This window comes from Amborella trichopoda, chromosome 8, assembly GCF_054954075.1.
Source record: "Amborella trichopoda isolate Santa Cruz 75 chromosome 8, AtrichopodaSantaCruz75HAP2 v2.0, whole genome shotgun sequence".
NCBI lineage: Eukaryota > Viridiplantae > Streptophyta > Magnoliopsida > Amborellales > Amborellaceae > Amborella > Amborella trichopoda.
In genome coordinates, this window is record NC_142343.1 from 9121292 (window position 1) to 9265470 (window position 144179).

Genomic DNA, 144179 nt, shown 5'->3' on the forward strand with positions numbered 1-144179 from the left:
AATCGGGAATAGTCCCTACACTTTTCTAGCTCTTTCCTGGCCTTAGTGATCTTTGGGTCACAACGACTTTGAACTTACTACTGCAAACTGTTCTCAGAAATTTATTTACTAGTTCAGTTTTCTACTAATAATACAGTTAAACCACTGTAATATAAACTAGGCCTTAATACCATTCAAGCGGAACAATTAAAGAAAATAGAACATAATAGGAAAACACATCCACAGAATAATAAGATCAGAGGATAAAAGCTTTAACAATTAAAATACACCTATATTTGGCAAATACAGAAGCTGGTGAATAGTTTTAGCTGCTCCGGGATATAAACAGGAACTTCGTCCCAAAAACAATCACACATAACGCTCACACTCGTTTTAGAGAAACTAAAAGAACTAAATGGCTTGATACGCCACCAGATATACAGAGAGAACACTGGAGAAAATTGCAGAGAGAACACTGTAGAAAGTTGGAGAGAGAACACTGTAAAGAGTTGCAGAGAGAACATTGTAGAGAGTTGCAGAGAGCAGAGAGTAGAGAGCTTGCAGAGAGCAAAGAGTAGATATCATAGAGTTTTCAAAGAGCAGAGAGCTTGTAGAGAGCTTGCGGAGAGAGAACAGAGAAGACTGTAGAGAGAGCAGAGCACTTAGGAAAGTAGAGAGCTTGTGGAGAGGGAACAGAGAAGATTGTAGAGAGAGCAGAGCACTTAGGAAAGTAGAGAGCTTGCAGGGAGATAATAGAGAAGATTGTAGAGAGAGCAGAGCGCTTAGGAAAGTAGAGAGCTTACGGAGAGAGAACAGAGAAGGCTGTAGAGAGAATAGAGCACTTAAGAGAACTCAGGATAAGCCACTCCGGATGCTTCAAATGAGCAAAGCCTTACCCATTTTATAGGCTTCCAAATAAACAGATTTGAAACCTTTGAAATCCTCACCGACACTACAGTAAGATTCCTTTGGTAGTCGGCTGATGGTGACGTTTGTCGGTAATAGTGGCCTGTGATGGTGATGGTGACTTTTGTCGGTGATGGGGACCTTTGTCGGTGATGGCGACTTTGTTGGTGATGGTGACGTTTGTCGGTGATGGTGACATTTGTCGGTGATGGTGTTTTCCTTGTTGGTGACTGGGCTGGGACACGTGTCCTAGAAAGATTGGAGTCGTTCTGGTCCCCCCTAAATTTTCTTTAGTTTGAAGAAAATTTAATGTCTTCACAATCATCTCCATTCATTAGGCTATAATCTTCGGGTTCCTCACTTTGAGAGGAAGTGGACATTTGTTCTTCATTACTTTCAAGGGCCTCCCAGAGCTTTAGTTTAAGCTCTTCTTTAGTCATTTTGGGTTTTGTTGCTGTAGAATTGCAACATAATCTGAGATATCCATCTTTTGAGGTGGTGTGGAAAATATAGATTTTATTTTGATTTTATTTGGATTTAAGGAGTCGTTTTTGTAACTATCCCACCATTTGATATGGATTTGTCTTAGTAGTTCGGGGACATAATCATATCTATCCATATCATCTACTGAGACTTGGTACTCCCATTTTAAAATCCATGGGACCTGATATAAGGCCATAAATTATAAGTGAAAGTTTATTTTTAAACTCTTCTTATTATAGTAAGAGAATTTTCTCTGTGATATTTGGAGTTCATTTGGGAGTATTTGGTCTGTGGATCCCCATATGGAGAACCAATTTTTAAACCAATTTGGAAAATCATTTGGTTCAGTTATTTTGAACTGAATATACTAACTATGGGAATTTTTTGTATTTTGGTATGCGAAGACTTCATCCCAAGCCTTCATACATTCATAGTAATGGTAGGATCTAATTTTAAATCCTTTTGTATTTATGATCCTTGGCTTTAAAGGATCCGGTCCCCATTCTTTGTAGGTAATAACTTTTTTTATTTGAAATTTTGAATATGCTATTTCATTATCATTATTTCTAGAATGGTAAACTATAAAAACTTATCTTGATTCTATCAGGATACATTCGTACCATTCTCTGCGTCTATCTCTATTATTGTGATGTATATGCTGCCTGAGGTATAAAGCAGCTATTTCAGTCGAAGTTTTTAACTGATGCTCATTTTCAATGACCAGCAAGGGAATATATGTTGTCTCTAAATATATTGATTTTGCACTAGAAGTAACTAGTATTACCATTAATGTGTTCAATAATAAATTCAAAAGCAGAAAGAATACCTTACCATCGTGCGAAGATTTGCTTGGCTACAAGATTTTTGACATCTTTTTGGCGGTTATCCTTGGCTGCTTTACAATCTGTCCTTATAAGAAATGTTTGGTTAAGTAAATCACTTTGGAACTTTGTAATGGCATGGACTATTGCCAATATTTCATTTTTTACTGTTGAATAATTTTGTTGAGTATAGTTCCAAATTTTAGAGGTAAATCGGATCAATTGTTCTTGATTATTTACCTTTTGTTTTAACACAACACCAAGTCCTATTTCCGAGGCGTCAGTTTCCACTATTTTAAATGCTGTCGGACTTGAGAGGGCTAGACATGGCAGTTCTTTAGCTTTTACCTTAATTATTCTGACTGCCTTGGTATGGTCTTCTGTCAATTATAGAGGATTATTTTTTAATCTTTGGAATAGGGGCTTTGCATCTAAAGCCAGATTTTTCTAAAAATCCAAAATATAAATAAACAACCAAGGGATCTTTGTAATTTTGTTTTTTCTGTAATTATATCATGAAATTTAGATGCAAACTCTATAGCTCTATCAATTGGAACAATCCTTCCCAGGAAAATATTGTGCCCCAAAACCCTAATTTTTGTCTGGCAACCATTTTTTTTTCTTGCTGAAACGACAAGGCCAGCATTTTTAATTGCTTTGATAAATATACTTAAATGTTTTCAATGTTGATCAAATGATTCATAAAAAATAAGTACATCATCAATATAAACTATCATGAATTTTGTATAGGGATTAAATATTTCATTCATAATGTTTTGAAATTCTGATGGTACATTTTTTAATCCAAACGGCATAACATTCCATTCGAATTGTCCAAATGGGACATTAAAGGCGGTTTTGTATTTATCTTTTTCGACAATTTGTATTTGCCAATAACTTGATTTAAGATCAAATTTTGAGAATATACAGGCATTGACTAATCTATCCAAAAGATCTCTCTTATTTGGTATTGGATATCTAATCCACCTTAAAACTTTGTTAAGTGGTTTGTAATTTATAACTAATCTTGGAGCCCCTCTTTCTATTTCAGAGCCTTTTCAACATAAAAGGCCGAACAGCTCCATGGTGAAGAACTTTTCCGAATCAATTTTGTATCCAACAATTCTTTTATTTATTTTTTACAAATTTCAAGTAACCTAGTATTCATTTGAATAGGCCTGGCTTTAGTAGGTATTTTGCCTTCTAAAAAATTTTCTTTAGAAGAAATTTTATTTTTGATATTTTTAATTTCATGGACTCTGGACTTTTCTATAACGGTAAATTTGACCTTAGGCCCCTCAATACTGGCTTCTATTCCTGTATCATCAATCGTGATTGGATAGAGCATATTTAGAAATGGAGTCCCTAAAATAACAGGTTGACTTAAACCTTTTACCATTATGAAGGGGAAATTGAAGAGCGCACCAGTATTACATACTGTAGTATCAGTTAATTTATAATTTATTAGCATTTTACTGTCGTTTGCAGTGTTAAGGATTTGGGTAATCTTGCTGAAGTATTTAGTTGGTACTAACCCTTCATTAATACAGTTTAGGTTTGCTCCTGAATTAATCAAGGCAGTGGTTTGGAAGCTGTATTCTTTTTGGACTACGATTTTGAGGTTTGTAAACCATTTTTTAGTTATAATTTTGTCTATAAGGTTACATGTTTACAATTTTTGACCTTTTCAATTATATTCTTTCCATCTTTAGAGGTTTCAGGTTTAGGAAGAGTATCTTCAACTTCAGGTGGAATATTATACTCAGTGATCAAGTTATCAAATTCATCTTCTATATTTTCTTCTCCAATTGCTTCATTGATAGGATTCTGAGTTAATTCTAAGATTTGTATCCTAGATTTCAGAGCTATCAACTCATTTCTGACTTTATTGATTTCATATCTCAATTCAGATGTTGAAGGTTCCTTTTCTATACATGTTTTATTTTGTACCCTTTTCATAATATCTTGATAATTATAATCTTCTTTTGTTGGGACAAGAGAAGACTTAGGTTTTCTAGAAAGGGCTTTGGACATATTGATGTACTGGATTAGGGCTTCTTTTTTAGCTTTTGGATCATGTATTTTGTCAATGAGGTCTATGATTACGTCTTCTTCTTTGGTGAGGGTATTAATGCTTAACCTATTCATATCCATTATTGCCTTGTAAAAATCACATTGGCAATTTTCCTTTTCTTTCTCTGGGCTATCTTCATTATCAGAATCCGAATCAGAACTACTGACAATGATATCCTCATCATTAATCTCCCCAATTAGCATTTCTTCTTTTGATTCAGTGGAATCAGGGGCCTCATCCTCAATCTGGAGTATCTCAAATAATTGTTTTAAAATATTGTTATCTATTTCTAAATAGTTAATTTTTCTTTGAACCCTACATTTGTTTTTATAATGACCAACCTTGCCACAATTATAACAGACAAGGATTTTCCTTTTTTCCCTATTCTTAAAAGATGGTTTATCTTGTAAGAATTTTGTAGGGAACTTTTCTTTTGCCTTTGAATAATGTTTATATTTTCTTTTTCTAAATTTTTCATGTTTTCTGTTATGGAAAGGCTTTGAAGGGGGTAAAGTATTGAATCCAAATTGTTCGCAGAAGTCTCCTAATTCCTTTCTGCCCGTTATTCTCTGCTTTTCTAGTTGTCTTCTAAGTTTCAGGTCAGTACATAAAGCTTGATCTTCAGCATATATTTCAGCGAACAATTCACCTAATATATACAGAAAATATGGAATTTTTCCACCATGCTTATTTTTAAGCCTTGTTTTTACCTTTTCTGCAAAAAGGTGTGGTAGACCAGTTATAAATTTTTCTTTTCAATGGTCTTACTTACTATCCTCTCTTGATAGTAGTATTGAGAAAAACACATATTTGTACCATTTGTAATGAGAGAGTGTTGGGCATCTTAGGTTTGATAACAAATCTTCAGACCTTGCTGCTAACTGGGCAGTACTTCCTTCAAAATGGAGGGTAATTGTATAAATCAATGTATTAACTGCATCTCCTTCTTGTACTATATTATCTTGGTCATCTTCTCTCTTAACTATCCATTGTTTTGAGGCATTTAATATTTGATTTTTTTATTTTACATCCACATGGAAATCCCACAATCCACTTAACCATCTTGTAAATCCACATATTATGGCCTTAGCTATCTTATGGTCTTGGTTACCACTTGCCTTACAGGCGGTGGCATACATGGTCATATGTTTCATAAGATCTAAGATCTGATTTTCGGTCATGCCATCTATGTTCCAATTTACTATAGATTTTCCTAAATAGGAGACAGAGGTGGAGATTAGATCTTCTTCTATCTGTAGATCTACTGGTGTAGGTGTAGGATAGTACATTCAAGTTTGGGATACTGGTATTACTTTTCTTCTATAATCAATTCTATTTACTTCTAAGCTTTCAGTTTTAAAAGCCTTTTCCATGTCTCCAATTTACTTCTCAGGTGCCTTTTGCAAAACCTGAACAGTTCGTTCCTTGGTGCCAGAAGGTTGTCCCTTCCCCTTTTCATTAATGTTTATCCTTTTTAATCTTTTAACCAGTTCGTCGATTAACTCATTATTTTCCTCTTTCTTCTTTATCCCTTGTAGGCTGAATTTTCTTGCTTCAATAGTTGGAGGAGGTTTGGATAGGATGGCTTCTTTTTGCTTATCAGGGCTCTTGGGTTCAGGAGTTGGCTTTAATTTGTTTACTGCATTCTCTATCCTTGTGGTTTGTTTTCCTATTATTTGGAGAAAAATATTTGTATAATTATTTTGTTCTATAATATGAGGTATTCCATCAAGCTTAGCCAAACTTTGATCATTTTCTTTCGGTCCTATTTTAAGAGGTGATGCTCTAATTTCAATTTTCTCCCCTAATTTTTCTCCTTTAAGTTGTAAACTCATTTCAGGGGGATGAATGGACTCAATGGTTTCTCCTTTAGTAGTTTGAAAAGATTTTTCCACCATGTTTACCTCAAATTTTTGAATTTTTATGTTATAATCTTTTGCTATATAATTTAACCATTTAAAAAACTTGACAGTTGCCTTATGTTTTATCATGAGGCGATTAAATTTACAAACCACTTAACAAAGTTTTAAGGCGGATTAGATATCCAATACCAAATAAGAGAGATCTTATGGATAGATTAGTCAATGCCTGTCTATTCTCAAAATTTGATCTTAAATCAGGTTAATGGCAAATATAAATTGTCGTAAAAGATAAATACAAAACCGCCTTTAATGTTCCATTTGGACAATTCGAATGGAATGTTATGCTATTTGGATTAAAAAATGTACCATCAGAATTTCAAAACATTATGAATGAAATACTTAATCCCTATACTAAATTCATGATAGTTTATATTGATGATGTACTTGTTTTTTCTGAATCATTTGATCAACATTGGAAACATTCAAGTATATTTATCTAAGCAATTAAAAATGTTGGCCTTGTCGTTTCTGCAAGAAAATAAATCTTTGCCAAACAAAATTTAGGTTTTTGGGGCACAATATTTTCTAGGGAAGGATTGTTCCAATTTATAGAGTTATAGAGTTTGCATCCAAATTTCCAGATATAATTACAGAAAAAACATAATTACACAGATTCCTTGGTTGTTTAAATTATATTTTGGATTTTTATAAAAATCTGGCTTTAGATGCAAAGCCCCTATTCCAAAGATTAAAAAAGAGTCCTCCAGAATAGACAGAAGACCATACCAACGCAGTCAGAAAAATTAAGGTAAAAGATAAAGAACTGTCATGTATAGCCCTCTCAAGTCCTACATTATTTAAAATAGTGGAAACTAATGCCTCAGAAATAGGACTTGGTGCGGTGTTAAAACAAAAGGTATATAATAAAGAACAATTGGTATGATTTACCTCTAAAATTTGGAACCTGGCTCAACAAAATTATTCGACAGTAAAAAAGGAAATATTAGCAATAGTCCATGCCATTACAAAGTTCCAAAGTGATTTACTTAACCAAACATTTCTTATAAGAACTGATTGTAAAGCAGCCAAGGATATCCTCCAAAAAGATGTCAAAAATCTTGTAGCCAAGTAAATCTTCGCAAGATGGCAAGGTATTCTTTCTGCTTTTGAATTTACTATTGAACACATTAATGGTAACACTAATTATTTGCTTGACTTCTTGACTCGAGAATTTTTGTAGGGATGGAAGAAGGAGTCAACAAAACCAAAACCAAATGATCGAAATAGTTTCTAGTCCAGGGTCATCCCTGGCATCCCCATAGACACCAAATTCCTTAATAAGGAGACAAATACAAGATATTGATTTATCTCCTCTCCAAACTCCATTAAGCACTCAAACTCCAAGTGCAAAATCAATATATTTAGAGACATCATATATTCCCTTACTGGTCATTGAAAATGAGCCTCAGTCAAAAACTCCGACTGAATTAGCTGCTTTATACCTCAGGCAGCATATACATCCCAATAATGGAGATAGATGCAGAGAATGGTACGAATGTATCCTGATAGAATCAAGATCAGTTTTTATAGTTCATCATTCTAGAAATAACGATAATGAAATAGCATATTCAAAATTTCAAATAAAAAAGGTTATTACCTACAAAGAATGGGGACCAGATCCTTTAAAGCCAAGGATCATAAATACAAAAGGATTTAAAATTAGATCCTACCATAACTATAAATATATAAAGGCTTGGGATGAAGTCTTTGCATACCAAAATACAAAAAATTATCATAGTTGGTATATTCAGTTCAAAATTATTGAACCACATGATTTTCCAAATTGGTTTAAAAATTGGTTCTCCATATGGGGATCCACAAACCAAATACTCCCAAATGAACTCCAAATATCACAAAGAAAATTCTCTTACTATAATAAGAAGAGTTTAAAAAGAAACATTCACTTATATTTTATGGCCTTATATCAAGTCCCATGGATTTTAAAATGGGTGTACCAAGTCTCAGTAGATGATATGGATAGATATGATTATGTCCCCGAACTACTAAGATAAATCCATATCAAATGGTGGGATAGTTACAAAAACAACTCTTTAAATCCAAATAAAATCAAAATGAAATCTATAGTTTCCACACCACCTCAAAAGATGGATATCTCAAATTATGTTGCAATTCTACAGCAACAAAACCCCAAAATGACTAAAGAAGAGCTTAAACAAAAGCTCTGGGAGGCCCTTGAAAGTAATGAAGAACAAATGTCCACTTCCTCTCAAAGTGAGAAACCCAAAGATTATAGCCCAATGAATGGAGATGATTGTGACGGCATTAAATTTTCTTCAAACTAAAGAAAATTTCGGGGGGACCAAAACGACTCCAATCCATCTAGGACACGTGTTCCAGCCCAGTCACCAACAAGAAAAACACCATCACCGATAAACGTCACCATCACCGACAAACGTCACCATCATCGACAAAAGTCGCCATCGCTGACAAAGGTCGCCATCACCAACAAATACCACCATCACCATCACAGGCCACCATCACCGACAAACGTCACCATCTGCCAACTACCGAAGGAATCTTACTGTAGTGTCAGTGCGGATTTCAAAGGTTTCAAATTTGTTTATTTTGAAGTCTATAAAAGGGGGAAGGCTTTGCTCATTTGAAGCATCCGAAGTGGCTTATCCTGAGTCCTCCTAAGTGCTCTGCTCTCTCTACATTCTTCTCTGTTCTCTCTCCGCAAGCTCTCTACTTTCCTAAGTGTTCTGCTCTCTCTACAGTCTTCTCTATTCTCTCCCCGCAAGCTCTCTACTTTCCTAAGTGCTCTGCTCTCTCTACAATCTTCTCTGTTCTCTCTCCGCAAGCTCTCTACTTTCCTAAGTGCTCTGCTCTCTCTACGGTCTTCTCTGTTCTCTCTCCGCAAGCTCTCTACAATCTCTCTGCTTTTTGAAAACTCTCTGATATCTACTCTCTGCTCTCTGCAAGCTCTCTACTCTCTGCTCTCTGCAACTCTCTACAGTGTTCTCTCTACAACTCTCTACAGTGTTCTCTCTGCAATTTTCTACAGTGTTCTCTCTGTATATCTGGTGGCATATCAAGCCATTTAGTTCTTTTAGTTTCTCTAAAAAGAGTGTGAGCGTTATGTGTGATTGTTTTTGGGACGAAGTTCCTGCTTATATCCCGTAGCAGCTAAAACTATTCACCAACTTCTGTATTTACCAAATGTAGGTGTATTTTAATTGTTAAAGCTTTTATCCTTTGATGTTATTATTCTGTGTTGGTGTTTTCCTGTTATGTTCTATTTTCTTTAATTGTTCCGCTTGAATGGTATCAGAGCCTAGTTTATATTACAATGGTTTAACTGTATTATTAGTAGAAAACTGAACTATTAAATAAATTTCTGAAAACAGTTTGCAGTAGTAAGTTCAAAATCGCCGTGACTCAAAGATCATTAAGGTCTGGAAAGAGCCAAAAAAGTGTAGGGACTATTTTCGGTTGACTCGAATTACGATGGCAAACTTTATCATAACTCTATCTAATAGATCAGCTACTACTAGTAATACACTACGTGTGAATAACCATGAGGAAATAATAATAGATAATATAGAAAAACAAATTTAAAATTGGAACATACTTATGGTACCTGTTTCAGATCTATAATAAAGGAACATTTGAATTTAAAATTAGTTTGTCTATTAAAATTATAGAACAAAGTATCTCTGTCATGGAAACTCAAGATAAATTCCAATTACTTTCCCCAAGAATGATTGAAGATCATAAAAGGAAAGATTACAGGTATTTACATAAAGGTCTAGTTCAAATAGCTGTCAAATCGCTGACAAGAACATGATTAAATAATTATGTTTTGCTCTGTCTAAGAGACAACAGACATACGCGATTTACTGAGTCCTTGTTAGGAATAGTAGAATCCAGTCTCTGTAACAGCCCCATTTATTTCAATTGTTTTCCAAATTTCTCGGTGTCCTTTAACAGATCCGAACCTATTAAAGGTCTTGACCCTAAATCTTAAAACTCAAGGTTTTGATATGGACCCAAATTCTCAAAATTTAGTATTTGTCTACCGAATATGTTATAAGGTAATAAACACCTTATGTCCAAATGCTAAGCAAATGGATTCATAAGGACAAAATATATTTTTCCAGTCTTGTGGTACCTAAGTCTGTAGGATTGTCACACCCCAAGAATTTACAGTACTGTTATTCCTGAGATGTGACAGACAAAACATATATACATCTATTGATAGGACAAATTTACAGTGGCGAGGTCTTACAAAGTAAATAAAGAAAGCTAGTACAACAACAGTATCTTCCAAGGTTGATCTTGACTATCACTCAAAATGAATCCGCAGTTATCCTGAAAAAATGTTTACCATAGTTTGATGAGTTTGGCTACTCAGTAAGTGATCACCATAATCCTAAAAATAATCATGATTGAAAGATATCAATATTTTCCAAAATGAGATCTATTAACAGAAATGCATCAACAGCTTTACTTTCAATAAATGCATAATTAAGTATAATCCGAGTAATTGAAATGCTTATAACACTTTTAACGGCAGTACATAATTCAAAGGATTTCACAAAATACCCTACTGGCGTCCCAAGTAGGTCACCTATATACCCCATCAGCGTCCTGATGGGTCCACTTAATCCCTATCGGCGTCCCAGATAGGTCCACTTAATCCCTGCAGGTCCACTTATACCTCACCGGCGTACCAGATAAGTCCACTTAATCCCTACCGGCGTCCCAGATAGGTCCACTTATACCTCACCGGCGAACCGGATGAGTCCACTTGCATACTTAAATTATTTCTAAATCTCTTTAAACATTTGAAAGCAGCAATATCATGTACTCAACATATCACTGAAACCATTAATATGAATTTCACTTAAACCATTAATAACAGTCACTCTCTATAATATTTCAAAAATAACCAATCAAATATTTTGGGCTCAAATTTAGAAAGGTAGCAGTTTGTAAAGGCATTCTAGCATAATTGCCAATTTAATATGTATAGAAAAACTCTTATAAAAATTCAAGAATACAGAATTATCACAATTTATGGAATATCAATTCACAAATAAACATTTCACAACAATACTATAATCAATTGCAAAAATGTCAATTTTTTAAATAATAAGGCAGTCATTTGCACATGAATTTTACAATGTCTAAATATTCAAAACAATAGAAAGAAATATCACAATTTTATTAAAAGCAGAAATATCACATTTATTTCTAACAATAGACAAGAAAAATAAATAAATTTATTTTTCTAATTTACAGCATTCAAAATTTCTAACATAGATAAAATATCACAATTTTTATTAAAAATATTATTTTTCAAGATAATGAGGTCACGTGCGCATAAAATTTATCGTGCCTAAAATTCATGATAATAAGCAGAAATAATTATTTCATTTTATTTTTAAAAAGAATGGATTATTTTTCGAGACAATAAGGTCACTTACATATAAAACTGATAAAATAAAGATCCTAGACGCAAATATCACTATTTATTAAAAATAGACTATTTTTCAGGAAGACGATGTCACTTACACAAAAAACTTATAAAATCAAGATCCTGGACGGAAATATCACTATTTATTGAAAACAGACTATTTTTCAAGAAGACGATGTCACTTACACACAAAACTTATAAAATAAAGATCTTGGACGGAAATATCACTATTTATTAAAAACAGACTATTTTTCAGAAAGACGATGTCACTTATACACAAAACTTATAAAATAAAGATCCTGGACGGAAATATCACTATTTATTAAAAACAGACTATTTTTCAGAAAGACGATGTCATTTACACACAAAACTTATAAAATAAAGATCCTGGACGGAAATATCACTATTTATTAAAAACATACTATTTTTCAGAAAGACGATGTCATTTACACACAAAACTTATAAAATAAAGATCCTGGACGGAAATATCACTATTTATTAAAAATAGACTATTTTTCAGAAAGACGATGTCACTTACACACAAAACTTATAAAATAAAGATCCTGGACGGAAATATCACTATTTATTAAAAATAGACTATTTTTCATAAAGACGATGTCACTTACACACAAAACTTATAAAATAAAGATCCTGGACGGAAATATCACTATTTATTAAAAACAGACTATTTGTCAGAAAGACAATGTCACTTACACACAAAACTTATAAAATAAAGATCCTGGACGGAAATATCACTATTTATTAAAAAAAGACTATTTTTCAGAAAGACGATGTCACTTACCCACAATTATTTGAGAGGGAGCTTCCGATAAAAACCTTCGGTTCGAGAGAGAAGTTCACTGTGTTTCGACCAGAGAGAGATCTCAAAGTTTTGTTTTAGGGTGGGAGTGCTCACATCCCCTATTTAAATTCTTATAACGTATTATTATATTATTTTCTTACACTCTACCTCATACCTGAGGTGTCGCGTTAAAAGCAAACGTTTATCATACGAAAACCACGTCCGCTAAAGGACGCTGCCAGCTGCAAGCAGCAAGAGGGAAAAGCGGGGAAAGGAAAAAAAGTAAAGGCAAAGCAAAAGTTAATTCAAAGCAAAAGTTTTTGAAAACAGTGATGGTCCCCAAGGACCATCATACTCAAACAGAACATCACTTATTTATAAGCATATTTTCTCCTCCTTTTTTTTTTTTGAAATTTTAGGATTGTTACATTTTTCCCTCCTTAAAGAAATTTAGTCTTCTAAATTTGTGTACCTGATTACTGAAAAAAAAAGAAGTATTTTTCTCTGATTTCGTTTTCTCATTCCCAAGTCGACTCTTCTCTTGAATGGTACTGCCATAATACACGGACTAAAAGAATCTCCTTGTTACGCAACACTTGCACCCTTCTATCCAGTATCAAAATTGGTTACTCAATGAAGGATAGGTCCTTCCTGATCGGTAAAGGTTCATATTTTAAGATATGGGACGCGTCGGGCTGATATTTTTCGTATTTTAAGATATGGGACGGCTCTGATACCATAATTGTCACACCTCAAGAATTTACAGTACTGTTATTTTTGAGATGTGACAGACAAAACATATATACATCTATTGATAGGACAAATTTACAGTGGCGAGGTCTTACAAAGTAAATAAAGAAAGCTAGTACAACAACAGTATCTTCCAAGGTTGATATTGACTATCACTCAAAATGAATCCGCAGTTATCCTGAAAAAATGTTTACCATAGTTTGATGAGTTTGGCTACTCAGTAAGTGATCACCGTAATCCTAAAAATAATCATGATTGAAAGATATCAATATTTTCCAAAATGAGATCTATTAACAGAAATGCATCAACAGTTTTACTTTCAATAAATGCATAATTAAGTATAATCCGAGTAATTGAAATGCTTATAACACTTTTAACGGCAGTACATAATTCAAAGGATTTCACAAAATACCCTACTGGCGTCCCAAGTAGGTCACCTATATACCCCATCAGCGTCCTGATGGGTCCACTTAATCCCTATCGGCGTCCCAGATAGGTCCACTTAATCCCTGCAGGTCCACTTATACCTCACCGGCGTACCGGATGAGTCCACTTAATCCCTACCGGCGTCCCAGATAGGTCCACTTATACCTCACCGGCGAACCGGATGAGTCCACTTGCATACTTAAATTATTTCTAAATCTCTTTAAACATTCGAAAGCAGCAATATCATGTACTCAACATATAACTGAAACCATTAATATGAATTTCACTTAAACCATTAATAACAGTCACTCTCTATAATATTTCAAAAATAACCAATCAAATACTTTGGGCTCAAATTTAGAAAGGTAGAAGTTTGTAAAGGCATTCTAGCATAATTGCCAATTTAATATGTATAGAAAAACTCTTATAAAAATTCAAGAATACGGAATTATCACAATTTATGGAATAACAAGTCACAAATAAACATTTCACAACAATACTATAATCAATTGCAAAAATGTCAATTGTTTAAATAATAAGGCAGTCATTTGCACATGAATTTTACAATGTCTAAATATTCAAAACAGTAGAAAGAAATATCACAATTTAGTTAAAAGCAGAAATATCACATTTATTTCTAAAAATAGACAAGAAAAATAAATAAATTTATTTTTCTAATTTACAGCATTCAAAATTTCTAACATAGATAAAATATCACAATTTTTATTAAAAAGATTATTTTTCAAGATAATGAGGTCATGTGCGCATAAAATTTATCGCGCCTAAAATTCATGATAATAAGCAGAAATAATTATTTCATTTTATTTTTAAAAAGAATGGATTATTTTTCGAGACAATAAGGTCACTTACATATAAAACCGATAAAATAAAGATCCTAGACGGAAATATCACTATTTATTAAAAATAGACTATTTTTCAGGAAGACGATGTCACTTACACAAAAACCTTATAAAATAAAGATCCTGGACGGAAATATCACTATTTATTGAAAACAGACTATTTTTCAAGAAGACGATGTCACTTACACACAAAACTTAAAAAATAAAGATCCTGGACGGAAATATCACTATTTATTAAAAACAGACTATTTTTCAGAAAGACGATGTCACTTACACACAAAACTTATAAAATAAAGATCCTAAACGGAAATATCACTATTTATTAAAAACAGACTATTTTTCAGAAAGACGATGTCATTTACACACAAAACTTATAAAATAAAGATCCTGGACGGAAATATCACTATTTATTAAAAACAGACTATTTTTCAGAAAGACGATGTCATTTACACACAAAACTTATAAAATAAAGATCCTGGACGGAAATATCACTATTTATTAAAAATAGACTATTTTTCAAAAAGACGATGTCACCTACACACAAAACTTATAAAATAAAGATCCTGCACGGAAATATCACTATTTATTAAAAATAGACTATTTTTCAGAAAGACGATGTCACTTACACACAAAACTTATAAAATAAAGATCCTGGAAACTTATAAAATAAAGATCCTGGACTGAAATATCACTATTTATTAAAAATATACTATTTTTCAAAAAGACGATGTCACTTACACACAAAACTTATAAAATAAAGATCCTGGACGGAAATATCACTATTTAATAAAAAAAGACTATTTTTCAGAAAGACGATGTCACTTACACACAAAACTTATAAAATAAAGATCTTGGACGGAAATATCACTATTTATTAAAAATAGACTATTTTTCATAAAGACGATGTCACTTACACACAAAACTTATAAAATAAAGATCCTGGACGGAAATATCACTATCTATTAAAAATAGACTATTTTTCAGAAAGACGATGACACTTACACAAAAAACTTATAAAATAAAGATCCTGGACGGAAATATCACTATTTATTAAAAACAGTCTATTTTTCAGAAAGACAATGTCACTTACACACAAAACTTATAAAATAAAGATCCTGGACGGAAATATCACTATTTATTAAAAATAGACTATTTTTCAGAAAGACGATGTCACTTACCCACAATTATTTGAGAGGGAGCTTCCGATAAAAACCTTCGGTTCGAGAGAGAAATTCACTGTGTTTCGACCAGAGAGAGATCTCAAAGTTTTGTTTTAGGGTGGGAGTGCTCACATCCCCTATTTAAATTCTTATAACGTATTATTATATTATTTTCTTACGCTCTACCTCATACTTGAGGTGTCACGTTAAAAGCAAACGTTTATCGTACGAAAACCACGTCCGCTAAAGGACGCTGCCAGCTGCAAGCAGCAGGTGGCAAAAGCGGGGAAAGGAAAAAAAGTAAAGGCAAAGCAAAAGTTAATTCAAAGCAAAAGTTTTTGAAAACAGTGATGGTCCCCAAGGACCATCATACTCAAACAGAACATCACCTATTTATAAGCATATTTTCTCCTCACTTTTTTTTTTTGAAATTTTAGGATTGTTACATTCTTCCCTCCTTAAAGAAATTTAGTCCTCTAAATTTGTGTACCTGATTACTGAAAAAGATAGGGGTATTTTTCTCTGATTTCGTTTTCTTGTTCCCAAGTCGACTCTTCTCTTGATTGGTACTGCCATAATACACGGACTAAAGGAATCACCTTGTTACGCAACACTTACACCCTTCTATCTAGTATCAAAATTGGCTGCTCAATGAAGGATAGGTCCTTCCTGATCGGTAAAGGTTCATATTTTAAGATATGGGACGGGTCGGGCTGACATTTTCGTATTTTAAGATATGGGACGGCTCTGATACCATAATTGTCACACCCCAAGAATTTACAGTACTGTTATTCCTGAGATGTGACAGACAAAACATATATACATCTATTGATAGGACAAATTTACAGTGGCGAGGTCTTACAAAGTAAATAAAGAAAGCTAGTACAACAACAGTATCTTCCAAGGTTGATCTTCACTATCACTCAAAATGAATCCGCAGTTATCCTGAAAAAATGTTTACCATAGTTTGATGAGTTTGGCTACTCAGTAAGTGATCACCATAATCCTAAAAATAATCATGATTGAAAGATATCAATATTTTCCAAAATGAGATCTATTAACAGAAATGTATCAACAGCTTTACTTTCAATAAATGCATAATTAAGTATAATCCGAGTAATTGAAATGCTTATAACACTTTTAACGGCAGTACATAATTCAAAGAATTTCACAAAATACCCTACTGGCATCCCAAGTAGGTCACCTATATACCCCATCAGCGTCCTGATGGGTCCACTTAATCCCTATCGGTGTCCCAGATAGGTCCACTTAATCCCTACAGGTCCACTTATACCTCATCGGCGTACCGGATGAGTCCACTTAATCCCTATCGGCGTCCCAGATAGGTCCACTTATACCTCACCGGCGAACCGGATGAGTCCACTTGCATACTTAAATTATTTCTAAATCTCTTTAAACATTCGAAAGCAGCAATATCATGTACTCAACATATCACTGAAACCATTAATATGAATTTCACTTAAACCATTAATAACAGTCACTCTCTATAATATTTCAAAAATAACGAATCAAATATTTTGGGCTCAAATTTAGAAAGGTAGCAGTTTGTAAAGGCATTCTAGCATAATTGCCAATTTAATATGTATAGAAAAACTCTTATAAAAATTCAAGAATACGGAATTATCACAATTTATGGAATATCAATTCACAAATAAACATTTCACAACAATACTATAATCAATTGCAAAAATGTCAATTTTTTAAATAATAAGGCAGTCATTTGCACATGAATTTTACAATGTCCAAATATTCAAAACAGTAGAAAGAAATATCACAATTTTATTAAAAGCAGAAATATCACATTTATTTCTAACAATAGACAAGAAAAATAAATAAATTTATTTTTCTAATTTACAGCATTCAAAATTTCTAACATAGATAAAATATCACAATTTTTATTAAAAAGATTATTTTTCAAGATAATGAGGTCACGTGCGCATAAAATTTATCGCGCCTAAAATTCATGATAATAAGCAGAAATAATTATTTCATTTTATTTTTAAAAAGAATGGATTATTTTTCGAGACAATAAGGTCACTTACATATAAAACTGATAAAATAAAGATCCTAGACGGAAATATCACTATTTATTAAAAATAGACTATTTTTCAGGAAGACGATGTCACTTACACAAAAAACTTATAAAATAGAGATCCTGGACGGAAATATCACTATTTATTGAAAACAGACTATTTTTCAAGAAGACGATGTCACTTACACACAAAACTTATAAAATAAAGATCCTGGACGGAAATATCACTATTTATTAAAAACAGACTATTTTTCAGAAAGACGATGTCACTTACACACAAAACTTATAAAATAAAGATCCTGGACGGAAATATCACTATTTATTAAAAACAGACTATTTTTCAGAAAGACGATGTCATTTACACACAAAACTTATAAAATAAAGATCCTGGACGGAAATATCACTATTTATTAAAAACAGACTATTTTTCAGAAAGACGATGTCATTTACACACAAAACTTATAAAATAAAGATCCTGGACGGAAATATCACTATTTATTAAAAATAGACTATTTTTCAGAAAGACGATGTCACTTACACACAAAACTTATAAAATAAAGATCCTGCACGGAAATATCACTATTTATTAAAAATAGACTATTTTTCAGAAAGACGATGTCACTTACACACAAAACTTATAAAATAAAGATCCTGGACGGAAATATCACTATTTATTAAAGACAGACTATTTTTCAGAAAGACAATGTCACTTACACACAAAACTTATAAAATAAAGATCCTGGACGGAAATATCACTATTTATTAAAAATAGACTATTTTTCAGAAAGACGATGTCACTTACCCACAATTATTTGAGAGGGAGCTTCCGATAAAAACCTTCGGTTCGAGAGAGAAGTTCATTGTGTTTCGACCAGAGCGAGATCTCAAAGTTTTGTTTTAGGGTGGGAGTGCTCACATCCCCTATTTAAATTCTTATAACGTATTATTATATTATTTTCTTACACTCTACCTCGTACCTGAGGTGTCGCGTTAAAAGCAAACGTTTATCATACGAAAACCACGTCCGCTAAAGGACGCTGCCAGCTGCAAGCAGCAGGAGGCAAAAGCGGGGAAAGGAAAAAAAGTAAAGGCAAAGCAAAAGTTAATTCAAAGCAAAAGTTTTTGAAAACAGTGATGGTCCCCAAGGACCATCATACTCAAACAGAACATCACTTATTTATAAGCATATTTTCTCCTCCTTTTTTTTTTTTGAAATTTTAGGATTGTTACATTTTTCCCTCCTTAATGAAATTTAGTCCTCTAAATTTGTGTACCTGATTACTGAAAAAAATAGAAGTATTTTTCTCTGATTTCGTTTTCTCATTCCCAAGTCGACTCTTCTCTTGAATGGTACTGCCATAATACACGGACTAAAGGAATCTCCTTGTTACGCAACACTTGCACCCTTCTATCCAGTATCAAAATTGGCTGCTCAATGAAGGATAGGTCCTTCCTGATCGGTAAAGGTTCATATTTTAAGATATGGGACGGGTCGGGCTGATATTTTCGTATTTTAAGATATGGGACGGCTCTGATACCATAATTGTCACACCTCAAGAATTTACAGTACTGTTATTCCTGAGATGTGACAGACAAAACATATATACATCTATTGATAGGACAAATTTACAGTGGCGAGGTCTTACAAAGTAAATAAAGAAAGCTAGTACAACAACAGTATCTTCCAAGGTTGATCTTGACTATCACTCAAAATGAATCCGCAGTTATCCTGAAAAAATGTTTACCATAGTTTGATGAGTTTGGCTACTCAGTAAGTGATCACCGTAATCCTAAAAATAATCATGATTGAAAGATATCAATATTTTCCAAAATGAGATCTATTAACAGAAATGCATCAACAGTTTTACTTTCAATAAATGCATAATTAAGTATAATCCGAGTAATTGAAATGCTTATAACACTTTTAACGGCAGTACATAATTCAAAGGATTTCACAAAATACCCTACTGGCGTCCCAAGTAGGTCACCTATATACCCCATCAGCGTCCTGATGGGTCCACTTACACACAAAACTTATAACATAAAGATCCTGGACGGAAATATCACTATTTAATAAAAACAGACTATTTTTCAGAAAGACGATGTCACTTACACACAAAACTTATAAAATAAAGATCCTGGACGGAAATATCACTATTTATTAAAAATAGACTATTTTTCAGAAAGACGATGTCACTTACCCACAATTATTTGAGAGGGAGCTTCCGATAAAAACCTTTGGTTCGAGAGAGAAGTTCACTGTGTTTCGATCAGAGAGAGATCTCAAAGTTTTGTTTTAGGGTGGGAGTGCTCACATCCCCTATTTAAATTCTTATAACGTATTATTATATTATTTTCTTACACTCTACCTCATACCTGAGGTGTCGCGTTAAAAGCAAACGTTTATCGTACGAAAACCACGTCCGCTAAAGGACGCTGCCAGCTGCAAGCAGCAGGAGGCAAAAGCGGGGAAAGGAAAAAAAGTAAAGGCAAAGCAAAAGTTAATTCAAAGCAAAAGTTTTTGAAAACAGTGATGGTCCCCAAGGACCATCATACTCAAACAGAACATCACCTATTTATAAGCATATTTTCTCCTCTCTTTTTTTTTTTGAAATTTTAGGATTGTTACAAGGATGGTCTCAAGTAAAACTACCTGAGAGATGGTCTTTACAAATCGAATCCCAAATTAAAACCGCTGATAATAAAGACCCTCAACAAATAATAGAATATTCAGACGGAGAAATAGAGATTAGGTTCCCATCCTCTAGAAGGACAACCTTAAGAATTGATGAACCTAGCATCAGAGATCCTCCCAGAAGCTCTACCCCTTCGATCCCACACTCTTTATATGAAAGATCATCCAATCATAGGAGATTTATTATCGATAGACTCAATAGAACTCTAAATCAAGATCAACAACCAATTTATAGGGTAGAAACTCCAAGTTCTTCAGGAATTGAAGAACAAGAACCAACACCCTCTGATCTAGACTTTGATATAAATGTTATCCAAAATGAAGAATTTAAAATTGACAAAGAATGGATCAGAAAAGCCTTCTACTCTGAAGAAAACATATTAATAAGAGAATAGTTCTTCAAAGAATTTAAAGAACCTCTGAGAGATGCCTTTCATTTTGAATTTAATTGCTTCATGATAAAACATAAAGCAATTGTCAAGTTTTTTAAATGGTTAAAATATATAGCAAAAGATTATAGCATAAAAATTCCAAAATTTGAGGTAAACATGGTGGAAAAATCTTTTAAAACCTTTCAAACTACTAAAGGAGAAACCATTGAGTTCATTCATCCCCTTGAAACTAGTTTACAACTTACAGGAGAAAAATTAGGGGATAAAATTGAAATGAGAGAATCACCTCTTAAAATAGGACCGAAAGAAAATAATCAAAGTATGGCTAAGCTTGATGGAATACCTCATATTATATAACAAAATACTTATACAAACATATTCCTCCAAATAATAGGAAAACAAACCATAAGGATAGAAAATGCAGTAAACAAATTAAAGCCAACTCCTGAACCCAAGAGCCCTGGTAAGCAAAAAGAAGCCGTCCTATCCAAATCTCCTCCAACTATTGAAGCAGGAAAATTCAGCCTACAAGGGATAAAGAAGAAAGAGGAAAATAATGAGTTAATCGACGAACTGGTTAAAAGATTAAAAAGGATAAACATTAATGAAAAGGGGAAGGGACAACCTTCTAGCACCAAGGAACGAACTGTTCAGGTTTTGCAAAAGACACCTGAGAAGTAAATTGGAGACATGGAAAATGCTTTTAAAACTGAAAGCTTAGAAGTAAATAGAATTGATTATGGAAGAAAAGTGAGATCAGTATCCCAAACTCGAATGTATTATCCTAGACCTACACCAGTAGATCTACAGATAGAAGAAGATCTAATCTCCACTTCTGTCTCGTATTCAGGAAAATCGATAGTAAATTGGAATATAGATGGCATGACCGAAAATCAGATCTTAGATCTCATGAAACATATGACCATATATGCCACTGCATGTAAGGCAGTGGTAACCACGACCATGAGATAGCTAAGGCCATAATACATGGATTTACAAGATGGTTAAGAAGATGGTGGGATTTTCATATGGATGAAGAATCAAAAAATCAAATATTAAATGCCTCAAAACAATGGATAGTTAAGAGAGAAGATGGCCAAGATAATATAGTACAAAAAAGAGATGCAGTTAATACATTGATCTATACAATTACCTTCCATTTTGAAGGAAGTACTGCTCAGTTAGCAGCAAGGTCTGAAGATTTGTTACCAAACCTAAGATGCCCAACACTCGCTCATTACAAATGGTAAAATGATGTGTTTTTCTCAAGACTACTATCAAAAGAGGATAGTAAGTCAGACCATTGGAAAGAAAAATTTATAGCAGGTCTACCACACCTTTTTGCAAAAAAGATAAAAACAAGGCTTAAAAATAAGCATGGTGGAATAATTCCATATTCTTTGTATACATTAGGTGAATTGTCAGCTGAAATATGTGCTGAAGATCTAGCTTTATGTACAGACCTGAAACTTAGAAGACAACTATAAAAACAAAGAATAACGGGCAGAAAGGATTTAGGAGACTTCTGCAAACAATTTAGATTCAATACTCTACCCCATTCAAAGCCTTTCCATAATAGAAAACATGAAAAATTTAGAAAAAGAAAATATAAACATTATTCAAAAGCAAAAGAAAAGTTCCCTAAAAAATCCTTACAAGATAAACCATCTTTTAAGAAAAGGGGAAAAAGGAAAATCCCTGTCGATTATAATTGTGGCAAGGTTGGCCATTATAAATGTAGGGTTCAAAAAAAATTTAACTTTTTAGAAATAGATGACAATATCAAATAGCAATTATTTGAGATACTCCAGATTGAGGATGAGGCCCCTGATTCCACTGAATCAGAAGAAGAATGCTAATTGGGGTGATTAATGATGAGGATATCATTATCAGTAGTTTTGATGCGGACTCTGATAGTGAAGATAGCCCAGAGAAAGAAAAGGAAAATTGCCAATGTGATTTTTACAAGGCAATAAGGAATATGAACGGGTTAATCATTAATACCCTCACCAAATAAGAAGACCTAATCATAGACCTCATTAACAAAATACATGATCCAGAAGCTAAAAAAGAAGCCCTAATCCAATACATCAATATGTCCAAAGCCCCTTCTAGAAAACCTAAGTCTTCTCTTGTCCCAACAAAAGAAGATTATAGTTTTCAAGATATTTTGAAAAGGGTACGAAATAAAACATGTATAAAAAAGGAACCTTCAATATCTGAACTGAAATATGAAATCAATGAAGTCAGAAATTAGTTGATAGCTCTGAAATCTAGGATACAAATCTTAGAATTAACCCAGAATCCTATCAACGAAGCAATTGCAGAAGAAAATATAGAAGACGAATTTGATAACATGCTCATTGAGTATAATATTCCACTTGAGGTTGAAGATACTCTTCCTAAACCTGAAACCTCTAAAGACGAAATGAATGTAATTGAAAAGGTCCAAAATTGTAAATATGTAAATCTTATAGACAAAATTATAACTCAAAAATGGTTTACAAATATCAAAATCGTAGTCCAAAAGGAATACAGCTTCCAAACCACCGCCCTGATTGATTCAGAAGCAGACCTAAACTGTATTAATGATGGGTCAGTACCAACTAAATACTTCAGCAAGACTACCCAAATCCTTAACACTGCAGACGACAGTAAAATCCTAATAAATTATAAATTAACTAATACTGCAGTATGTAATAATGGTGTTTGCTTCAATTTTCCCTTCATCATGGTAAAAGGTTTAAGTCAACCTGTTATTTTAGGAACTCCATTTCTAAATATGCTCTATCCAATCACGATTGATGATACAGGAATAGAAGCAAGTATTGAGGGGCATAAGGTCAAATTTACCTTTATAGAAAAGCCAGGAGGCCAGGAAATCAATAATGATAAAAATAAAATTTCTTTTAAAGAAAACTTTTTATATCATTTGAGAGAAGAAATAAAATATGAAAACATTGATGAGAAATTATCTCTTCCAAAATATCAAGATAAAATTAAATCTCTAAAAAATAATATGGAAAGAGATATATGTGCAAATATCCCCAATGCTTTTTGGGATAGAAGCAATATATAGTTGAACTCCCATATGAACCAGATTTTCGAGAAGGCAAAATACCTACTAAAGCCAGGCCTATTCAAATAAATAATAGGTTACTTGAAATTTGCAAAAAATAAATAAAAGAATCGCTAGATAAAAAATTGATTCGAAAAAGTTCTTTACCATAGAGCTGTTCGGCCTTTTATGTTGAAAAGGCTCTGAAACAGAAAGAGGGGCTCCAAGATTGGTTATAAATTACAAACCATTTAACAAAGTTTTAAGGTGGATTTGATATCCAATACCAAATAAGAGAGATCTTTTGGATAGAGTAGTCAATGCCTGTATATTCTCAAAATTTGATCTTAAATCAGGTTATTGGCAAATACAAACTACCGAAAAAAATAAATACAAAACCACCTTTAATGTCCCATTTGGACAATTCGAATGAAATGTTATGTCATTTGGATTAAAAAATGCACCATCAGAATCTCAAAACATTATGAATGAAATATTTAATTCCTATACCAAATTCATGATAGTTTATATTGATGATGTACTTGTTTTTTTTTAATCACTTGATCAACATTGGAAACATTTAAGTATGTTTATCACAGCAACTAAAAATTCTGGTCTTGTTGTTTCGGCAAGAAAAATAAATCTTTGCCAGACAAAAATGAGGTTTTTGGGGCACAATATTTTCCAGGGAAGGATTGTTCCAATTTTATATATATATATATATATATATATATATATATATATATATATATATATATATATATATATATATATATATATATATATATATATATATATATATCTATATATATATATATAAGCATATACAAAACGTTTATAGGTGAAGTTCTACAGTACTTCATCACACGGTCACAATTTTCAGTTGTATTTGAATTTTTATAATTTTTGTACTAATCAGATTTATCTGAAATTTAGGGCGTGTGTACATATGATCAAGTTGCACCAAAATAAAATATTAAAAAAAATAATAGTCATAAAATATTTGACACAAAATTACCCCTGAAACTTTATAGGGGTATTTTACATAATATTTATCATTCGAATTATTTGTTTTGTATTTTACATAATATTCGTCATTTTATTATACCACTGTTTTTTTTACTAATTATTTGTTTTATATTTTTTTCAAGTAGTGGACAACGACATCACTGATGGATATTTTTATAAGAAAATAGTGGTATTCTATTAGTAGTTAAAAACAATTAATGCATCTTGTGGGTGATGCCATACACATATCAGTGATGTCATTGTCTACTATTGTTAATAAATACTTTTATTTCTATTAGGAATTTTTAGTTTACTATTGACTAATTACTTAAAATATCCCTAAACAAAAAGTTATTATACTATAGGATAAGGGTATCTAAATGTCTTAAAATGTTGCGCACTTTAAGGGTCTACACCACAAGCGGTGTAGCCAAACAAAATCCTATATATATATTGAAAAAGTCTTACCAACGCCTATAGGCAAAAATGAACAGTGATTTCACCTACCCTCATCACCGTCCAAAGTTCATTGCACAGTCTCGATTGTCCGATAGTGTTTTATTTTTCATTTTTTTTCTATAAATCGGAATGACCTGAAATTTAGAACGTATGTACATCTTAGTGAGGAGCACCTAATAAAAATATAAAAAAATAATTCGTAAAACAAATTGATCAAAGTACTCCCGAAACTTTTTTAGGGTATTTTGGCCAATTTTTTTCATGTAAAATATATTTTATATATTTTTTGTAGATTCACCTATTTTTTATGAACACATGCTCCAAATTTCAGGTTATTCCGATTTGTAAAAAACAAATGAAAAATAAAACACTACGGGACAATCGTGACCGTGCGATGAAATTTGGACGATGATGAGGGTAGACAAAATCACTGTTCATTTTCGTCTATAGGCGTTTTGTTGTATCTTCCTATATATATATATGAACAATTGTTTCATGCGGGCAAGAACGCATTTGTACAATATGTCATCCAGATGTATAAAGCATTCATCTTAAAGATTGATGCAAATAGATGGTCCATCTAAAAACAATTATAACTAACGTTCCAAATATTTTTTTAAATATAATTATTATTTTTAGTTTTCATTATTTATTTATTTATTCATATTCATGATCTCCATGTTAAATATTATATATTCTCTAAAAATTAGGATCAAATTACATTTAAAAATATATATTTACTGCCAAACCCGCATTTGTACATGTGCGGGCTTGGCCACATTCTAACTATATATATATATGAAAGGTTTCTATACCTATAGCATAGAAGATCTATGCTTCCCCTACCATCCAACCATCCAGTTTTGATCAAGAGAGCCACTCACCGTTTGATCTTAGATCCGACGTCTCAAAGTAATTTATTTTTAGTTTTTTTATTACAAATTGTATGAATATGAAAGTTGGGACGTGCCATCTTCTCATTGGGGCGTACCTATAAAAAGTATTAAAAATAATTTTTCGATAAAGTATAATGATCAAAATACCCTTTGAAACTTTCAAGCGTATTTTGGTTATTTTATTTTATTGAAAGTAGCTTTTTTGTATTTTTTGCTAGTGCGAGTTTAATAGAGGATTGGACGTCCAAAATTTGGTGTCAAAATAGTTTATAAAAAAAATAAAAATAAAATAGTGTAGAGATGTGACATTATGATTAGGGCAATCTTTGCCCTCCATTCAGAATAGACGGTTGGATAAGGGGAAGTATATAAGTTTTATGCTGTAGGGGAAGCATAGAAAGCTTGCTATATATATATATATATATATATATATATATATATATATATATATATATATATATATATATATATATATATATATATATATATATATATATATATGCAATGATCTAATTCATGTTTGAGGTATTTGTATGATCCAAAATTTTACACACACACTCTTCATCTTAATAATCAATACAAAAAAAAATCAATTTGAACCTTAGATATGGTCAAAATGATTCCCCTCCAACAATGAATCTAGATCTTTCATTTGGTGAATAATAAGATCTAGCCTTTATAAACTCAAAATCATTTTTCATCTAATGATAATAAAGCCATCTAAAAAAATTGGAAAAAAAAAATCTTTTTAAGGCCTAGATCTAAGCATATTATCAAAATGGACGGCCTATGTTAATTGGTCTAAAAAAATATTTCTAAGTTGCATTTTAGATTTTCTTTTTGTGATTGTTCATTAGAATGAAAAGAGCATGTATTTTAAAATTTGAATCAAACAAATAGCCCTAACATGGTTTTTGAAGATTGTTGTATTATATTATTATACAACGGTTGCATGAAATCACTGCCCATATATATATATATATATATATATATATATATATATATATATATATATATATATATATATATATATATATATATATATATATATATATATGAGCAATGATCCAATGCAACAGTTGTATCATAGTATAATGCAATGACACTTCTAAAAAACCATGTTTGTTGTATTTATATGATCCCAAATTTTGCACACACTCTCTCTTCATCTCAATCATCAATCCCCCCAAAAAAAAAAGTTCAATTTGAATCCTATATATGGTCAAAATGAGTCTCCTCCAAAAACGAATCTAAACAATTCATTATGCGAATTTCAAGATCTTAGCCTTTATAAACTCAAAATCATTTTTTCATTTTTTAACATTGTTCATCTAACGATAATAAAGTCATCCAAAAAAATTGGAAATGAAAAAATCCTTCTAAAATCTAAATCTAAGCATCTCATCAAAATGAACGGCCTATGTTAATTGGGCTAAAAAAATAATTTTTGAGTTGTGTTTTCAATTTTTTCTTTGCTTTGTGATTGTTCATTAGAATGAAAATAGTGTATATTTCAAATTTTGGATCAAACAAATGGTCATAAGATAATTTTTTAAGGTTGTTGCATCATATTACTAGACAACGGTTGCATGAAATCATTGCCCTATATATATATATATATACTCTACAATTGTTTTCGTATAGCAATTTGATGCAATTTTGAATAAACTTTATTCTGTCATATAAGGGAGGATATTCACTCTTCGCATTTCAAATAGTTTGTTAAAAAGCATCCCAAATGTAGGGTACAGTTGGCTGTGTCCTCCCTCTCATAAGTAATAAAACATTTGAGGTAGACTTTAACCTTGAGAAACCACACACCACCGATCTCCCATTGTTGGCATCACTCAGCTGCGGACGTGCTAGGGGACCGCTCAAGTCAGCTCGGAACTCTTAGGGGACCGGTCCGAGTCCCATTGAATTTGGGCGAGTTGGTAATGTTATCAAAAAAAGCAACCCCTGAATTCTATTTTCTTACGAGATTGTATACTGTAAGGCATTTTTATCCTTTTTTTTTGGACAATTCAGTGGAGAAGACAGCTCCGCATACTTTAAGGCCATTTTTTCCCTTTTTTTTTTGGATAATTCAGTGGAGAAGACATCCCCTATTTGTTTTTTCAAATGGTTTAGGAGTTAGTTTTCTTAAGTTATTAGTGGAGTGGTGTTAGTAGAAATAGAAACCACAACGTAGTGATTAAGGTGTGGGGGTGCTACCACCACGATCATTGTAGGGTAGGTGATCAGGGTGGCATAGTGCCTCAAATATAATGCCATTCACTAATATAAGGAGGTCACAATCATTGAAGGTGATTGCAAATATCTTTTGCATATTTTTCTGAGTCAGCCAATTCAACTCGACAATATAGCTCATTTTGACCCATTTTATAAACATTTCTCCTTCCAGGCTACAAATGATTTCAAATAGTTTAACTTTTGAGATTATTTCTCGAAAGGGTGAGGTTATATAAGGTGCCCTCCTCATATTGTAGAAGAAAGGCGCACCTCTAAATTTTGCTTGAACATTTTGTTATGGTGTCGGAAACCCTAATATGGCTTCAAAATCTACTTTTATTCCTAGTTATAAAATTAAAAATTTTAAAAATTGTATAGATCAATTACATCTATAAACTTTTGAAAATCTTGAAGACAGATAATCCAAATAACTTGTTACAACATGCACCATTTTTAAGACTCGAAATTTTTTAGTATCATACATCTCGAGGCTGAGATAATCGATGTATATTCCAACCTTGGTATTCTCTTCTAGAGGATTAGAGGTGCACCTTACTTCAATGGCATAAGATTGGCACCTTATATAAGATTTTCCTTTTTTCATAATGGAAAAGTTGTTTGGAATATAAGAAATTTTGATGAGATCATGATGAATGAGGAGAGAATTAAAAGCAAATTCCAACATACATTTTGGAGTTGGTTTTCAATCACAAAGAAAGTTGGCGTTGGAGTTGATTTTCAATCACAAAGAAAGTTGGCGTATCTCAGAAGCAGATATTTCGCTAAACTTAGTGAATTTGGTCAACGTATGTATTCCAAAGTCTCGACTAAAAGGTAGATGGGTTCCTCCTACGTTGGATTTACAAATTAAATTTTGATAGGAGCTCACTTAAAAACCCAAAAACCTACGAGAGTTGGAGTTCTTAGATATTTGGTTGGTCATGCGGTATTCTATTAGGCTGACCCATATGGAAGTACAAGGACTAATCAAATGGAACTCATCTCTCTTTTGCTAGGACTTGAGATTTATCAGGACAAGCAAATCAGAGGACACCAGATTGCGGAGGGATCTATACTCTTAATGTCATCAATTGATACAAGGAGGACCAAAAGACTACCCTGAAATTTAAGATCCATTTGGCTTCAAATCATGGATATAAGTGACTATTTGGAGCTCTCATTTAGACATGATTATAGAGAAACTAATGAGTTGGCTGATGACTTAGTCAAGCGGGGTGTGTCATTGCTAGGGTTATCTATTCGCGAGTTGATCTTCCTTTTATAGTTGCAATTTGGTAATTTTTTGGGAAAATTAAGTACATATCTGTTATAATTTGCGTTATTACAAAACTACCTAATAGTTTCCGTTATTACCTATCTATCCATTTTTTCATGTCATAACGAAAATTTAAAAAAAAGACAATTTTACCTTTTTTTGGTTGTTGAACAACCGAATTCACTCGATTTGCAGTTGTTCAACAACATAAATCAAGCCAATTTCGGTTTTTGAAAAATTGAAAATTTTAGATTGTTAAAGTGCCGAAATTCCATAGGTACTCCCCTTTTTTCGGTTGTTGAACAACCGAATTCAATGGATTTTCAGTTGTTCAACAACCTAAATCCTCTATACCCTTCTTCACCTACGCCTTATTCATCTTGTCCTTTTAAACTCTATAGCTAAGAGTTTAAACCCACCCAATGTAAGATATAGAGTGAGAATGGATAAACATAGGGGAGAGTCTCCTATGTTTATCCATTCTTTCTCTATACCTTACATTGGGAAGGTTTAAACGTTTATCCATTCTCTCTCCTATGTTTTTCCGTTCTCTCTCTATACCTTAGGGTTTAAACTTTTCCCTTATCCATTCTCTCTACAATGACTAATCTACGTGGATAAACATCGGGAAGAGTTTAAAGGAAAAAGATGAGCAAAGCGTGGTTAAAGAAGGGTATAGGGGTAAAGCGTTGTTAAAGAAAGCTATAGAGGATTTTGGTTGTTGAATAACCAAAAATCCATTGTATTTGGTTGTTCAACAACCGAAAAAATGGAGTACCTTTCGGTTCTTCAACAACTAAAAATTTTGAATTTTCGGTTTTTAAAAAACCGAAATTGGCTTGATGAAATACCAAAATTGACCTGATTTCGATAGTTAAACAACCGAAAATCCATTGAATTCGTTTGTTCAACAACCGAAAATCGAAAAAAGGTAAAAATATTTTTTTTTTTAAAATCTCGTTATGACATAAAAAAACGGACTGATAGATAATAACGGAAACTATTTGGTAATTTTGTAATAACGCAAACTATAACACGTAATTTGCCCTAATTTCTTTGATCAATAAAGGTTTTGACACTGTCCCCAAAAACAGAAAAAGAAAAAGTTTGTGAATCAAGGGACTCACTTCTATAATATCGTCCCCTAACGCATGTAACATCTATCTTAGAGATGGAAGTTAGAAAATGGCAGCCCCAGAAAAATTTTAAAATCAACAATGTTAATACTGTTGAAAAAAAAAAAGGTTTAAAATTTATTTTAAAGATTTAATTTTTTTGTTAGGTTCTTACTTACCATGGTTGAGATTTTCATTCCTTAAAATTTTAAGTCCAAAATCCATCTTTAAAATAGATTTTGGAGAGTGGCCTCATTTAAATGAATCAGCCGACTCATAGAAACCTTGTTCTTTCATAAATCCCTAACTATTTTTTATGGGCGTGATTTGTACGGGGCTAAAGTTCTAAACAATCAAAGTAACATGCACCTTCAAATAATGTCAAAAAATATTGCTGGGCTAAAGTTCTAAACAATCAAAGTAACATGCACCTTCAAATAATGTCAAAAAATATTGCTTCAACACGGGTAATCTTTAGGCTGGCTTGAAAAATTATTTTCGTCACTAATTATAAATTTAAAGCTTTAAAAACAATATAGATTGAACATATCTATCCACACTTAAAAATCTTAAAAATTGACAGGCACCTGAAAATCTAAAAAATTGACGGTCCAAAAAATACATTACAAAATGCACCATTTTCAAGATTTAAAATCCACTTTTTCCTTTCATCTTGAAGTCGTAATGATTGATTTGAGCATTGTAACCTTTTTTATAACTAAGATAAATGATCTCATAGTATACCATCCCATTAGCCATTTAGAGAAATTTAAAGTTAAAAGCGCAAAGTAATCCATGCTACATATATGCTACATAGATTATTGGATTTTGTATTGTTCACTAGCACCTCTCAAGCTATTTATTATCATCGTACTAGCATTTTGTAATTCCTCTTCTCAAATCCTGTCTCCAATTCTTTGCAGTTGAGCATGAACGCAACCCCACCATCCTATATGGACATCAGACGGTTGAGATGGTGCTCACTTATGTAGGAAACCTAAAATGCAACCCCTAACAAAATGGGATTGTCCACTGCAAGACTATATGCTATTGATATAGGGAGATTACAATCACTCGTAACCATTAGAAGTCAAATTCGATGGCTATCATAAAGTTCGAAAAATTTTATTTTGGATTTGGAGCCCTGATATACTTACCACCACGCAATTTAAAATCTGCCGGACAAGAGTGATTGTGTACTAAAAATAAATAAAAAGTCTCTTTGTACACTTCTATAAAAATAAATCGTTTCTATTCACGTGTGAGAGAGAGAGACCAGAAACAGCCAGGGCAGGCATCAAAGTGCAATTCTCAAGGCTTCCTTTGCTTCTTTTGGAAGCCTTTTATGGTACACAACGCCCATATGAATCATAAAAATGGGACTTTTCACAGTAATTATGAACCTGTTCTTATTCGAAAAAAGTATGAACATTCCTGACACGATACATCTCGCTGCATGTTTCTCTCTCATCCAAAGTTGATAAACCTGTTCACCGATGCTTGCAGAACTGGTAGATGAGAAAGCTGGGCTCCTCCGAACCATGCTTTTGCCAATAAAATGACTCGTCCCTTTATGATTTCTCTCCTTCCAAAACAGTCAAGCCTTTACCGTGGATTGTCTGTGATCTGATCCATCTGTATATTTTCATACGATAATTCTTCTCAATGGTGAACAATGACCGGCCTTATGAAATTGGCATCCCCTGTTTCCATGGAGAAAGATACAAGAGTATAAATTAAGGCCAAAGCAACATTAAAAAAAAAAAAAAAAGTTATTAACTTCAAACGAATGTTAAAAATACGTTTGACATATCTAATAAAACTTGCAAGAGAAACAGGAAACATGTCCCTTTGTGTGTAACACTATGATTTCCAGTTTAACATTATGATCATCTGGAGCAAGAATTGCCAGGGAAGATGACTACGGTTCAAGCAGGATTTTGTTAACGTGTTACCGGTTGCCTTTCAGATTAATACATTTCAAGCAGGTTTTTCTTTGAGTGTTACCGATTGCCTTTCAGATTAATACACATTGCACACAACTGAAATTGACCTAAATGTGGACGTAGGATTTACAGGGTTTGAAAAAGGTCAATGAGGTCCACCTTACCTACATGAATTGCGAGTCGATCTACATATCAGCTGTTTTGCTGGAATTCAGACTGGTTTATTGTTTTTCTAGCAAAGCATAGTCGATTGTTCAACAAAAACAGTTTGCTGACTGATGACTGGTTTACAAAGATGATACCTAAACACAAAAATATGGTCAATACACCCTAAAGTCCCATCCACAAGTCTCTCTCTCTCTCTCTCTCTCTCTCTCTCACACACACACACACACACACAAATGCGCAAACACACATTCACATCACAGCCAAACTGCAACTTACCCTTGTCATTTTCTTTCTCAGTTTGACCATTTTGCCATCCTTGTAGATTTATCATACCATTTCTCTCTATTTTTCCTGCACCCTTCCTTAAAAACTTCTTGCCCCCTGGCTACACAACCATATGCCCATGTCATTAATCATACAACTTTTGGAAAAGGTTGTGGTTATGAGTGTCTCATTGTTTTGTTATTAATGACAGTGTTAGGGGGAGTGTTGGGGTAAGCGGGGCCGGTGGATTGACTAACTGAAATGGAATTCATTAATTATGTTGAATTTCTTTTTCTCTTTCAGCTGACAAATCTCACAAAATTGAAGATATATACAAATCATTGCTAAAAGGTATTCCACTACAGAGGAAGATTTTAGAGCACCCATGAAAGTACTTCATGGGATGACTTCTTAGTGAGAACCGATTCAAGATATTTTGGTGGCAGAGACTGAAAGCGCCCTGGTAACAAGAAAGTGATGATTTATACATTAACCAGGATCACAAAACATTCCAGTAACCATCAATTGGAATGAACTTAGCTTCTTAAGGGATATCTCAAAAGCAACTATGGTTTTTCCTAAAGAGAAAATTCAGTGGAATAAGTCATGGATAAATTAATACAAGACTAGACACTGAACCAGGAAGTCATTGGTATGGTTTATTGATGGTCAGACCAGACCAGTAGGACTAGACAAAACCCTAAATTTCCCTCAAAACTACATTAAGAAATCCAATCTTTTTAAGGTCCAATTTTTCACTGGACCAAACTGGTATGGAGTCAGGTCTTGGTCTGGGTAGATACATCTAAACATTTGGTCTTACTTTTGGGGACGAGGACAGTTGATTCGATGTTTCACAAAGTTTTTGAAGGAAACCTGTGGTAAAGAAGACAAGTGCAGCACTTATCCTCATTTTAAAGAATGGTGTGTAAATTATTAGGCCTTCTATCAAGCAACATGGTTATGGTGTCTTCCTAGAATTCTGGACATAAATATAGAACGAGTATCCTATTCACCACAAAGGTAAATCTATATTATTTGCACTATATAGTGCATGGACATAATTTTATTAGATTATGTACAATTATATAAGAAGTAACCAAAAACTTCTTTGCATATAGTTGCTACATAGTTCTATTTCTTTTGGGTAGTTCAGTGATTGGAAGCAAAACATATTTATCTTGGTTAGTTCAGTGTTCGGAAGCAAACATGAGATGTAGTGTTGCAAACATCAACTGCTATCCACTTGCCCAAGACTAAAATTTATATCGAAGGAGTGGGGGATTTGAACCCCAAACCTTGCAATAGATGTCAAACATAATATACAGATATATTATTTGTCTTTATTGTCTTAGTTATATGCTAAATATAAATTATATTATATAGTGTACAGAAACAAAGATATATTACATATCTCTATTGTGTTAGTTGTATGTTAAATATATACTAACTTATATAGTGTACGGAAACATACATACATTTGAAAACAAATAAAGACATGCACACATCTAAGTTCAAAAATCTCCGAAGTTGATCATCAAATCCTTTAGTGCCAACTTAAAAGTTATCCATATTCAAAGCTGAATGCTACAAACAGCAAAGGATATCCAAAGACAGGTTTCTATTTTTGATAAATAGGTCTTTCAGAAGACAAAGTCATGAACGGGAAAAAGGGATGGTAATTTTTTATCATGAGGACACAAGCGTCGGCCTTGTGCATACAGGATTCAACATTTCAACTTTTCTCAAGAAGTTGGTCTAAGAACAAGATACAAACTAGTCCTGGATTTACAGGAAAATATCAACTCGAAATACAAAAAAAATAATAGTGTTAAAGCTGGATTTGCATCCAATAGAAGGAAGATAACAAAAAATTACCAATCAAGGTTCTCATTCAAGCGCAAAAGTTGTTAAAAAATTTATACAAGTTGATAATGCATTACAGGGAACAGATGTCAGACAAGGGCAAATAATGTAAAAAATGAGTATAGAATATTAACAGTTATTCAAGAAATCCAGAAGACCCATAGGATGAAATGCAACAATTCCATAGGATAAGTACATTCAACGACCTCTTCATCAAAATTATCATTCCAAGAGAGTGTAATGAGAGAGATTTAAGGTTGACATTTTAACCCAAGTTTACTCACCTGTTCCATGCCAAGATTGACATTCATCTTGGTGGCGGGTTTACAGTCCTTGGTTAAGACTTCAAATCCAGCTGCTGTCTTTTCTAATGTATCGAAAGACCTCTTGTTGGGATCACTAACAGGATCATGACTCTCAGGATTGATTGACAAGAAACTAAATCTCATTCCACCAGTATGATGCCCCTCTTCTAAAGGAAACTCCAGCTGTTTCTCCACTGATCTAGCATTACTTTTACGTTTTGGCTTCAAATAGTATGGTGAAGAAGTGAAAAGGGATGTTCCACTAAAAGCATTGTATCCACCATCACAATCTTCTGGTGTAGTCTCACCTGGTCCAGACCCCAATCTTTGATCACTACATTCACTTGCAATTTTAGCTTCAGGAGTACACGAACCAGATGGTGTTTCTATGCAATTGGTGGATCCTCGAGTTCCATTCAAACGTACAGGTGAAGAAGAAGCTCCCCTTGACCTCTTCCTTAAAATGGATGGGGTATTTGTAAAACTCTTAGCAGCACTCCTCAATATTGACTCAGGACTGCTGTCACTAATAGCAGCACGCTTCAAATGACTTGGCGTACGCGAAATAGTGGGTGAGTTTATATTCCGAGGGCTGTACAAGTGTTGAATACAACTGTCTGTATTCAATATCTCACTGATGATAGGAATATCGAAATCTGTCAATCGAGGGGGCTCATAATATAATGGGCCCAAGTTTGGATTATCAGAAGGTAACAATGGTGTAGAAACTTTTTCAAACGTACCAGTTTCACTGTTTCCAAAACTCTTTGACATTATACTTGAGTTTGATTTCTTGCATCCATTCCTTGTTTGGGAATTCAATCTAATGAAGTCAGATCGTGGGGTTGCATCAAGAGGCACTTTTCCCATGGAATTTGCAGCAGAAATTGGTGTTCTAGAACAACCCAATTGTTCTTTTTGTTCTCCCTCAATTTGCAAATCCACTGTCTGAGAAGCACGTTGTGTAGTTCCAGATATTACAGAAGCATTGGAGCACATTTGCATGCTTGGTTTTATATCTGGTTTCAAATCCAACTGTTGACTGCAAGAAGCAGATGATTTTCCATTCACTGGTCTTGATGAAACTTTATCGCCATTTTGGGCAATTGTTTTCTGACACTGTGGAAGCTGCCCAGTCGCCAGATACACATCCAACTTCTTTTTTAAGTAGCTATTCCAGTGATTCTTTATTGAATTATCCGTCCTGGATACATGAAGACATTTTTGTAAGCACAAAGTGTTTTCGATTCAGGTGTTACCAAAACAAGATAAACTTCCACCATGATAAAGATTGGGGAACAAGTTAGCAAGGAATAAGCAACTATAGAATACAAAGAAACAGCATTCAAGTTGGCCATAACAGAAACCACATACTAGGTGCTAGTCAGAAAAAACAACTGCTCACATTCGGACAAAATAAGGATAATTACCGCCACATAAGGTTACTATATGCATTATTAAATGCCGAATCCATTGTTTTCTCCACTGCTATGAATTGCTGGTTACGTTCTAATTACCAAGTCGTACACCGCATGGTCCTTTGACTAGTCAAGATAATTCTTACGGGCCTTTTGACCTAATCAATACAGTCCTTTAATGACTCCCTTTATGACGATCCATGTCCCAAGGTCACAAGGCGAACCGGGAGGGGAAGGCCAACGTATTGAAGGATTTTATTTTTAGTTTGCCACTCTTTTTACAGTCTCATAGTGATTTCTACTGTTTTAATTAAAGTTAGGGGTAGTGTGGGGACCTTTTATGTTTTAATTCAAGTGAAGGGGCTTATGGGGTATTTTTATAACTTTAAGTTAAGTGGGGGGTAGTTTTGGTCCTTCTTTTTCACTATAATTTAACAATTTGATATAACTTTTTAAGTTTTAGGTTTTCTTTGACACTGTTAGGATGAGAACAGTAAAAACAAGGTGTGAACAGTAACACCAGGCCCTATCTAGTGTTTTGGGTCTTTTTTTTGTGCAAGAGAAGCTAGGGCTCCCCTCAAATCTGACTTATTTTGAAGGTGTATTAAATTTTGTTTACCTATTTTCTCTATTTTCCTACTCAATTGGCATCAGAGCCTAGGTTTTTTTCAGTAACAAAGCTGAGAATCTACAACCAAGTCCACGGTTTATTGATTTTAGGCTAAGTTTTTCCAACTCAGCTACGAAATTACTGTTTTAAGCTAGGCTTTTTTGGTTCTCTTCGTAAGTTTTGTGATTTCAGTGAACCTATGGCAGCAAGAAGTCGAGGCAGGATGAGATCAAGAGAGAGCGGGTCTGAGTCAAAAAATTCAGGAACTTACAAGGCGGCTTGCAGGCATTGATCGCAGGCAAGATGAAGTTTTTTTTCATCCAAGATGATGTTGAGTACAACCTTTTTCATGATCATGCTCCACGAGACGAGTCGAGTGAAGAGGAATATGATTAGAGGCATAGCCGGCATTCAAAAACCATGGATCTAATAGTAGATATTCCTAATTTTGTAGGAAAGTCAAAGCCTGATGACTTCATAAACCGGTTAGGCATAGTAGAGGGTCTTTGATTACAAGGATGTCCCAGAGATATGAAAAGGTTAAAATTATTGCCATTAAATGAAGAAAGGTGCTTTGGTATAGTGGGAACAACTGCGACCAAGGTGAGAAAGAATGGGAAAACCTAAAATTGTGTCATGGGAGACTCTCCCTGAAAATTATTTACAAAAGAAGCATGTGATGCGCCAAGGATATAGGTCGGTGAATGAATACGTAGATGAGTTTTGCCTTTTAACTGCCGATAGTGATGTGATCAAGCGAAAGGAGCAGTCCATTGCCTGTGAATGGACTGCGCCAATTAACTCGAGATATGGTAGTTTTGCAACGGACCCATGATGAGGTCTATAACTTTGCAAAGTGGGTTGAAACTCAACAGAAACGACCCTCGAACAGGTGGGGTGAGGGTGTGAGTGATGAGAGGAACAGGGCAGCAGCTAATGTTAGTGATTTGGAAAGAAAAGGCAACGTGATGGGTGTTGGTTTGACATCTCGCACTACTGGAACAACCAACCAGTAAGGTGCCTTGGACCAATGAGGGGTTGTTTCAAGAGTCCAGTGACCCAAGTGCTAAAAGTGTTCACGCATAGGGCATGTCTCATCACAATGACCAACTCACAAGTACGATAACCTTTCTGAGTTCCATGATTAGGGCAACAAGCAATCTTGTAAAGGTGATCCCATCTATGATGAACCGGTAGATGAAGAGGACCCGGAAGAGACCTATAGTCCTCATGGGGAGGCCATTGGTGATCCGGAGCTGCATGATTACACCTCAGGTCGTGGAGGAAAGTGATTGGTTGCACAGAAACATATTTCATACACACAGTCTCGCATAAGGGTAAAAGTGTAATCTAATCATCGATGGAGAGAGTTGCGAACATATAGTTTCTCAGGAGATGGTTGACAAGCTTATGCTAAAGACGGACATCCAAAGCCTTATAAAATTTGTGTGGCTTGAGAAGGGTGTTGAGGTAACTATTTCTAAACGATGCCTTTTTCTTATTTCATTGGAAAAACATACACCAAGATAAAATACAAAGAGATATAGTGCCTAAGGACTCCTGCCATTTGTTGCTAACGAGACCCTGGTAGTATGACACGCGCACCACTCATGATGGTTTCCAAAACACTTACGACTTTGTCAAGGATGGAGTTAAAAGTCAATCTGGGACCCTCTAGTATGGAAAGTGCTTCAAAATCAGAAGAGGGCACTAATCTCTTATTTTTTACGGAGTTCACAGGGTATTTCAAGGAGTCGGGTGTGTTGTATGCTGTGGTGCCAGTTTTTGAAGCTTTTGTGGTGCCAGTTGAAGAAAAGACTCATTAGTTCAAGTCCTCCTAAGCTCAAGGAGAGTATGAGCCCATGTGCAGACACCCAAGAAAGATGATTCATGTCATTTTTATGTGGACAACATGGCGATTAATAACCATTTTTTGATACCGTGCTTGGATGATATGTTTGACATGGTGGGGGCTATGATTTTGTCTAAAATAGGCTTGAGAAGTTGTTACCATCAAATCAGAATCAGGCTGGATGATGAATGGAAAGACAATGTTTCAGACATGAGAGGGACTGTATGGTAGCTGGCTATTTCGGTTGTCAAATGCACCTAGCAGCTTTATGAAGCTCATGAGCCAAGCCTTTAAGCCATATACAAAGAAAGTTTGTGGCAGTATATTTTGATAATATCCTCACATACAGCACCAATGAAGGACAGCATATGGACCATCTAAGGCTCGAGTTGGAGCTATAACGAGGGAAGCAGCTGTATGCAAATTTGCAGAAGTGTAAATTCATGACCAATAGTTTGATTTTCATCAGTTTCATGGCATCAGCTAGGGCAATCAAGGTGGATAAGAGAAAGGTAGCAGCAATAAGAGAATGGCCCATTCCTACATCGGTCCACAACATGGGCAGTTTCCATGGGTTGGCCACTTTTTATTGACGGTTCATTACAGGATTCAGCACCATCATAGCACCACTCACTAATTTCAAATGGACCACTAAAGTACAAAGGAGCTCGGAGAGGATCAAGCAAGCTATAATTGAGGCACCCACATTACCATGGCTAGACTTATTAAGAAGTTTGAGCTAGAATGTGATGCCTGGTATGTTGGTATTGTAGCTGTTTTGAGCCAGGAGGGCAGATCATATTTCAGAGAAAATTTGAATGATACACGCTGACGGTACTCCACATATGACGTGGAATTTTATGCAATCATTTAGGCTTTAAGATGCTGGCATCATTATCTCAAACAACAGGATTTTCTTTTATTTTCAGATCATGAGGCGCTGAAGTATATTAATGGGCAGCATAATCTGAATAGCCGATAATGGAGCTGGGTTATGTAGGTAGGTAGGCAATCAATGTAAAACTTTGCGAGAACTTATCATGAATCTTGATGATGATGATAAGCTGAATAGCCTGTATGCTAGGTGGATGGCACATTTGCAAGAGTTCAACTTCATGATTCTTCACAAGGCTGCAACTCAGAAAAAAATCGCAGATGCCTTGAGTCAGGGAGCATCACTTTTGACCACTATCGCAGCCATGTGATGAGGTTTGGGCAACTGCATGATTTGTGTGCTGATGATGATGATTTTGGAGAGATTTGGGTGCAATGCCAAGGTGGAATTGCAGGAGACTATTTAGTATAGTATGGGTTTCTCTTTAAATGGAATCAATTATGCAAATCCTGTTGGCTCTCTTTGAGAGGTCCTTGTTTAAGAGCTACATTGGAGGGGGGGCTTGGGCGACACTTTCGGTGACACAAAACCATTGCAATGGTGGAGTCTAAGTATTAGTGCCCAAATTTAGGCGAGATGTGGCTAGGCATGTGGAGAGGTGCAAAGTGTCTCAAGTTGCAAAGGAAAAGCACCAAACACCGATTATATTCTCCACTTCCCATTCCCGGTGCACCACGGGAAGATGTTAACATGGACTTTGTGTTGGGTCTTCCGCGGACTCAACGAGGTATGGATTGACATGTTTTGAAAGATGGCCCACTTCAAAGAAGACACTACATGGAACTCATGTGGCCAATTTATATTTCTATGAGGTGGTGAGACTTCATGGGATTCCCAAAACAATTACATTGGAAAGGGATACCAAGTTCTCAGCCACTTTTGGGGAACATTATGGCACAAGATGAATACCAAGCTACAGCTCAATAATGCTGATCATCCACATACTAATGGTCAAACTAAGGTGTTTAGCCGAACGCTTGGAAACCTACTTCAGAGCGTAGTGGGTGACAATAAGAGACAGTGGGACTTACCTTTGCAACATGCCGAGTTCGCTTACAACAGTTTCCTTCAGTAGGTCAAATGGTACGAGCCCATTTGAGGTTGTTTATGGGCGGAATCCTCGTACGTTGGACTTGACTCTTCGACCAGCTAATGGTGAGGACAATTCGATACTGACAGTACGATTGAGACATGAAAGATGTTTATAACCATATTCGAACTAATTCTGAGATTGCCACTACCAAGTACAAGGAGGGTGATAAAAATAAGTGATTCAAAGAGCCTCAAGTGGATGATTTGGTGATGGTTTAACTGCGCAAAAATAAGAATCTTGTAGGCAAATACAACAAGATGAATAACAGGAAGACCGAACCGTTTCGGGTGTTGAAGAAGATGGGGAGCAATGCCTATAAGATGGACCTTCCAATTAAGATTAAGACCTCAAATGCATTTAATGTTATTGAATTTTTTGAGTACCACAGAACTGAAGTAGCAGTAGAAGAGCCGAACTCGAGGTCACGATCTTCCCAACCAAGGAAGAATGATGCACCGGACAGTTCTTCGACTAGTCAAAACAGTTCTCATGGGCCTTTTAACCCAATAAATGCACCCTTTGATGATCCCCATTATGAGGATCCACATCCTAAGGTCGCAAGGAGATCCAGAAGGGAAAAGCCAACTTTTTGGACGATTTCATTATTTTTTACAGTCTCTTAGTGATTTCTAGTGTTTTGATTAAAGTTAGGGGTAATTTGGGGACCTTTTATGCTTTGATTTAAGTGAAGGAAATCATGAGGTATTTTTATAATGTTTTACTTAAATGGGGTGCAGTTTTGGCTCTTTTTTATTATAATTTTTTAAAAAAAAGGCCTGGGGTGTTAGGATTTCGAACACTTTTGGGAAGTGAACAACAAAAAAAAGACATGAACAGTAAAACCATATCCTTTCTAGGGTATCGAGGTCTCTTCTTTGTGCAAAGAAAGTTAGGTCCACTCAAATCAACTGTTTTTGCGGTTTATTGAATTGTTTTTGCCTCTTTTCTCTATTTTTTCCTACATCATTGAGGTTTAGAGAATTTCGAAACCATTGATGTAGTTAAAATACATCACAAAAACAAATAAATGTCCTAGACGGCACAATGATGCCATAGAGAAATAAATAAAGAACAGTTGAAGCAGAACAAAAGGAGGACTCACAAACATTGCAAGAGCTCAGGCTTTCAGATCAAGAAGTGCTAGACATAATAAAAGCATCCAAACATCCATTTCCATTTCTTTTAAGAAATACTGCTCAAAATTGAGTTATATAGTAGATTTCAACAACATATACATGTTTTTAAGTTGACAAACTTAGATTTTGCACATGCAGCTCACACATCGATTTATATGCTAGTAATACATCATAGTCCCATTCCCAGTGAGGGAGGCTGAAGATCAACCATAGTTTGCAGTGGCAGACAAACCACTAGGGTACCGCTAATCTCCACCACCCTAGTTGGGAAGGAATAGTGAATATTGGTGTCTCATATACGATAATCCACTGGTGTATGGTATACTTTCCTGATACTTTAGACCTTAATGCCACTTGGTTCCTACAAGGTCGGTTAATATACATCTATGTCTATATATTTGTTTCAAGTTCATGACCAATTGGGGTTATGCCTCTTTCCCAATGTTTAATAATTGAACTCAACAGAACAATTGGGGTTATGCCTCTTTCCCCATGTTTAATAATTGAACTCGACAAGGGACTCAGCCAAGCCCTGTGGCTTCAACTTAGGACTCAGACTACATTAGGATTGCCCAACATTTCAAATTTTTAAAACAATGAAAACGTAAAACAATAAAGAAATAGCTAAGGAACCTCCTCTCCATATTCCACTACCCCTTCCCGCCCAACAACACACATGTATGTGCGTGCGCACGCACACAAACAATAGTTAAGGCCACAGGCCACCAGAAACAGAGAAAATGCACTTAACACAGAAATCAGTTGAGTTTATAGGCTTACGAGACTCGGTAATGTCTCAGAGTCTCGCCAGCTTTTAGTTAGTCTTGTCATGAGATTCAATACAAATGAGCGAATTTTAGCTTCCAAGGAGGGCCATACATTACCCCCGGCCCACGTGGACTGGCATGTATGATCAATTGGCGGGAAGGGGAGGGTGGAAGATTGTGCTATTGTCACTACGAGCATAACCTCTGGCATCCCTGGGGAAGGGAAGGGAAGGGAAGGGGTTTGTGCCCCCCATGTATTTTGTTACCATGAACATAAACTCCCCCATCCCCCCAAGACTAAAGTCAGAAGGAAGTGCAACCATTTCTGCAAGTGAATGAGTTCAAAGAACAATCTCAGGATTTGTAAGTGCTTTATCTTAAGACTCAATAGGAAACATTTTGGTGATAATATTAGAAGACTTTATGTCCACTTTAGTGGACCCCACAATTCAAATTTAAATCCCAGTTGGGCATGTGGAAGTTCAAGGCACAGCAAGAGTGGGAATGGAAAGTGATAGCTAAATCCCTAAACTGAAGGGGTATCCACATGCACACGTACCAGCATGCATAAAAAACACAAACACACACACACACACGCACACACTGACACATATGAGCACGCACATACAACACACACACACACACACAAACACACTAGGAATGAGAGCAGAAAAGCAGTAAAGCCAAATCTCTTGCAAACTCGGGTGTTTGAATGCAAGATGGGGGCCGCCGCCCAGGCGGTCAGGGGTCCCAACTGCTTAGGCAGCTGGGCTGCCGCCGAACCTGAGCGGCCACTGTGTAAAAGGAGAGAAGAAGGGAGTATATGTTTTTTTTTTTTTTTTTTTTTTTTTTTTTAGGTAGTTATAAATCTGTGATTTTGCATTATAAACTATAGACAGTTATATAGAGACTTATATTTTCCAAACGTAGCCATAAATATATTATAAGGGTGCAGTTGGCATATGGATGCATCCGTAGCTGTAGAGGTAAGATGCACCTTCAAATTTTATCATGGTATATAATTTTGATGTAAAATGTTCTTAGGATTATCTCAAAATCAAATTATATCTAATTATAAAATTTTAAATTTCAAAAATGGTTAAAATCAAGTAGATCTATAGACATATGAAAATCTTGAAAATGGACGGTGTAGATAATATGTTGTAAAATGTACTATTTCTGAGACTTAAAATATTTCTATTTATGATGGTCATACATCTCGATGTCGAGATGATCGATCAAAGGGTTTTTCAACGCTAAAACTACCTTTTCCGCTGGATTTTTAAGGTGCATCCGTAGTTCTACATTATAAGGTTGCATCCTTATATAAACTTATTCCATATTATAATAACAAAAAAAAAAAAAGCAAACTAAAAAAACTTCACTCATGAAGCATAACACAATTTAAAGCCGACTAAAAATATATATTTCAAGAAATATCAAACTATAAAAAAAACATATCATCACAAATGCAAAGCCAAACTTCAAAAAATAAACACATGAAAATGACAAAAAGAACAAACACAACATAGCGCAATACTCACAATAAATACAAAACCCAAAACATAAACAATTGAATTTATTAACCTTGCAAAAACCCAATAGAACTAGGCTTCAATTGATCACTTTCGGTTGCCAAAGCTCTATTTTGCAACCTCATTAATCCCTAAAAAGTTTTCGGTGGCCATTCCGCAAGAAATCGAAAACTAAAAATTCGATTGTGATCTGTAGAAAGTTCCATTTTTAACAAAGAAAAATATTTTTTGGGACAAAATAGGTTGTTTAGGGTTTTAGGGGGCCAAAATGCCCGCCAAATACAATTTATCCCCTTTTTAAGGGGGGGAAGGGACATTTTTGCCCTTTTGCCGAGGCCCATTATCGGGCCTTCCCAAAAGGGCCCTAGGCGATTAGTTGGCCACCCAGAGCCATCGTCCCGCACTAGGCCGAAAATTCCCAATGCGGGACGGCGAGGCTTCCCAGCCACCTGGTCGAGGGGGGCGGCCAACTTTTTGAACATAGAATGTAGTATTGTCATTATCAATACAATACACTAGTATATGTAAAAAACTTATTTGTTATTGACATTCGTGCATATGTTCATCTACCTCAAAATATCATCTGAATACTTTTACTGAAGAAGGCTAGCAAACTCCACATAGTCATACACTATTTAGGCCAAACCATTGAGTCATACAAATCTGATATACACTTGGTAAAGTCTTGGCTGAGTTCACTCAGAACACGCCAAATCCATTTCTCAACTTGCAAAGCCAAATAAACTTGCACAAACCAGCAAGTCAACTAGAGGGTTTTAGAAGTTTTAATTATGTTGCGCACAGAGTAGGCTACTAAAGCAAATTGACAAATGTCTCAAAAATATCATTCATAGAACTAGGAAATCTTTTACCTTCTATGTGGCTATCAATTTATAAATATGATATTCAACATGCTGAAATAAACTCAGAAACTTAAGATCATTGGCAATTCCAGCCAAAAAATAATTTTTATGTGTGTATATTTTAAGCGCCATAGTCATGAAATGTAGATGTAGTTCAAGAGCTACTAAATTTGTCGATATAACTAGAAGTTAAGAAGCTATAACATAAAGAAAGTTTGGAAAATAACATCTCAGACTGATGCATGAACAATATTGCTATGGCAATGGAGTCATGAACTATACAATATGAAAGGGAAGCACCAACTGGAGCCAGTTCGCTTTAAATTTCATATCTGTCAACAAGTTGTACCTTCCAGGTAAAAACTTTGCTATTTCTGCCCATCTGTTCCCATAACTCTGGTGGGCACGAATGAGTGCCAGCTCTTCTTCAACTGTCCATGCATCTTTCTTTATTTCAGGGTTTAAATGATTATGCCACCTAGAAAATAATATAAAAATCATTATAGACTAAATATGGATTTAACCTACACAAGGCAATTTTCTAAAAGGTTCAGGAGAGAAATTAATGCTATATAATATGAAAAGATAAGTAGTCAGCTGGCCAAGAAACTTCGAAACAATGATATTTTACGATCATTTATAAATATTATACAAAACTGATTCTATGGAAATAAGGCACACATTGACGGTAGTCAATAGTATTTCAGCATATACCAATTTTTTATTTAGAATACAAAGAAGAGAGGTCATCAAAAAACACATGCTTGATGTATAATGCCACAGTTTTAACGACTTCTTTTAGCGTGTGCTTGCAAAGGATTAACAAAGCAACCAAATAATTTTGGTTCTTGTAGGTTCGCTGCTATATTCTAGTTCATAGAGTTCATTTGGAACGAGGGTCGAGGTTCTTTTCTTTCTTATTGTAGATAAGGATAAAAAAGTGGCATTTCTCTCATTTTTACGATGCTATGAGGGCTTGGAAATACGAGAGCTACTATGCCTTCTTCAACCATCATTCTTTTAACTAAATATGAAAGACCAAATCCAAGAACCCCGGACATGTGTCTGTTTATGTAAAACTCAAGCGGAATGATTCAATGTTCATACATTTGTACCACACTTACAGAAAAGTACAATGTCCCTGCATCAGAAGTTCACAAACAATCAGCTTAAGCATGTTCCTTCCATTCCACAAATCATAAATTGCAAGAAAATTATCTACCGTTAATTATTATTATTTTTAAGTCAATATCTTGAGTCTTGCCTGTTTATAGTTCCTTTAGAGCAGAAACCAGATTTTCACTAGAGATTTCATCAATAGTGAACAGCCATTCAATATCAGAACTGTACTGGACCGTGTGGACCCTGAACCAGTATTGAGCTGGAGTATATCTGGAACTGGTGTCCACACCAGATGGTGTGGACCCTGAACGAGTATTGAGGTGGAGTATATCCAGTTCGGCAAGTGGATTCGCCAGTTAGACCAGTCCAGACTGGACAGGACTTTGGCTATATTTTTGTCCTTTTTGCCAATTTATGGGAGCACAAACCAGCATTTGGTTTTTAGGGCTTAAAAGCGCATTATTTATAGAGAGAGAAAGAAAGGAAGAGAGAGGTAACACCAATGTGCAGGTAAATATCAGTAACATACAAGTGGCAGTTGACATATGCATAAAGAAGAGAAAACATGCACAGGAAACAGATCATCATCATCCGAGAATTATCCCAACTATTTGGAATCGACTATCCAGATTCATGCACAGGAAACAGATAAGGCGACTAAATCATCGAGATGCATATACATGGAAGTGCTGATGATTGATAGATTCATTACACTAGCAAAAATAAAAGAAAAAATAAAAACTTAATCCTTTTGTGACCATTAAAGAGCTAACTCAAGAAATTCAAAGTCCGAAAATCTCTCTACCTCTCCCGACATTGCTTGCCTATGCGACCTGGTAAAGACTGAGCTATAACAGACCACTTCTTTGCTCCATATTTTTCAACCAGTTTAATGATCATATCATCCTCCTGTATATCACATGTGATAGGAAAAAGAAACCTTGTGAGAATCATTTCAATTTGTAGAACTCATTCTTCAATGACCAATAATAAAGAAGCTCAGAGACTTTAAAAAGGGGAATGAAGAAGCATGAAGTTACACCTCTTTGGTCCATGGTCCCTTCACAAGCTCTGGATTGAGAACCTTTTGCCATCGATGTAAGCATTGAACTTCAGATCTATGTGGGAAATATGCAGCTGCAAGAGCAGTTAAGTTCAGACATATGCTGACATCGACAAACAACAATTGTACGGAAAGAAGTTATGCACTTGAATATATAGGGTTTTGAATCAACCCATCCATTACAGATAACAGATAATGAGAGTCGTCAGCTTTAAGTGATATAACTCAGTAAACAGCTAGCAATATTTTACGGACAAATTAGGAGTGTTGACTTGATATACGAAAATTAAAATATCCATAGCAATCCTCTCTACATGAGGTAATTGCAACTCAAATCATAGTTCAGAAACATTGGACTTCATTCAGATAAGCCTCATAATGGGGCTAAGGCCTGCTATAACTAGATTTGAGAACTCATAGTTGACATTAGTCAATAACTAATGTGCTAAGCACGATAGAAGAAGATGGTGGGCATTTGAGGAATTTTTCTGACTCAAAGCTCCAGACATGGCTCAACGACTAGGCCTATATATAGTGTTCTATCATTGAATAGCATATAGAAAGATAAACTAAGTATACAGAATGATAGTTCTCTCTCTCTCTCTCTCTCTCACACACACATAGACACACACACACACAAAGTTTCTTTTGACTTTTTCAATCCTAGAAAGATATTTTGTTCAGGAAAAAAAAAAAGTCAAGTATTTATTATCATTATCATTATCATTATTATTTTTTTTTTCTTGAAGAATATTTTTTGGGTTTGTTTGCTCTATTATATAAATTATACTGAAAGAATAAGACAATGGAAATGAATTACTTCAAAGATTGGATACACTAGAAGAAAGGGCAGGAGGTTTCAGGAACAAGGTTTCAAGAAGAAAACAGGGCCTCAATGATTTCAATCAGTACAATAAATATTATAGAATAACAAGTATTCTCCCAATAATCTAAAACCAGCGCATAATAGTTGTCAAAGACGATGTTTCCCAATTAAAAAAGCCCAAAAATAGAATGTGGTAAATAAGCTGCTAGCCACCTGGGCGCTTGCCCAGAATTAGGAACCATATTAATGAAGATTCTATCAACTATAGGAGAAAAGTCAAAAAACCCAGACCGTTTATTATAAAAACTGGTGAATGGGTGGGTCCCACCAGGTGATGTGGCAAGTCAGGCCGAACCAGGAGAATTCAGGGTTGAGCCTCAGAGTTTTGAAGCATGAGTCAAATATAACATAAAGCATTAGATGTTGTCCAACCCAATGAGGAAATAGTCACCTTATAAATCAATCATATAGCACAACGAGGGTACACTAAGATACTAGGAACCAAAGGTCATCCAAATTCTCAAAGGGGTGAGTGATCAATTTGTGATCTAAATTTTATATAATCCAATGTAACTCAGCATGTAATACACACTATCAATGTTCACTAAGTTTACTTGATAGTATTTACTAGCACATATATAGAATACCCAAATTCACTAAAATACTAGGAACCAAAGGTCATCCAAATTCTCAAAGGGGTGAGTGATCAATTTGTGATCTAAATTTTATATAATCCAATGTAACTCAGTGTGTAATACACACTATCAATGTTCACTAAGTTTACTTGATAGTATTTACTAGCACATATATAGAATGCCCAAATTCTTGCTCACTTGCTCTAGCATGTTTTTTCAGGCACTTAGGTGTCTTCAACGAAGATGTCTTGAACTGATGTGGCAATCTCAGTCAGATTTTTCTCTATCTGCTACAATAAAATTTTCTTCTTTTTCCCTTGGTCCTATTTTTCCTACCGATACATGGCTAAATTTGGATTCGGGATATTTTTAGTTATTTTTATATGTTTGATCATGTTTATGAGGGATTGTAACCCTTCATTGCCCAACTTCAAGAGAATTCTAGTCTCAACAATTTGTAAATCCTTAATGTGGGAGGCTCTAACGACGTGCTTTACTTTCTAGAGATCCAGGTTTATATTGAAGGAAACTCATGACAACAATACGTTTATATAAAATTAAACAATTTATACAATATCAGCATCATTTTCTTCCACAGATATCAGAAACATTAGAACCTTACAAGTAGAACATATATCGAATGACAAAGAAAATGACAACCCATCCACAAACAGAAATCACATAAAAGACCCATGTAGAAAATTGAGTAATCTTGTTAAAAACAACGAGACAAACAATGCACCTTAAAGCAATAAAAATGGATGAAACATAGGTATCTTGGTTTAAAATAGAATAACCTAAATAAAAATACTTCAGAAAAAAAATAACATTGATAAAAATATTCTCAACAGCAGCCATATCTAGCAAAATACTGCATCCACGTATTGAACCATTTGTAATTTGTTCTCTAGCTGTTGTACATGAAGGAGAATTGCAATAAGATAACCATGTAAACTTAATCTGAGATTCCGCCTTCAGATTATTAAATTTCAAGCATCATTAACAATAACACAACAATTACAAGATTCCTGATCTGTCAACAAGCAATCAGAGCCAGATCATTGGCTCAATCTTAGGTCACACATACAAACCAGGAGCACGTACTGTCATTTTCTCTGGTCCAGTCGGGTTGCCTTGGTTTGGATTTTGGTTAGATGTCACTTAACCTGAGTGACCCATAACTCTCTCTCTCTCTCTCTATCTCTCTCTCTCTCTCTCTCATACTCCAATTAACAGGAGCATACTACACACACTAGGGAGGATACTGCAGCAACACTCTCAAGTGAGCAAATCCAATGACCCTTTGTACGTGATACTGCACATTGAACATGGGAGGGAGCTACATATGGTCACCCAATACAGTCTTTACCAATAAGATACATCTCATGTGTATAGATTGGTTCACGTACCCAATCTCAATTATTCACATGCCAATCACTGGTGGATGCTCACTAGATGGCATGGCCACAATATGCTTCAGAATAAACATATGATAGTTTTCATATGACTATTTAGTTAGCAAGAAACCTATAAATCTGTGGCTCTACGCATGTATTGGTTTGCACATGTGCAGCACAGTGTTTGTACATGTCTATTATTGTTTTTACTTTTCAAATTTATAATTCATTTTCTAGTTATGTACTCATGTATTTGTTTACTCATCTACAAATTATGTATCAAGGGAATATATCTCTAAAATATAGGAGATAAATTCCAATTAGAAAACTTTATACTTCAATTAATCATAACGGAACTGATTTATTATAGTTGTGGACATCATCAACAATGTTTACATGCTGCAACAGTGAAATATGCCTCAAAAAATAAAAGAAATAAAAAAATCATAGTAGCAATTAAGATATATAGAAACATACCTATTTTCTTCCAGCTTTTTCCTTTGAAATAATTGACAGCATTCCTCAATATCTCATCCTGCAGAAAATTTGTCAGTAGTCAAGAACATATCCCATTCATTTAAAGAAAATATAGTTTTTTCCTTTGAAATAATTGACAGCATTCCTCAATATCTCATCCTGTAGAAAATTTGTCAGTATTCAAGAACATATCCCATTCGTTTAAAGAAAATATAGTTAGAAGATACACTTGTATTCTAAAAATAAAAACTGGAAGAGCTTTAAAAGTAAAAAGTACCACAGCATGTCAATGCAAAGAATACAGTAATGCCAAATAATTTTAAACAAAACAAAGCACCTTCTTCTAAAAATAAAGTTTTTTAAAATGGTGAATCCTTATGTTAATGTGCGTCAAATGCAAACATTGCCTAGCAGTCAAAAAAGTAGAAGAAAAAAAGAATAGGCCAATGCAATTTTACAATAAGAAAGATTTTGGCCAATGCCATTGTCCACTTTGAAGACAGTGCTTGCAAGATTTCAGTAAGAGTTCCAGTTAAACCTAGACATAAAATTTGTAAATAAAATTCAGATGAATACATCAGATGATAAGAGTGCCGATCTGCTAACCTCTTGGGGTGTCCAACCCCCCTTTGCACGCCTTATGGGACCACTAGCTCTCCTCCTACAGACAAAATTAGATGCACCTTAGCAAGGGAGATAGGGAAGAAGCTAACCACATAAAATTTTCTTCATCTAGATTCATGTTCCTGAATAAAGGGTCCTAGTTCCACTTTTTCAATTTGATGCACTTTTTTTTTCGTAACTTGGGAATGGAACTCTAGACGTCAGGTTGTGGCACCCACCACTCTGACCTCCTATTCTCATTTTTCAGTTAATGCACTTAACCAGAAAAAAAAAAATGAAAAAGTAAGGGATTCAATTAAATCACAGTAAACAGTATACAAAGCATGCAAATGAAGAGATCGTTAGAAAGTAATGACAATAATTCCTAACCAATTTAGAAAACCAATCAAAAGAATGAATTATCACACTGAAGTTCACATAGATAACATTCTAAATTGGCAGTATAAGGCATACTTATACATTAACTGAATACATGGATGAATAAAAGCTTGTGGAAAGACAGAAGCTGAAGCCCCTCTTTCAGGTCCTAGGTATTCACAATACATAAGGACTTCTGCCAATAATTTCCATTGGCCCAATTGAAACCCATTTTTCACAAGAAATGCAACATAATGAACTTTTGCAGCAACACAAAAAGGCATATGAATCTAGAAACCCAATTCCAACTATCAGAAATGAACATCATTGGTATCGAAAAGTAAAAATCTTGGTACCCTTGCATTTAGAAAATAAAAATAAAAATAAAGACAGGAGTAAATAGGGATATCAGTATGCATGAGCCTGCCATAAGTCCACATTGAAGGATAAGAAAATTGTCTTCCTTTTGGATTTCTCATCGCATATCTAGAAATTGGTAAATAGGTTCACTTTTTTGTTTTCTACTCTTTTTTTCGTGTTTCTTTTTTTTTTTTTTTTTTGACAGCGGAGTGGGGGGTAAGTTCAGTGGTAGGAACCAAAGTTCGGACGTAGTGTGGAAATTGTCAACCACTAGCCAATCAAGCCCAAGCCTAATTCTTAATAGGTTCCTTTTCAACTGTTAGAACTTTTTTATTCTTGCTAACTATCCCTTAATTTCTCTACTCCCTTTAAAAACTCTCTTGCTTACAAGCGTGTATATGGATTACTTTTGATGCACACATCGTGTCAAACATTAGATAACATTCAAAATGAAATAAATACCTCCAAAAAAATGAAGGCATGGAAAGACAGGTAGGCCACATTCACATGAGAAGATAGGTAGTTAGAACGAGTCTTGGCTTTGAGAGGGCAGAAAATACAGTATGACAAAAGCTAGGAGGATGAGTTTTCCCCATAGGGAGGATTTAGAGGCCTGACCACCAATGTTCGAAAATTCGGCCACTCGACAACCTAGGCGGCCGCCTAGGTGAAAAAAATTTCAAAATTCCTAGGCACAGTCTGGGTGGGTGCATTAGGCTTTTTTGCTTCTGGGCAGCGCCTAAGCACTATTGTCTGGGTGCCCACTTAGGCGGCACCCCGTGACAACTTGCGGGCAGCAGAAAAAACCCTTGGGTGAGGGTAAAATATGTAATTTTTTCCTCCTGAAAAGGGCGGAAAAGGGTTTTAGGGGGTATTCTAAACCCGCAATAGAAAATCTGTGTTCTTTAGGGTGAAAAAAGCCTCTCAAAAACCACTATTTTGTGATTTATCGAAAGATTAATAAAAAATTTATTTTTTTGATTTCTTCCCAAAACGAAGGTAATATAGTTCTTGGGTGGATTTGGAGCTTCTAATAGTTAATTTTGAGAACTTTTGGTGACCCAATAAACAAGATTTGCACTAACATCGTTTTGATTTTGATATTAAGTATTATCATATTTGAAAGAGAGTTTTGATTTTATTTTGCAACAACATATTATGTTATGAATCATGTGTTTTTTCTTTTACTTTTTTTTTCTTTTACGGTATATTTACATGTTTGTAGTTAAAAGATTGATTTGTTTGGTGATTTATTGATTTTTTCCCACTTGAACGATAAAATTGAGCATATATCGTATTCTTTTATGAATAATTGATTCCTTTTTTGTACAATGTGTCTTATTTTGATATTCTATTTTTTAGTTTTAGTTTATTTGATAAATAATTGATTATGTGATATCTCAATGGGTTAAGTCTCATGATCACGAGGAGTTTGGGGCTTTAAAATTGCCTTAAAAACTCCCTAAGGCTATAACCATGCCCTAAGAACTCCCCTATTTTTTATGTTTGGGGTGGGGGGGGGGCTTGATTTTGGTGAGGGCACCCTGTCCCTGGACGCCTGCCTAGGCAGTCGCCTGACCGCCTTGGCACCTGAATCCGTTTTTTTTTAACATTGCTGACCACATGCTAGAGAGAATATGTGTGAATATACAGATTATGGTTTTCATTGAGAGTGGGGTACGTTAACCTAGATGACAGTGTTGAACTATGTCCAAATGTCATATGTAGTGCGTGAATATGAACAGTACCCTAGGTGTATCTATAATAAATATCATATATTTATTATGGCAGTATTATAATATTTAATAGTATTATAATTATAAATAGTACACCAAAAGATGTATCTATAACAATTATCACATATCAATTGTAATCGCATTCACATTATATTTATGAAAACTTGAAGACAAAAGCCTTCAGAGAATTGCTACAAGATCTCTGCACCATAAAAATTATCATTAAACAGTTTCCAGAATCCTCTCCTTCAAAATCACAAAAAAAAAAACATGTAGGATAATGACTATATCCAAAAAGGTGAGATGTATCTAAAACAATTATCACATATCAATTTTAATCATATTATATTTATGAAAACTTGAAGACAAAATCCTTCAGATAATTGCTACAATATCTCTGCACCATAAAAATTATCATTAAACAGTTCCCAGAATCCTCTCCTTCAAAAGAAAAAAACAAAAAAACAAACCAAAAACAAAAAAAAATGTAGGATAATGACTATATCCAAAAAGGTGTTTAAAAAAGTAAAAATATTTCCATTAGGATTATAATTTTGTGGCAAAGCTATACTCCATGGCCATAGGGTTCAGGAGCTTCTGGATTCCAATTGATAGGAAGCAGGTTGCAAGAAAAAACATTCTTCAGTAATAATTATGGAAACATTAGATATTCGTGCTATTCAAGTATATCTCCCATGCAATGCACGAGATATTATCAGCAGCGACTCAACTGTAAGGTAGTCTTGGCATAAGAAAATCAACCAATTCTAATAAAACTATAAGAAAAGTAGCAAGATAATACTTAGATACCAGAAATACCAAAAGAACATAAAGCAGAATAAGAATTGGAGCATGCAAAGCCGACAATTTACAATGGGGACTGTTCATGTTGGGTTCAAGAGACTACCAATGTAGGTTCCTTCAACTAACAGAGATTAAAAAGTATACCAGTGCATCAAATTAGGAATGAAAAGTAGAATACTGCAAAACGTGGCCCAGAGCAGGTTTTCAAACACAATAGCCAGTCTCACCAAATATTGCACCTAAAGTAAATAACCATGTCAGCTCAACAATGAACAACAACAAGGGGTGAACTTCCATGGTGCCCCACATGCATGTAATAGAACAGAATAGAAACAAGAATGCCTTGAATCACGATCTCAGACCCACAAACAGTCTCACCCATAAAATTACACCCATTTAACCATATGAAACATAGACAAGATGCTCATCCTAGAGGCATATATCATTATACTCTTGACTTTTGCATCACTCATCATTGTCTCCTTCACAAGATTAGCACAAGCATCAAAAAAATAAAGAAATAAATAAAAAGATAGACCATGAGCAAGTTGGAAATCAGGACTGTCAAAATGGGGAGCAAACGTTTTTCCTTCAGTCCTTTAAGCGTGAGAACCAAAATAGGATTGTCTTGGATCCACCCATACAAACCTTGATTGTAGGGACAGCTTGTTTATGGTAGTAGTTGGGTGGGCTTACTATGTGAAGCCTTCTAACATAGGATCAATATGACTTAACGAATTAGGTAGTCCTACAATAAACTACCTAATTAGCAACTCAAACAACCCTAAAAAAGTAAAAACTAACTGGGCAAGTAAGTGGAATCCCATTAGAGAAGAAAAACCTACTTGACCTTCAACAAAAGACTAGTGAGGTTTGCAAGTTCTAAAACATACGAATTCTACAAGAAGAAAGCATATGATCACAAACACAATTATAGACTACTAACAGATTCACAAGCACAATTAGAGATTGGAAATATATATGTGATGACAACCAGAGATAGGAAATAGATAAAATAGTGAGAAAAAGGGTGATAAAATATTTTACCAGTGAGAAGGAGACGATGAAGTAGGGCTACACCGACATGAAGGCTTCTGTACACAAGAACAGTTGCCATCAGAAACCGAAGAGCTCGAAGTTGCAGCAGGTTGCTTGTTCTCTACACAGTCATGCTCAGTTTTCACGGCCACCATCTTCTCCTTTCTCGCTACAATCACATCTCGAAATCTCGAATTTCCTCATCCCAAACAACGCCCATATCTCTATTTGAAAACCAAAAACTCAATCACTGTCATGAGAATTCAAACCCAACCTCAAATTCAATGGAAAATTCCCAAACCCAACAACGAAAAATTTGACCCACAAAACCGACATCCCAAATGGAAACACCCCAAATCCACTGTCTCAAACAATAGTTTCTCCATCTGGAGGTAAGAATTTAAACAGATCCAAAGACCCCAAAACAAATAACTGAACAAACCAATAGTAATCTCAATCATTCATATCAACCCACATAGAAACCAAGAAGAAGAAAAACCCAATTACACAGAACATACACATGACAAGAAATTTTGGTGATAGAGAGAGAGTGAGAGAAAGCAGAGACAAAAGAATTGATTCGATTCAGAAATCGCAAACGGTAATACCTTCAGGTCCAGAAAATGGCGGGAAGAAGAGAGCTCAAAGCATAGACGATTACAGAAAGAAGCAAAGCCAAAACCTTCACAGAGGTGAGAGAGAGGGAGAGCAAAGGTTAGAGAGAAAGTGAAGGCCCTTGAAGATCGTTACATTCCTAGAGAGAGAGAGAGAGAGGGGCTTTAGAGGTTTAGAGAGAGAAAGTGACCGTAGGCGAAGAGAGAGGAAGAGACTAAAGGCTTTCGCAAGACGTTACGAGTCCCTTAGAGAGAGAAAGAGAGATTTGAAGAGAGAGGAAATGAGGAAGAGAGAGAGAGACGGCTCGGCCTACAGCCGTTAAGGATGGACGGAGATAAATATTCAGAGTAAGAATATTAGAGGGAAGGAAGAGAGAGGACAACCGTTAGATTAGGCTACGAGAGCACAGCCGTTGGATTAGACCACGTCGGGAACTTCTTTTAACAGCTCCCTGACGGTTTCCGTCATAGCAAAGTTTTGAACCTCAAACGGCCAACTCTCTCTATCGACCCCTTTAAACGGGGGGCCCACAACATTATCGCTAAACGTCGTGCATGTTTGAACATGATCGGCGCTCCTCTGGCCGTTGGATCTATGGAAGTTATTACCGAGTTGTGCACGCTTTAGTCGAGCACTGTCGGTGAAACGTGGCACTAGGGTGAATCGGTGGACGGCCAAGATTAAACGCCTTCTCTCGAAGCCATTTTTCTCTTCGTTTTTACAAATTTGAAACTTATATGTACGTTTGGCACGTGCGGAGGTATTTGCTTAGAGAAAGGAGGGAATGACAAGTTTTGGCGGGACGTTTTCATAGGGAGATTCTCTTTTTGAGCGCGTAATCCTACAGAGCACATTATACAGTTACTCCATCAGGTAAAAGAGCTACCTATAATGGCTTTTTTCTGTTTTTTTTTTGACATAGTTAACAAAGATTTCATTAGGAGAATGAAAGGAGTACAATTCAGGCTCAAGGAGAAAATACAAAAATGAAAGGAGAGGAAAATAAAAAGTTTATAAATTCTTAGCCAACCCACCTGCAAAAGAATTTCTTTCCATGTTAATTAAGGAAAAGACAAGATGTTTACCCCTGGGATGGGCCAGAAGTTAACCGTCCACCTCTAGGGGGCCAAAGAAGGGTTTGAACACCATCTTATCATATTTGAAGAGTCTCCTTCTATGATCAAGTGCAAATCATTAGCATAAACTTTGAGCACACAATATAACATATTGGAAGTTTTACATGTAAAGTCCATCCCACTTGGCCACTAGAGTCTCTTACCACTCCCTCAAAACCTGCCGTTATGGCATTTTGTTTCACATTGCCATCAAAATTAAGCTTATACCACCCAAATTGCGGAGGTAACCGTAATGGTGATTTAGTCACCCTGTATTTTATCATCTTCATTGAAGGCTGAAGTTCCTCTAGACGTCAGCAATGGAAACATTTTGGAATGGATCTGTAGCTCTAGCCCAATCTGAAATAGTCCTAAGGGAAAAAGTCGACCCTTTTTATAGAGCTCCAAGAGGCTGCCCATTTACTGTAGGAATGGTTCCATCTACTATAGGAGTGGTTACATGCACCACTAACTGTCACAAATTATATTTGCACCCTTATCTCGAAGGCAATTATTACAAGCCTCCAAGTCTTCAACGGTTAGTGACCGTTGGATGTCCCATACGTGTCACACTCACAAAAAATATATGGAGCCTCCAGCCCGATCGGTACATGTGCTCGGGCAAGGGTCATTGATACGAGCGTGCGAAGTATGCAATCAAATGCCTTTCACACACACGAACACACGCACATGGAAGTGTATGATAAGACATGAGAATGTCTATACTTAAAGGGTGTGCTTTCTATAAGGTTGCAACCTTAAACAATCCAATTAAGGCGCACCTCCAAATTTGATATTAACATGTAATTTTGGTGTAATTTCTTTTAGGATTATCTGAAAATCTATTTTCATATTTAATTGTAAATATTTAAACTCCAAAAATAGTTAAAATCAGCTAGATCTACAAACATATGAAAAATTTGAAAATTGACGGTCTAGATAATGTGTTACAAAATACGGCCTCAAAATCTTTTATTTTTTTATGGTAATAATCTTTTATTTTTTTATTCTCATACATTTCATAGATCTTGATGTCATATGATCAATTAGAGGGTGTTTCAACATTAAAACTACATTTTCCGATAGATTTTTTATTCTGTATTTTAAGGTCGCAACCTTCTATTAACTTTTTCCATACTTAAATACCACTCTATCTATACTCTCCTCGTCAATGTGGGACTAAAACCCATATCTTTCTCTCTCTATAAATATAGGTTAGGAAAGCCACATAAAACGATATTGTTATTTTTAATACTTCAAATTCTTTATTTTTTCTTGATGTCCATACATCTCGAAATCGAGATGATCAATTGAAAGATTTTCCAACTCCAGAACATTCATTTGTACTAGATTTTTTAGGCACACCTTACTTCTATAATATAAAGTTGCAATATATATAGATATATATATATATGGAAAATATTTATATAAAATGTCAAACTTATACTATAGAAGTAAGGCACATATTGAAAACTTACTAAAAGATATTGTCTTGATACTATAAAACCCTCAAATTCATCTTGGCCGTGAGACATATAAATATGAAAAAAAATTGATTCAAGCTTTGAAAATAGTACATTTAATAACGCATTATCTTGACCATTCATTTTCAAGATTTTTAAGTATTTATGGATTTACTCGATCTATACAATTTTTAAAACTCTAAATTTCATGATTATGAATTAAAAATAAATAAATTTGGCCACCATAAAGTTTTTCGGCACCTAAATTTTACACCATATAGCATGATTTAGAGGCGCGCTTTACTTGGATTATTTAAGGTTGATGCCTTATACAAACCACACTCGATAGGTATCGCATGGTACAAAACATTTATCTTCGTACGAGGAGGTTCCAATAATGACCCAGGTTCAAAACAATGAAGTGCAACAAAGTTTTTAGAACTTTTCTTTCCGAAGAAGTTTGCATATAAATCTCACAGCCACAAAGACCTCCTTGTATCGAAGATGCATTTCTTATACATTTTTTATCACCCTGAGCATTTAGGTAATTATCATTTTCATATTCACGCCTAAGTTTTGGATATTAATAGCAAAAATTGGGGATTTGTTTAGAAATCCTAATTAAGTAAATTAAATTAGGGGTGACAATGGACCCGGACCCGACTCGAGTTCGGTTATGGGTCAAAAAATTGGACCCGGCGGGTCGGGTTCCGGTCCAATATTTTGACCTCAACACTATTCGGGTTCAGGTCCATATGGACCATTATATAAATAATATTTAATATTTAATATTTAATTAATATTGAATAATATTTAAATAAGGGTACGAGCCAAGGCTCTAAACAATAAAAGTAAAGCGCACCTTCAAATGATGTTGAGAAATGTGGTTTCAATACTAGAAATCTTTGTGATAGCCTTGAAATATATATTCATCTTTAATTATAAAATTTAAAGCTTAAAAAATAACATAGATCGAACAGACCTAAGAAAACTTGAAAATCTTGACAATTGACAGTCCAAAAATGTGTTACAAAATGCACTATTTCCAAACTTGAAATCCATTTTTTTCTCATGTCAATGGATCTTGATGCGAGATGATCAATTTGAGGATATTTAGACATCAAAACAACCTCTTTTGGTGAAATTTTAGATGTGGGCTCTAATTTGATTGTTTAGAGCCTCGGCTCTATATAAAATTTTTCCATTAAATAAATATAATTATGTATTTTTAGTTATAATATTTAAAATATATATATATATATATATATATATATATATATATAATATTTAACATAATATTTAAATATATTTTTTATGTTTTGGTCGGTTCCGGGTCATGGTCCAATCGGGTCTGGGTCTGATACCTGCAAGTCTGGGTTTGATAACTTCGAGTCTGGGCCCCATAAATGTTTGTCGGGTCCGGGTCCGAGTCTCGCCGGATCTGACCCGTTGCCAGCCCTAATTATTAAATCAACAAGTAAAAAAAATTGGTTTAATTTTCGGGGACAAAAAAGCTTATTGTAGGAGTTTCCAGCTGAATTCAGCGATTTGTTGGAATTTGCCGAAATTGTAGACGGTGATGGCTCCAAAATTAACGAGCGTTGGCGACAGTTTACAGTTTTACCCTGGCGATTTGCTAAACCAAGAAATGCCCGGAAAATACGACATGGACTCGTTAAGAAAAGCTCATAGACAGTCAGGGCATTCTAGTCATAATCATTTCCATAGACAGTCCACCCTTCCTATAAAATGAAATTTCATAAATACCCTTGAATGATACTTCAAAATTCAACTTATAAAAATAGTGAAAAATCCACAGACGTTATGGGAAAACTCCATAGATGTTATGGGAGAGAGATCGACAAGGGTAATTAAGATATTTCTTTAGCAAAAATGGGCTTTTCTCCTTCTGATACGTGATATACATAGTTCACATTCTCTCTCTTAAACTTGTGAAGCACCACATTCTCTCTCTTAAGCTTGTGAAGCACCTTTCATGGCACGACTTGGACCTCCTCCCCTCACCATCCCTGTGCTCTTCTTCTGCATACTTTTCCTCACAGGCAATAACACCTCTATATATATATATATATATATATAGATAGAGAAGCATTGACATATTATATCTCTTTTTTCTTTTTTTCTTTTTTTTTCTTTTTTTTTTTATATTAACAGTGAGAATGTAGGGTGTTGAGGCATCTGCCTCCCAACCCTTGATGACCCAAACTCATTGATGGAAAAGAGGCTATGGTCATCGTGGTAGCACTCTATAACCCAATCATTACGTTATGGTTTTTATTCCGACTACTAACACCACCTCATTAATATATTCAAAAAACTAATTCTAATCTACTTGAAAACGGGTAGGGCCAATCTTTCCCATTGAATTACCCAAAAAACAGGTAGGGCTTGTCTTCGTCTCTACTTAATTACCCAAAAAATGGGCAGGGCCTGTCTTCCCCATTGAATTGCCCAAAAAAAATATTCATGTTATTGGTGTTTCATGATCTTTGAAAATTTTATTGATCTTAAGGAAACATTGACGTTTCATGATCTTTGAAAACTTTATTAATCTTAGGGTATTTAACATTTTGCTTAATTGTCACTATTCCAATTCAAGACCACGTTATTATTTATTAGGTATTTTGATTAGGAATAGTATACAAAAAGACCAACTTTTAGTATAAAGAGGTCACCATCATTATTGTCAGACAGATTTTAAATAGGGTGGTTGCAAGCTTGTCATTACTTAGACTCAGTTTAAAAACAATTCTCAAACTTCGTGACACACTCCAAGCTTTCCAATATGACATCTAATGGCTATGAGTGATTGTGACTTTCTAGTAAAAATAATAAATAATCTTACTGTATACAATCCTATATTGACATGAAATCAAACCAAAAAACATAAATAAAGTCTTAAATTGCTCATATCTTGTAGGTAATTTGATGGACTACTTATTTAAAATCTCTTAATTTAAGGGAGGTGTAAATATATCCTCCCTTTGTTCCCTTAGCGTAGTTGTCCCACGCTGCCTCCATAAAATAGCCTTTGATTCCATGCTGACTGTATGGAAGGAGCGCCTTTGTCAGCTTCCTTCCACAAAAACAAGCACGCCCATGGAAATTTAGGTTGTATTTGTTTCCAAGAAGTTTTGGTTTCGGCAGCTGAACTTTCATACTCACAGCTTCCATTGGAAACATGAAATTTACAAATTCTAGTTTGTTGAAACTCGCATGTTCAAAAGATAGACATAAAACCAGATTTTGTGGCTTCCATGCACCCTCATGGAAGCCATGAATTTGGAAGCTTAGCTTTGGAGCTTAAACTTCCAAGAAACAAACACAACCTTAGATTTAATGTCCCAATGGGTATGGAATTAGCGGTAGCTTCCTCTTTGCTAATGGAAAGATTAGCATAAGGCATAAAGCATAGGTTTTACCATCTACACTTCAAATCGCATTGGAAATTGATTTTTGGGCATTGGAAAACCTTAGTATACATCATATCAACCAAAAAAATTGTGGATAATAGAAAAAGGATTTCACACTGGCACTCAAAACAAAAAAAAACACTCCATAAAGAGTGTATCTTGCAAAACATCATATGATTACACATTTTTCGCTAAATTTGCATTACTTTTGGAACTTCAAATTTATTGATTAAGAGCAAAAGTAAACATTGGTTTCCAGGTGAAAGTATGTTTCCCTTGGGGCTTTTAGGTGCGACTCTAGTTTTAATAGTTTAACCTTGGCCTTACTGTCGCCCCAAAATGTTCCTACACGTTGTCCATACAGTGCCTTTTACAATATGCACAATAGCCTCTCTTTTTTTTATCACTTATTTCTAAAAGGTTCTAGAGAATTCTAGTTGGTTCACAAAGGATGTACAAGGTTTTTAGATCTATACTAAGAAAAGGGCTAGAAGGAATTATCTAGAATGTTATAGAGGCTAGAAGGTTTTTAGTCGTTGGATGTACGACGTATATTAATTTAACCATTGGTTGCAGTGCCTAGTGCTTATATAAAGGGAAGGACCCCTAATCTATAACTGACCTTAGAACTTGTAAGCATTTGAGCATTCTAGTGGAATACTAAAGCCTATTCCTATTCAACTTGTGCATGTGTCCCTCTCTTGTATGCTAGTACCTATTGTGCTTGTGTGGGTGGCGCCAATGTGTGAGAGGTGCGCACTAATGGTGGCTATCCGTTTGTGTTGGTTGGTACGCACTTGTGCTCGTGGTGGGGAAGGTCGCCTTGTCCTTGATGGACTAGGGTGTGAATGCTGCACAATCGAAGAACATGGCTTCAATAGGGTCGTGCCAAGTGGTATCAAAGCCAAGGTTTGAGGGAGCCATTCAACTTGGTTCGTGGTAGCTAGCACGTTTGTGGGATAAGAGAGAATGACCATGTCTTTAGGGATGACCGATGGTGATCAGGCTCGAGGCAACATCAACAAGAAGGAAGGGAAAAGGGACAAGCCCAAAGTCCCCTTGGCAGCCATGGAGAAAAAGGTTGTGTGGCTAGAGCTGGTTGTGGGTGATTGGCAAGACCAATTTGGGGAAATCAGCCAGAGCATGGAAGGCCTCGATGTTGGGCTCAAGGACGTCAAGAATGGCACATTGTTAGTCTTAAATGCGATTATAGATACTCAATAGGAGCAAGAATCCTTCGAGGGCAAGATGATGGAGCATCTTGGTGAAACTACAAGAGCAGCTAGAGGAACTGAGAGGTGACCTGGCTCTATGCATGAGGGCCATGAGCAATAGAAGCATCACGACTCAAGAGGTTCCTAAGGTACGCACACCCTAAGTTCTTTAATGGTTCGAGAGATCCTAGGGAGCTAGATAACTTCCTATGGCATATGGAGAGATATTTTGGGGCCAAATCATTGAGGGATGAGAAGGCAAAGGTAGATACACCACCATATACCTCACAGACATAGCTACATTATGATGATGAAGAAGGCATACCAATATCGAGCAAGGGACTTGCAATATTGATACATGGGATGACTTTAAGATGGAGATCAAAAGTCAATTCTATCCCGAGAACATTTGAGTATGTGTCCCATAAAAACCTTAAGCGGTTAAGGCACACAGGGTCCATCTGTGGCTATGTCAAGGAGTTCTCCACCCTCATGTTGAAGATCCCTAACATGGTTGAGGACATGTTCTTTACCGTCATGGACAGGCTGCAACCATGGGCTGAATAGGAGCTCCAGCGACATGGGGTGCAAGACTTAGCATCAGCCATGGTAGTAGCCGAGCAATTGGTGGAATTCAAAAGAAGCAATCTCTTTGAGCAACGACCTCCCAAGAATGGTTATGATAAAGGTGGGGGAGACCATGGAAGTGTCTCTAGCCCCAAAGGAGGGCCTAGCAAGCCCTTAGGGTGTAAAGGCCACAAGGACGGGCATGGCAAGCGCTGAGGTTGGAAAAGTGGCAAGGATCGCCACAATGGCAAGGGCCAAGGGGATGGGTCCAAGTAACGAAGCCTAAAGTGGTTCATATGTGAAGGACCACACCGGGCATAGGATTGCCCTAAAATGAAGCCCATAGTGCACTCGTGGCAAAGTTAGACAACCCTAAGGATGGGGGAGACATCTAAGAGTCTCATATGGGGCCTCTACATCTCTTCAATGGGATGAAGGCTGAGACTAAGAGACCAAAGACCCTGAACAAAGGTCTTATGTATATGGAGACTCAAATCAATGGTAAGGCCACAAAGTCCATAATCGACACACGAGCCATCCACAACTTCATCTCCACTGAAGAGGCTAGGCGGCTGGGATTGAAATCTAACAAGGAGACAGGTTGGGTAAAGACCATTAATACAGAGGCCAAACCCATCCGGGGTGGAGATATTCCTTGTAAGGTAGATATGTTTGTTGTACCTATGGATGACTACCAAGTGGTCATAAGGATGGGCTTCCTAAGTCAGGTAAGGGTGGTGCCCATGCCATTTGCGAATTCGGTGTGCATCATGGAGTAGGGTTCTCTATGCATGATGCATGTGGTGCAAGTCACCAAAACTGCTCATAAGACCATGTTGACTATGCAATTCACCATGGTGGGTGAGCTGACTCATGAGGTTGCAATGGTGGGAGCACCTAAAGAAGGGGACCCTATGGGGATGCCTCCTACCATGAATGAGCATGCATGGGAGGGATCCACGGACGGGATGTCACCAAAGTAACTTAAAAGGTATATTCTGGGAGGGAGGTAGGCCATGAGATTGTTGGGATACAAGGACCAAAGTCATTGGCAATGGGCCATGACAAGATGGCTCATTTGGAATTGAACGAATCAAGGAAGAACCCCAGTCAAGTTGCAAAGCAATGCCAAGAGAAGACCAACATAGCTCGCACATAAACTACCAAGCAGAGACAACTGACTGGAAGGTGTATGGATGAGGATCGCACCGCGAGTACTTGGCTAAGGGAAGAAACCAGTTAGAACGAGAGGCAAGCTGGGAGCACGCAAGGACACTATGGCAACTCGAGCACCATGATAAATCATTAAAGAAGTACTACGAGGGCATTGCCAAATTAGGTGGGGGAGAATGCCACGCCCCAAAATGTTCCTACGCATTGTTCCTACAATGCCTTGTATAATATATACAATAGCCATTTCTTTTTATCACATGGGTTCGTAAGGTTCTAAACTTTAATTAAATTGTTTCTAGATCTATCCTAAGGAAAGGGCTGGAAGGAATTGACTAGAATGTTGTAGAGGCTAGAAGATTCCTGGTCGTTGGATATATGATATGTGTATTAGTCTTGACCATTGGTGGTAAAGCCTAGTGCCTATATAAAAGGGAGGACCTATCATTTGTAACCTACCTCAAAAATTGAAAGCATTTGAGCATTCTAGTGGAATGCTAAAGGCTCTTCCTTTCAACTTCTATGTGTGTCCCTCTTTTGTGTGCTAGCGCCTATTGTGCCTGTGCGGGTTGTGCTAATGTATGGATGGGGCATACTAGTGGTAGCTATCCTTTCGTGCTTGGTTGGTGTACGATTGTGATTGTGGTTGAGAAGGTTGACTCAACCTCAACGGACTGAGATGCGAGTGCAGCGCGATCAAAGCATAGGGCTTCACTAGGGTCGTGACATTACGCTCCCACACCATCCACTAATAAGAGAGGTATATTTCACACTAACGGGGGGTTGAGTTGGGTGGATTTAACTTCTAATGAAGGTTTTATTTTGAACTTTATTTAAAAAGTGTATATAAGTGATTCTGCTGCTGTTTTCCACTTCTCCTTAATAATGCGATGAACTATTCAACATTTTCCCCAATTACAACTATTTCATCTCATGATAATGTGTATTTTAATAGGCATTTCGAAATTAAATCAAAATACACATTATCCCCGTATAGTACAAATTAAATCAAAAGATTCCACTTCTCCTTAATAATGCAATGGCCTATCCACACCGGTACTAAACTTTTCATATTGCGTCCTATTGTCTACCTATACTTCACTCTATTACAACTCTGCATTGCCGATAAAGTTTAAAGATTGATTGTACAATGGAGATATACAATGCACAATTTCAATGTGTTCGTGTTCTAGATGGGGGTTACATAACATGTCTTTGATTCTGATGCTGAGTAAAATAACATCTCATGTTTATATTTTGGATGTCTACACAATGTTTATACTTCAGATTGAAACATTTTGTTAACATCTCCTTAACAGTCAATCAGATGTCATTCCTTGGCTCAAAGTACTTTGAATTGAACCTTGGTATAGTATATTTTTCTGTCGTATTTTATGGTTTGAACTCTAATCAGTTTTCTCATCTATCTTTCCTTTCTGTACTATAGCTAGAAAAGCTTTAAGCATTGGTGTGAACTACGGCACACTCGGTGACAACCTTCCTCCACCAGACCAGGTTGCCAACTTCCTCAAAACCCGAACCCACATTGACAGTGTCAGTATCTTCTCCGCTAACCCTGTCATCCTCCATGCCTTTGTTGGCACCAGAATCTCTGTCACAATCACCGCTGCCAATAATGAGATTGTTCGCCTCTCGAAACCGTCCTTTGCCTCTAATGGATGGCCAAACATGTGCTGCCATTCACTCCCGCCACGAAGATTGCACGCATTCTCATCGGAAATGAGGTCTTGGTTACAGGAGACAAAATGTTGATTGCCCACTTCGTCCCTGCAATGAAGACCCTAAAATATGCACTAAATGCTCGGAATCTGACACACATTCAAGTTTCCACCCCACACGCTCTAGCCATGCTATTTGTCTCAAACCCTCCCTCTGCAGGTCAATTCCGACAAGGCCTTGACAAGGTTGTGCTAACCCCCATGATAGCATTTTTGCGTCAAACACGAACACCCTTCATGATCAACCCCTACCCTTACTTTGGCTTTGGGCCCAAAACCCTTGGCTGGGCACTTTTCAAGAGAAATTCTATCGAATTTGACCATATTAGTGGCAAGTATTACACTAACATGTTTGATGCACAAATAGATGCAGTATACTCAGCACTGAAGCGTTTGGGTTTCGGCGATGTGGGGTTAGCAGTGGCAGAGACTGGGTGGCCATCGGCTGGAGAGGCACACCAGCCAACAGCCAACCTGAGGAATGCAGGATCTTATAATCGGAATTTGATACGACATATCATGTCAGGAGAAGGCACACCACTCATGCCCAGGCGTCGATTTGAGACATATATATTTGCATTGTTCAATGAGAATCAGAAGCTAGGCTCGCTTGCTGAGCGCAATTTTGGTTTGTTCAGGCCAGACATGGCGCCAGTTTACAATTCCGACATTATGCGAGATCAAGTAAGTTCCATTTTCATTATAATTTCTAGTTATTTAGAAGCCTCCTAGCCCGTCCATTCAAATGTTGATAGGGTGCTATGAACTTTAAAATGCTTGGGGTCATGCCCTACCTGATCAGCGCCCATTCTCTTCCGCAACTATTTTGCCCTTTTGATCAAAGTGAAGTTTTCCTTGTTCCTTTCTCGGCTATATTGCAAAATAGTGCTGATCAGGTGGGGTGCCATCCGGCCATAAGACAGCGCACACCACCCCTAACCATCGATCCAATGTTTGTCTCTCTTAGTGTTGTACATGTTCAGTGTGTTGTCACCCTGCCTGAACCTACTCCAGACCATTGCATACTCTATAGTTATCTACATCATTGGTAATCTCTCTGTTTTATTTGACTGTTAATTTCTTCATTCCATTTTTTACAAAGGTATTGTACAATACATTCCAATGTATACACACACTTGGCTACTAGAACAAAATTGTAGCCCAGAAAAAATACAAACAAAATTACAAATTTACAAGCACAATTACCTGAACATCTCTCTGCTCCTAACTATCCAGTTATCAACAATTCGCTCCTTGTTGCTTCCACTCCTGCTAGGTCATCTGCACCATTCTTTTTTCTATAGACATATATAAATACCACTTCCTTTTCTTTTTAAATATCTTATATATCATTCCATAACACCCTCTCTTCCTATGCTAACTTTTTCCTCTTTGCACCCATGATTTGCATTCTTAGAATCTTCTTCAAAGACTATCTTGCTAGTATTCTGCACTGATAATTTTGGTCCTTGTTTAGAGTATCAGTACTCTGTCTCTCTCTCCATTGAATGTAGAAATTAGCTCTTAGTAACTTCTCCTTCCTCTTCACGCATTACCTCATTGTAACCAAATAAACTTACCAAATTCCACACCTGCCTGGAATCCTTGAGTTTTCTTGGGTCATATAATTTTCCTTTGAGAGATTGAGATACTACATTTTGCAACTCTTTGAATCATTTCTAAAGAGGACACCATAGAGTCACTGGTTTCTCTTAGTTTTACGTTAACAAGCTTTTGTGACACTACTGTGCAGTCTGGAGCTCCAAGGAAGAGACGTTCACGTCGAAGGCATAGAACGCCCACACCATCAAGGTCCCCAAAACAATGGTGTGTGCCAAAACCAGGGGCTGGAGTCAATGCCCTACGAGGGAACATTGAATATGCGTGCAGCCACAGTGTGAATTGTGGCCCTATACAGGCAGGTGGTGCATGCTTCTCCTCAGACACTGTCCAATCCCATGCTGCCTATGCCATGAATGTTTACTTCCAGCTTGAGGGGAGGCACCAATACAATTGTGATTTCGCGGGTACTGGATTCATCACCACAAAGGACCCAAGTGAGTCTCTCTCTCTCTCTCTCTCTCTCTCTCTCTCTCTCTCTCTCCTCTGTCGCACACACACACACCAACACACACATACAAGCACAGACACATGCAAATGACATACATGCACAGACCCCCCCCCCCACCCACCCGCCTCAAAAAAAAAAAGGAATAATACACACACACACATACTCCTTATGAAAATCCAATGGCCTAATTGCAAATGCAATTGGAGAATACCCATTCCTTTTTGCCTTAAGTAAGGACAACAAAAAAAAACTCCTGATTTCAAATATTATAGCAAATAATTAGTACTGACATTAAGTATATCAAAAGCTAGCAAACTTATTACTTTTATAAGATAAATTTAAGCAGTTAGTTTTGATAATTGAATTCTGACTAACTATGGTAGTAATTTGATACTAATTTGGATAACCCCCAGAAAATTACAACATTTTTGTAGTCATACTTTTATTTTGGAATTTGGTTATTTTGGAATTTGGATAATGCATTCTAGAAATGTATTTCTTTATGTATAAAATTCTGAAAGAATTTCATCTTAGAAATGGCTTAATCCCATTTTCTTTTCTTTGCTTTCATCTAGCAATTGTTTCATTACTTCTTCTTTTTATTTCTTCCACTTTAACAGTTTCAGAACTAATCCAAACAGTTATAAAATTTGATTCTTACCATGCCCCATTTCTTTTGCAGATTATGGCAATTGTAGGTACGCATCTTGAGGCATACCAAAGAAACTGTATATGCCCCCAAGGCAAAACCTATTAAGAGCTTCACATGCTGAAAACCCAGCTACTATTTTTACTACAAGCTACAGGGGAATTACTATTTTTTTTTCTTTTTTAGAAAAAAAAATAGTAATTCCCCTATAGCTTGTAGTAAAAATAGTAGCTGGGTTTTCAGCATGTGCATTATTATTATTTATAATCATTTACAGCAACAGGGAAATTACTATTATTTATCAGCATTTACAATTGTACCAATGTGAGGTGTTTGACCTCTTGGGTGTTGAGAGCAGCTAAACAATACATTTATCCGACATTTTACCCTGATGAGTAGAATTATATGTATGCCTTATTTATCTATCTTAATGTGGTTTGAAAATGAAAATGAAAATGTAGAATGAAGAGTTTGATCGCATCCCACTGATTCCAAATTTGATGCCAAATCACCCTAACCAAAAGATGTCTCTTTTTCGAGAAAAATGATTGATCTTGGACTTCTATTTCTCCTTCTAGACTAGAGATAAAAGCCACTGGTACAACTCTCTCTCTAATCTCAAAATTCATCCTTTGACTTTTTCCTTTCCCTAACTGAACTGCAGTTGCAAAAGCCACCAAAGGTGATTCTAAGGTTCACTAAGGAGGAGATACACCCAAGAGTAAAAAGAGTGTCTTTTCTCTTTCCTTTCTTGTAGGTTGTTGGGTTCAAAACTTGGAAATCAGTGTTGGAGTTCTTGTACAATAACCTTTGAGAAGGAGCCCAAACAGAAGAATAGTAGGGCTTGTCTCCTCAACTTCTTGTTTTGAGTTAGTGACGAATCCAATAAAAGATAATGCTGTCAGCCGTCAAAGACACACACTCTGTAGTTGAAGTATGGATTTGCTAACCTTCCTCTACATTGTTGAATGCAGTCTTCTAATCATCTAACACTAATTCAAGTTAAACTAAAATCGCTTGAAGGAAGGAAGCCTGAGTCTGAAGCGTCTCTAGTTCATGGATCATATGCCTCCACTCCAGTCAACGAGTTTGATATTCACTAAGTTTTATCATCTTGCAATAAAACACATCATTGACAATACGCAGAAGACATGAAATGAGTAAATTAAGAATAGAGAAAAGGTCACTCTTTAATGATATGAAAAGGTGAAAGCACTGGTCCCAGTATGGTTCCTTGATACCATATCACATAAGCACCCAGGTACGAATACGTCAATCTAAAGCAAGATAACAAAATACATAAAGGATAAAGATAAGATATCATTAATAAGGTATAACTAGAAAAATATGTTTGGTAGTAATGCCGATGTTGATGCTAAATCTAACATTCTTTATGCTTTACAATTACTGGGCATTGAAATTGAAGATAAGAATCCCAAGAACAATGAACTCTACGATGCATGGGTGAATTATCTCAACAGATGTTGTTAGAATACGTTCACTTAGTAAAACAAGTAGCCAGTTTTTCTTGATATTTACCATCCCAAAGCACAACAAATAATGTTGTACCTTAGGAATGTATATCATCTGTAGTCTTGGAAACTAGTTGATCGCCCAATTTTCATTAATCATGCTTTTATCATCCTTTTAATTCCATTGTGGATCTAGAATCAAGTCCCAAAGCCTCAAGGTCCCCCCAACAAGAACAGGATTTTATATTTAGGGATTGTCTACAAAGAGACCACTTATCTTTGTACATGGAGGTAACAATCCCTCCCACTCATTAGATGCCAAATTGGAAGGCTTGGGGAGAGTCACAAAGCCTGAGATTTTTTTATTTGGAACTTTGTGTCTATTCAATGACACTCTTACAACTACCCATTTTGAAATTTAAAGGACAAGAATGATTGTGACCTCTATGTACAAAAGATAAATGGTGTATTTGTAGATAATCCCTTACATTTATCTAACATTATTAGAAACTGATAAAATGAAAATAAATTGCCATATCATTAATTGCCAATTGAATGAATCAATATGGGCTCATGTTTTTGTTGGCTTCTACGAAGAAGTGGAACATTTGCCAGGGGACTTCTCTAACCTAACCAAATTTAGTATGCAAGTCTGAAAGTTGCCTATAAGGTTTTAATGGGGGATCAAAGTGCATGCTTTGAATGCTTTTGTCCCTTCATTGCATATGATGGTTTGAGAAAGAGCTTATTATACTAGACTTCAATTTTACTTTCCTGTTATTTCAAGTTATATCAAAAAGGGTAAGGGGTAGGCCTTAAAAGACATGGTTGGAAGAGTGAAAAAAAATATGGAGACTTATGGCCTCACTGAGGGTATGACCCTTAACAAAGTAGAATGGCAGACCAGGATTTGTATATCCGACCCTAATTAATTAGGAAAAAGATCTAACGATGACGATGATGATGTTACTTCAGGTTATGATTGAAGATCACCAAGCTTAAGTTATTCATCTTGATGAATGGCATTGAGAAAAAACCTAAAACGTGCCTATTCCACTATGAATGATTTGAGAGAGGTAAATAGACTCTATCTACATAAAAATGTGAAGATAAAAAAGAGGCATCACAGCATATCAAGTAACTGTGCTACCAACGTTCTGAAATCTACAGAGGTCAAAAACCAGACAGTTGTCCAAACTAATTACTCAAAAAAACGTACTGCAGGTAGAACATGAGAAGCGGCCTTTCCAATTTTATCCTGTTCAAACACTGGTTCAACAGGTTGGTCTACTTGAATGTATAGAATGGAACACAAATGCAGGGATTTCTGGATCAAATGGTCGGTTTACTGTTTCAATCCAGATTTTTCAAACAAGATTTTGATTAATCAAAGAGGTTTTGGCCCCAGTTCCCAGTCCAACTAGTTGAACCAGGTGATCTGTTCCAGATTCAAAATTCCAAACTTATTTCAAAGTTCTATATCACTTCAATCCATAAACAAATGTAATAAAAGTAAATTTACAAGCCAAATACTCTTAAGAAGCTAACAAACCCATAGTCATCCACAAATTTGAGAAAATCATTAATGACCTTGATGGATTCCCATTGAACATAAAGGCGTCCGAGAAAATTCAATCTGATAAAAGCCTAGCCAAGTCTTTAGCCTCATTTTATGTATCCACTAATGCCATGAGAGGCAAATCCCTTTCCCTCACCAAATCACATAAAGGGAAGACCCTCGATGATGAAAGGCCTCAAGGAGCTCCAAGGCATTTCAGGCTCTTCAAGAATGCTGAACTACTGCCAACAAAGTAATCATAATATTCAATACCATGAAACAGTGAAGCAGTATGCCACTCAACCTTAAGCCTCCCCCATTTACTAGACATGGCTCCTTCAGATGTGTGCACAGTACTTGAGAAATGGATCATTCTTCGCTTGGAAGATTTGTTGAAAGTTGCTTAAAATACACCCCATATGAAATAAAGAATCGGAGCCAACGCAGTGAACTACACATGAGGCAGGTCATATGCCACTACAATGCAACATTTGGAGACCTACTCTGTGCCAAAATGAGTACAGACATGCATATCGAGGGGATAAATGTGAGGCTAGCGGGTCCAAATGGAGCATCATGCAAATTATATTTGTAATGATAACAAAATATACACACTTAAAATATTACTATTGCAAAATAAAAGTATCATACCAACAAATTTAGTTAAGGAACAAGTATAGTACAACCCATATGATTATAGTAACAGTGTGGTCATAGGGGTCATCACCATCTCAGCTGAGGTGGAGGAATTTGGGTTCCACCAAACTTGTGAATGAGTCAATTCCACATCACAGTCTCCCTTCACCACCATCCAACCCAATGACTACATTCTTAGCATCGTCAGATTTTCATAGTATAGCCTCGCGTTAACAAGTCAACGTAAAACAATATTAAGGGCATGCATAATGTGCTCCTGTAGGAGCATACTATATGCTATCTCCCTCAAGCAAAACAACTACTTTAGGATGATTCATTCGGGGTGGAATTTGGGAATCACTTAAGAATCACCAAATGGGTAATCAAAAAAAAAAGAAAAAAAGATAAGACGATTTTGAATTCTTGAACACCAAGATCTGATTTTCCAAAAAATGGACGGTTTGTGTTCAATCCTAGGGCATGAATTTTCCATCCAGTTTTAGAGGTGTTTCCTTTTTTTGAGAGGTTGGTTGCCAAGTTGAGTAGGTTGCATCCCCGAATTTGGGGTCCTAAAAATGTTCATATCTAGGGTTTTGCCTGTACAATTTGCTGCTGTGGGAGCATATAACATTACTCCTAACATCAATATAATACTTTTATTAGGTGATCATTGAATATTAATATAATATTCTTATAAGGAAATTACTCTTAGCATGGTGCGGGTACCTTATCTTGGGAATTTGAATTGTTGATGTGTGAAGGACCCAAGTCCCGTACTGAGTAGACAGATAGCGATGTGGATTCAACACTGTACAGACTCCAACTTGCAAGTTGCCTACGAAAAGAAAGCATTTGAATGTTACTGACTAAGGGGGCTCCTGTTAACCATAAATTACGAGTTTCTTCACTTCAATTGTTATTCAATTATGATTTAAACGGAATTCTGAATATCTTTTCACTGATTCAGCCATATCTGAATAAGGTTGGACAAAATAGACTGCATCGGTCAACCCAATTTGCACAATAATTCATGGATAGTATGTGAGCTATGAAAAACAAAAACTATGTACCACTTAATCTTGCCTTAGATAAAGTATCATAAATCACATCACAAGGTCTCAAACCCAGTTTTAACATTTCATCCAATAAGGCACTAGCCTCTTGCCATTTCCCTTCCTTACAAAGAACATTAATGGTCAGGCTAAAACTTGCAATGTTGGGAACCATGCCACTGTGCCTCATGTCCTTGAGCAACTTCAGAGCTCTATAGGCGTTGTCTTCTTTGCAATAACCATTGATCAAGGTATTATAAATCACATCATTGGGCTTCAGTTTTATCTCATGCATGGATCCAAATAGTTTCCTTGCATCCTTCATGTTGCCTTTCATGCACAAACCATGTATCAGTACACTATAAGTGTACAAATCTGCCACAAATCCAGCCTTCTCCATTAAGCCATGCAATTCAAAAGCTTTCTCCATGTTGTTCACCCTACATGATGCATCTATTAGTGATGTGAATGTAAATTTATCAGGAGCGAGGCCTCTAGCCTGCATTTCTTGAACAAAGTTAGCTGCTTCTACTAGTTTTCCAGCTCTACCAAAACCAGAAACAATAATATTATAAGTCACCAAATCTGGGGAAGGACCTCTAGATTTCATACGGTCCAAGAACCTCTGAGCCCTTTCCAGCCTACCCTCTTTGCAAAACCCCGCGATAAGAGAATTAAAAGTAAAAGACGTGTGTTTCAAACCAGCTTTCTTAATTCTTTTTACCACTTTCTCGGCTTCCATCAATCTACCTTCTTGACACAGGCCATTTATAAGTATGTCATATGTGATAATATTTGGAACTACCCCTTTCTCTCTCATCTCTCTAAGCAAATCAAAAGCTCTAGATATATTACCAGTTTTGCAGCGAGAATCAATCAGACAATTGTAAGTGAACACATTTGGGAGAACCCCATGTCTCTTCATCTCCATAAAGAGTGCAGAACCCTGCTTCATTAGCCCCTTTTTGAAGAACCCATGAATCATAGAAGTATAAATATATTCATTGGGGGTTAAATTCCTCTCCTCCATCTCATGATACAATCTCTCAGCCCCCTTTATATCACCAATCTTACAAAACCCATCAATAAGAGTTGCATAAACAACAACATTAGGTATTAAATTATGCTCTTTTAACTCTGAAAACAGAACCATAGCTCTGCCCAAATCAGCATTTTTGCAGAAACCCCGGATCATAATACCAAAACTGTAAATATCAACACCAATCTTTTCTTTAATTTGATTAAATACAGTACAGGCCTCAGCAAAGCAATCAAATTTCACCAAAGAATTCAAAAGAATATTGCTACAAGTTCGAGTTGGCAAGAGATTGCTACCAATCAATTCATTAAAATTATGGAGTGCAGCTTTAGGCATTCTAGAATGGGACTGGGCCCTGATAACCATGTCGAAGACAGTTTTCGTGAAATGGGTTTCAACATGACCATTTGTTTCATGCAGCAAATGGTGAAGAAGAGTAGAGAGAGAAAAATGAGAAGATAAATCACCTGCAACTAGTTGGTGGATGAGAGTCTGAGCTTCAGTAAACATGGTGGCTGAGATGAAGGTGTATAAGAGAGCTGAGGCTGATTCATGGGTGTGATGGAAGCCATGAAAGCTTACAGAGTTGAAGATGGAGGGGATCTGTGAAGGTGGGCTTTTCACCATTTTCAAAAGGAGATGAAGGGCATGAGGATGGTTGTTGAGCATTTCTACACACTACAAAGTAAAAGGCCTGTTTGACAACTGGAAGTCGGTAGTTCCCTGGAAGCTAGAAGTTTTGGTTCCCTGAGAAGATAGATGACCTAGCTCCTTGTACCAGAAAATATTGTGTTTGATAACTTCTCTGAAATGTTAAGGGAGCCCGGAAACCTGTGTTTGACACCACCTGGAAGTTCTCATACCTGGAGACACGGTAATTAGCCAGTTTAATTCATAAATTTAGGTAATATTAGTTCAATGAATGAGAATTTCATAGGTAAGTCATCACACTCAAAACAAATAATTCCATAGGTGAGTCATGATAGATCTAACAAGAAGAATTTTTCAGAACCCCACAAAAAGTGAAAAGAATAACATGCAGTCAAACAATTTGGTGCATGACCGAGTAATCCCAAGCAGCCAAATTATCTCATGGGATGTCAGCAAATATGATATCCTGTTTGATATTTTTTTTAACTGGACAGTTTAAGACCAAAAAAAGGAATAACACAACCTAAAGTTCAAAACATCCACCTTGAGGTCCCTAATAAATTATCTTTGGATAGGTGAACCTCAAAATATATTTTAACCCATAGAACAGCCCAACTTCAAAAAATATGCTTGGCCTTTATTATCTTCAAAATGTGCAAGGGTAAAAATAGACCAACTCCAAAAAACTGATCTCTACAATCGGAAACTTAGTAGTGCATGCATGGCCCATATGGCAAGAACATTCAACAGTATTGCCAATTACATAATTACAAAAACATCTAAGCCCCAAGAAACACACACGCATCATCTACAGTGTATTAGGAAATCCAATGGTATAGAATCAGTGAGAAAGAGCAAAACAGCACCAAAAGAATAATCCAGAAACCTCAAGTAAAACACCACAAGTATCAAAGTGCCTCAGATACCTTCCATTTCATAGTTAAACACAACGTATATTTAAACCCATCATAGGCGCTGTATGAAACCCATCATAGGCGCTGTATGAGGCAAATCATAAAGGATTGTATGCAATAAAAAAGAAATTGAAACCTGATCCAATCAAGATGTGAAGTTAAACAGAAGCACTATGAAGTGAATGAATTATGAAGCAAAATAAATAACATACTAGCCATTAGAATGCCCTCTATTCCCAAAACAGTTAAATTAGGAAAAAAAAACTCTAAAAATTTCAGAAGAACTAGATTTATTAACAGAAAATTTGTCAAATTTGTCTCTCAAAAATAAAGCTAAAAAAACAAATAAATGCTTTAACTGAAAAAGAAACTGATGAAGAAACTTAATAATCCAATGATGATTTTGAAATATCCTACAAAGAAGAATACTTTGAAGCTAATCCTAAAAATGAAAAATATATCTATGCCTTTTCCAGACCCAATCCTATAATTCAAACAGTTAGACCAAAAAACTATTATAAAAGACCAATTCATACAATTACACAAATATCAAAGCCCAAACAAACACACACTCATCATAGGCACTGTATTAGAAAATCCCAAGGGCATAGAACCAGTGGGAAAGACCAAAAGAATAATCCAGCCAACTCAAGCAAAACACCACTAGTATCAAAGTGCCTCGGATACCTTCCATTTCATAGTTAAACTCAAAGTATATATAAACTAATCATAGGCATTGAATGAGGCAAATCATAAACGATTGTATATGATAAAAAAGAAATTGACACCTGAACCAATCAAGATGTGAAGTTAAATAGAAGCATTATGAAGTGAATGAATTATTGAAGAAAAGTAAATAACAGACTAGCCATTACAATGGCCTCTTTTCCTAAAAGGGTTTAATTAGAAAAAAAATCCTTTAAGAAATTCAGAAGAAGTAGATTTATTAACAGAAAAATGTCGAAATTGTCTCTTAAAAATAAAGATAAAAAACAAATAAATGCTTTAACTGAAAAATAAACTGATGGCGAAACTTCAGAATGCGATAATGATTTTGAATTATCTTACAGAGAAGAATACTTTGAAGATAATCCTAAAAATGAAAAATATATCCATGCCTTTTCTAGACCCAATCCTAGAACTCAAACAATTAGAACAAAAACTATTATAAAAGACCAACTCACACAATTACACAAACATCAAAGCCCAAAGAAACACACATGCATCATAGGCACTGTATTAGGAAATTCCAAGGGTATAGAACCAGTGAGAAAGAGCAAAACAGCACCAAAAGAATAATCCAGAAACCTCAAGTAAACACCACTAGTAACAAAGTACCTCAGATACCCTCCTTTACATAGCTAAACTCATAGTATATTTAAACCCATCATAGGTCCTGTATGAGGCAAATAAGGAAGGATTGTATGCAATAAAAAAGAAATTGAAACCCAATCAAGATGTGAAGTTAAATAGGAGCACCTTGAAGTGAATGAATTATTGAAGCAAAATAAATAACAGACTAGCCATTACAATGCCCTCTATTCCTAAAATGGTTAAATTAGAAGAAAAAAAAAAAAAAACCTATAAAAATTTCAGAAGAAGTAACATTTATTACCAGAAAATTTATTGAAATTCTCTCTTAAAAATAAAGATAAAAAACAAATAAATGCTTTAGCTGAAAAAAAAAAACTGATGAAGAAACTTCAGAATCTGATAATGATTTTGAATTATTTTACAAAGAAGAATACATTGAAGATAATCCTAAAAATGAAAGATATATCTATGCCTTTTCCAGACCCAATCCTATAACTCAAACTGTTAGAACCAAAAACTATTATAAAAGACCAACTCACACAATTACACAAGCATGAAACACACACACATCATAGGCACTGTATTAGGAAATCCCAAGAGTATAGAACCAGTGAGAAGGAGAAAAACAGCACCAAAAGAATAATCCAGCCAACTCAAGTAAAACACAACTAGCATCAAAGTGCCTCAGATACCTTCTATTTCATTGTTGAACTCAAAGTATATTTAAACCCATCATAGGCACTGTATGAGGCAAATCACAAAGGATTGTACGCAATAACAAAGAAACTGAAACCTGAATCAATCAAGATGTGAGCATTATGAAGTGAATGAACTATTGAAGAAAAATAAATAACAGACTAGCCATTACAATGCCTCTATTTTTAAAATGGTTAAATTCAAAAAAAAAAAATCCTTTAAAATTTTCAGAAGAAGTAGATTTATTAACAGAAAAATGTCGTAATTCTCTTAAAAATAGAGCTAAAAAACAAATAAATGCTTTGACAAAAAAAGAAACTAATGAAGAAACTTCAGAATGCAATAATGATTTTGAATTATCTTACAAAGAAGAATACGTTGAATATAATCCTAAAATTTAAAATATATGCATGCCTTTTCTAGACCCAATCCTATAACTCAAACAGTTAGAACAAAAAACTATTATAAAAGACCAACTCACACAGTTACACAAATATCAAAGCCCCATGAAACACACACGCATCATAGGCACTGTATTAGGAAATCCCAAAGGTATAGGATATGGGACCAGTGAGAGAGAAAAACAGCACCAAAAGAATAATCCAGTCAACTCAAGTAAAACACCACTAGTATTAAAGTGCCTCGCATACCTTCCATTTCATAGTTAAACTCAAAGTATATTTAAACACATCATAGGCACCGTATGAGGCAAAGCCTAAAGGATTGTATGCAATAAAAAAGAAATTGAAACCTAAAACAATCAAGATGCGAAGTTAAATAAAAGCACTATGAAGTGAATGAATTATTGAAGCGAAATTAAATAAAAGCACTATGAAGTGAATGAATTATTGAAGCAAAATAAATAACAGATAACTCATAAAACCAGCATACATAAACCAAACAAGAAGCTGAGTACAGAATCAACCGGAACAGGGCACCAATCTAAAATGAGAGTAGAGAAAAAACATCATCCCTTCTCCATAATGGGTAAAGTACATCGTACATTGGCATTTTATTTAGGAAAAAGTTTATACAGAGCTGAGGCTCTAAACAATCAAATTAGAACCCACCTCAAAAATTTCACTAGAAGTGGTTGCTTTGATGCCCAGATATCTTCAAATTCATCATTTCAAGATCGAGATGCATGGACATGAGAAAAAAATGAATTTCAAGTTTTGGAAATAGTGCACCTTGTAATGCATTCTTTGACCATCAATTCTCAAGATTTTCAAGTTTTCAAAGATATGTTCGATCTACACTATTTTTTAAGCTTTAAATTTTATAATTAAAAATGCAATTATATTTTAAGGCTATCACAAAGATTTCCAGTATTGAAACACATTTCTTGACATTATTTGAAGGTGTGCTTTACTTTGATTGTTTAGAGCCTTGGCTCTATACAAACCATACCCTTTTATTTATCCATTAGCATTTTATTTAAACTCACTATCCAATAGATTTTTAATAGAATCTGGTGAACAATATTCTGGACATAAAAAACTTTAAGTCACTGAAAATAGCAGTGTATTAACTAAATAATTTGAAGCATTAGGATAATCAGAGAAACCATAACGTATATAACGATATAAGAACGCAATCCAGTGCACAATTTCATTTTAAAGAATAAAGATAACTGCAAATAATAATCAAAGACTAAAAAATCTATAGACAGCAGACAAATGAATTCTTCATAAATCATGCAAAATTTCAAAATTCCTAATGAACAAGCCCATTATAAGTGTATATTGTTACCGACCACGGACTTAATTTGAAAGGACAAAACAATCTGTTTTTTCACCGCCAAAATGTTTCCAAAGCCTATAACCTTCATCCATAGTGAAAAATTGCCCTAATCATAAACACAAAAAGCACAAAAATGCAAATCCGTGCCGAAAAGGGACATTTATCTCGAACCAAATCGATCCGTACCTTATAATTAGAGGGAGCGGCACTCATGGCGACAGTTGCAAGGTTAGATCTTCACAGAGAGATTAGCACGTATGGACCTTAGTGATCATCAGCAGGGGTAAAGAGAGAGAGAGAGAGAGAGAAGTTCAGGGAGGAGAGAGAGAAGAGTGAGGTCGAGTGCTTAGGTTTTGGATGGGTGAGGATAGAGCAAGAGCTTGGAGAGGTTCAGCAGAGAGAGGGGGGGGGGCACGGGCACTTCCCACGCCTCGAAGTTGGTGCGTAACCAAACTTGGAAGTAGAAGCTTGGTTTGGAACTTGGGACGTTGGGCGTCCCATGTTCCATGTCTTTTAACATGATTTGCTTGTCATGTAAATCTTGATTCCTGGGGGCCTCAGTTTCGTGCTCTCTATCATCCAGTGTTTCAAAATTCAGATTGGCGGGGTGGATTCTTCATCTCATATCTGTTAACGATTGCCGAAATGGTGACATGGATTGGAACATTAATTTAGAACGGTAATAACGATTATTAATTTGGATTGGGTGATTATGATCCGAATTAACGATTTTTCAAACCTTACTATATACAATGAATTTGGAATTAATTTGGGCTATTTAAGCCGTAGTGGCAGCCACAATTTCCCCACATAATCAAACAAGTTATGTTATCTATTGATTCCGATCTGATTTTTAAAACATTAGTGTTATACTATGAAGTCCTTAATAAAGTTGAAGTACATGAGTATCAACATAAGGTCAAATTATATTTGAGAATTGGCTTTAAGCAAAGGTGTTTAGGATCATAGTTATTAAAATATGACATGGAGCGTTTAATTCTCACTACTTCCAAATTAACATTAAAAAAATTAAAAATAAAAAAGATAGAAAAAAAGCACACGGCCATGCTTTTGTTCCATATCTATTTTAGCAATTTATGAGTATTTAGGGGCACGTTTGGTTTGTACATAAATGTTTTTTTAAAAAAACATTTTCACGTGAATATTGTGTTTCATATGTTGTTTGGTGCGTAATGCATATGCAAATCCCATAAAAAAAAAAATACCATGAAAACGTCTAGTAAAACAAAACCTCACCTCTTGAGGGAAAATACTTCCCGTGCGTTTAATTTCTCACACTGCTCCACTATTAACTATTTACAATATAATAATATTTTATTTATATATTGAATAATATATTTAATAATATTTTAATATATTTTTTTATATTATATTATATTATATAACATTAGATAATATGTATTAGTATAATATATAATACATAATATTAGTATTATTAGTATAATATAATATAAAATATTTATATTATATTATATTATTATTTTATAATGTATATTTATGTAATGTAATATAATATATATATATATATATATATTACATAACATAACATATTGTATTTGTGTAATAGATATTTATAATACATTACATATTGGTATTGTATATAATAAGACCATTTACTTTTAGTACATGGAGGTCATAATTACTTATAAGGCCTGATTTCTATGCGGGCAAACCCACATATGTAGAAATACAAGCATCTTAATTTTTTTTAGATGGATTTTAAGATTTAATTCTTGATGACATACAATCTATAAGATCGTGAATATGGAAAAATAAATAATTTTTTAAAACTAAAAATAATAATTCTAGTAAGAAAACAGTTGGACCGTTAATTTCCATTGCTTTTAGAAGGAACACTTACGTGTATCCATCTTTAAGATGGATGCTTTACACTTTTTTTACTGCATGTGACATGCAGTCCAGCCCACATGAAACAATTTTCCTTATTTATAACTATCTCATGTTAAATTTGATAGCTTAGGTATGTCACAAAGTTCAAAAAAATTTCGTTTGAAAATTTGAGCATAGGTCAATCGAATAAAGCCACCCAATTTTACATTCAATGGTCAAAATTAATTGTGACCACCTTGTACCAAAGGTAGATGGTCTCATTATATATATTTTCATATATATTATATACTATTTTATATTTTAATGTAGAATTATTTTTTAATATATAATATTTAAATAAAGATAACTATATATTTTTAATATAATATTTCAATATTGCATGTATAAATTAAATATATTTATAAAATATATTTAAATACCAAACAACCTACCAAACATAGGTAAGTTACTCCATAGTGCTTTTTAAAGGTGTTAATAAACATTGCGAAAATAAAGCATGCAAAAACATTTTCCTGCAAATGGTTTGTATACGTAAATATTTTTCTGGAGCCGTTAGTGAAGTAAGCGCAATGGACAGGATGCTTGCCAGACGAAACCGGTAATTCAAGGAGCAGTAAATATGGCTCGGTAACAATTCCTCGTTTCCCTAAACTATATCAAGGTTCACAGAAGCATACACACACTAAACTTCATAGCCCCTAACCATTTTCTGTTAATAGTTGAAATGTCAGCCAATAAGGAACCGTTCTAAAAATAGAGGACATGAAAAATATAAGGGAAAATTACAAAGGGAAAATTTTATATAGAGCCTAGGCTCAAACAATCAAATTTGAGCCTATATCAAAAATTTAATTAGAAGATGTTATTTTGATGCTCAATATCTTTAAATTGATCATCTCGACATCAATATGCATGGACATGAGAAAAAAATTGATTTCAAGCTTTGGAAATAATGTATTTTTTTACCATCAATTTTCAAGATTTTCAAGTTTGATAGATTTGTCGACCTACACTATTTTTGAAGCTTTACACTTTATAAATAAATATAAAAATATATTTAAGGCTTTTACAAAGATTTCCAGTATTGAAACCACATTTCTCGACACCAATTGAAAGTAGGCTCTAATTTTATTGTTTAGAGCCTAAACTCTATACAAACCGCACGCAATTACAAAAACCCCCCTTGACTCAATTGTTTTATAACCTCCTTTCAATTAACTTAATTATTACAACTTTCACCCAAAAACAAACGTGTGTAGCAAATACCCCAAAGTCAAAAAAATATAGTTCTTTGGACCAAAATACCCTTCCTTTAGTTGTTAAATATCGTCGGTCCAACACTTATAAATGTGGTGGGGCAGATTGTTGTTGTGGTTCGGCAATTATGATGCCCCAGCCTGGCACTTGTAAATGGGGTCCAACATATTGTTGTTGCGGTCCGACAGTTTTTTTGGTCCAACATAAGTTGTATGCGGTATGGCAAATTGTTGCTCGACAGTTAATGTGGTATGGGTTCCGGTTCGGCAGTAACATCTACATAAATGTGGTCCGTTCATGTACGGATAAAGGTATTTTTATCTTTCAAATTATGACTTTTTAGTTTAAAGGTATTTGCTATAAAAATTAGTTTTGAAATAAACTTTGCGATAAAAAAATTAAACGGAAGGACGGTTGTAAAAGAATGTTGTGGGAAGGGCTTTTGCAATTTTGATAAGGATAAAAGGTGCGGTGCGCCATTGCTCTTTTCAATTTAAAAATTTATGAATTTCAAGGATTTAAAATAAGAAACGAGGTAAAAATGAGTTGTTTACTGTACGTACAAGAACAGGTCATGTCAACTTCCGTTGTCACATGTGGGCGAGAATGGCTAACGCGAAGTGTAGTATATTGTAGTCAGTTCTCATGATAGACACTACGTTTAAACTTGGAAACAATATTATCCGGATAGGCCATTAAATCGATGTGAGGTCTAGTTAGTCAAAAGCATTTCGATTGACAGTTAACTAATTAGATTGATTATTTTTTAAATAATAATACTAGTTTAAAATATAAAAAACTTCGCAAAAAAAGGTGAAAAATTTTCATATAGAATCCTATTTCTTGATATTATTTCATGGTAGATCTTCATCTGCTTTTATTTGAAATGATACAATTTTTTTTAAAAATATTTCAGCCATACCCCTCATCTCTTATCTCTCTTGATTTTGACTATAAAAATTAGCCGTAATAAATCTTTTTATACTATTTAAACTTAATTTTTTTTTTAATTCTCTTTCTTCTTTTCCACCCATTAAAAAAGTTTTTGGGTTAAAATGATATAAAAATACTTTTTGGGCTTAATTTTTATTATCAAAGTCAATAAAAAAATGAGATAAGAGATGAAAAAAAAAGAGATAAGAGACGAGGGGGTGTGGTGAAATATTTAAAAGTTTATTTATACTGTTTAAAAGAAAAACGGAAAAAGAGCCTATGATGAAATAATATGAAAAATTAAAGTTTTACATAAAAAATTTCCAAAAAACGTCCAAACCATGTCTAACAAGTTAGATTAGTCCAAAATTTTAATTGGATGGCGCCTTATTTATTGGAGTTGGGCTGCAGATTTCTACATTGGTCATATAAACGGACGCGCATATTTTACACACGACCCAACAAAAAAACCTGAAAAGCCGGGAACCCTTTTGTCATTTTCAAAACGGCCTTTGCCCCTTCCCTTCTCTCTTAACTTATCTCCCTTGGGATATTCCGATTCCCTTGGACCCAGAAAAAGGTCCCAGCTCAAAATACCAAATTCCAACAATGGTGGTGATGGCAGATGGGTGGGTGAAAAGAAGTGACCCACAGGCCACAATATAGAGGTTTTGGGTGGGTGAAAAGCAGTGACCCGCTAGAGATTTTCAAATTCTCAGTGAGTTATGAGCTATAGAGAGACTTGCAATTTATAGAATCCTGTCAACTATTTAATTCTTTATGAGAGAAACATATCGTATTTTTGAGAGGTATTGAAATTCTCTTTCCATAATTGTAATGTCACATGCAGGAAGTAACAAAGAAAAAGTGGTTTCGAGCTGAAGTTATTTGCATCCTTGACGGTGTATTTCTACTGCAAGCTCATGCATTGAGGGGATAGAGACTGTAAAAAACTTCAAGGCTATTGTCTGATCTCTCCCCCTCTGTAGGTACAAGAGCTCAACAGATCCGATGGTCTCCCTTCTGCTGCAGGGGCTACTGAAAACACTGTGAAAAGAGAAACAAACCCATGATTACAGCCAAAGCTGGGCAGGTGGAAGAGAGAATGAGAGAGAGGTATGGAGATGGAAAAGTAGGTAGGCAGAGGAGAGAGAAAATAAGAATACTAAATAATTAGTTGCAAATGAATCTTCTTATTTTTTCAAGGAGTTCAGAGAGGGAGTTAAAGGGGCAGAGAGAACCATAGAGGAAATTTAGAGGGAGAGCTATTCAGTAAGAGGGTAGAAAGTTTTTAAGAGAAAAATAAAAATAAAATTGTAAAACACAGCGGTAACCGGGGCTTTGGGTCCCCCGAATTCTCTAATTCACTCATGGAAAAATATCGACCGTCCAAATTAATTGACAGAGTGGACTGCAGCCTGTGTTAACATTTCCCATTTTAATTTGAAAAATAATTTGATTGGGCTGTAGCTCCATCAAAATAAAAGTAAATGTCACTTCCTAACACATCAAAAATTGCAAGTCAAGCATTGAAAAAACTTCTAAAAGGAATCATCTCCACTTGGACATTATGGTTGCCAAAAAAACAGGATTTTAAGCTCTAAAAATAATATATATTGTAACAAATTATCTGTACTTTTCATTTCGTCCTAAAAATAAATGTTCATGTATCCAAAAAATCTACATCAAATTTTTAGTTTCAATTTTTTTTGTTGGTATTGGAAATTGATTTTAAAGTCACATATTTTCAAAAGTACTTTTCGAACAAGGATTTGAAGTGTTATTTTATTTTATTTCTATAAATCCTAAGCCTTAAAAAAACCTCATCCTTTTAATTTTCTCATTTTCAATCAAATTCAAATTTTACTTAGACCAATTAACACACACGGACAATTTAACTTAACCGTTTTTTATACCTTTGCCTAGGAACCCCAATTTTCTTTGAGAGGCCAACACACCACCATAAAATCGAGGAAAATTATTTGATGCACGTTGGACCCGTATGATTATATATGCAGTCCAAAAGTGTAAAACATCAACCTTTATTTATAATTTTTAAATTTTATTTATTTATTTTTATTTTTAAAAATCCGTTAAAAAAATAAATTTATTAATAAACCCACATTTCTACGTATATGAGCTTGGCCGAAACCAGGTCCTAAAGTACATGTACCCACAAGCCACAGCTAAAGAAAGCCTAACCCTAAGAACGGGTTTACGCCGTGGTGATAGACACTAGTCATGGTGATGTGGTTTCCATCCCCACCGCTATCACAACCTAACTAATACTTTCAAAAAAAGCAAACTTCTAATCTATTTTAAAAAATCTCAAGGGGTTGGGCTTTTTTATTTAATTAAAAAATAAAAAATAAATAAAATGAAAAGACGCCCAACCCATTTCATCGATCGGAGCCGTCCATGAACTCAGCATCAACCGTCAATGCAAAAGAGGTAAGACGCGTCACGGCGTAGTAATCGGAGCTATTCGAAGTTTGACAAGAGACGTAAGGGTGGGAATCGGCAGAGTCCAAAGTCCAAACCCATTACTGCACGTCTCTCTGCATTCCCTATAAAAAAGGCCAAGGCATCCTCAGAATAAGCTTTTCTCTCTCTAAAACTAGACGGACTTTCTCTCTCTAAAAAATAAATGACGTTGGTATACACGTGGTGCTCCCAGACAAGGAACGCTAAACTGAAAGGGACGGCTTTGTAGTGAGAGACAATCAAATTAGAATCACTGGATTGATTCCCCGCGTCTTATCGTGCGGTTGAGGGAAATCTATGAAGTTATCTGTGGAAAAGTATTCGGTGAGTCAGCGGACTTACCTATTTATATGCAGGGATATTCAATAAGGCAAGCGCTTTATGGAAACAAAAATAAAATCTCACTTCAAATCTTTGTCTCGAAAGCACTTTTGTCTTTTAAAAATGTCCATGATGAATCCAAATTAATTTTCAAATAATAAATTTGAAATTAAAGAATGGTACAAATCTTGTTGATATATGAATACTTAATTTTAAAGTGAAATAGACTGTTTAAATAATTTATTAAAGTATACATATTTAAAAAAAAAACATTATTTTTTATTTTACAATTAATATTCTAAGCCAAAATGATCGATATAAAAGTTTTTTAATGCTTGAATTGTATTTTGATGAGTTATGAATTAAGGCTTTACTTATTTTGATAAGACTACAACCCTATCGAACCATTTCTCATTAAAATGTACAGTTAAACATAGATTTTTAATCTAAAATTTTAAGGTTTTTTAATCTCAATCTCGAGAATGATCATCAATATCCGATTTTATTTATTAAAAAAACTAGTATTTTTAAAAGAAATTTCTCCACCATCTATTTTGTTTTTTAAAATATAAATAGGCAATTAAGGGGACACAACAATAGGTGAGCAAGCTATTTTTAAATCCATAAACATGATTAATCTTTTTTTTTTTTTTTTTAATGTTAACATGATTAATCAATCAAGCAAGCTTTCTATGCTTCCCTTATAATATATAATTTATATACTCCTTCTTATCCAACCGTCCATTCTGAATGGAGAGCTAAGATTGCCTCAATCACGATGCCACGACTCTATACCTTTCTATTTTTAATTTTTTTTCTATAAACTATTTTGACACCAAATTTTGGACGTCCATTCTTCTATTAAACTCGCACTAGCAAAAAATATAAAAAAAATAAATTTCAATGAAATAAAATGACTAATATACCTTCGAAAATTTTAAAAAGTATTTTGATTATTATATTTTATAAAAAAATTATTTTTAATATCTTTTATAAGTACGCTCCAATGAAAAGATGGCCTGCACCAAATTTTATATTCATACAATTTGTATAAAAAAAGTTAGAATAAAATACTTTAAAATATTGAATCTAAGACCAAACGAAAAGTGACCTTTGATCAAAATTGAACGGCTAGATAATAAATGAAAGATAGAACTTCTATGCTGAAAAGAAAGTATAGAAACGTTTCCCTGATCAATACGACAAATAAAGGTGATTAATTTGATTTAAGCGGGCAATATTTCAAAGACAGTGGAGGTATTTTTGAAAATACCTTCCATAGCAGTGGCATTTTACGCTCACTCCTCTTCTCTTTCTAAAGACGTTCATTCATGCGCCCAAAATTTTGCACCTGGTATGCAGTAGCCACATTTTTTTATATTTAGAGGCTCCAGATCTCAGATTTTCTTTCTAATACACAGGCTCCTGAGCTGCTCTCATGGCGGATGTACGACTACAGCCTCCTCTAACCAGTCTCATCAGTTACTTCTGCATCATTCTCTCTTTAGGTATCCACTCTACCTCTCTCTTACAGTTCCTCTCAGTTTAGCAAAACTGAGTTTGTCTCTCTAGTTTCTCTGATGCTGGTTGTTCTCAATTCCTCTCTCTCTCTCTCTCTATTTCATGCTTCCATTAGCGTCAAGAAACTGAGTTTCTCTCTCTGCACTTTTTATTTTGTATAAAGCCGCTGTTTTTATTTTTAAGTTCTCAAGGCTCAACTCCAAGGAACAATTTTTGTTTTTTAATCTGTTCAGCCCCCTTTTTGTTTTGCTTCTGTCTACTTTCTCTCTCTAAACTTCTCTGTTTCATTTCCTTTCCTTTTTTTTTATTTTTCCTATGACTGGTATTTTTCTTCTATGGATTTTGTTTCTTCTCTCTCTGCATTATCTCAATCTTGGGGAGATTTCTGTCTCTACAATCTCTGTAAATCCCCTCTCTCTTGCTGTATTGTTCATTAAAATCTTTAGGAACCAAGTTTGTGTCCCTAAACATCTGGCTTGCTTTTTCTCCATTTATTCCCTGCATTTTTCTCTCTCCCTTTCTGCTTCTCTAACAATGGAGAACCGATTTTCTCTCTCTAGACTCTATATTAAACATCCATTCTTCCAACCTTGGATAAATATACTACTCTCTCGAAACGTTTCTGATATTTCTCTCTCTAAAACTCTCTAGAAATCTACTCTGGCCTTATTGCTTCTGTAAAAATTTCAAATCTCCCCCCCCTCTGCCGTGAAGTCTCTTTTCCTACTTCCACTTCCTCTTTCATCTACTGTTTGCTAATTTCTCGAAAAGACTAGGCTTTTGCATCTTTTTTCTCCCCAAAACTCCATTAACTTCTTATTTTCTCTCTCTAAATGTCACAGGCCTGAAGGCATCGAGCATCGGCGTAAACTATGGCACCCTTGCAGACAACCTCCCCCCGCCCGCACAAGTGGCCACCTTCCTCAAGACGCAAACATACATTGACCGCATCAAGCTCTTTGGTGCTGACCCCGCCATCCTGCAGGCCTTTGCCAACACGGGCATCTCGGTCGTCATCTCTGCTGCGAATGACGAGATCGTTCCCCTCTCGAAGGCTCCTGCAGCAGCCCAATGGGTCGCTGACCATGTCCTGCCCTTTGTCCCCGCCACCAAAATCATTGCCATCTCTGTGGGCAATGAGGTCCTCGCCACCAGTGACAAAAATCTTATCGCTCATCTCTTGCCTGCGATGCGTTCGCTGCACACCGCCCTCGTTAATCGAAACCTTTCTTCGAGCATTTACGTTTCAAGTCCACATTCATTAGGAATACTCAGGGCGTCGGAGCCACCATCATCGGGTCAGTTTCGGAAGGGGTATGATCACGTCGTCATTGCTCCAATTTTGGCCTTTCACAGAGAAACTCGCTCACCATTGTTCATTAATCCCTACCCCTATTTTGGGTTTAAGCCTGATACATTGGATTATGCACTTTTCAAGCCAAATCCAGGTAAATTTGACCCTGTTACTGGTAAGAATTACACAAACATGTTTGATGCTCAAATGGACGCTATTTATTCGGCCGCAAAGAAATTAGGGTTTGATGATGTCGATATGGTAGTGGCGGAGACGGGATGGCCTTCTATTGGGGACCCTAATGAGCCTGCTGTAAATATGGCGAATGCAGTGTCATATAATGGGAACCTGATACGTCATGTGTCCTCATGGGTCGGGACACCGATGATGCCCCGGAAGAAGTTTGAGACATATATTTTCTCACTGTTCAATGAGAACTTGAAGCCGGGATCGACAGCTGAGAGGAATTTCGGTCTTTTTAAGGCGGATCTGACACCAGTTTATGATGTGGGGGTCATGAAAGGCCAGGTAAGAGTGGTTTTCCATTTGATTTCTGGTGGGTTTTGGTTACCTTTTCGGTCGTTTGGTGCTTGGGGGTTGTTGTGTTTGAATTTTAGACTGTCATTTTAGTTTCGCGAATTATGAGATCTGCTGTTCTTTCTTTTCTTTTGAACTGCAAAATTCATGGATGTCATACACAAGTGCATTTGTAGTTATTTAGGTTAGTATCAGACGCTATTTGTTAAAGTGTATTTTGGTAGTTATCCAACTACTACCACTATTTTTTCTTCCATTTTTCTGAATTCCCATGCTCTGTTATGCAGTCTGGAGCTCCAACGCCTGCTAACCCTTCACCTGTCACCCCTGCACCCACAAACCCGTCACCTGTGAATCCAGCTCCGCAACTTCCTTCTCCGGCACCAGAAAACCCAGCACCCGGTGCCCCATCGGAAAAGCTTTGGTGCGTGCCAAAGCCAGAAGTGGAAGATGTGAAGCTCCAAGCAAACATCGACTATGTGTGCAGTCAAGGTGTTGATTGCACCCCAATTCAGGCAGGGGGTGCATGCTACCTCCCTGATACATTGCAGTCGCATGCCGCATATGCGATGAATGCTTACTATCAGTTTGCTGGTCGCAACGATTTCAATTGTGATTTTGCTCAAACTGGAGTTCTCACATCATCAAACCCTAGTAAGTGTCCTGTTGGTTTCCTGATATCTGTTTCTAACCTTCATTGCATTGGTCTTTTACTCTTTTGTTCATGTTTTGGTTTTTTCCGTCATCCATGATTGATTACATTCTCTATTTTCTCAAAAAAAGATTTATTGCATTCTCTCCTGGTCGTGCTTGAGAAAATTAATTGATCCCGGCGTTCACAAGAATTTCGAACTGGGATCGACAGCTGAGAGCAATTTCGGTCTCGACAATTAATTGATACCTTTTCACGATCCAATTTTGAGGCCTTGTTCATCGATCTGTAAATTTCAGAAAATCTTGAAATTCTTCAACTTAATATAGTTTACCTGCTTTTCTTTTATATATTTTCAATGTCATTTTGATATCTTTCTAACCAACTTTTACTTTCCTCTTGTTTTGCAGGTTATGGGGATTGTAACTTCAACTCGTAGACATTGAAGCTCTTAAAAAAATGCCATTTTATTGCCTTAAATGAATTTCTTGTAACGGCTACTTTTACCCTTCTTAAATGCAGTGTTGTAGTTAAGTTTAATCAGTTGGACCCACCTTTCATTCTTCAATGGAGGGAGTAATCTATTATTTGTACATGGTGTTTGAAGTTTGAACTACCTTTGCTTGTTGGACACCAGCTACCGAGGCTTTTGCTTGTGATGTCGGTTTTCTCCGATCATGTATTGTATTTGACTGTGGTTCGAAGGCCGCATCGATGGGTGGATCGTCCGAACCATAGATCCATGTGGGATCGCAAATCTAGAGCCTGAATCGGCGATTATGAAAATTATTTAAAAATTTAAAGGAGAAGGTTTCATGCGACCAGCCCGCATATTGTAGAAATGCGGGCTTGACAATGAATATAATTTGATCTTAATTTTTAGATCATATATAATCTTTAACATGGAGATCATGAATATGAAAAAAAAATAAAAATAAAAACTAAAAATAATACTTGTATTAAGAAAACATTTGGATCATTAGTTGCACTTGTTTTTATATGGACCATCTATTTGTATCCATCTTTAAGATGGATGCTTTTTAAGTCTAGACTGTATATTGTAGAAATGCGGTTCAGTTTGTATGAAATAATTTTTCAAATTAAAATTAAATTGGGGCTTATATGGGGGATTTATGGGATCCAAGAATACATTAGACAAAATTAAAAAAGAAACAAAAGGAAAAACTATGAGAAGGACGATTTGAGAAGGGATCAAGCCGGCACTGATGTCTTCTCGAAACTAATTTGATCCATTTTTTATCCAGATTGACGATTCTCTATCCATATTGTTAAGTTTTGAAATGCTGGTTTTAGGGTTGAGTGTAAATTTTATTTGTTTGCACGGGCAATAATATAAATCGGCTCGGACTTGAGTGGAGTGCGTGGAACTAGATTCTCTAGGACTGGGTCCCTTGGGTTTGGACTTGAGTGCGCGGAACGAGATTTGCTAGGACCAGGTCCCTTTCAGATATTTTTCTATTAGATGCAAATTGTCTAAGATTTTGTCCAATGCATGGGCTCCTAACATGGGTCATGTTGTGAAACAAGTACGATAGGAGCTTTGTTAAATATGTGCATATGAGTGTGTTTGAATATCCCCTTATCTATATCCAAAAGACTACAACATTCATATTCACATAACCTTGTGATCCATTATACCCAAATGGCATAGCATTTTCATGTGCAACACTACCTTGAGGAAGCAAATATCCTGCTATCAACGAACACTCTCTTACTCTCTTGTATGAATGCAATCCAATTGCCCTTCTACAATGGAGGCCAAACTTGAAATTATGTGACAACCACGACCGCCAAAGGGTATATTCGATATTTTACAATAACCTTTGTAGTTGGAAGCCATAGAGGGCAAGCATGACATTGTATGGTAGACAAACCATTTTTTAGCTGATTCAGTTTTTCAGTGTCCAAATTTAAGCCTTGATCTTAAAATTTTGTTTCGTTAACATAGATTAATTGCTTTTATTTTGACTACCAACTCAGAAACCTACATCCTTAAGGCAATCCAAAAAAAGAAATACAAAAAAAAACAATCGAGAAACCTACATTCTGTCCTTTTGACGAAAAAACCAAAGAAATATACCTGATTATGTAAGTCCAAATGGAATTGGATAAACAACAATTTTAGGACTTGGGTCACCACCCAAAGTTAAGATGAGAAGGTTTAATAAAAGGATGCGGTTGGCATGCGGCTAACCCTGCACATGTAGAAATGCGGCCCCGAGGTATATGCACATAAAGAAACAAAAGAATTTTAAATCCTAAAAACAATATATCTTGCAACAAGTAAGCGTCTATGTTAAAGAATTTTAAGTATTGGAAAAAGTTTATCTAGAGCTAAGGCTCTAAACAATTAAATTAGAGCGCACATAAAAATATTTTCTAGAAAAGGTTGTTTTGTTGCCCAATTATCTCAAATTGATCATCTCGACATCAAGATGCATGGACATGAGAAAAAAAATGGATTTCAAGTTTTTGAAATAGTCCATCTTGTAACGCAGTTTTAGATCGTCAATTTTCAAGATTTTTAAGTTTTCATAAATTTACTCGATCTACATTATTTTTGAAGCTTTAAATTTTATAATTAAAGATGACAATAAATCTTAAGACTGTCATAAAGATTTCTAGTATTGAAACCATATTTTTTGATACTATTTGAAGGTGCACTTTACTTTGATAATCTAGAGCCTCGGCCCTATATAAACCGCACCCTTTTAAGTTTTTATCAATACGCTCGTTCCAGATCCTTTCTGAAATTTTAAATTAAGAATCAAATTCTCGTGAAGGGTCAGCTTCACCGTGTGAAACAAGGAACGAATGGTGGATATTCTAGTGACTCTCTCACCGTGTACAGTGAGAACGAATGGTGGAGATTCTAGTGGTGTATAGCACTCCGGTGGTTCATGGTGATCTTCCTCAAAATCTCGGCGAAAGAGAAAATTACAATCCCAGAAGGTTTTCATCAGCTTCTGTGCGAGAGAGAGAAGGTTTTCATCAGCTTCTGTGCGAGAGAGAGAAGGTTTTCATCAGCTTCTGTGCGAGAGAGAGAAGGTTTTCATCAGCTTCTGTGCGAGAGAGAGAGAGAGAGAGAGAGGAGAGGGATGTTCTCTGTCCAGAAAAGCGGGGTAAGTTGGGGTAGCAGTCGAAAATGGCACGATGATACTGCTGGTATTTGTAAATAAAACTTAGGGTTTAAGCCCACTTTGTAGTTGGTCAAGGTTCCAACCAGTAGTGGCAATGGCTTCTGGCCTTTTCATTTAGAAGGCACTTCTCTCTCTCTCTCTCTCTATATATATATATATATATATATATATATATATATATATATATCCCTAGTTACTCCATTCCAGTGGTTTCTTGTGCATGAGTTGGAGCTCATGATCATGTGGCTCTGATTACTTTGTTTAATGGCTTCTGGTGTATGAATTGGAAACCACAATCATCTCTCGTTTTCTCCCTCTCTCCGTTTTTCTTCTCACCTCTTCATTTTCTTCGCAGCTGACTGATTGTTTTTGCCTATATTTCTCTTTTCTGGTAGGAGAGATGCCTCAACCATCAGTAATCCTCGCCACTGCAGGCTATGATCACACCATTAGGTTTTGGGAGGCCAAAAGCGGAAGATGCTATCGAACGCTTCAGTACCCTGATTCTGTAATTTCAAAAACCTCTCATCTAAGTAATTCGCATTGGTTGTCACAAATTTTAGGATTTGGATAGTAATACATGAGTTTATGACTCTTTGTTTTTATTGAATCATGTCGAATACCATTAATTTGATGTTGATCTCTAACTAGTTGTGTTTTAGATTTGGGATCATTTTGGTTTGGCCGAGCCAGCATGGATTAGGGTTTTATTTTGGTGAACTTTAATTTTAAATTTTATGGATTTTTGGTTTAATTTGCTCTATCATTGGTTTCTTTTCTTCCTTCTCCCCCTAATCTGTTTCCTTGATTTTCATGTTTTTACCGATTATGGGAAATTTTCATTTTGCCATGTGAGCATATCATCTGAACTTGGAAAATGTGTGGCTTTAACCATGAGACCACAAAAAGGAGTTAGCATCAGTGCATCATTATTGAATAACTGCTTTTCAAAAACAAATACAATATTGAAAAGCGAATGATACTAATAAGAATCATTTGATTGAAGCATGATCAACGCCCCTAACAATTGATTGTGGAGATATATTTATTTCTTTAGATCAATTATTATGGACTTCCTTGACATTAGAAATATAAAATTAATCCACAGCAGTGTGTTCTACTCGGCTGAATCCACTAGGACCTGGCCCTTGGTCTAGCTGCATACCCGAGTACGACTAGGGTAATATTAAAACATAGAAAAGACCACAAAAATTATATTAACTTGTAGGAAGTATGTATAAAAATTATACATGCAATTTTGGATGTGTTTTAGAATGATTTGTGAGTTTTTATTGTCAAATGCCATATTTTTGAATTTTTATGAAATATCTCCAACCTTAAATCAATATTTTCTAAATCAATGGTTTTTACATTTTCTTTCAGAATATTTGGATTCATTATGTGAGCTTTTAGTTTTGATTCACTTTTAAAGTTTTTATTTTATTTCATTAGGATTTGTTTTAAATTTTACTATTTTAAGGCCTTTTGGGCCTTTACATTACTTGACCAAGTGCACTGGGAGTTGGCCAAGTAACCCGCCTTGGCCCAGGGCAGAGCCTCATGGCCGAGGTGAGTAAGAAAACATTTATCCCTAGTATAACAACCCTGAAATTCTTGACCGTGCTTCTTGATCTCATCTGAAACTTGGGACGCCTAAATTGATTATTGTAAATTTACTTGCCTGAAAGGTTTTGGGATGTATAGTATGTTGTGTCCTGTAAAGCCCATAACCTTATTTGGTAATCAAGCATTGATTATTAGTGTGACCTCTAACTTCATTTTTCTTATTGTTCCAGTGAATACTTGTATCTGACAATTTCTACTATTGAGTTTCGATGCCTAAGGCACTTATTGTTTTTATAAATCGTAAGCTTTTCTATATGTAGTTTTTGTAGTTTATATATGTGTAACTTTGCTGGTATAAATTACATATACTGCAAGTGTTAAGATTGATCAGACTTTCATTATGGAAAAATTGCATGGTGACCCTCATGTGGTCCAACTCCGGAAATGCGACATTCTGGAGTGGTAGTGTCATTGAGTAGGGAGGTTCAGCTTCTAAGCACTGCCCATCTTCTGATGGAGCAAAATATTCTAACATATCACCCTGACAATAATGCCCTGTGTTTCTTGTAAAGCAAGTGCCTTATCATTTTTTCCTTAATTCACTTATCTCTCTACTTATGGATGCACATGCACTGCATGCATAAATGCATACGTAGCCCAAACATATACTCCCAAGATGGCAAAGAACCATTGCACTTCCCAAACATATATTTCCAAAATGGAAAAACTCCATTAGGACATGTCCCTGTTTATTTGATTACGATTCCACTATGTTTTATTGATCTTTTTCAATGGTGGGTCCTGACATTTTCATTCTGATGTGGCAGCAAGTGAACCGCCTTGAAATAACTCCTGATAAGCAGTACCTTGCAGCAGCTGGAAATCCTCATATTCGATTATTTGAAGTCAATTCAAATAGCTCTCAGCCAGTATGTTAACTAAGGAGTTACAAGTCTCCTATAGCTCAGTGCGTATGTGTTGAATTCCTTGTCCATATAAAGTCATCACCTGACTGACATCTTCATTTCAATTTCAGGTGATCAGCTATGATTCACACACTAACAATGTCATGGCAGTGGGGTTTCAATGTGATGGCAATTGGATGTATTCAGGTTCAGAGGATGGCACTGTAAAGATATGGGATTTGAGGTGCTTCATATTTTCTCTTTTGATATTTTTATTGACGAGATGTATTAGTTTGACAATTGGCATTTGCTTTCGTTGTTTGGACCTTTATTACATTATTCTGCTAGTTGCCTGAGACATACAAGTTGTTTACCATTAGCTGAGACATACGGATTGTTTTGTATTAGCATGCATGGTTTTATTTTATTTGATGGTTGAAAGAAATTTGGTAAGTGGTAATACATATGAAGTTTATTTTTAAATCATTTCTTTTTCTCAATTTATTTACGTATTTTTGGGTAGATTTAATTGTAATTGATTTTTGTTCCATATTGTGGTTCTTAACTTCTTACTTCATAGATGGAGCACTCATCAGGCAAAAAAAAAAAAACTCTTCTAGCATTGCTAGTTTTCCTAGGGAAAAGCATATGGGAAAATAAAGTAAAAGGGGATGTGAAGGAGAATAAAGGGCCCTGGTCCTTCGGAAGGAATAGTTGGCTATGTTACCTTTGACTGGGAAAGAAAGCTGGTATGCTGGGTGAGGAAATATTTGACTATATTGTAAAGTTTCACACATGACAGTTTATTATGACAAGGAGACCAAAGAAGACTATGCTTGGGATTGTTAAATTTTATTATCGATTGAACAACATGTAAGTACATTCTAATAAGTGTTACCGAGACACTTCTTTTTAGCCTCAAGATGTATTGCATATTACTATAACACTTATTTTCCACCTCAAGATGTGTGGAAATGTTTACGTTCCGATCTGCGCTGATCTCTGGGATGAGATATGCTTAAATCTTAGCAAAACTGAGTTATTTTTGAAAAGGTAGAGAGAGTGGGGTCGCTTGAATTATGGGTTCAAAAAAATTTCAGATCTATACAGATCCAGCTTTTATTTGAGTCAATTAGCAACACTAGCTCCAAATCCGTATTTTGACTTAAAAAAAGCTTCTAAATTTAATTAAATCTAATAATGAATTAATTTTCAGAGAAAATAAAATAAAGCAGAGAATTAAATGAAGGAAAACAAACTAAATTAAGCAAAGAAAGAGATACTTACCTCTAGGGACTTGAAACCCAGAGTTTCGGGCTTGGATCATGCCGCTCTTCTGATTTGCACCACCATCACCTTTTTTGGATGCCTTTGTTTGCTGGAATTGGTAGATCTAAGGTTCTTTACCTTAGATCTAAGATTCCTAAGGCAGGGAGGAAAGCTGTGAATTTTTGGTAGGGTCTACCTAAGCTTTTCTTGGGATTTCTTGGGATTGGAGAAAATTTTCTTTAGTTTTCTAGTGGTTTTAGGATCTCCCAAGGTTGAATATGAATCCTGGGATTTTTTGTTATTTTTGAGGATTTTTCCTAATTTTTTAAGAATTTTTTAAGGTTTTTTCCTATTTTTGGGTATTTTTGGGTTATTTCTAATTTCAGGAATTTCTAAGGGATTTCTTGATCTCTTTTCTTTCCCCTCTTTTTGGGTTATGGAAGGGGGGTATGTATAAAATTCAATTGCCGATTTTTTTTCTTGAAATATTTTTGGATTTTTTTATTTATCTTGAAGTTTTACCTTATCTAATTAAAGAAAACGCCTTTTATTGTGTCATCAGGCAGCAGCCTGACGCTTGGGTCTTACAAGGACTAAATTGTCATTTGTTGGATCTTTATATCCGTAGGTCCGATTCAGGCGATTCTTGGACCGTTGTAAGGCTCTCAGGTTCTACTTCAAGTTGAGATAGGTTTTAGGCAGTTTTGGGGCAATTATATTTGGTTTAAGCTGCCTATGGTCTATGAGGGTTTGTGTGGTCCTTTAGGCTCAGAATCGAGGTTTTTAGTTCTCATAGCCAGAATTTCGAGGGGTTGTCTACAAGATATGTGGACTTGTATTGAACATGGTCGCCATGATTGGGATACCAATAATTTACAAATTAAAAATACATTACCTCATAGTATGCAATATACACTTATGTTTTTCCTTTTTAAATAACAGTTAAGACACCTTCATGTTTGCTCTGTTTCTTATATAATGATGAGTTTGGCATGGGAAATAGATGCCTTGCAAAGGAGCAACCAAGTCATGTGCTTCTCTTGCCTAACAGGCTTCAGTTAAATGGATTTGCTATGATCTGATGCACTGACACTTTTTAATTGCACCTGATTTAGGCCCAACATACAGTCAATAATCAAATAATCCTGTATTCTTCTGTTTATTGCTACTTTCTCTCATTTTTGTGTATTTTTTATCTTCTTTCCATCCCAATGAAATCATCTCGAGTTGGTTATCTACTATCGTAGCAATAAATTTCTCGCTCTCATAATATTGTTTTAAATTTCCTACGTTTCATAAAGTGTTTCCTGGCCTTTTAAGCTGAGGCATTTCAGTTTATTCTTTTTAAACTGTTTATCTTTATTCTTGATTCCATTCCTGGTTCTATTCTTAAATTTTCAAACAGGGCTCCGGGATGCCAAAGGGAATATGAAAGTCGGGCTGCTGTTAACACTGTTGTTTTACATCCTAATCAGGTTTGTCTGAGAAGCCTTTTATTTAGTCTTGGATATATTCATCATATATGTAATATTTTGTTAGAATTATTACTAAGTTGTAAACTCTATTTATATGAAACGAAGATGAATAAAAACTTCCTTTAGACATCTAAGCTTTTGAAGTTCCCATTGTTATTACAAGTTTTAGAACCTTCATACCATTAATTTATGCTGTGTTGCCAGTAAAAGCTGGCTTTTATCTATTAATAAGGTGCCATACACCTTATGTGTATTGGTCTGTGGATATCCTGGTGGTATCACACACCACACAGTACTGATGTATTATGTGTAGTATACTCTCCCATGTTCTTAATTGATCTGTATGATATATGGCCAGACAGAATTAATATCTGGAGATCAAAATGGAAATATACGTGTTTGGGATTTGACGGCAAATTCATGCAGCTGTGAATTGGTAAGTTTCCTTTATCACTTGATTTTAATTGGTTGTACTTTTAGTTTTCTCTAGGGGCCTTGTAATATGTCATTTTAGGGTAGAATGCCGAGATATGGTAACTTAATGTGTGATATATGTAATCTGTTACAGGTTCCAGAGGTAGATACTGCTGTTAGGTCTCTGACGGTGATGTGGGATGGGAGTCTGGTTGTTGCTGCAAATAATCATGGCACATGTTATGTCTGGAGGTTGTTACGTGGAACACAGGTATTCTATTCATTTTACTAGGGTTTCTAGGGTTCCCATGTGGCGACATTTAACGATTTTGTGAATTGAAGAAATAGTGCAATCGTCGCTTGCCTGTACTAAGAGAACTATTCTTTTAGGATAAGTGCCTTTACGAATAGAATACCATTATGTGTTGTAGGAAAGAAAGTTCATATCTTTTTTCCTTGATGTAACTACCGATATGACATTGTTCTGGCAAGTAATAAATTCTTCATTTGTCTATGCTAAAAATAACCGATATGCCATTGTTCTGCCCATTTTTCTATAAACCCGGATTATCTCGTTTCCCGCAGACAATGACCAACTTTGAGCCATTACATAAGCTTCAGGCGCATAATGGATACATCCTTAAGTGTCTTCTAACTCCAGAGTTTTGTGAAAATCACAGGTAAGGAAACTTTTTGAGGCCCTTTATTTAATATTTTTGTAAAATTTCAAAGTCATGATTTTGTGATATGATGCTGTTGGTCAAACTATTGTGTTCTTTTCTTTTGCTTTATGCGATATGTTAAAGTGTTCTCTCCTTAAATTATTTGCAATATAACTGCTGAATTTTCATTGCGAATGAGTTGCTATGAGCTTCAATTATGGACACGTACTAGCTGGATTATAGAGCTTGTGAACTGGAATATAGATAGGGAACTTTACAATCCAAGCCCAGGATATAGGCTTTGAAACCCCAGTCAATCTTGCCTATCGCAAACAAGCCCCTACTGCATCCTTTTTCTCAACAAACCCCTGCATATTCCATTATAATGTGTTCAAATGAAAATGCTCAGGATCAATTCCATCAAACCTTTTCGCTGTTGCTCAATCCCATCCCTCATCTCCTCAGTCCTCTCTGTCCCCTCCTTCTTCCTCTCCCTCTCCTCCATCTTCAACACTTTCTATCTCCAACCTGATTCTCTTCTCTCTAACCCAAGTCTCACACCCAGCCTGGAGCTGCTCGATCTGCTACCAAACCCCTCATCCTTCTCAATTTCAATGCAAGATTTATGTTTGTGTGTTTGAGAGAGAGAGAGAGAGAGAGAGAGAGAGAGAGAGAGAGAGAGAGAGAGATGTCTCAGCTGAAAGAGCTTCTAGATGAGGGATCTTGGCCCTTGTATACAATGTGGAGGGTGTTTTCACTCTCTCCCAAATCAAGATAGAATGCAAAGTAAGTACCAGGACAAGGAGGCAGAGTTAACCATTCATGTTGGCACCTCTGTTTCTTGTCCTCTGAATAAGCAGTGGTGGAAATAGGCGAACTTGGCGTGAAATGGATTAAAGAGAGAAGCAGCCCAAGTGTCTTTGCCTTGGAACAACAAACCCCTAAAACACCTCTATCCGCTGAAGCCAAGGGTGTGTACATGAATGGTGTAATAATATACTTCCTTCCATTGGACTTTTGTTTACACGCTGCAAATCAATGTTCTAAATTCTTAGCATTCTAAATCAGCTTTGTACTTCCACATTCAATTTTCATGTTGAACATGTACATTGCCTTTACTCAATTGTACATTGTTTTCGACAAAATTAAAGGGGAGTTTATCTCAACACTCATAGACATGGCTCCCCCTTTCCCTTGCATTTTACCCACAGACAAACTCTCTCTTCCCCTCACCCCAACTCCTTTAGATGGACAGTCTGGTACTACACTCTAGAGCAAGAATGTGAGAAAAAGAAGAAAGAACGACGAACAAAAAAAGGAAGGAAAATGAAAAAAAATAGAGAAAATTATAAATAACCCCCCCGCAATTTCAACTTCCTAGACATTCTCCACCCAACACTTTTTCTCTCACATCCTAAACCCCAATCCACTTTTTTTATATATTTACCCCCCAATCAAATAGTCAACTAGATTTGGGACAAAACTGCCCCTTTTCTCTCTCTTTCCCTTTTCAAAAAACATGTGCCTCTCACTTTCTCTCACTTATTCTTTCTCTTTCTCTCGCTCTCGCTTTTTCTCTTTACCTCTATCTCTCCACCTGAACTTTCTCTTTCTATGCCCTAAGCTTTCTCTCTCTCCCGAACTTTCTCACTCTTGCTGCCCTAAATCCCTCTACCTAAAATTCCCTCTCTCCCAAACTCTCAGTCTGTCAGAAATCTCTCCATCTCGCACGGTAAGTTTCTCTCCCGAACTTTCTCTCTCTATGGCCTAAAGTCCCTCTCTCTCAGCCCGAAATCTTTCCCTCTTTGCCGGAATCTCTCCCTCTTTGCTAGAAATCTCTCTATACCGGAATCTCTCAGTCTTTGTAGGTAGAGAGAGTGGGAGAGAGAGGACGGGTAGATACAGAAATAGAGAGGATGGGTAGAGAGAGGTAGAGAGAAAGTGAGAGAGAGAGAGAGAGGATGGGTGGAGAGAGAGAGGTAGAGAGAAAGTGAGAGAGAGAAAGAGTAAGAGAAAGTGAGAGGCACGTGATTTTTTTTGAAAGTTAGAGGCTACGTGTTTTTTTTGAAAAGGGGAAGAGAGAGAAAATGATAGTTTTGTCCTAAACCTAGTTAACTATTTCACTGGGGAGGGGGGGTAAATACAAAAAAAAAATAGGTTGGGTTTAGGATGTGAGAGAAAAAGTATTGAGGAGGAGGATGTCTAGGAAGTTGAAATTGGCGGGGTATTTATAATTTTTTGAAAAAAAAAAACCCAAATTTAGAAAATAAAAGAGAAAAACATAATACAAAAGGACGGAAAAGAAAAACGTATGTTTACAAGATTTGAGTTTCACGGAGTCCTGTGAATACTGACTAGACTGAAGCTCTGATCCTACCCGGGAAATTAAATCCATTCTCCTTTCAATCTTAAACAAACAAAACTCGACAATAATGGAAGAAATAAGTGGCCGTAAATCGAGCCAAGGATGCGAGGAACTTATTTCTTCTTTCATGAAAATAAAGTTTCTCTACAAAAAAATTATCAGGTCCCCCTAACATAAGCTTGTCTCTTCAATATATGCCCCATAAACACTCTCTATATTTCTCTCATGTCCCCATAAACCCATAAGTCATACAAATCCCTTAAGTCAACAAATCCAACTAACTCCCATCCCAAGAGTGCTTTCTCCTTTAAGTCAACAAATCCTACTAACTTCCATCCCAAGAATACTTTCCCCTTTAAGTCAATCCTACTAATTCCCATCCCAAGAGTGCTTTTCCCTCTAAGTCAATAAATCTCACTAACTCCCATCTTAAGAATGCTTTTCTTTCGAAGTTAATAAATCCCACTAGCTCCCATCGTAATAATGTTTTCCCCTCTAAGTCAATAAATCCCATAACTCCCATCCCAAGAATGATACAAATCTATCTCAAGTCAACAAATCCCATAACTCCTAATTAAAAAAATAAAGTAAGAAAAAATGGATTTATTTTAAATTTTTGTTCACTTTTTGTTTATTAAGAGTTATGAGATATGTCGACTAGGGATAGATTTGTATCATTCTTGAAATATGCGTTATGAGATTTGTTGACTTAGAGGGGAAAGCATTATTGCAATGGGAGTTAGTGGGATTTGTTGACTTAAAGGGGAAAACATCCTTGGGATGGAGGTTATTGGGATTTGTTGACTTATAAGGTAAAACACTCTTGGGATGGGAGTTTGTGGGATTTGTCGATTTAGAGGGGAAAGCACTCTTGGGATGGGAGTTGGAGGGATTTGTTGACTTAAGAGATTTGTATAACTTATGGGTTTATGGGGTATAAGGGTCAAAGATAGAGTGTTTTATGGGGCCTATATTGAAGAGATCGGCTTATGTTAGGGGGATTTGGTAATTTTTGTAGAGAGAGTTTATGTTCATGAAAGAAAAAAGAGGTTATTCTCATTCTTGGCTTGATTTACAACCACTTATTTCCTTCATTGTTGTCGAGCTTTTGTTTGTTTAAGATCAAAAGAAGGCCGAATTTAATTTTCTTGGCTCCTTTCGCGTCAAGTGGTATATCAGAGCACAATTCAAAAAAGGTTTAGCGACTACGATGGCTAGTCGTGGAGGTTGCAACCATAGGAATGCCGAGCGGGACCGAATATTTAGAAAAATCTACAAACTTGATGGAGATGATTGAAAAGTTGTTGCAAAAAGAAAGATTGGAACAACACACATTGAACAAGATGGGATCTATAATATTAGATCCATATTGTGCGAGTTCTTGTGGAGATCAATATAAGTGTGGGTCTAAGTGGGAATGACCTGATGTTATGCTTGATTGCACTTATGGGTTCAATGCACGATGGCATAGACAGAGCATGAATACTGAGAAAAGTTTGGTAACCAACAAACCCCAAAGCCAATGTGATTGGTGTGGGGGAGTAGGCCAAAATCAGTGTAGAGACGAGTAGAGAAATAATTTTACCACATTAGATCCACCCCTACAGTAAGATCATTCCAGATTAGAGACTGATACCTCCAATTCGGGGAGTTGCTATCCCTACAATAAAACTGTGACTTGAACGTCATAGAAGTAAACAAAGGTATGTGATTTCTTAATCAAAGAAAATCCTAAATTTGTCAATAGAGGCGTTAATGTATTGAAAGATACAAAAACCTTAAATTTGATGAGAAAAGGGTACATGTATTTGTAGATTAATCTGCTGAAAAAGAAGATATAATCAGGGATATGACTAACTTTTTTATTCATGGAAGTACAGAGGATTCTAAATCTGATAATGAAGAAATTCTGCCCTGTATCAATCAGAAGGAAATGTTGACTTTTAACATTATTTCTGTTGAAGACAATGTTGAATTTGCAAGTGGATCACTCCTAAGGAACAAAGAAGAGCAACCCATAACTGTAATCAAAGGGGATTTGGAAATGGATATGAAAGCGGAGATAGTGGTTTCTGAGCAAAACAAAGTGTTGATGGCTAGACATGAACCATCTTTGTTGTTATTGAGTGATGAGATTTCACCTTAAGTCCTCCAAAGATGAGGGTGTGCCTCTACTCTCTATGCGACAACCTACAGAGGAAAGTGATGTTGATGACAATGCTAGTAAGGACATTGTTTCTCTTAATGTCTTTTCTGAATCTGAAGAGCCATAGGAGGTGCATACCAAGGAACTAAGGGTGTTTTCAACTTCGTTTCTTGACAATACTCTTGACGTAAGTAATGTCTATCTTGAAATTTATAATGGTGTCCTCAATGGTGAAAGATAGGTTGAGCCATTCTTTTGTTTTGAGTTGAAGATTCCAATCTCAACTGATGAATTATGGGCTGAATGTAGGACTTATCTTGATCCACTTCAAAATTCGTGGCCAGATATTCTTAGGTTTCTTTGATAATCACAATGCTCGAGGGAGATGGAGGCCCACGATTTTCTTTTTTTGTATTCTACTCTTGTTGGTGTTTACGTATTTGATTGGTGCAACAAACGTATGGAGAGTATCGTAGTCATTATACAAAATCCATACTAAAGTTTTGAGGTGTGGATTCATAAGTTGCGCTTGCATTTCCAATGCCCTTTTTTCACCCCCAGTGCAAAGTTATTGAGTTCCTTTTTGCAAACTTGATACTTGATTCTATGAATTACAAAGGTAATGATCTTTTTGAGATGGTTTTGATCAAAGCTTTCAAAGAAGGTGTGGGCCATGGCATCTTGAATTTCTTTCTTCTTGTGCTTTGCCATGATTTTAGACCATGTGATCTTACCCTCCTTGATGTTAATAGTGCATGCATGTGCTTGAACTCAAGAGATTCAGCCTTGAGTATTCAAGTTCATGGGTTAGGTGTTAAGTAGGGCTTAAATTCATGAGATTTTATAGGGAATTCTTTTATTGCACTTTGTGCCAGCTTTGGTTCATTGGGAAATGTAGAATTTTCTTTCAAGAATTTGCAAGATAAAGATGTTCTTAGATGGGGCTTTATGATAGGAGCTTGTGCTATCCAAGTTCATGGAGGAAGAGATCTGAATTTTGTTATAAATTTCATAGGTTTACACTTGACATTGAGCGAGCCGACTTTTGCTAACTCCTTGTTGGCATCCGCACCTCTTGCCATTCTTGAACATGAAAGCAAGCCCATGCTTTCATGTTGAATTTGAGACCTCAAGCGGGGTTTGAATCAGATAAGGAACACAAGCATGTTGGCATAAACCTCAGTTGTAGTTTCATTGATATGTTACACCTTACTTTCAATTGTGAGGGCATACCTTTCTTCCTTGCACACAAAGGAAGTAATCAGGAGAGCCTTGAAGCAGTCATAGCAATTGCCAAGTTCGTGGGCACATCAGATGGAGTATTTATCGAGCTTGATAATGTTTAGGGCTATGAAATAGCGGTTTTGCCATTAGCTAAGGACATCCTTGTCAAACATGAACCTCACTTCTTGGAATTTTTTTTGGAATCAGTAAATTTTACAACTTATGCTGAAATCTTGGAGTTTGTGAGTATTTGCTTATTTTCAGGGCAGTTCTTTCAAGACCAGACATGGGAGAAGGCTTCTTCGATCAGGAATCAAAATTCTTTGGTGGAAAATAATTCTTCTTCATCAAGGGCAGTCAATTTTGAACTCTTAGTTAGGAATGCTTTGTCCACCATGTATGTCGAATGGATGAGTATCGGAGGTGCATCCTGGTTGTTCTGCCTCATGCCTTACAAAGAACAATTGCGTGGAGTTGTAGGGCTTCACCATCAGCTAAGGGAGGATAATGATGCAACAACAAAAACTCGAGACGTGTTTTTTTTTCCAACCCAAGGAGTATGATGCACATCAAATTAAATTTTTTTTTTTTATTTCATTTTTTTTTACTTTTTTTATTTATTAGGATTTGCTTACTTGGGATATATTTGTATCAGTCTTGAGATGGGAGTTATGAGATTTATTGACTTAGAGAGGAAAGCATTATTGGGATGAGAGTTAGTAGAATTTGTTGACTTAGAAAAGAACACATTTTTGGAATTGGAGTTAGTCGGATTTGTTGACTTAGAGAGGAAAACACTCTTGGGATGGGAGTTACTGGGATTTGTTAACTTAGATGGGAAAGCATTCTTGGAATGGGAGTTAATGGGATTTGTTGACTTAGAGGGGAAAACACTCTTGAGATGAGAGTTGGTGGGATTTATTGACTTAAGGGATTTATATGACTTATGGGTTTATGGGGCACGAGAGTCAAAGATAGTGTATTTTTTATTATTTATTTATTTATTTGAAGTTGAATATAGAGAGGGTGTTTATGGGGCACGAGAGTCAAAGATACTGTATTTTTTATTATTTATTTATTAATTTGAAGTTGAAGATAGAGAGGGTGTTTATGGGGCATATATTGAAGAGATAAACTAGGGGGCCTTGGTAATTTTTGTAGAGAGTTTATGTTCATGAAAGAAGAAAGTGGTTCTCTCATCCTTGGTTGATTTATAGCCACGTATTTCCTCCATTGTTGCCAAGGTTTTACTTGTTTAAGATCGAAGAAGTCCGGATTTATTTTCTTGGGCTCCTTTCGCATCAAGCTCTAAGTGGATTTCTAGGGCATTGTCACCCCCATCATCCTCTCCCCCTCCCACCCGCCGACCAACACCAACACCAGCAACAACAAACAAATGTGAGTACAATATCATTCTTCTAGCTCCTTCTCACTATAAACATTTTGTTTTCCCTCTCTCTCTCTCTCTCTTGTTCTTACTTTTGTGATCAATAGTTTGTTTGGTTTTGGAGTTTTCATGAAATGGGTTGTTTATAGACATGTTTCATGTAGTAGATTGGTGTGAGATATGTAGTCTATTCTCGGTCCCAGTTCCATGCAAGAATTTGACTGGTATATTCCTTTATTGTAAAAGTAATGACGATTGCCTGTGTGATGTCCTATTAATTTGTTCGCATGCACTAGACTGTCAAAAATTACCCACAAAATCGAAGCATTTCATCCAAGTTAGAGACTCCAGTTTAAGATCGTTGCTGTAATCAAAGGATCACACCGAAATTTTCGCTGGTACTAATTTACTTCGCCATTGGTTAAGTTACAAAGCACCTTTCGGAGATCAATACAAAGGGGTTGAGTTTCATTATGGTTTGTTCACTTGCTGAAGTTTTTGAAGTAGTACCAAGGGGAATCACACGAGGTATACAAAACAAAAAATTTTAAATGACTTTACAAAATCTTAAACTGAAGCTTATGAAAACCCCAAATTACTACAAACTAGGAGATCGCGAATACAATAGTCTGTGACTTACAATAATAACTTTACAACTTGAGCATCGCTCTTTTACAATATAACTGAAACAAAGTATGAGTTTAATATGACTTTTAGGAAGCCGATTCAAAACATTCACTGTGCAAATACCGTAACGGTATAGATACAACCCTCGCTATCACTCAGAACCAATAGCGTAAGAAGGCGTTGTTCTGATCTAATCTTGAGAAGCAATCACATAAACACCATAGTATAGATATCTCACTCTATAAAAGAGTCCAAAAGAACTTCAAAGCAAGAGAAAACAAAGCCAAAACAGATTAAAAGGTAGTTTGTGCACTAGGGTTTGGTTGAAACATCCAAACATTTATCAGAATGAGTGGGCGTGGCTTGGTGCATGATGCACACTAGAAGCTCACTTTTATGCATCTCATACTTGCATTTATAGCAATATAGATGACATAATAATGTACATTTAATAGGCTCAAAACTACACCATCAAAGTTCATACAATAAAGGCTTTTTAATGAAAAGATTAAAAACATTTCAAGAGGAAAGATTAAACTAGAAATTTTACTGTTATGAGTGATTAACTTTGCACAACAGTAGGTTGATCTCATGAGGAGTACGTAATGAGGCTCAAACAGTCATGCTCCCACTATGGGGTGGGGAGCATGCAATAGTTCTTATTAAAGGTGAGATGGTCAAGACATAAGTGTGAGATCAAGGGGAAAAGTAATGGGAGTGGGGCGTGGCCTTTTTGAAGACAAGAGATAAAGGAAATAAGAATGTGGCAAAGAATATTTAATGTGGTGAGATAGGATCTATTTATAGAATTTCCATGTATGGGCATTAAACCTAGATTAGATCTCAACCACCTATTGAGTGATCCAAAGGTTGAGAGAGGCCAAAGACCTAGCTTTATTAATGACCATTGATAGTTATCATATGGATGGTGATGATCAAGCACGTCCTTAACAACATCCCCATAAACAACCTCCAAAGGTCCAAAAATTGCATAAGTGCCCATCAAACCGTAATTTTCAATTTGAACACATCTCAACCTTTGATTTTCTAAACACATCCAACCATCACTTTTGATTTTGAACTTGAGGTTTGAAAACCAAAAGAGGGTGGCTCTATTCTTCCAACTAGTTGATTAAACTTGCACTCCACTTAACCTAATGAAGTGTCATTATCATGGGGGACATTATGTCATCTTATGTCATGGTGTATCCCCCTTATCCTCTTACCACCAATCACAACTACTCATTTTGAAATTCTAATGGTCCTCAAATCACAATTTTACAAGATTAAAGATTTTATGGAAAATATAAAATCTCTACACTCACACATGTGTTCCCACACATGTCACCACACGTGCCAAAAAACACACTTATCAAGATTATCTGCAATCAAACAAGGGCTTCACGTTAATGGTAGGGCTATCTACGTCATGCCCAGAGGGCCATGACGTAGTAGTTCTATGGTTTGCATGTGTGGCACACATTGGCCAATTGTGTGCCACACTCCACACGTGTGATCGTCCTCATTTGAAATTAGCATACACATGCCACACGTGCATCCCATAGGACTGCCATGTCATTGCCCAATGGGCATGATGTGGAAAGCCCAACCCTAGACATGAGACCCTTGTTTTGCTATAGCATATAACATCGACAAGTATAAAGTGCTTTATGGCACGTGTGAAGCACATGTGTGGTAACATGTGTGTGTTCACAAGTGGGAGTGTAGAGATTTTACAATTTCTATAAAATGTTTAATCTCTTAAGTTTGTAATTTCAGAACCCTTAGATTTTTAAAATTGAGTGTTATGATTGGTGTGAAGAGGATAAGGGGAACACACCTTCACATATGATGATGTAATATCCCCTCGTAATAATGATATTTCATTATCTTATGTAAGATACAAGTCTTAACAACTAAGGAAGTAAGGGGTGGCACTCCACCCTCATTAGGATTTTACAAACTGCAAATTAAATCAATGGTGGTGCATTATTGTTTTAAATATCTGTGGTTGAGTTGAATTTGAAAATTAGGGTTTATGGGCACTTGAGAAATTGTTGAAGTTTTGGAGGTCTTATGTGGGCATGGTGATAAGGGTATACTCAATCATCACCATCCATGTGATAGCCATCGATGGTGATTGACTGGTCCAGGTCTTTAGCCTCGCTCAACCCTTGGATCCCTCATTGGGTGGTTAAGATCGATTTAGGTTTTATGCACCACATGAAAATTCTACAACACTGCTTACCTTCGCTTTAACTCTCCATCTCTTCTCCTCAAGAGGCTCATGCCCACTCCATAGCCTTCTCCTTTTCCATCTCAAAATTCATGACTTTGAGTTTCTTACCTTCTACATAATTGCATGCCTTTCACCCTATGATCAAAGCATGATCATTAAAGCCTCATCATACACCTCTTCATTACTTAAGGCCGCCGTTATGACAACTTGACTGTTCTGGAATTTACTACAACAGTAAGCTATCTTGATCTAACTTTCTTCTTGAAGTGCGTTAGTGTTTGAGGTAAAGAGCATTTACTTTGTGCACTTTTGTTGGTGTAGCTTTAAGCTGATTAAATGCAAACCGTTGTGGCATCAATGTTGTTGGAAATGCAATTATATGATGCATAACAGTGAGCTCTTAGTGTGTTCCACGCACCAAGCTTAACCCCCTTGATCCCATAGGTGTTTGGATACTTCAACCAAACCCTAGAGCCTAAACCACACCATTTTGAGTCCTATGTCCCATTTAAAGTTGTTTTGGGCTCTTTATAAGAGTGAGAATTTCATGATGTGGTGGTAGTATGGTTGCTTCCCGATATTAGATCGAAACCACGCCCTTCTTGCACTACCGGTTCCAAGTGATAGCAATGGTTGTGATCATACCATTGCAGTATTCACACGGTAGTTGTTTGGAATCGGCTTCCCATAAGAAATATTAAACTCATGCACATTTACTTCTTAGTCTCTGAACCGGTGCTCAAGGAGTCGAACCAAGCCCCTAAGCCATGTGGATGGGAAGAGGCCCCTTTTTGGGGACAAGAATGGATCGAGTTCGGCAGTAGCCGTGCATACCATTTGAAGACAGGTCCAAAGAGGGTACTCCACTGGGCTAGACCCGAAAACCCAAATCCAATTTCTCAAACCAACCCAACATGGCCCCATATGAGTCACAAACTTCAATCAGGAAATGAGCAGACCAGTCAAAGCTAATTGATAGGTGGATGGATTCTAGGGTGTTCAGTGGATTACAGGTGCCCCTCAAGGACATGCACTCTTGTAGATGCGAGGGTCCTCTCTCAGCATGTGTACATAGTTGTGATCGGTGGATCTTTACCTCATCGGAATGGATTCCCAAAGTGGGACTGTCTGTACACACACTGTGAGCAAGCTACATATGTCAGCAATTTGGGCTTATGTCCTCTTACAGCGAGCTTTGCTCACACAAGGCTCATAATCAAAATATGTCAAACAATCCAGGATCCACTGATCCCTAAGCCACGACATGAGGCGAACCCTGACTAGAGGAAAACCCTCTATCCTCGCGGTTCATAATATGGTCCAAGAACTTCACCTCATTCAATCGGGGTTAGTTTGGCCTATCCGGATCGCAATACGCAAAGATTCCGATAGCCACTATGTTCCTAGTCACTTCCACTGTAATTATGAACAGTGTTTGCATTGCACACAAGGCCTTGAAAGGCCATAATTCCAACAATTTTCACTAGGGGTCTCTTGCTTTAGTCTTAGGCTGCTTTCCCAGCTGATCAACATTAATCCATACAAGGTTGGCCCCTCCTTGTGCCTTCTTACCATTGACTGGAAGCCATGGATCCTATGTTTTCGAGCTCGGGGGGGCTGCTTCAATTTTTGGCAAAGCTGCTGGTTTCTGAGAGAGAAAAATAATGGTTTAGAGAGCACATTGATTTGGTGGGAAGGGGTGCAAAAGTAAGATGCTTTGGGGTTTTGTTGAGAAAAAGGAAAGAAACAGGTGCTTGCTAGGTACTGCACAAAAGCTTGGGGGTTTGTTGAAAGGCAGCCTATATTATGGGGAAGGGATGCCAAAAAATTTCACATTTGTATACTTTATATAGTATTTGGATTCTTTCCAGAACAATGGCTATTCATTTCGCTGAGAGATGGTCATTTATCTGTCATACCAAACTCCCACACTGGTGACAGGATGCTATCACTGATATATCCTTGCTAGGTTCTTCACCAAAAATTTTGTCCTCGCTCATGCTAAGTGCCACATAATGCAGGGAATGCTAGTATCAAATTGCATATAACCTGTACTCTATCTTCATGAATCCATATTAACATGCTAAAAGCTACCTAAGACACATCCAGGTCCTTTACAAGTAAAAGAAAGTGTATTCAATAGTTTTATGGGAGCCATACAATGTTCTTCTTGGGATTTATTGCCCAGGAAGCACCACCGCACTTCCAATGGTAAAGTAGTAGTAACCCAATTCCTCCCCGTTGATGGTGGGTGTGGGCATGGGTGTGTGTGTGAGAGAGGTCAGAGAGAGAGAGCACCACTGCAATGTTCTGCTTGGGATTTATTTCCAGGAAGCACCACTGCACTTCCAATAGTAAAGAATAGTAGTAACCCCATCCCTCCCCCCTTGGTGTGTGTGTGTGTGCGTGTGTGTGTGTGTGAGAGAGAGAGAGAGAGAGAGAGAGAGAGAGAGAGAGAGAGTTTTTGTGCCTTTGGCCTTTATTCAGTTACTGATGTTTCAGAGAGATTTTTGTACCTTGGGATTTTATTCAGATACTGAAGTTTGATAGTGAGAGAGAGAGAGGGGGGTCTTAGTTTTTGTACCTCGGGACTTCATTCAGTTAGTGAAGCTTCAGGGTCCTATTGACCATTGGTGTTCTACTAGCTCTAGTGTCACCTTTCTCTGTCATTACTATTGAGTATAATAAGAGAAATCATTCTTAAATTTGTTAGTATGTGATGTTGAGACTCAGAATATTATGTTTTTCTTTCCTTTTTTGGTTTTTCATAATCTCGCTTTGGGAATTTAACTGCTTATGCCCAGTTTGTTGCAATTGGACTTGTTACAGGTATTTGGCCACAACATCTTCTGACCACACTGTGAAGATCTGGAATGTTGATGGTTTCACTTTGGAGCAAACATTAACTGGTGCATAACTCGATTCATAAGTACTAACAATCACTCTTTCTTTTCTTTATTTCCTTTATTGCTGCTAAACTTGATTGTTGGCAGGTCATCAGCGTTGGGTATGGGATTGTGTCTTTTCTGTTGATGGCGCCTATTTGATTACAGGTAATTGAGATACTATACTTTGGAATCTCATCCTTCAATGTTGATAATCGAGTTCTTAACAACAGTGACTTGATGTCCCTTGTCCATTCTGTTATAGTGGCCTGTATATCAGTCATAACTTCCATTATTTAATGTCACCATTTATTGGTCATATCTAGTAAAATAGCTAGTGGCCATTACCGGAACAATGGATATTTTAAAAGTTATCAATAGTACAAAACCTTTGTTAAGGTCACAGACCGAGAATTCTTTTATGGTGGAATTGATATTATCTTTTTAATCCGAATTCACACATAATATGAATTTGGGCAGCATTATGACCGCCATTCTTCTTGTGGTGTTTTTTTTTTCCTTTTTTTGGAGATAAATATTTGTTGTTGTCTTCCTTCCATTTATTTATTTATTCATCTTTTCCCTTATGTTGGGTTGCAGCTTCTTCTGATACAACTGCAAAATTGTGGGACATGTCCAATGGGGAAGCTATGCAAACTTATCAGGGTCATCACAAAGCAACAGTGTGCTGCGCTCTTCATGATGGAGCTGAATCTTCTCCATCCTAAAGGCCTCTCTCTCTCTCTCTGAAGACATTTTCCCGACTACTTAACAGGAACTCTTACCAATCAAATGATGTGTTGTGTATATGCAAACTGTAGTCTTGAGCAGCCATGGTGGGTCATTTAAAAGAAGTCATTTTTCTTTGGGAACGGAAGAAAAGGTGGTGCATTTGTGGTTGGTGTCAAGGGCATTTTAGTGGAGTCTCATGGGAATATATGTGGTGGGGTTACAGTAAATAGGTTCCCTAGTGTGCCGACGGACCAAGTAAATGACCCTTAATAAAAATGGCGCCATTCTTAAATTTCTGTGCAGCCCAGACAAACCTTATCTTAACACTTGGACACGGTTTTGGTGAGTCAGCCGACTCGCCTATTCTAACATCCATCTTTAGTATGGATGTTAAAAAATTTATATCTTCTGAAAGTTAAAATAGAATGGACGGTGAAGAAAGGAATTGAAAAAATGACATTTATATTTTTTAAAAAAGAAAATTTCTATATTTAGGTCATTGTCATGGTTAAAATTATTGAACTCTAAAATTGTGGATTGAAAATACATCATTGAGATATATTTTGTAGGGAGGCTGCACATGAAGACTCGCCGAACACTTTTTCTTGACAAATAAGTCCGTACACTTCCAGGGGAATACTTTGGAGTCTACTATTTAAAGAGTATCTGTTCTTTTTGTCGCTTTCTTGTTGATAAGGTTGAGGTTTGGGTTTTACCACCTACATATCTAGAATATATATATTGGGGATGGAATTTGGAGTTGGCTACATGAATTTTAGACTACACAATAATAATGTGAAGCAGACTCACCAAACACTTTTCCTTGACAAATAAGTCCATTCACTTCCTTGTTATCCGAATCCTTTGGACTCCACTATTTAAAGAGTATCTATTCTTTTTATTGCTTGCTTGTTGAGAAGGTTGAGGTTTGGGTTTTTCCACCTACATTTTTAGAATTTATCTCAGGGATGGATTTTAGAGTTGGTTATATGCAAGTAAATTCAAGTGGAATGACTTAAAAGGGTAATGGTAGTTTCAAAAGGGTAGAAGTAGTTTAAAAAGATATGGGATTTATGGTTTCACTTAGGTTATGTCATTTAATAGGGTAGAATGACAGATCAGGATTTATATAGTGGATTTAAATTAATTGGAAAAAGAGCTATAATGATAATGATGAAGATCTTGCGGATGGGCTTTGGATCTTGTTATCTACAATTATGAATATGAAAAGAGAAGAATTTCCAGCTTTTTAAGATCATTTTTTTTTCAACTTTTTATTTCAATTCATAGATCAACAAATTTGCATTATTTTTAGATTTCTAAATTCATGGATTTGCAACACAGGTATATTCGTAGAGGATTGTAATGCGTTTTGAGTCATAAATCAAATAGAATCCAGGGGGATGCATGCATCCTTGAGAGCTACAAAAAGTTTTTTGGGTTGGTGTACGTCCACGTTCTGTGGAAGCTTAAGAAACGCACAAACGTCTTTTAATGGTTCCGATTCAACCAACATCATCCAAGGGCTAAAAATGAATTTTATTTTTACTTTTAAAATTTTTATTTTAAAATGATATTAATGTCAAATTTGAGCTTTAGCTTCATTTTATGAGTAGATTTGAATAAAAATGATAAAAGCTATTTTGAATAAAAAAATATTGATCAAAATAAATTCAGGGGTGCTTTGGTTATTTCTATTTAATTTTTCAATCATCTTTGTTTAGTTATATTTAATAAAGTAAACCTACATCCCAAAATTTAGATAAATATTTTTATTTTAAAAAAATAAAACATGAGATTAATTTTGAGCGGTTAGATACGGCCACGTGAATTTTGAACTATTGGAAGGGTGCGCCTTCACCTATCCACGATGTGGATGGGATACTTTTTCTCAATAAAGTTATCATGAAAACACTCACAGCTCTATGGAAAAGAGGTGTTTTTCCAATTACTTCCAAGTTGCTGGGCTGTCCAAACGGCACATTGGTAATATCTTAAATCGCAAAAACCATCAATGCAATTATACGATTACTGTGGAATGAGGCTCCTACGTTGGTAAATATGAGGGAGATTGCCAGCTACACCAATGTTTTTGTTGTTTGGGTAGAAATATTCTTTACCACCATCATTTGAGTCTTGTCCTAGTTATTTAGGATCAGTTATACGAATCTTGTTCGTCAGTTTTTATCCATTTGAGATGGGTTATATGAATACTATTTTTTTATTCAGCTTTATTAAAGGTCATACCTTCAGTGAAATCATAATATATAAAATATATAGTATCTACATTGAACTTAATTTTTTTTTATTAACACTTTTAGTAGTTAAGGGATATGGTGTTTTATGGTCCCCCAAGGCGTAGGTTGCCAAGCCTTGTGCCTACCATTTGGAGAGAGAGAGAGAATCAGTTTTTGGCTTATATTTTAGGTGTGACTGATATGAAAAACTGCTTTATATCCAATATTTGTAATTCTTGCTTTTGAGTTTGCATGCTGTTGTAACATGCTTCCAGGCCTAGCTAGAGAGATGCTGTAATCATCCTCTTTTGTTAATTCTTCTTTCCAGCTTCGTTTGCTAGTGGCATCCAGAATGGATGTCAAATAAGATACGCCTCCCAACTTATACCCAAATCCCAACTGAAATAATTTAAGAGTATTTTCTGAACCCAAGCTAGTGAGTTGGGACTAAATGATGTCTCACTACTCATTATTGCGATAGCTCATCTTTAAAATTTTAGAAAGTATAAGACAAATTGGCTCATTAATGCCTCGATCGGTTTGATCTAAAGTAAAATTTGGATTTGATCATAAATTGGTCAAACATAATATATAATCCGGCAGTTTTGACCTATTGGACCTTACAAAATAAAACCAAACAATTTCTTTGTAATAGATTTCTTATTTTTGAGCTATTCTTTGTTTTTTTTTTAAAATTTTTAAATTCAGTCTATAGCCAGATTGATTTTCACTAAACGAGACCATGACGCACTAATGTTTTTTGTGCTACCAAGTAACCAATTAGCTAAGAATGATTTAGACTAATATTTTTCTCTAATATCGTCAAGCTTTCCATCATAAGATCCAGATCCTTCTAAAGATGAATATGGGCCGTTCATGTCTAGCAAGTGGCAGCATCTCCATGTTGGACGAGTGTTTTCATAATTTAATTTCTTTTGTCCCCTTAATATCTTCTAGAGAGCCAAAAGGCATATGTGCACATGATAAAAGAAGGTCCAGGCCTTCAAAAAGTAAGGGTCATCAGCAAAAGCACAAAGCATAAGTTGGGGCCCTTTCGACATAGACATCTCAACACTAGTGACCTTTCTTTCTGGTTTCTCTTCTATCCAACTGAACTTGGCCCCATGCTTGGAATTTTTTCCTTCTTTATGAAGAAATGGTGCAAAAATAACCTTTTACTTCCTGAAAAATTGTGTCAATATCCTTGTCATGTTATGTATGTTTCATCATGGTGTTGTAGTTACAAATCTTGGTTTTATACTTTTGGAAATCAGTGTTCACAAAATCGAACCGGAACGGTTAACCAGCCTAATCGGTAAGCGGTTTAACTTGCCTAATCGATAAACCGACCGATTCAACCATTCTAATTGGTCAAGTCCCAGGTAGTCAAAAAATTGTTAAAAGAATAAAAAAGATATAAAAAAAAAACTACTAAAATATGAAAAGCATATAAATAATGATTAAAATAAAACACATTCAAATGAAGTTGAAAATTTAAAAAAAAGTGGATTTTAAGGAATCAATTTGTGTCTAGGCGTATTTTTAAAATTTTCTAAAAAAAATGTGAAAATACAAAAGTGAATATTAATGACCAAAATAATTTTTAATCTTTACCATAAAGTAAAAAATATTAAAAAATATATTACAAATCAAATTCCTTAATTTTAGGAATTTATATTTATTTTTTTGTATTTTTTTAAATACTAGTTGATCACCAAAACCGTCCAAAATTGAAATCGGCCACTGGCCGGTTCCGATCTAATCGGGCAGTTAGCGGTTAGATCACCCAGTTTTTCCAATATCCTTGTCATGTTATGTTTCATCATGAGTTGTAGTTACAAATCTTGGTTTTACACTTTTAAAAATACAAGAGAGGCTAATTTTTTTTGAGAAATTCTAGAAAATATAATTGTTTTTAGATTATTTGAAATAAACCTCAAATTTTCTAAAACCTCATCCATACTCTTTTTCTCTAATATTTTCATTTTTTTGATGAAAATACCTTTCACGGTAGGATTAGATCCGTGAAGGCATCACGGTTGACCCAAAACTGTGATGGTTGAGGCGAAAAGATCGTGATGCTTTTAAAATTCCAGTACCCAAACAATCATCATGATGTTTTAAATGATGTGATGGTCAAGGACGGCATCATGGTCTTTCAAAGGCAGTGATGTACAATGAAAGTATCATGACACTTTACAGATCGTAATGATTTTAAAGTTCCAATACATTCATAACAATCACAGTATTTAAAATACGTGATAAAGGAGGCATCACGGTGTTTCAAAGGCCATAATGTATAAAGAAAGCATCACGACCCTCTATAGATCATGATGATTTTAATGTTCTAATATGCTCATAACCATCATGGTGTTTTAAAAGGCTGTGATGCTCTATAATCTCCAGTAACCCAATAACCACCATGGTATTTGAAATTTCATCACTGTTCGATGCCTTCACAGATCTACGATTATCGTGAATGGTATTTTCGTTAAAAAAAAATGCAAACAGTAGAGAAAAGGGGTATGGATGAAGTTTTAGAAAATGAAAACGTTTTATATGGAACCGAGTCTCTAAAGAATCGAATTAGAGCCCACATCAAAAATTTCACTAGAAGGTGTTGTTTTGATGCCCAAATATCCTCAAATTGATCATCTCGACATCATGATTCATGGACATGAGAAAAAAAATGAATTTGAAGTTTTGGAAATGGTGCATCTTGTAACGTATTTTTTGATTGTCAATTTTCAGGATTTTCAAATTTTCATAGATCTACTTGATCTATACTATTTTTAAAACTTTAAATTTTATAATTAAAAATAAAAATATATTTTAAGGCTATCACAAAGATATTCGGTATTAAAACCATATTTCTCGACACTATTTAAAGCTGCGCTTTATTTTGATTGTTTAGAGCCTTTGCTCTATACAAACCACACCCTTTAGAAAATTTAGAGTTTATTTCTAATAACTAAAAAAAATGTATATTTTTGAAAATTTTCCTTCTTTTGTTTTTTGATGTTAGGATTGTTACTGGATATACTGAATTTCAAATATTATTTATGAGCCTAAGATTTAAAGGACGAATTTATTTGTGAGATATTGGATGAATATGTACGGATGCAACTTTTTGGTAAGTGAAAGTAAAAATGATTTTTTCACAAATGAGTTTAAAATTTAAAACATATGAGTATCATTGCATTAATGTGTTTAATTCAATGTTTTAAAACCAAACCACGCGATTCCTGCCTATCTGGATCCTTGCCGAGACCCATAATCGGTTAGGACAAAACCGGTTTTTAGAAGTTATCGATTTCGGCTTGATTTTCTCCAAAACCCCTTATTTCTTTCTTATTTTCAAGCATATCGAGTGTCGTTTTAGTTTCCCCATAAATCTTCACATCAGAAACCGTAGTTTAAATTTTATTTTATTTTTTTAGTTTTATTATTATTTAGATTGCCATTGATCCGATTCATCGATCCAATGATGTGACAGATATAAAATATTGATTCACTCCACCGTTTCCTTTTCTATATATTTCTTCTTTTTTCCTTCGATGCCTTCCTACAATTTTATTGGCCATAAAGTTGTCAAATATTGACCAGAAAAGGTTTTTTATCATGACAGGATATTCCATCATGATTTTGCCTAATAATAAATACTTCAAGAATTATTCTCAATTAAATAAGTTCCCCATTATTTCCTTGATTTGGAAGCTATTACAATTATTAAGTCATTCCTTGCAGGGTCCCAAAAATAATATTATTGTCTTAAATTCTCAATTATTCACCAAATTAAGGGCTTCAAGACATTTTTCAGCACATGTATACTTTCCTTGAATATATAGGGCATCCATAGGTGTAGAGGTAAGGTGCACCTTCAAATTTTATCATGGTGTATAATTTTGATGTAAAATGTTTTTAAGATTATCTCAAAATGTATTTTTATATCTAATTATGAAATTTTAAATTTCAAAATGGTTAAAATCAAGTAGATCTACAAACATATGAAAAGCTCGAAAATGGACGGTGTATATAATATATTGTAAAATGTACTATTTCTGAAACTTAAAATCTATTTATTTTTCATAGTCATACATCTCAATGTCGAGATGATCAATCAAAAGATTTTTCAACATTAAAACTATATTTTTTGATGGATTTTTGTGGGGCATCCATAATTCTACATTATAAGGTAGCATCCTTATATAAACTTTTTCCTTATAATTACGCTTGGACCCACGGACACCCAGCTTTAAGGTATTGATGAATGCTAAATAATTTATTGCTCCTGCGGGAGCATAATGTGAAGTTGCTCCTTTGGGTTAAAGCTCATGCTAGGGATACTTTTTGGACTTAAAACTTAAGGATATAACTTTCAGAACCTATTAACCAACTTCAAAGAAAAAAAGAAAAGAATAGAAAAGAAAAGAGGGAAACCCTCTATGTGCCTCAAACACTTAACATCCCAATACTGAGTAAGAACATAAGAACCATTCAAACTTTAGAGGGTAAATATCTAGGTGTTTAATAAGTCAAAATTCAAACTTTTTCAATAAAAAAATAATAATCTGACTATACTCATAGGTCCTAAAATTTTAGATTAAAAAATTCACCCAAGTAAGTTAGTAGATGTGTAGTCTACTCCCGCTGGAGCATGGTCTATGCACTCTTGATGAACTGCCCAAGTTCTTAATATTCACATTTTCTGTATTTTTGTTTCTTCTAAGAACTTTTTTTTTTTGGCCACCGTGAATGGGGCGAACTAGATCGGGTTTTCCGGGGTTTAACAAATAGCTGATCTAATTAGGAATCAGTGATTCGGATTGGGTTTAGAGGTTGAAGAGTTTTATTCCTCTTCAAACCGAAAATAAGCTTGAATCCTTAGAAATCGACTTTTTTTAGTGCATTTTTTTTTGCTAATTTTCTAGGTAGATTTCAAATGGAATTCAAGCATGTACATTCTCAATTTTTTTATTTGTTTCACATGGAAATGTTTTTCGAAAAATATTTTCATGTGAAAGAATTCTCTCGTGTGATTAGATGTGGGAATATTTTCACACTTTATCTTTCTACACCAATTGGTAGTTAATTAATATGAAAATATTTCCATACCTAACTACATGAAAGAGTTTTTTCATGTAAAAATATTTCTCGATAAATATTTTCACACAAACCAAACATGACCTTACTTCAAATGTGTTGGATTGCTAGTCCCGATCAGTCTGGCATGAATGAGTTGGTTGAGATCCAATTTGCCAAACATAGGGTTTGACGTGACACATAAAATCTAGGGATGTTAAAGTGAAGGACATGGTTTCTATGAACCCACGTAGAAATGAGCGACCTTTTAAAAATCTATTTTTGAGATAGATTTTTTGACATAAATTTTAAAGACATAATTTTTAACATGGAGATGGTGCATATAAAAAAATAAATAAATTTTGAAAATTTTTTAAAAAATAATTCTAGTAATAAAATATTTTGACCATTAATTTTAATTATTTTTTAAAAAACAACCTATTTGGGTCCATTTTTTAGAATGATGCACAGACGGCAATGCAAAAATGTACTCCTCGCAGCAAAAGCTCCAGCACAAATAATCTCCACCTTTCTCGCCATAACGAATCGTGTACGCCCTTGTACCATATTTTCAAGGATCGTGTACGCCCATGTTCCATATTCTCATGGAACATATGGAAAAACAAATTAAACCCGACCCGAGGGTATCTTTGTTATTTTCCGCAAATATCAGTGGTTACTTTGAGCAGACAGTTACTGGAAGCCGAGCACACCTCTCGAACCGAGGTCACGGGACGCGGACCCACGTGAACTGGAGTTTGGGTCTCTCACCTCACCCCCCAAGCTTATCTTTACCAATAAACAATCACTCCGTCTATATAAGATCTAAGGATATTTTCGTAATTGTATCAACAAATCAGAATAAAAAACGAAATAAAAAAGTAAGGGGCATTTCCGTAATCCTCCCTCACTTTTCTCGGTGCCGAATCGGGTCTTCTGATTAGACATTGAACGCGTATCGCAACAGGCGCTTGCGATCAGACTCACTCTAGTCTAGAGAGAAATTGAAACTGTATCGCACCAGGCACTCGCCACCAGACTCTAGAGAGAGAAAGAGAGAGAGAGAGAGAGCTAAGCATATCTTAGAGAGAGAGTGAGAAGAACCATGAAAGACAGTCAGTGAGTGAAGGAAGAAGATAATACAGAAGAGGAAGAAGCCATGGAAATGAATTGGTGATTGATACCTTTACAGAAGAGAGTGGAGAGAAAAAATATTCACAGGGGAAGAGAGAGAGAGAGGATTTGGGGCTCACAGCATTCAAGACAGTCTCCCACAGAGAGAGGGAGAGAGCTAATTTTCAGTCTTCCAGGAAGAGAGAGAAGCTAAGTTGCAGGCAATCGACGAGAGTGATATAGAGAGAGAAAACAAGAGAGAGAGGATTAGCAGGTACCAACAAGAGAGAGAAAGAGCTGATTTGCAGTCACCAACAAGAGAGAGGGAGCTTATTTGCAGTAATTTTTAGAGAGAGAATAACCCAACAAGAAAGAGAAACGGGGACCTCCCTCTAGAGAGAGAAACCCACGTCTGCAAGCCTATGGATCCACAGAAACAGCACAAGCAAGGGAAAAAACCCAAGAACCCCAACAAATCAGATCCCTCCTTCCAGTCGAGCTCCACAGTGAAAGGCCTGCGCTTCGGTGGCCAGCTGATGATCAAGAAATTCACAATCAGGCGTGCGTCGCCGCTCGAGCTCCAACGCCTTCTCTCTCTGCAACCCCCAAAGCCCAACCCCTTCCCCTCAACTTCTGTTTTCATCCCCACCAACTTCACCATCCTCGCTCAACACGCATGGCACACTCTCACACTAGGCCTTGGAACCAAGAAATCAAAGGTAATTCTCTTTGTGTTCGAATCCGAACAGTTGAGAGCCGGAGCAGAGAAGTCGTGGCCTAGCGAAATTGCGCTCGGTGATGTGAACAGGAGGCTCGTAAGAGGGCTAAATGGGTGCGAAATGGCTCGGTTTAAGTTCAGGAAAGGGTGTGTTACGTTCTATTTGTATGCAGTTAGGCCAGAAGGGGCGGTGGGGTTTAGGAGGGCAGAGGATTTGAGGCAGATATTGCAGGCGGTGGTGCAGTTGAATGATTTCCTCGATCATACGGCGATGCTCGCAATGCCGCACCAGAGGTCCATTGGGTACGTGCCCCCGGCGCCAATGGCCATGGCTCACTGAGATGAGTTCAGTTGTCAATTCTCTCTCTCTCTCTATCCATTGACTTCATATTTTCTCTCCCCCTTCATTGTTTCACTGAAAATAGTTCAGTCTCCTTTCTCTCTATGTTGGTGACCACGTGAGTTCTCTCTCTGTCATGAGATGAACTGAATCTTTCTCTTTCTTTTCTTTTTTTGGGGGGCCATTTAATTTTGGGATTGTTAACAAATGGTGGTGGGATTTTACAGTTAACATGTCTTCTTCTTCCTCGCCATCTCCTTCTTCTTCTGGAGCTATCTTCTGCTTCGCCATCTCCTTCTTCTTCTGGAGCTTCTCTGTTTCATGTCTAACATTTATTTTTATTTTTATTTGCATCTTTATTTTCTGTTTTTGTGGAAGTTGAGGTTGAATGTAATGTAAGTGAATTTTTTGATATTAAAATTGGGTTTTGCTTTGATTTCTTTTTATCTCTGTAAATGTATTCTTTGCTACTGAAATTTGGTTCTACTCTCTACGTATGAATAAGTGAACGACTCGGGGTCGGGACTCGGCCCATAGCCGAGCCGAACCCGAGGTACTCGGGCCCGCCCAGACAAAAAGTGCTAAAAAGTAAAAGAACAACACAGAAAATAGAGAAAATATATTTGAAATAAAATCAAACAAAACATATCTAAGGTAAAAAAAGTAGAAAAAAAAAGATTTTGAAACTTATGCGACGGAGGTATTTTAGGAGAAAAAAAAGAGGAAAAAATGTAAAATTAAGCATTCATTGCCAAAGCACTTTCCAATGCGGAAAAAGTTTATATAAGGTTGCAACCTTACATCTACTGCTACGGATGCATCAAAAAAATCCATCGAAAAAGTTTGTTTTAATGTTGAAAAACCTTTTGATTGATCATCTCGACATCGAGATATACGACCATTAAAATAGAAAGATTTTAAGTCTCATAAATAGTACATTTTACAACATATTATCTATACCGTCCATTTTCAATATTTTCCTATGTTTATAGATCTACTTGATTTTAACTGTTTTTTAAATTTAAAATTTTGGAATTAGATATAAAAATAGATTTTGAAATAATCCTAAAAATATTTTACATCAAAATTATGTACCATGAATAAAATTTGAAGGGGCACCTTACCTCTACAGCTACGTATGCATCCGTATGCAGACTGCACCCTTCCAATATTTGCTTAAATAAAAGAAAACGTAAAAATATGTGGGACTATATACAATGAGGCTATTTATTTTTGATACAAGGTAGTCACAATTTCTTACAATAATTTGATGTGATATTTGTGTCGCAAAGTTCCAAAAAAGTTATTTTGAAGTTTTAGCTAGGTAGTAGAATAATTACCGCCATCCAATTTCATATTCAATAGTCAAGACTAATGTGACCACCTTGTATAAAAAGTAAATAACTGATTACATTCTATAATTTCTCAAAATATATATTACAAATAAATTTCTATTTTTAGATTTTTTATACATTTTTTAAAAAATTTAGGATCTTCGAGTCAGACCACCCAAATCGAGGATACTCGGACCTGGTAGGAGGAGTCCGAGTTGGCTCGCCCGAGTTTTTGTAGACTGCTCTCTCTCTCTCTCGTATGAACTTAATGTATTTATTAATGATTATTTTCAATTAAATTTGAGTTATACGCGTCTTACAGTTTTTGCTTCCTAGTTTTTCTTGTGGGGAAGTTAGATACATGAAAATTTTCCTTTAATTTGATAATTAGGTTAAAGATTAGCTTCACAAATCATCATCTTCTTCTTCGTTAAATTTCTCCTCACTTCATCTGCTTAATTATTTATGCGCAAGACTTTGGACCTTGGTGGCAATTATAATACATTCACCCATCGATTGAACTATACTTGGGAAAATCTTGGCTGTCCATTTTTATTTTAAAAACTGCAGAAATGATCCATAGTTTTAACAAACCCTCTATCCCTTTAATAAATCTTAGTTTTACTTGTATTTTTCTTTTTTGTATTTACTTGTTTTATTTCCTTTCTTTTTCCATATAGATTATGTGTTTAGCAGACTTTAAATAGTTGGGATAAGGTTCGGATGATTATAAACTACAATATTAATATTGCAAAAAGGAAGTAAGGTAGTTCATCTTTAAGCATGTTTGGTAAGCGTGAAAATGTTTTCTAAAAAATATTTTCACATGAAAAAATTTTCTAATGTGATCAAGTGTGGAATAATTTTACATCAATTAGTTGCCAATTTGTGTGAGAAGATGCACTAAAACCAATTGATATAAAAATATTACCACATTTGACTTCATGGGAGAATTCTTTTTACATAAAAATATTTTCTAGAAAATATTTCACGTGAACGAAATAAAAACCAAGTGAGGAAGGCCGTTCTACCACTAATCTTGCAAGAGCACACCTAAATTTGGAGTCTCAAATTTTGGTGCTTGATCCAAATGAATTGAACTGTGTCTTCTTTATTGCTTTTTGCAATTTTTCTTCTCTTCTTTGAACAGGTTTGATACATGTGATGAGTGATGTTGAGGCTATTTATTTCTTAATGAAATAAATATAGATGTAGGGACGAAATTAGGTTGGATTGCTAGGTGTAAATTGGGAGCAAGAAAATGATGAGAGATGGTTGGGAAAGGGTGGGTGCCATTATGCAAAGCAAAAGTGTAGGGCACCCAACCCTGTCACTGCCAAAACACTTTATTATGTCCTCACAAAAGTAGGGCTAACAAATGACCCCCACCACCTTCGTTTTTTTTTTTCCTTTTCCCTACCTTATATTTTCAGCTCGAATGCTTTTCATCGGAATTGTGCTATCAGGTGTCTCCAAATAGTTTTTATATATACATATATATAGAAAATGTTTATATAGAGCCGAGGCTTTAAACAATCAAATTAGAGTGCAGATCAAAAATATCACTAGAAGAGGTTGTTTTGATGTTCAAATATCATCAAATTGATCATCTCGACATCAAGATACATGGAGATGAGAAAAACATGGATTTCAAATTTTGGGAATATTGCATCTTGTAATACATTTTTGGATCGTCAATTTTCAAGATTTTCAAGTTTTCATAGATACGCTTGATCTACACTATTTTTGAAGCTTTAAATTTTATAATTATAAATAAAAATATATTTTAAGGCTATCACCAAGATTTCCAGTATTGAAACCATATTTATCAATACTATTTGAAGGTGAGCTCTACTTTGATTGTTTAGAGCTTCGGCTCCATACAAACCGCACCTATATATATATATATATATATATATATATATATATATATATATATATATATATATATATATATATATATATATATATATATATATATATATATATATATATATATATATATATAGAGAGAGAGAGAGAGAGAGAGAGAGAGAGAGAGAGAGAGAGAGAGAGAGGAAAAAGTTTATATAGATCCAAGAATCTAAACAATCAAATTAGAGCCTGCCTCAAATTGGGAATATCAGCACATATATTTCTTTCCATATTTATTTTCAGAGACTTAACTTTATTTTGAATCTCAGGAAGAGATAGTTTTTCTTCCACATTTTTGTATTTTATTTCTTCTTTCAAATAATAAAGAAATTTTTCTTTAGAAGAAATCTTATTTTTAATGTTATTGATCTCATGAACTCTAGGTTTATCACTAAAGGTGAATTTAACCTTATGGCCTTCAATACTAGCTTCTATCCTTGTGTCATCAATTTTGATTGGATAGAGCATGTTTGATAAGGGAGTCCCTAGAATAACAGGTTGACTTAAACCTTTTACCATTATAAAGGAAAATTTGAAACAAACACCATTATTGCATACAGTAGTATCTGACAATTTATAATTGATAAGCATTTTACTGCCATCAGTAGTATTAAGAACCTGGGTAGGCTTGCTAAAGTATTTGGTTGGTACTAATTATTCATTAATGCAATTTAGATCAGCTCCTGAATCTATCAGGACAGTGGTTTGGAAACTATATTCCTTTTGAACTGCAATTTTGATATTAGTAAACCATTTTTGGGTTATTATTTTATCTACTAGGTGTACATATTTACAATTTTGAACCTTTTCTATCACATTCATCCCAGCTTTGGAGGTTTCAGGTTTAGGAAGGGTATCTTCAACCTCGGGTGGTAAAGGAATATTTTTTCGTTTATAGGGTTTTGGGTTAATTCCAAAATTTGAACCCTTGCTTTCAGAGCTATCAACTCATTTCTAACCTCATTGATTTCATATTTTAGCTCAGATATTGAAGTTTTTTTTTCTATCTGTGTTTTATTTTGTACCCTTTTAAAGATGTCTTGAAAACTATATTCTTCTTTTGTTGGGACAAGAGAAGACTTGGTTTTTTCAGATGGGGTTTTAGACATATTGATGAATTGGACTAAGGTTTCTCTTTTAGCCTCTGGATCTGATATTTTGTCGATAAGATCTTCTTCTTTTGTAAGGGTATTGATTGTTAATCCATTCATATCCATTATTGCCTCGTAAAAATCACATTGGCAATTTTCTTCTTTTGGGTTATTATCATCACCAGAGTCTGAATCAGAACTACTGATAATGGTATCCTCATCATTTATTTCTCCAATTAATATTTCATCTTATGAATTAAAAGAATCAGAGGTTTCATCTTTTATTTGGAGTATTTCAAATAATTGAGTTTTAATATTATCATCTATTTCCAGAGAGTTAATCTTTCTTTTAACTCTACATTTATTTTTGTAATGCCCTAGTTTGCCACAATTATAACAAACAGGGATTTTTCCTTTTTCCCTTATCTTTGAAATATGGTTTATTTCGTAAGAATTTGAAAAAAAATTCTTTTGTCCTAGGGGAATGTCTAAATTTTTTCTTTCTAAATTTTTTATGTTTCTCCTTATGAAAAGGCTTTGAAGGGGGTAGGATATTATATCCAAACTGTTCGCAGAAATCTCCTAACTCTTTTCTTCCCGTTATTCTCTGTTTCTCTAATTGTCTCCAAAGTTTTAAATCTGTACATAAAGCCAAACCTTCAGCATAGATTTTGACTGATAATTCTCCTATTGTATACAGAGGATAAGGAATAATTCCATCATGCTTATTTTTAAGCCTTGTTTTTACCTTTTCTGTAAAAAGATGTGATAGCCCGGCCATAAACTTTTCTTTCCAATGGTTTGACTTACTATTTTTTCTTAATAGTAGTCTTGAGAAAAATACATCTTTGTACCATTTATAATGAGAGAGTGTTGAACATCTTAGATTTGATAACAAATCTTCAGATCTTGCTGCAAACAAAGCAGTACTTCCTATAAAATGGAGGGTGATAGTATATATCAGCGTATTGACTGCTCTTCGTGTATTATGTTGTCTTGGCCATTTTCACTTTTGACTATCCATTGTTTTGAGATATTTAATATTTGATTTTTTGATTCCTCATCCATATGAAAATCCCACCAGCCGCTTAGCCATCTTGTGAATCCACATATTATGGCTTTGGCTATCTCATGGTTTTGGTTTCCACTTGCTTTGTAGGCAGTGGCATACATGGTCATATGTTTCATAAGATCTAAGATCTGATTTTCAGCTGTGCCATCTATGTTCTAATTTACTATAGATTTTCCTGAATAGGAAACTAAAGTAGAGATTAGATCTTCTTCTATCTGTAGATCTGCTGGGGCAGGTCTAGGATAGTACGTTCGGGTTTTAGACACTGGTCTTACTTTTCTTCCATAATCAATTATATTGATGTCTAAGCTTTCAGCTTTAAAAGCTTTCTCCATATCAGAAATTTCTTTGTTAGGTACCTTTTGCAGGACTTGAGCATGTCCTTCCTTGTTTTGGAAGGCTAGCGCTTTTCATTGATATTTAATTTCTTTAATCTTTTAACCAATTCATTTATTAATTCACTATTTTCCTATTTTTTCTTTATTCCTTGTAAGCTAAATTTTCTTGTCTCAATAGTTGGAGGCGGTTTGAACATGACAGTTTCTTTTTGCTTGCTGATCCTTTTAGTTTCTGTTTCTATTCTTGTAGTTTGTTTTCTTATTGTTTGGAGAAAAATATTTGTATAATTATTTTGTTCTATAATGTGAGGTATTCTTTCAAGCTTAGCCATATTATGGTCGCTTAGCCATATTATGGTCGCTTTCTTTTGGTCCTATTTTGAAAGGTGAGGCTTTAATTTCAATTTTCTCCCTAAACGTTTCTCCTTTGAGTTGTAAGCTAGTTTCAGGGGGATGAATAAACTCAATTGTTTCTCTTTTGGTGGTTTGAAAGGTCTGAAAAAGATTTTTCAATCATATTTATCTCAAATTCTATAATCTTTTGCTATATATTTTAACCATTTGAAAAATTTAACAGTTGCTTTATGTTTTATCATAAACCTATTAAATTTTAAATGGAAGGCATCTCAAAGAGGTTCTTTAAACTTTTTGAAGAACCATTCTCTTATTAGTCTATTTTCTTCAGAGTAGAAGTCTTTTCTGATCCATTCTTTATCGATCTTGAATTCTTCCTTTTGAATAGCACATATTTCAATGTCAAGATCTGAGGGTGCTGGTTTCTGTTCTTCTACTTTAGAAGAACCTGCAGTGTCTACTCTATAGACTGGTTGCTGAACCTGATTTGGAGTCCTATTAAGTCTTTCAATAATAGTTATCTTATGAGTGGATATTCTTTCATATTCAGATTGTGGAACTGGAGATGTCGAACTCCTAGGAGGATCCCTGATACTTGAATTATTAAGTCTTAGTATGGTCCTTCTGGAAGATGGAAAACAAAATTTCTATTTCCCCGTTAGAGTATTCTATGATTTGTTTAGGGTCTTTATTTTCAGGATTTTAAATTTGGGATTCAGATTGTAAAGACCATAGCTCCGATAATTTTACTTGAGACCATGCCACTGACTTTGGTATAACTAAATTTGATTTTTCCATGTTTGTTTGGAAAAATATGGTTTATCCTTTTAAATCCATTTGCCTAGCATTCGAACACAAAGTATTAATTACTTTGTAACATATTCTGTATCCAAATGCCAAGTTTTGAAAGCCTAGGTCCATATCAAAACCTTGAGTTTTAAGGTTTAGGGTCAGGACTTTTAACAAATTTGGGTATGTTAAGGCCACCAAGAAATTTGAAAAACAGTTAAAATAGATGGGGTCATCACAGAGACTGGATTCAACTATTCCTAACAAGGAATCAGTGAATCTTTATGTCTGCTGTCTCTTAAATATAGTAGAACATAATTATTTAATCATGTCCTTGTTAATGGTTTGACAGCTATTTGTACCAAACCAATATGCAAATATTTGTAATCTTTCGTTTTATGATCTTCGATCATCCTTGGGGAAAGTAGTTGAAATTTATCCTGAGTTTCCATAGCAGAAATACTTTTTTCAATGGTTTTGATTGAAAAACTACATTTGAAATCAAAAGTTCCTTTACTATATACTTTTGTTGTAGGTACCTTAGGTATATTTCGCTTTATGGTATCAGAGCCAAGTTTATATTACAGTAGTCTAACTGTATCCCTAGTAGAAAACTGAACTATTAAATAAGATTCTGAAAATCTGCAGTATTCGTTCAAAGTTATTGTGACTCAAAGATTACTAAGGCCATGAAAGAGCTAAAAAAGTGTAGGGACTGTTTCCAGTTGACTCGAACGAAAATGGCAAATTTCATCAGAACATTATCTAATAGGTCAGCTACTACTAGTAATACACTACGTGTTAATAATAGAGAAGAAGTAATAAATTCTCATATTTTCATTTTTTGCTTTTGGGGTGAAATTGAAGGTTTAAGTTTCATTTTTATTTTGTCTGGATTTAGGGATTCATTTTTGTAACTGTCCCACCATTTGATATGGATTTGTCTTCTTAATTTGGGGATATAATCCTACCTGTCCATATCATCTTCTGAGACTTGATAATCCCATTTTAAAATCCACGGGACTTGATATAAGGTCATAAAATATATATGGTAGTCTCTTTTAAAACTCTGACTGTTATATTCAGATAATTTTTCTGTGAAATTTGTAGCTCTTTTGGCAGAATTTGGTTTGTTGATCCCCATATAGAGAACCAATTTTTAAACCAATTTGAGAACTCATTTGGCTCAGTTATTTTGAGCTGAATATACCAGCTGTGCGAATTTTTCGTATGCTGGTATGAGAAGACTTGATCCCAAGCCTTTATGTATTCAAAGTAATGATAGGATTTGATTTTAAATTCTTTCTTATTGAGGATCCTTGATTTTAAAGGATCTAGTCCCCATTCTTTGTAAGAAATAACCTTTTTTATTTGGAATTTAGAATATGCTATTTCTGTGTCATTATTTCTATAATGGTGAACTATGAAAACTGACCTTGTTTCCATAAGGATGCTTTCGTATCATTCTCTACATCTGTTACCCATATTAGGATGCATATGTTGCCTGAGGTATAAGGCAGCTATCTCAGTTGAGTTTTTTAACCGATGATCATTTTCTATTATCAGTAGAGGAATATATATTGTCTTTAAATATATGGTTTTAACACTAGGAGTTTGAGTGCTTATTGGAGTTTGAGTGCTTATTGGTGTTTGAAGGGGAGATAAATCAATAAATTGTATTTGCCTTCTTATTAGAGCATTTGGTGTTGATGGTGTTGCTAGGGATGATCCTGGACTAGGGAATATTTCCATCATCCGCTTTTGTTGGCTCCTTCTGCCCTCTTTGCCAAACACTCTCGTGTCAAAAGTCAGGCAAATAATTGGTGTTACCATTAATATGTTCAATAGTACATTCGAAGGAAGAGAGAATACCTTGTCATCTTGCAAAAATTTCTTTTGAGACGAGATTTTTACATCTTTTTGAAAGATGTCCTTGGCTGCTTTATAGTCGGTTCTTATAAGGAATGATTGATTAAGCAGGCCACTTTGAAATTTTGTGACAGCATGGACAATAGCAAGTATCTCGTTTTTTACTGTCGAATAATTTGGTTGAGCTGGATTCCAGGTTTTAGATGTAAATCGGACCAATTGCTCTTGATTAGTCATTTTTTGTTTTAAAACAGCACCAAGTCCTTGTTCTGAGGAGTTTGTCTCTACTATTTTAAATGTTGTTGGACTTGATAGGGCTAAGCACAGTAATTCCTTAGCTTTTGTTTTAATCTTTCTGATAGCCTTGGTATGTTCTTCGGTCTATTTTGAAGGATTCTTTTTCAACCTTTAGAATAAAGGTTTTGCATCTAAGGCCAAATCTTTATAGAAGTCCGAAATATAATTTAAACAACCAAGGAATCTTTGTAATTCAGTTTTTCCTATAATCACATCTGGAATTTTAGATGCGAATTCTATTGCTCTATCAATGGGAATGATTCGTCCTTGGACAATATTGTGTCCTAAAAACCCTATATTTGTCTGGCATAGATTTATTTTTCTTGCAGAGACCACTAAGCCAGTATTTTTTATTGCTTTTATAAATGTACTTAAATGTTTCCACTGTTGATCAATTGATTATGAGAAAACAAATACATCTTCAATATAAACAATCATGAATTTAGTATAAGGATTAAAAATTTCATTCATGATATTTTGAAATTCGGGTGGTGCATTTTTTAATCCAAAAGGCATAACATTCCATTCAAATTGTTCAAATGGAACATTAAAAGGAGTTTTATATTTATCTTTTTCGGCAATCTGGATTTGCCAGTAGCCTGATTTAAGATCAAATTTTGAAAATATACAGGCGTTTGCCAGGCTATCTAAAAGATCTCTTTTGTTTGGGATAAGATATCTGATCCTTCTTAAAACTTTGTCAAGTGGTGTATAATTTATAACCAGTCTTAGAGCCCCTCTTTCTATCTCGAAGGCCTTTTCCACATAAAAGGCTGAGCAGTTCTAGGGTGATAAACTTTTTTTGATAAGCTTTTTATTTAATAATTATTTTATTTCCTTTTACAGATTTCGAGTAACGTATTATTCATTTGAATAGGTCTTGCTTTAGTAGGAATTTTTTCATCTAAAAAATTTGGTTCATATTGAAGTTCAACAATATGTTGCTTTCTGTCCCAAAAAGAATTGGGGATATCAGCATATATATTTCTTTCCATATCTATTTTCAGAAATTTAACTTTATTTTGAATCTCAGGAAGAGATAGTTTTTCTTCCACATTTTTGTATTTTATTTCTTCTTTCAAATAATAAAGAAATTTTTTTTTAGAAGAAATCTTATTTTTAATGTTATTGATCTCATGAACTCTAGGTTTATCAATAAAGGTGAATTTAACCTTATACTCTTCAATACTAGCTTCTATCCCTGTGTCATCAATTTTGATTGGATAGAGCATATTTAAGAAGAGAGTCCCTAAAATAACAGGTTGACTTAAACTTTTTACCATTATGAAGGGAAATTTGAAACGAGCACCATTATTGCATACGGCAGTATCTGACAATTTATAATTGATAAGCATTTTACTGCCATCAGCAGTATTAAGAACTTGGGTAGTCTTGCTAAAGTATTTAGTTGGTACTAATCATTCATTCATACAATTTAGATCAGCTCCTGAATCTATCAGGGTAGTGGTTTGGAAACTATATTCCTTTTTAACTACAATTTTGATATTAGTAAACCATGTTTGGGTTATTATTTTATCTCCTAGATTTACATATTTACAATTTTGAACCTTTTCTATCACATTCATACAAGCTTTGGAGGTTTCAGGTTTAGGAAGGGTATCTTCAACCTCGGGTGGTAAAGGAATATTGTATTCGGTTATTAGATTATCAAATTCGCTTTTTATGTGTTCTTCTTCAATTTTTTCGCTAATAGGGTTTTGGGTTAATTCCAAGATTTGAACCTTTGGTTTCAGAGCTATCAACTGATTTCTAACCTCGTTGAGTTCATATTTTAGCTCAGATATTGAAGGTTATTTTTCTATTGTGTTTTATTTTGTACCCTTTTAAGGATGCCTTGAAAACTATAATTTTTTTTTGCTGGGATAAGGGAAGACTTGGTTTTTTCAGATGGGGTTTTAGACATATTGATGTATTGGACTAAGGTTTCTCTTTTAGCCTTTGGATCTGATATTTTGTCGATAAGATCTTCTTCTTTTGTAAGGGTATTGATGCTTAATCCATTCATATCCTTTATTGCCTCGTAAAAATCACATTGGCAATTTTCTTCTTTTGGTTTATTATCATCACCAGAGTCTGAATCAGAACTACTGATAATGGTATCCTCATCATTTATTTCTCCAATTAATATTTCATCTTCTGAATTAGAAGAATCAGAGGTTTTATCTTTTATTTGGAGTATTTCAAATAATTGAGTTTTAATATTATCATCTATTTCCAGAGAGTTAATCTTTCTTTTAACTCTACATTTATTTTTGTAATGCCCTAGTTTGCCACAATTATAACAAACATGGATTTTCCTTTTTCCCTTATCTTTGAAATATGGTTTATTTCGTAAGAATTTGAAAAAAATTCTTTTGTCCTAGGGGAATGTCTAAATTTTCTCTTTCTAAATTTTTTATGTTTCTCCTTATGAAAAGGCTTTGAAGGGGGTAGGGTATTATATCCAAATTGGTCGCAGAAATCTCCTAACTCTTTTCTTCCTGTTATTCTCTGTTTCTCTAATTGTCTCCGAAGTTTTAAATCTGTACATAAAGCCAAACCTTCAGCACAGATTTCGGCTGATAATTCTCCTAGTGTATACAGAGAATAAGGAATAATTCTACCATGCTTATTTTTAAGCCTTGTTTTTACCTTTGCTGCAAAAAGGTGTGGTAGCTCGGCTATAAACTTTTCTTTCCAGTGATCTGACTTACTATATTCTCTTGATAGTAGTCTTGAGAAAAATATATTTTTGTACCATTTATAATGAGAGAGTGTTGAACATCTTAGATTTGATAACAAATCTTCAGATCTTGCTTCCAACAAAGTAGTACTTCCTACAAAATGGAGGGCGATAGTATATATCAGTGCATTTACTGCATCTCCTTCTTGTATTATATTGTCTTGGCCATTTTCACTTTTGACTATCCATTGTTTTGAGATATTTAATATTTGATTTTTTGATTCCTCATCTATATGAAAATCCCACTAGCCTCTTAGCCATCTTGTGAATCCACATATTATGGCTTTGGCTATCTCATGGTCTTGGTTTTCACTTGCTTTGCAGGCAGTGACATACATGGTCATATATTTCATAAGATCTAATATCTGATTTTCAGCCATGTTATCTATGTTCCGCTTTATATGGTTCGCTATATCCACCATGCTTATTTTTAAGCCTTGTTTTTATCTTTTCTACAAAAAGTTGTAGTAGCCTGGCTATAAACTTTTCTTTCCAATGATCTGACTTACTATCTTCTCTTGATAGTATTCTTGAGAAAAATACATCTTTGTACCATTTATAATGAGAGAGTATTGGACATCTTAAATTTGATAACAAATCTTCAGATCTTGCTGCCAACAAAGCAGTACTTCCTACAAAATGGAGGGTGATAGTATATATCAGCGTATTGACTGCATCTCCTTCTTGTATTATATTGTCTTGGCCATTTTCACTTTTGACTATCCATTGTTTTGAGATATTTAATATTTGATTTTTTGATTCATCATCCATGTGAAAATCCCACCAGCCTCTTAGCTATCTAGTGAAATCCACATATTATGGCTTTGGCTATCTCATGGTCTTGGTTTCCACTTGCTTTGCAAGCAGTGGCATACATGGTCATATGTTTAATAAGATCTAAGATTTGATTTTTCAGCCATTCCATCTATGTTCCAATTTACTAGTGGCTACAGTGACTTTGTCGGTAGTGGCTACAGTGGCTGGGATATGTATCCTTGATAGCGTGGAGTCGTTCTAGTCCTTCATGATTTTTTATGAAGAAAATTCAATTCCTATACAATCATCACCGTTCATCGGACTATAGTCTTCCTGTTCGTCACTTTGAGTGGAGGTGGACATTTTTTCAACATTATCTTCTATTGCACTCCAGAGCTTCCTTTTAAGCTCTTCTTTGGATAGGTTGGCGTTTTGTTGGTGTAATATTGCAACATATATTTCCATTTTTCTCTTTTGGCGTGAAACTAAAGGTATAAGTTTCATTTTTGTTTTGTCTAGATTTAGATATTCATTTTTGTAACTTGTCCCACCATTTGATATGGATTTGTTTTTTTAATTCGGGTATATAATTCCACCTGTCCATATCATCTTCTGAGACTTGATAATCCCATTTTAAAATTCGCGGGACCTTATATAAGGTCATAAAATATATATGATAGTCTCTTTTAAGACTCTGTCTATTATATTCAGAGAATTTTTACTTCGTGTCCCAAAAAGCATTGGGGATATCAGCACATGTATTTGTTTCCATATCTATTTTTAAAGATTTAACTTTATTTTGAATTCTCCTCTCTCTCTCATACAGTTCTCTCTCTCCATGTATAACTGGTGGTGTATCTATCCATTTTGTTTATTTTCTTCTGTAAAAGTGTGAGGGTCTGGAAATTGGTATGTGCGACTGCTTTTGGAAGGAAGTTCCTGACTACATTCCTGAGCAGCTGAAATTGTTTACCAGCTTCTGTATCTGTGAAATGTAAGATTTAGAACCAAGTTTATATTACAGTAGTCTAACTATAAGTATATATATATATATATATATATATATATATATATATATATATATATATATATATATATATATATATATATATATATATATATATATATATATATATATATATATATATATATATATATATATAAAATGTAGAATTAAGGGCACCTAAAAATCCATAGGAAAAAATTGTTTTAATTTTGAAAAACCCTTTAATTGATCATCTCGACATCAAGATATATGAATATGAAAAGACATTGAGATGCATGAATATGAAAAAAAAGAAAAGATCGAGTCTCAAAAATCCTTTTAAGTGAATCTTGTAACAATTATCTAGACCAACTATTTTCAAGATTTTCATATATTCATAGATATATTTGATTTGGACTGTTTGGAGTTTAAAATTTTATAATTAGAAATAATAATAGATTTTCAAGCCACCCTAAGAATTTTTGACACCAAAATTATATATATCCTATTTAGGTGACATGTATACATACTACTAGTTATCTCTCTCTATATGTGTGTGTGCTCGACTAATCTATTCATGTGAGTCCTCCCACATAATCATATTTAGGGATATCTTTTGGATCCAAATTTTTAGGGATATGCAATCAAGATCACGAGGATCAAATATTGTCTCACATATATAAATCCTCAACCTTGTACAAACCGCACCTTAAAAATCCATCCAAAAAGATTATTCAGAATTTGGAGAAATGTTAATGAAAAGGATTTAAGTCCTAAAACTGATGCAACTTATAATGTATTATATGGACAATATATTTTCAATATTTTTTAGTATTTATAGATTTACTCGATCGATACCATTTTTATATTTTTTTAGTTTCATAATTAGGGATAAAAATAAATTTCAAAAGGTTTTTGAAATTGAAGTATGTCTTACTTTTATTATTCATGATTGACACCTTGTGTAAACTACACATATATACCAACAAACAATTGGTAAAATGCACAACTTGCTGAAAAATGTGACTGTCTCCATACATTGCTATGGATAACATTGGGGGTGGGAACAAGTTAGGTCGACCCATGGACCCGATGGGTTGAATTGACTTGGTCCGGGTCTTGACCTGATAATGGACTCGATGGGTTGGGTATGGATCTACTTGACCCGAACCCTCTTAGCCCAACTTATACCCATTCCAATCAGGTCAGATCAAGTCCCGGTGGTCCCGACCGGACCGATTCCCAGCCCTAGATAACATAAAATGAAGAATGCACTTGAGAAGGTTTCCATTCGAGTTTGAAGGTAAATTGGATGACTTGCAAGAAAGGTGATTAGTCATATCGTGCAAGATCGAGATGGTTGAAGGACATACTTAAAAATGATTTTTTTTTTTTTTTTGTAAGTACCTCAAAATGATATGCTTATATGAACAATTTATTTAACAATGTCAAAATTTTGAAGTCCAATTTTATTGTAGTGGATTTTTAAGGTGTACCTTAATTCTACATTTTAAAGTTGCAACCAGTGTTTTAAAACACGGCGACTCAGAAATACGAGTGCCCGTTTCGGTTCCAACCGAAAACCGGGAACCGTCTGATCCTAGAGTGGAACCGCCGGTTCCCATCCGGTTCAGCCCGGTTCACACACGTAACACATGACACACACGTGCGAGCATGCCCCCACGCACACTCACACGCGCACACGTTTGTCCGAGCGCACATGCGAGCGTGTCACACGCGCACACGTGTATCCGAGCGCACGTGCGAGCGTGCCCCACACACACTCACACGTGTACATGTGTGTTCGAGCACACATGCGAGCGTGCCCCACACACACTCACACGTGTACACGTGTGTTCGAGCACACATGCAAGTGTGCCCCCACGCATACTCACACGCGCACACGTGTGTCCGAGCGCACGTGCCAACGTGCCCCCCACGCACACTCACACGCGCACATTGTGTCCAAGCGCATGTGCGAGCATGCATCACGCAAACTCACACGTGCACACGTGTGTTCAAGCGCACGTGCACACGTGTGTTCAAGCGCACGTGCGAGGTTGCCCTAATATTTTTATACACATTTTATAATTCATATTGCATAGGTATTTATATACCAAATTTGAATGCCCATCTTTCGATGTGGGATAATTCCCAAACATCATTAAATGAAAACGAAATGTAAATATAGTCTATTAATCAGCAATTTATAATCATATATAGTTAGATGGTTTGATGATTATGACTTTGAACTTTTTACTTGAGGTCCCAAGGTCTAATCCCCTTGGGCACCCCCTTGGGCATGTGTTGCATTTTTGTTGTGTATATAGTGGTTGGTATAAATATTTTTGTTGTTTTCGAATCCCCTTGGGCATGTGTTGCATTTTTGTTGTATATATAGTGGTTGGTATAAATATAAATGTTTTTGTTGTGTATATAGTGGTTGGTATAAATATAAATATTTTTGTAAATAATATAAAAGACATAAAAAAATGAAAAATAAAAAAAATAATTTTTTATATAACCGTTAATTTTTGTTGTATATAGTGGTATAATTATTTTTGTAAATAATATGAAAGGTATAAAAAAACTAAAAATAAAAAGTTTATTCTATTTGAAATCTCCATCTTTCTACTAACAATCTCTTTTACTAAATTTATTATAGAAACCTAAAAAAATAAATTTTTGAAAAATTGAAGTGTTATTTCCAAAATTTGTACGTATTTTATTAATTTTTACATTGATAACCAAATCTTTTATTTTATTTATGAATTTTTACATTATAAATCATGTAATGTACTATTTTTCTTACAATTGTCAATAATACATTTTAAATTAGATAATATTATAAAATATTTTTAATTTGTTATTATTTGTCTAATAAAATAATTATAAAGTATAAACTAATAATTATAATTTCAGTATATAATATTATAATTAGTGAGGTTGTAATAATTTTGGATTATAGTTAGTTAGGCTGTAATAGTTTGGGTATTTTTAGCGGGTTAGAGTTTTTTGCCAAAACGAGATTTTAATGGCCATTTTTTCATTGATTAGTCTACTCTTTATAATAGTCCATATATAATTATATATTTTGTCCATGATAATTCTCTGATTTTTCTTTTATGTGATGCAAATTTAATAGTTAAAATAAATTTATATAGGGAAAGAACATCTCAATATTCACAAATTGATAAAAAAAATGAAAGTTAATAATGTAGTACCCTCATTTTTTATTGGATTCCTAAAAACCAACATTTATAATGAATTTTAATAATTTTTTCAGATTTTTTTGAAGCTTTAATCTGACCGATTCAGCCGATTCTCTATCCGGATCGCCGATTCACCGATCTAGATCGGTTTTTCAGGTGCCCGATCCGGGTCACCGATCCGTTTTTTAAACCATTGGTTGCAACCATTGTTTGTAAAATCGTCCGATCTAGCTGCTAACCACCCGGTTAGATCAGAACCGGCCACTGACCGGTTCTGGTTTTGGGCGGCTAGGGTGATCAACTGGTATTTTTTAAAAAATAATTAAAAAAAATGTATACAAATTCTCAAAAATAAGGAATTTGATTTGTAATAAATTTTTCAATATTATTTACATTATGGTAAAGATTAAAAATTGCTTGGTCATTAATACTCACTTTTATATTTTCTCATATTTTTTAGAAAATTTTAAAAATATCCTTTAGAAAATATAAAATAGGTTAAAATCTATTTTTTCCATTTATTTTCAACTTCATTTGAATGTGTTTTGTTTTCATCTTTATTTCTATGCTTTTCATATTTTAGTTGTTTTTTTTTTGTATTTTTTTCAACACCTTTTTTACCGGCCGGGACTTGCCCGATTAAAGCGGTTGAATTGGCCGATTTTCCGATTAGGCCAATTAAACCTCTTTCAGGTCCATATCCGATTAACCGTTCTGGTTCGATTTTGCAACTTGCAACCTTATGTAAATTTTTCCGTTTGATATTGGTTTAAATTTCCTTACACCTTCTCATCATTTCCAAATTTATTTCTGCCTCCAATCATGGTTGTCCAAACATGATACAAATTTGGCTAAAATAAACAATGCAAAAGAAGTGGTACAAGGTGGAACATTAGCAAGGCTTCAAATCTTCTCATTTTTCAAATCCTTGATCGTGGAGGTGAAAATGGATTTGAGGTGCTGCCCATGCCACCATGGCCACGTCAAAACCTATTTGTAGGGGTGGTAACGGGTCGGGTCGAAATAATATTATAGGACCCGGACACGGACCTGAAAATGCATCTGCTCAGAAAATGCATCTCCTAAGATAAGCATCTCCTGCTAGATAATTTCTTGGGAGATGGGACCAATCCTATTTGTCGGGGTGGTAACGGGTTGGGTTGAAAAAAATATTTTGGGACCCAAACCCAAACTTGATCAGACGTGACCCAAAAAGCAAAATATTTATATCTTTAAATATATTTAAACATATTTTATATATTCGGATCCGAAAATATAATGTAGGACTTGGATCTGATTGGACCCAGACCCAAATAGTGTTTAGGTCCAAGATTTGGACCCGGAGCCAACTTGTGAGGTCCAATTTTTGGACTCATATGCGGACGTGGGCCTACCCATCGGGTTTGGGGTTGGGTCCGAGTCTATTATTGGTGCACCTCAAAAATCCATCAAAAAAATATTATTTTGATGTTAGAAAACCATCTAATTGGTCATCTCGGCATTGAGATGTATCGATATTTTTTTAAAAAAATTAACCTCCAAAAATAGTACATCTTTCAATAGAATTTTTCGACCGTCACTTTTCAAGATTTTAATGCATTTATAGATATGTTTGATTTGAACTATTTTTTTAGTTTAACTTTATATAACTAGAGATAAAAATATATTCTTGGATCATCCTAAGAATTTTCAACTCCAAAATTGCATCTTATGACGAAGTTTGGAGGTACACCTAACTTTGATTGTTTAAGATTGCAACCTTATACAAACCACACCCTTATTTAAATTTACTTAAAGACTTTTTTTTACAGTTATTTAAATTTGTAATATTTAAATTTGGCATTTGAAACCTAGTTGTGATTGAAGGGAGTCTTTTACGAATTTGAAACTCCATCATCCCAAGTATAATTTTAAGGTAATTAAATCTACTCCTTTTAGATTGGCAATATAACAACACGACTACTAGACCTTTGATGTTTTAAGTGTCCAAAAGCAAGGTGGTATGATTGAATACAACTGTATGGAACTCCTTTAGGCAACTTGCATTAGAACCTAACAGTTGTATTCAATCAAACTAAAAAAGGACATGCAAGTTCAGTTAGGATTGGAAATGGGCTGGGGGCCCTGTCCGGTCGGCTGAGCCCTAAAATAGTAGGGCATGGGCCACAAATTATGGCTCGAGGGCCGGGCTAGTGCCAATACTGGCCCGGATCAGCCTGGCCCAACCCTCCTTTTTCTTTTATTTTTGCTTCATTAATTTTTTGCCCGGCCTAGTCTGCTCCGGCCCTAATAGGCATAGAATTAAGCTTGGGCCGGCCTATGGGAACAAGGGCCGGGCGGCCGGCCAGTTGCCACCCTTACAAGTTATATGAGAAAACCCACCTCAAACTAACTTTGAAAACCAAATATGGAGAGAGAGAGAGCATTCGCGGTGGCAATTGGAACCCGTGGACTCAAGACCTGAGGGGTAGACCCGACCCAGTGGTCTCGGTGTAGGTTCAGGGGTTGGACCTAACGGGTCCGGTCCATGTCCAATAGCCTAGATATATAAAAATTTTAATGTAAAAATTGATTTTCAAGTTGGATCAGGTTGGATTTGAGTCCCCCATAATCAATTCCGGTCTAGGTCTGGGTCTGGGTCTGGGTCTAGGTCTGGGTCTAGGTCAAAGTCCATGTCCCATAATATACTTTTGGGTCCGGTTTCAGTTTGAGTCCTAGTCCAAGTCCAAGTCCAAGTCCGGCTGGACCCAGACCCAACCCGACCCGTCGCCACATCTAAGCATTAAGTTGCATCCACTCCCATTAAGTATCATATGTTTGTGTTCTATTCCTTTTAGATGCACAGTTCCACATCAGGAGCACTTATTCTTTCGTGTTCCAATTGCAAGGGCAAGAAGGTAGGATGAACACCCATTTTTCCTTTCTATAGAA

General features: G+C 35.3%; 6 protein-coding genes, 1 long non-coding RNA gene and 3 other non-coding genes across 26 annotated transcripts; 5 read left to right on the forward strand and 5 right to left on the reverse strand.

The window, feature by feature from the left end:
• The first annotated feature begins 2509 nt into the window (after nt 1-2509).
• On the forward strand, nt 2510-5995 carry LOC148780770 (uncharacterized). The gene is made up of 3 exons (XR_016061527.1): nt 2510-3810; nt 5657-5701; nt 5802-5995. It is a non-coding gene; the product is annotated as an uncharacterized LOC148780770 (long non-coding RNA).
• Nucleotides 5996-32013: 26018 nt separating this feature from the next.
• MYB3R-5 (myb domain protein 3r-5) lies at nt 32014-56916 on the reverse strand. Of its 3 annotated transcripts, none has more exons than XM_020668485.2 (9): nt 56573-56916; nt 55974-56188; nt 51652-51706; nt 51046-51103; nt 47690-47784; nt 47453-47556; nt 45875-46003; nt 35336-36560; nt 32014-32510 (listed from the first exon to the last, which is right to left on the reverse strand). In XM_020668485.2, exons 2-9 carry the CDS (start codon nt 56117-56119, stop codon nt 32493-32495), a joined length of 1830 nt encoding a protein of 609 aa, XP_020524144.1. In that variant the 5' UTR covers nt 56120-56188; nt 56573-56916; the 3' UTR covers nt 32014-32492. The 3 variants fall into 3 exon arrangements, with proteins under 3 accessions (XP_020524144.1, XP_020524145.1, XP_088729805.1); XM_020668486.2 differs by having other exon boundaries at nt 55974-56214; nt 56573-56909; XM_088873679.1 differs by lacking the exons at nt 55974-56188; nt 56573-56916 and adding an exon at nt 55071-55152.
• Nucleotides 56917-67097: 10181 nt separating this feature from the next.
• On the forward strand, nt 67098-76258 carry LOC18436092 (glucan endo-1,3-beta-glucosidase). Of its 3 annotated transcripts, XM_088873680.1 has the most exons (4): nt 67098-67965; nt 69035-69338; nt 70035-70050; nt 70666-70960. In XM_088873680.1, exons 1-4 carry the CDS (start codon nt 67222-67224, stop codon nt 70685-70687), a joined length of 1086 nt encoding a protein of 361 aa, XP_088729806.1. In that variant the 5' UTR covers nt 67098-67221; the 3' UTR covers nt 70688-70960. The 3 variants fall into 3 exon arrangements, with proteins under 3 accessions (XP_088729806.1, XP_088729807.1, XP_020524088.2); XM_088873681.1 differs by lacking the exons at nt 70035-70050; nt 70666-70960 and adding an exon at nt 76179-76258; XM_020668429.2 differs by lacking the exon at nt 70035-70050.
• LOC18436091 (Pentatricopeptide repeat (PPR-like) superfamily protein) lies at nt 74666-81677 on the reverse strand. Its single transcript, XM_006846117.4, has 2 exons — nt 81263-81677; nt 74666-76621 (listed from the first exon to the last, which is right to left on the reverse strand). The coding sequence occupies exon 2, from the start codon at nt 76425-76427 to the stop codon at nt 74730-74732; it is 1698 nt and encodes a 565-aa protein (XP_006846180.4). The 5' UTR covers nt 76428-76621; nt 81263-81677; the 3' UTR covers nt 74666-74729.
• LOC148780771 (small nucleolar RNA Z267) lies at nt 78655-78723 on the reverse strand. The gene has a single exon (XR_016039866.1). It is a non-coding gene; the product is annotated as a small nucleolar RNA Z267 (small nucleolar RNA).
• LOC148780772 (small nucleolar RNA Z267) lies at nt 79314-79382 on the reverse strand. Its single transcript, XR_016039863.1, has one exon. It is a non-coding gene; the product is annotated as a small nucleolar RNA Z267 (small nucleolar RNA).
• LOC148780773 (small nucleolar RNA Z267) lies at nt 79968-80036 on the reverse strand. The gene has a single exon (XR_016039864.1). It is a non-coding gene; the product is annotated as a small nucleolar RNA Z267 (small nucleolar RNA).
• Nucleotides 81678-89347: 7670 nt separating the features above from the next.
• LOC18436090 (glucan endo-1,3-beta-D-glucosidase) lies at nt 89348-92583 on the forward strand. Its single transcript, XM_006846116.4, has 4 exons — nt 89348-89451; nt 90307-91286; nt 91583-91949; nt 92358-92583. The coding sequence occupies exons 1-4, from the start codon at nt 89382-89384 to the stop codon at nt 92384-92386; spliced, it is 1446 nt and encodes a 481-aa protein (XP_006846179.1). The 5' UTR covers nt 89348-89381; the 3' UTR covers nt 92387-92583.
• Nucleotides 92584-94910: 2327 nt separating this feature from the next.
• Nucleotides 94911-115296, forward strand: LST8-1 (Transducin/WD40 repeat-like superfamily protein). 13 transcript variants are annotated; one of them, XR_016060668.1, is made up of 12 exons: nt 94911-95229; nt 95504-95616; nt 97502-97603; nt 97711-97823; nt 100254-100323; nt 100682-100759; nt 100892-101008; nt 101323-101417; nt 107399-108532; nt 114217-114296; nt 114381-114440; nt 114873-115296. XR_016060668.1 is itself a non-coding variant. In XM_088873684.1 (11 exons), exons 2-11 carry the CDS (start codon nt 95509-95511, stop codon nt 114998-115000), a joined length of 951 nt encoding a protein of 316 aa, XP_088729810.1. In that variant the 5' UTR covers nt 94911-95229; nt 95504-95508; the 3' UTR covers nt 115001-115296. The 13 variants fall into 13 exon arrangements, 7 of the variants coding, with proteins under 7 accessions (XP_088729810.1, XP_088729809.1, XP_088729812.1 ...); XR_016060666.1 differs by having other exon boundaries at nt 94911-95090; XR_016060664.1 differs by having other exon boundaries at nt 94911-95090; nt 108379-108532; nt 114217-114316.
• Nucleotides 115297-123250: 7954 nt separating this feature from the next.
• Nucleotides 123251-124934, forward strand: LOC18436088 (uncharacterized). Its single transcript, XM_006846114.4, has one exon. It carries the CDS (start codon nt 123859-123861, stop codon nt 124492-124494), a length of 636 nt encoding a protein of 211 aa, XP_006846177.1. The 5' UTR covers nt 123251-123858; the 3' UTR covers nt 124495-124934.
• Nucleotides 124935-144179: the final 19245 nt, after the last annotated feature.

Excerpts from the sequence above, each read along its gene's own strand:
- MYB3R-5 (XM_020668485.2), bottom strand. The coding sequence starts at position 56,119 with ATGGTGGCCGTGAAAACTGAGCATGACTGTGTAGAGAACAAGCAACCT. Across the intron at positions 51,104-51,651 it reads GGGGTTGGACACCCCAAGAG|GATGAGATATTGAGGAATGC; the intron begins GTTAGCAGATCG and ends AATTTTCTGCAG. Across the intron at positions 36,561-45,874 it reads GCAAAGTTTTTACCTGGAAG|GACGGATAATTCAATAAAGA; the intron begins GTACAACTTGTT and ends TCATGTATCCAG.
- LOC18436092 (XM_088873680.1), top strand. The coding sequence starts at position 67,222 with ATGGCCAAACATGTGCTGCCATTCACTCCCGCCACGAAGATTGCACGC. Across the intron at positions 67,966-69,034 it reads CCGACATTATGCGAGATCAA|TCTGGAGCTCCAAGGAAGAG; the intron begins GTAAGTTCCATT and ends ACTACTGTGCAG.
- LOC18436091 (XM_006846117.4), bottom strand. The coding sequence starts at position 76,427 with ATGCTCAACAACCATCCTCATGCCCTTCATCTCCTTTTGAAAATGGTG.
- LOC18436090 (XM_006846116.4), top strand. The coding sequence starts at position 89,382 with ATGGCGGATGTACGACTACAGCCTCCTCTAACCAGTCTCATCAGTTAC. Across the intron at positions 89,452-90,306 it reads CTGCATCATTCTCTCTTTAG|GCCTGAAGGCATCGAGCATC; the intron begins GTATCCACTCTA and ends TAAATGTCACAG. Across the intron at positions 91,950-92,357 it reads TCTCACATCATCAAACCCTA|GTTATGGGGATTGTAACTTC; the intron begins GTAAGTGTCCTG and ends CTTGTTTTGCAG.
- LST8-1 (XM_088873683.1), top strand. The coding sequence starts at position 95,067 with ATGTTCTCTGTCCAGAAAAGCGGGGTAAGTTGGGGTAGCAGTCGAAAA. Across the intron at positions 95,617-97,501 it reads CGCTTCAGTACCCTGATTCT|CAAGTGAACCGCCTTGAAAT; the intron begins GTAATTTCAAAA and ends CTGATGTGGCAG. Across the intron at positions 97,824-100,253 it reads GTAAAGATATGGGATTTGAG|GGCTCCGGGATGCCAAAGGG; the intron begins GTGCTTCATATT and ends ATTTTCAAACAG.
- LOC18436088 (XM_006846114.4), top strand. The coding sequence starts at position 123,859 with ATGGATCCACAGAAACAGCACAAGCAAGGGAAAAAACCCAAGAACCCC.